General features: G+C 39.6%; 3 protein-coding genes and 2 long non-coding RNA genes across 6 annotated transcripts in view; 2 read left to right on the top strand and 3 right to left on the bottom strand.

The window, feature by feature from the left end:
- LOC134145923 (uncharacterized) overlaps window positions 1-14,952 on the bottom strand; it is a 20,263-nt gene extending 5,311 nt beyond the window's left edge. Inside the window, exon 1 of the long non-coding RNA XR_009959716.1 lies at window positions 14,842-14,952. This is a non-coding gene — a long non-coding RNA (uncharacterized LOC134145923). The remainder of the gene's footprint in view (window positions 1-14,841) is intronic.
- Window positions 14,953-23,073: 8,121 nt separating this feature from the next.
- TMEM40 (transmembrane protein 40) lies at window positions 23,074-33,743 on the top strand. The gene is given in 11 exon segments (XM_062585856.1): window positions 23,074-23,122; window positions 24,885-25,024; window positions 25,641-25,794; window positions 27,104-27,211; window positions 28,891-28,980; window positions 30,292-30,324; window positions 31,819-31,884; window positions 32,166-32,237; window positions 32,322-32,396; window positions 33,157-33,219; window positions 33,674-33,743. Coding segments are annotated over 11 exon segments (870 nt in total). The 3' UTR covers window positions 33,694-33,743.
- A 2,377-nt stretch (window positions 33,744-36,120) lies between these two features.
- On the bottom strand, window positions 36,121-61,373 carry TKT (transketolase). Of its 2 annotated transcripts, none has more exons than XM_062585281.1 (14): window positions 61,127-61,373; window positions 55,640-55,757; window positions 53,915-54,028; window positions 53,093-53,190; window positions 51,280-51,471; window positions 50,231-50,349; window positions 47,579-47,772; window positions 47,025-47,189; window positions 45,604-45,760; window positions 42,017-42,147; window positions 40,556-40,639; window positions 40,293-40,386; window positions 38,856-38,978; window positions 36,121-36,416 (listed from the first exon to the last, which is right to left on the bottom strand). In XM_062585281.1, exons 1-14 carry the CDS (start codon window positions 61,231-61,233, stop codon window positions 36,229-36,231), a joined length of 1,884 nt encoding a protein of 627 aa, XP_062441265.1. In that variant the 5' UTR covers window positions 61,234-61,373; the 3' UTR covers window positions 36,121-36,228. The 2 variants fall into 2 exon arrangements, with proteins under 2 accessions (XP_062441265.1, XP_062441266.1); XM_062585282.1 differs by lacking the exon at window positions 61,127-61,373 and adding an exon at window positions 57,632-57,652.
- Window positions 61,374-61,512: 139 nt separating this feature from the next.
- LOC134145869 (uncharacterized) lies at window positions 61,513-100,010 on the top strand. Its single transcript, XR_009959703.1, has 3 exons — window positions 61,513-61,558; window positions 62,177-62,228; window positions 99,937-100,010. It is a non-coding gene; the product is annotated as an uncharacterized LOC134145869 (long non-coding RNA).
- On the bottom strand, window positions 72,525-107,529 carry DCP1A (decapping mRNA 1A). Its single transcript, XM_062585858.1, has 10 exons — window positions 107,389-107,529; window positions 106,176-106,216; window positions 104,244-104,371; window positions 95,165-95,231; window positions 88,270-88,408; window positions 84,446-84,565; window positions 78,502-79,257; window positions 76,960-77,025; window positions 74,529-74,747; window positions 72,525-73,711 (listed from the first exon to the last, which is right to left on the bottom strand). The coding sequence occupies exons 1-10, from the start codon at window positions 107,521-107,523 to the stop codon at window positions 73,634-73,636; spliced, it is 1,749 nt and encodes a 582-aa protein (XP_062441842.1). The 5' UTR covers window positions 107,524-107,529; the 3' UTR covers window positions 72,525-73,633.
- Window positions 107,530-108,061: the final 532 nt, after the last annotated feature.

Here is a 108,061-nt window from a genome sequence, read left to right as displayed (position 1 = left end):
GGGTGCACTTGGTTTTAGTGTATTTTCTGTATGTTTGTCCCTGGATCAGCTGGGCAGGCCAGGCTGAGTAAGCTTGCGCCTGCCAGCACACCTTCCTGCTGGACGGCCACAGATGCGCAGGATTGCAAAAGACACCCTCGTCACTCTTTGGGCAACGCAGGGGGAACTGCTACCTTCTGCATGTGCCGTCAGAGCTTTTGTGCCATGCGTGTGGATGAGGCCAGGCTTTCAAACGCCTCTGCACACCTGGGAAGCGGACCGTCTCTCCACATCACAGAGCAGCTATTTCCAAGCTTCTCTCTGTGTCTTCCTTTTGATGTGCTGGTGTTACACAAGGACAGAAGGGAGAGAAGAGAGAAGACCACAGCTTTTAAACACTAGTTGAGGCCCAACTATTTAGGCAAAAATTAGGAAATCTACAAAACACAGCAGCTGGTGGTGGGATCTCACCTATTTCCCTTAGTATCTGGGTACCTGACACAGGCTCCCCAAATCCTATATTGTAGCTAACTTTCTTGTCATTCATGCCAGAGCTTCTTTGTTTCACTGTTATTCTGGCTAAACCCCGGTTGTCTGCTCTCTTGCATTTGTTATGATATCTATTTAGAGATGTGCACAGAGCAACTGAGGTTTAAATAGCACACATGTGTCGCCTTGCGACCGGTGGGGGAGGAGAGGTCTCTGCTGAAGCTTCAGGACAATCCCAACTACTGCAACGTGGGAAAGCCAGAGTCACAGAGGACAAAACTTGGTGTAATGCATTTAAACAGGGAAGCTACAAGTTGCCTAGGAAGACCTATCATCATGGAAGAAACACAGGTGAAACAACAGACACTCAGCAATGCAACATGCAAGTGGGAAAACCTGTGGTGAGCAACAGCTGCAGCAGGATAGAGGCAACCACACCTACTTTGGTGAATGCAAGCACATCTTACATCACAGTAAATGGGTTTAAGCGTATGTTCAAGTGCCAAATGATTCCCCAAAACATTTAGTAATCAAAAAATATATCCAAGAAAAATGAAAAGTAATTTAGATGCAAAGTAATTTAGAGCAAAGTCACCAAAATTAACCCACACCAGCTACAGTGAGGACAAGCCCTTTTCTAGTATCTTTTAAAATTTAAAAGCATTTTGCTAATGTTTTTGACATACTGCTTAATGTTCCCTTCTCAGACAATTGTATGTCCTGCCTGTAACTAAGAAAATAATAGCTATAATGATTTTAGATAGATGATCATGACAGTTGGACACAGGTATGGGTCCTGATCCCATCATTTTTCCAATCATGTCGGTTAGGTTTTTCTCTTCCATAAAATTTCAAGATTCTAAGGGATTTATCCAGCCTTTGGACAAAGATAAATTTTAAGACTGATTTTGTAAAGGTAAAATGTCAAAAAAATTCTTCTTTTTCCACCTACTATCATTGATATACTAGGCATTCAACTGGCTTCTTGAAAACATTAACAACTGTAATTTCTACAGAGTAATGAAATGTAATCATCCCTTTCATAATAACACATACTCCCTAGCCTCCAGGCTTCAAAGGTAAGCATGATCAGACCTGAGACAAGAGCACAGGAAAAAGAGGGCACAGGGATTACCAACACAGAGACAAAGGTAAAAGCAATTGCTCAAAGCATAGAGCTTTTCTGGGAGGATTATGCAAAATAATTGAAGTGTGGGAATGCAGAACACAGTGGCAGAAGGACCAGCTACCAGGGACCCAAGGTGCTGTGGCATCAAAGCTAAAGCATGAGGAGCAAGCAGGAGTGGCAGGGAGGAGGCAGGCAGCAGTGCCACAGCACTTAAAGTACTTGGTCTTTTTTAAAAGCAAGAAAAAAAGAGGAAAGGATTAAAAAAAATAATTGAGGAGAAGATGGCAGAAATACAAACAAAACAACTGGCTCCAAGTGCACCAGCAGAAAAGGAGGGCAATAGTAATGCATTTGGAGGAAGAGTCTCTTGGGCTTCCACATCTGTGTGATGTTTCCTGCCTTGTTACTGTACAGCCCCCGCACAGGGATCGGATAACACTTCCATCTAGTGGACAATCTCTTGGAGCTATTTTGCTCTGTATTAATGCATGGGCCACAGGCCATCTTTGACTTCCCACTATTAAAAAAAAAGAAAGAAAAAAGGTGTGGGGGGGAAGAAAATAATTTAAAACCACTATCCAAGTCTTACTCTTCTCTGACACCAGCTGAGTATCAGCTCACCTGGAAAAAGAGTATGGGGCTTCTACCTGCATAGATATCCAAATTCAAAATGAATAGATACTGTTCTGGAGGTGTAGGCTCCCTGCTAATATAATACCCCATAACTTTGCATGCAGATATTTCATCCAGGAATGCCAGGGTGAAATTCAGGAAGGGCTAATAGGTTTAAAAAGGTTTTAAATTTATGCTGAATAGTTTCCAAACCTAATTCCAGTTCCAACCAAGCTAATTTAAATTTTAGATCAACAACTAGATTAAAGCAAGTTAGTGATTTACAGGCTAAGTAAAACAGATTTGTCTTTTATATTGCTTTCTATATAGAGCCTAAATCACAGAAAAACATTTTTCAGAGCGAAAAACTCAGCATGATAGGGGAAAAAACAAAAAAGGAACTCTTGGATCACCTTTTTTCTTTTTTCTTCTTCTTTTTTTTTTTTTTTTTTTTTTTTGAAAAGGAGAAAAGCTTCTCCCATCTCATCATACAGCCACCACAGTAAATCCTTAAGATCTGTCAGCTTCAACACATTTAATACAGATTGCAAGAATAAGCTCTTCTGTTTATCACAGCTAGGAGGATTAATTTTTAACGATCTATTGCTGAAATAATATGTATTCCTCAAGTTCCTTTCTATCTCATACCTCAATATTTAGATTTTCAGAACAAAACAAAACCCCCAAAGTAGACGGCAGTCCCTGAAGGGAGCCCACTTCTGTAGCTTCTCTGCTTTCCAAGCAGCCTGTTATCAGAGCCAAGCTAGCAGTTGACTCAAGGTGACCTCTCTCATCTGCCAGGAAAACTCCTGAGCAAAAAGCTGAATCAGCTGATGAATTAGCATAAACGCTCAGATTACTTTAGCTTGGGAAAGAGATCTTCAGATTTCAGCTTTGATGCTGTCATTATTCAAATCTATCTGTGTAGTCCACAACAGTACAAGTCACTGGCATTGCTCATTTTGAGCGCTGCCATTTTACATGCTGATCCTTCCCTTGCAGGCATACAACCATTTGCTTCTCAGCGGTGTAGGAAAGACAAAGCATTACAGGAAAGGAAAAAAAACACTTCTCAGTGTCAAGCTGTAGCCTTAGAATAGGACTAGCTGCCACAAACGCAGGAGCAGGACACAACTGCAGTGGCCACCCCACCACCTGCCCTAGGCAGTGCAGCCCTGTGGCACTGCCCTTAGGGCCATGCCCTTCTCATCAGGAGAAGAAAAAAAAAAATCTAAAATGCCATGTGCCCCCATCAAGAAAACAGACACATAGGAAATGTTGTGCCTTAAGTGCAGCTGTAAGTGGGTAGCAGAGGTGATGCTGAAGCAAGCTATAAAGAGACAAATACCTAAGTGAGCTGTGGGGGACCACACTTGCAGGTCTGATCCAGTGATATGTTGCATGTAGCTGGGCAGTTCCAGCTACCAGATTGCTGCAAGCTAAAATAGAAGCATCACTGGTTTCCCACAGCTGGTTCCATTCTGGGATTAAAGAGGGACTCCGCTGAGATAAATAGCGATGGCAAAGGAGTAAGTGCATTTCATCTGATTCCTGTCCCTTCCTCCTTTGATACAAGGAAAGATTGTGCTGCAAGTCATTGAGGGCTTGAAGGCAGAGTTTAGCAGCTTCTTATTTTACCTTCAAAATATGCCAGGAAAGACCCAGCAGACATGTAGGAATCGTACTGTCCCTAGACCAGCTGGAGTAACAGGCCAAGTGCTTGTGTGTGTGTTTATTACCATTTGTATGCCACATGGAAAAATAGGAAGAATGAATCTTTTCACAGTAGGAGTTGATGATTAAAGTTTGAAGGTTGTTGACATAAGCAATCATCTGGAACAAGTCATTTTAAAGTATGATGACAAAGGCTCCTGTGTCTTCTCCCAGCCCATCAGCTCCCCAGCTGGGTGTGCAGTCAGAGCAGACCATTTGCAGAAAGCCCCTTTGGGCCAGGACGATGAGTGGACCTCTTTAAGTGTCTCATAGAGACACTTAAAGAGGGCCAGAAAACAGTGGAATGGGTAAGACAATAAGCAAAGCATCTCTCAAGGCCTTCTAAATAGGCCTACAAAAGAGGGAGATTTAAAAGCAAATAGGATGTCTGGTATTAATTATGGCTGTTGTTTTTTGGGTGCTCTGGAAGGGGCGTGCAATTTGGCCTGCACGTATGAACTTCTGAAACTCAAGCCAGAATTAACCATGTTCTGAGGATCTGTAGGAATCAAGTGACACAGGGGGAGTTACTCTACCTTCTTGATGCACATTTGCTCCAGACAGCAACTTGCTTGGAGAGACATGATTTATGCTGCTGTTTCATGAACTGCAGGGGCAAACAGCACTTCCCACACCAGTACACAAGCTCAGTTGGTGTGAGGGGGATGCTGACAACTCAGTTGTGCAGACCTGGAATAGAGTAGGTGGTGGTGAAGATATGCTAGAGAAACACCCCGGGGGGGGGGGGGGTGAAAGCTAGAAGGGCTGGAGGAGCTGGGATCAGGTAAAAAGCTTGAAGTCTTCTTGACACATGAGCTGAGGGCAGTGGGAAAAGTCTGGTCAAAGATGGCTTCACCTGGATACCCAAAATTAAGGGGGATTGAAATCTTTCTTTGCTTTAGCTCCTTCTTTGTAAAATCAGGGTCATAATATCCCCTTCTCCACAGGGCTAGTGTGAAAGCAAGAGATTGTGAAACACCAATAACACCACACTGCCTACTGTAGCCAGACAGATTTAGTAAATCTCAAAGTCACCACAGTTGCAGGAGGTAAGACTTGAGTGAAGAAAAACCAAGTTGTTAACTGCTTGGTGACTGTTGCTCCTTGTGCCTATCCATGCTCCAAGAGCGACAGCAACAGCCACATGTTCTCAGGAATCCAGGAAAACTAGAATATGCAAGAGCCCAGGGAGTCCTCCAGAGGAGGATTGCACAAGAGAAGCTGACACCACCTCTTCTGCATCACAGCTGCCAAGGCAGTATTTTGATACAAGACTTTGCAATACATACACAATACAGGGATCAGCAGCATTTTAATGGCTAATGCATTTCCTTCAGCTGCACAAGATGTCATTTGACATATTTATACTCCACAGGGATCTCTTTTCCAGTAACTGGAGTGTAATTGATATGTTACAGTCTGCTGTGCCTATTGGAAAATGCATACCTTGGTGGCAAAGTATCAGGGTTTTCTATACATTTAAATATAAGAAGGGGGACAGAAAGCCTGTAGTTATTGCAGAGATATTGCCACTGTGGGGTTAATTAGGCATTAACAATTGAGGCACAGCACATTTTCTGGGGATTAATGACCATCTGGGAGAAACTGATGGCCTAGAAAACCCTAGTTATTAGTCCTTAGGACTTGTCCTTTCTCAAGGTCATTAGTGCAGTTACAGGATACAGCTCGATCACAATCCAAATAGCAGCTCAAACAGCTCCCTCAGACCCCGGAGAAGGTTTGTGCCCAGCTCTGTGGTTTGTGGTTTCCAGCCACCTGCTGATAAACCGATACTGGTGAGAAGATTTCAGTGGTGTTAGAGATCCTTGTTTGAATGAAGAACAAACTCTTCACAAAGTAGGTAGATTTCAATCTGCTCAGTTTGGAACATTCATCTATTTTACAAATAAGTTTCTTCTCTGAAGCTAAATAACTACTGTGTTGGTGTCAGTCCCCAGACACATCAATATCTCAGTGGTTCAGCACTGTACCTGCCATACCAGACAGTAAGAGATGTTTCACAAAAAGATGGGGGAATTGAAGCATGATCCACTGAAATGGAGAGGTTTTCCAACCCATTACCTCACTATGGAATTAGAGGGTTTATATCTTCAATATTTGTAAATACATGTACATACACAGGTATACAAGTGTTCTTGTTATCTACAGAGATCTGATAATTCCCTGCCTTGTAGAACTGTTAATTATGTTATCATGTAGCTATGGTTTCCCAAGAGAGGCAATATGGTATGGCTACATGTTTTTAAATGAACTTGACAGTTACAAACATCTCCACATTTTTTGACTTGCCTTGAATTCCGAATAAAGGAAAAAAAAATCTTCCTTCCAAAGTTATTAATTCTTACCCTCTCACATGCACATGTTCCTAAACATACCCATAAATCACTTTCCCTGTCCTTCTGTGGAGGTCTTGCATATATTTGGCAGCAGCAAGCAAAAGTTTTTATGGGACTACACAGCCTGAGGCCAGACACAAAAAACCTCCAAATACATGTGGGTCATCATCGTCCTTCCAGTCTGCACCAAACATTCACTGGATAGAGGTCATTTGCCATTGAGTGCCCCATTCACACAGCTTTGTATTTCTCCAGTTCTTCTCTGATCTTGAACTTCTCAGTTTCGTGTCTCCAACTCCTTCCTCAGCTCATGACGACTTCCACCAGGGCACATCTGCTCCAGCACACAGGTGCATAGTACAAAACTATGGTATTTCCTCTCTGGTCCTGAGCTCCTCTGCTTCTTTAGGGTGCCTCAAAGAAGTTCTGGATGTGCTTATGGGGGCAAATGAGTTCTTCCGGCTGCCTTTCCTTTCCTGCTAGAGATTAGACTTCTTTTCCTTCTTTCTATAATAGAATTAGTAGAAGTGAATATGTGTTGGCTTTTCAGCTCAGTTCATTCTGTTCACTGTATTAACAGAAACACCAAGTTAGCTCATCCCAGTAGGATTCCAGAGGTTACCTGAAGTTGCTTTTTACCTCATTACTCTATGTCCCTCAACTGCCTCCAGTAAGGTAATTTTCCAAGGCAAGAGTAAACGATGTTTATTCCTTTGTCCTTTAATCTTCTATTTCACCACTCACGATTTTATTTCTGAAGCAATTCACCCTTTCTTCTTCTCAAGTGGGGCCATTATTGGGCAATCCTCATCAGCACTGCACAGTAGAAGTCCTCAAATAGTAGATCTTCCGTGAAAACCATTAACCAAGTCAGCTAGTGGCCAATTCCAGCTAAGGAAGATCCAGTTTAGAACAATCCATTTCTTTTCTTCCTGTCCTCTGAGGTGGGAAGAACTGAAGACCAGAGTAGTTAACTGAACAGCCTTAGGGAACAGCACAAGATTTTCCCAGAAAATTTTTCTGGGACACCTTCTCTTTCTGCCAGGCCAGATTACTGTAAAATGCCCCTTCCTAGCCCAGTGAGGGCACCTCACCCTGCAGGGAGTTGCAGGGACAGGCACAAAGATGACAGTCTCTGAAGTCTGCAGCTGAGTTGCTGACTTTTATTGGTGTTCTGTTAAGAAACTAGGCAGTTACCTGTAGAGCTGTCAGTAGTTAACTCCATTAACTCCTGTCAAAAGTTACATATGTAGATTGAACAAAGCTGTTTTCCATATCAGTGAAGAAAGAACTGCTGAGCAGCAAGAACAACAATAAGGAACCCTGAGAGTTAAGCTTAGTTTTGTCCAAGTTATGAACAGCTGGCAAGTATGATATTTTTTACACTCCATTTTTGGCTGATTAGAAACAGTAGCAGTTTGATACAGCAAATTGTCTGATGTCAGATTTTTAACTGACTTCAGAAAAAAACTGAATAATTCAGCAAAACTGCTCAAGAAAGCAAGCACACTAAAAGCAAACCCCCTAAAGTTAAACCTTTTCTTTTTCCACTAGAGACAGTCAGTTTAATTTTAAATATCACTGGACTTCAGCAAAATTTGTATTTCTTCATGATTTGACTTTAAACTCTAGTTAGAGGGTAAGCCCCTGTAAAGCATGTATTCAGTTAGCATCCTCCTCTCCCACCAGTCACTCCAGTTTCTCCCTTGCCCATCACCAGCATTTGCCGGATATTGAAGAAGCTGTCTATGCTTACTTGGCAAAAATACATAGCTTCAAGTCATTAGAAACCTGGGAGCTTATATCCTAGCTACTAACAGTACAGCTGAAAACTATTTTCTGCACAATAATTCTCTGCAAAATTTCACTTCATCCTTTCCCAACAACCTCCTTTTCCCTGCTCAGCTTTGCCGCCACTAATGCCTTCCCACTCAGCCCCTGCCCCTCACGAGCACAAGGAGCCCTCCCAGCCACAGCAGAGCTGCCCAAAGCCCTTGCAGCCCCCGGGAGCCACGAGCTTGCACCCTTGGTTCAGCTCTGCGGCGGCAGCCGTGCAGAGGTCAAGCACTGCTGGCAGGCCCCGTTCCCCACGCTAAAATTAGCTGTGAGCGCAGCGAGGCTCAGCCCGATGTCTCCAGCTGACAGCACAGTGACTTCAGGGAAACACTTCATCCGCCAGAGAAGGTGCCCTGACCCCCACCCCAACAAGGGCCCAGATTACCAAGGAGCAGCTGGGGCAAAGGTGCTGCTTGCCCTGGGGCTGCCAGGTAGCCAGCAGCAGTGCTGCTCCTGGGCAGGTGGCAGTAAGTCAGCAAAGACAGTGCTCACCAGCCCTCATGCTTCATTCCCAGCCATGAAACCCAACCCCATGAGCAGCTCCCCAATGGCAGCTATCCCAGCACAAACTGCAGATCCATAATAACTCCCCATCAAATATAGCAAACAGGAAAGGAAGTAAAAGGACAAAAACTACCTCATTCAAAATGCCAAGGTATGAATCTTAAAATATATATATATATATTTTATATATATATAAATATTATTTATATATATATAAATAATTACTTTCCTATTGCCAACTCTTAGGTAGTATTATTTCCATATGTAAAACAGACATTTAAAACAGTGCTGTGTATCTCCCACTCTTAAGTGCTCCAGTTGCCCAGGAAATCCCATGATCCATGCTCTTAAAGAGTTTCTGTTAACAGTTAATCTGGGTGTTTGGCATATGTCCATAGGGCCATTTAAGTATTGTCTGCTTGAATGTATACTGTATGTCCTAAAACCCTTAAAGGCTTAACCAAAACCCTTTGTGCTTACGCTCCATTTCCTCGAGAGGCTGCTGAACACAAATAGCATTGTTGTGTTATTATAAATCTGATAATCCAAATAATTTCCTGTTGATGTCCCAAATGCCACATCTCCATGCCAAGTAAACAGTGAGCCACACAGACAAGTGCAAGCACTGCACAGAACTTCACCAACATCTTACTCTGTTTAACTCAAAAAAAATCCAGGAACACAAGGAGGGGAGGGAGGGAGAGAAAAAAAAAGGTGGAGGAAAAGAGTGAAAGACAACAGGAGACAGAGGAACCGTGGCTGGGATTTCCAAAAGCTCTGGGGTGACCACGGGGCAACTTGCATCTCAGAAGAGTCGATGCTGTTGCTGCAGCAGGAAGGGGGAGATGCTCCCCTGCACCAGCCCAGGCTCTTGCCATTGCTGAGCCACAGTGTTGCCTGCTCAGCTCGCCAAAGGAACGGTCTTGTGGGGTTTCATCACAAACAGGATCAGGCAACCCAACTCACTTGGGTTCAAAAATTTGGAAAAAGAGAAGTGTGGAAGAAAAAGGATGTTTTAAATTGTGTCAGTGACCCAACATGGTTCATGGTGTGAGCCCAAAGAGTTGCATCAGGCCGAGTGAGAGGTTAGCACAGAGAGAAGCCAACAGTGGGTCCTAGGGCAGGCATCGCTGCCAAAGGAAACAAGACAAATTACAGTCCTCCTCTTACGGCCTTCAGAGGCCTCTGTAGCTGTGATGGGGAGTGTATAGTCATATATGGTATCAGACATGTAAACCATTATTTTCAATGTTATATTATGCAAAGCTTCTCATTTTCATTGTGATTGTGTACTAAAGATCTTTAAGTGAAAAATATAAAAAAAGGAGGAAAAAGAGCAAACAGCAATAAAAATAGCCAAAACATCCCCCCTCATCCCTCCTCCACAGGGAGGGATTGTGGCCACAGTGAAACACATGCCAGGAATTCCCGTCGTTTGAAATGGCTGCTTGTTCAGTCACTGTCTCCAGGGGCTGAATCCAACTGTAAGTATTCAACTATGCATAGAAAGTTACAAGTTCTCTCTCTTTAAATGCCTAATATTTTATTTTTTTCTGGTTCTTTACTAGTCAAAAAAATAGATTTGGCTTAATAACGTAAGCTAACAATTTCTAAAACACATTTTACATCGAATCCTGCACAGACAACATTTCATATCTTGGCGGTTATGTCAAGGTCTTGGTCACCCCCACTAGCCTGCATGCTTTTCAGAGGGCCTATTTGCCTGCAACATCCTAACTTGCACTGGCAGTTTAGAGCAGTCAAATTAATTTGTGACAAATTAAATTGCTCCAGGTGTGTGTAGGCCAGGGAATCTTCCTGTGCTGCAGCCCCACCTCCCTTCTTTTTCTACAGTGCACACATTAAAATAATAGTAACTTTTTTGTTATAGTAACATAAATAGTAGCAGACAGCCTCCTTTTCCCCTCCCATTAAGCCCTTGCTCTCTATTTGTGGTCAAAGCATCTAAGTGTAGGCACAGTCACTGATACATGCAGCTATTTGCATTTGCTCTTATGGTCAGTGAGAGTACATGGGAAAGGAATTGAACTAAACCTAAGTAACCTAGCCCTAGTTACAGGGCAGACGTCCTGTTATGTAAGGGCACAGAATTAAGCAGTTTGGTATTGCATTGAGCTTTATTCAGTTATCCTAGAAGTTTAGAACAAACATAATTGAGACTTCACGCATATTTGGCGTGGAGTCCAGTTGGAGGCCTGTTGCTAGTGGCATCCCCCAGGGCTCAGTACTGGCTCCCATCCTGCTCAACTTACTCATCAATGACCTGGATGAGGGGGCAGAGTGCCTCCTCAGCAAGTTTGCTGATGATACCAAGCTGGGAGGAGTGGCTGATACACCAGAGGGCTGTGCTGCCGTTCAGAGAGACCTGGATGGGCTGGAGAGCTGGGCAGAGAGGAACCTCCTGAGGTTCAACAAGGGCAAGTGCAGAGTCCTGCACCTAGGGAGAAATAACCCTAGGCACCAGTAAAAGCTGGGGGCTGACCTGCTGGAGAGCAACTCTGCAGAGAAGGACCTGGGAGTGCTGGTGGAGGACAAGTTGACCATGAGCCAGCAATGTGCCCTTGTGGCCAAGAAGGCCAACGGTATCCTGGGGTGCATTAGGGAGACTGTTGCCAGCAGGTCGAGGGAGGTGATCCTGCCTCTCTCCTCAGCCCTGGGGAGGCCTCATCTCAAGTGCTGCGTCCAGTTCTGGGCTCCCCAGTACAAGAGAGACGTGGAGCTACTGGAGAGAGTCCAGTGTAGGGCTACGAAGACGATCGGAGGGCTGGAGCACCTGCCCCGTGAGGAACGGCTGCGAGAGCTGGGCCTCTTCAGCCTGGGGAAGAGCAGACTGAGGGGGGATCTGATCAGTGTGTACAAGTACCTGAAGGGAGGGTGTCAAGGGGATGGGGACAAGCTCTTTTCAGTTGTCCCGTGTGACAGGACAAGAGGCAATGGGCAGAAACTGAAGCACAGGAAGTTCCGCCTGACCGTGAGGGGGAATTTCTTCACTGTGAGAGTGACAGAGCACTGGCACAGGTTGCCCAGAGAGGTCGTGGAGTCTCCTTCTCTGGAGATCTTCAAGGCCCGCCTGGATGCAACCCTGTCTACCATGCTCTAGGTGACCCTGCTGAGCAGGGGGATTAGACTAGATGATCTCCAGAGGTCCCTGCCAACTTTACTGATTCTATGATTTCTAAGCAGGAATATTCAAGATGATAATTGTAGATGACTCATCATTAAGCTTATGGCCTTTAACAGCTGCTTGAATTAACATGATTAACCACAGTAGATTAACGTAAATCAGACATTGCTTTTCTATGATATACAAGCTGATCTTCAAGAATTGACATGTCTGTTCTTTCTCAAGGTTATTTGCGAGTCATCTAGGGACCACAATTCCCAAAGGGGAACAGCACTTTATAACATCCACAGGCTGTTTGATAAGCTTATTCTGTGCCTGTTGTGTTCTAATTAAATGTGGTTGAAGTTAGTAATCCAGGAACTGTGGTCAAAGGGAGGCATTAGTGATTCAATAACATAGAGCAAAATACGCTGCCTTTAATTGCCGTGTGGTATGTGCCTTTCTGCATCTAGCTAGATGTAGCTTCTGCTCAGAGGCACTCTTGCGTAACACTGACTGCAAAATATTTTTTATCCTTTCTATACAGCATAAAGAAAATCTATGCCCTGAATTTCCAGGGTTTGTATCAAGGATTATTTTGAGAGTGTCTAATCTTTGGCTAGTGCCTATCCAATGGCTGTCTTCTATGGCCCTTTATTCATTTCTCATGCGGTACAATTGGACTGGGAGGCTATTTAAAATATAGAGCCACAGAAGTCCACACTCTCCCAGGTGACCACTCCCTGCCTGCCCAATCACCTCCGCAGTTGGTTTTTGCCAGGTGGGAACATGGTGCATGACAAAAGCAGGTTGCACTCCTGGTTTACCTTGAACAGGAAGAGGCTGCAGCTCCCCGGGCTGTCAGTTAGTTGCTCTAACTATAGTTAAGGCAGCACTTTGGGGATGGTAAAGGCTATTTGAGGAGCAAGATGTACCTGTCCAGGATGGAGTCTGTGCATTTGCATACCGCTTTTCTAAAGATACCTAAAACAATGGATATTTGAAAGCTGCAGTCTTTTTCCTTAGTTTTAGCTTAGGCACACTGCCTCCTGAACCTTAGCAATGTTACAAGAGAGGCAAATGCTAAGTGTTACTTGCTGAAAGTACTTTTACCAAATACACACTAGTCTCTTCCCTTCTACATCTTAGGCCTTTCCCCTGAAGCAGAAGAACATGAAGAATAATCTACTTCACTGCTTCTGCATATCCCCACTGCAGAAATTATGCTCCATTTGCTTTTAGATGTATACTTTTAAATAGCAGAAGAGAGATATTGTTTCATGTGCTGGTTTCAATTTCTGTCTTTGGAGTGAAGCTATCCCAGACCAAGGAGATCAGAACCCAATTTTAGCCCCATGAGTGTCACTTCGCTCTCTTAAAGCCAATGCTTCTCCTGACTCATCAGGTGAAATTTGATCAATTTGACCTTTTCCAGCCCTAAAATGTAGTAGTGCACACACACAAAAACCAACTAGAAGTCACAGACATGTAGAAAATAAGAGCCCAAATAATCTGTCCCTTGTTCTATTTTAGTCACATTGATTTGCATTATAGCAGTTAAGAAAAAAAAAATATATTGAAGCAAAAATAGCTGTCTACAGCCCATATGTCATCCCGTTTTAATAAATTATCTCAGATATTGACATAAGGATTCACAGCTGTGCAAACTGCTCTGAAACACCAGCCATCTCAGGCTCTTTTCTCAGGTCTCCACTGACACCACTCATGAAAGCAGCAGTGGTTTGTCTGAGGTTAGGTTACAGCATTGCTATTGCAATGTGTGCCATCTTTGTAAACAGAAAGGGGGGGGTGGGAAATCAAGTGAATTAGTAACCTCTACATCTAAAAATTGCTATTGAACCCAACTCAAACTCCAAAGGCTCTGTAACTCAAGGATCAATAACCAAGTCACAAGGAGCATAATATGTTACAATATACACAGGCAGGGCCATTTAACACTGTAATAGCAACCTCCAGCAGTACTAAGTTGGAGGTTATCAGAGCATCTAACTAAGCCATAAGGTCCCTGTTAAACAGGTAAAACCCAGCACAAGAAGCCTTTTAAAAAAGCTGAATCCAAGTGTCACTTTCCAGCTCTAATACACTTATCTCACCAGTGTGTTTCCTGACAGATGCTAGGTGACCAACAGACCACTGCACACAAATGAACAGTCTCCAGTGCACAAATATCCCCTATGTATTCCCTACATACAGGTGTGCTGTCATGCAGACTGCCAAAGGAGTCACCCCTGCAAGAGATTCAAATCAAATGTTTGTGCCTCTTGCTGAAGAATTCCTGAAAGAGGGAAATTGCCCAAGAAAGGCTCTCCCTGGCCTCCCTTTTTAGTGCACCTGACATACACAGCGCTCCCAATTAAGCTCTTCATTAGTGCAGCACATCCCACTTCCTGCTTAAGGATGCAAAAGGAGGCTTGTTTTTATTTTTAGTCAGTGACTCATTCTTATCTCGCATCCCTTTCAAAAGACAGGGAAAGGCACTTTCAAATGACTTTGAGGTTTTCAGAACCATAAATAGATTCATATTTGGTCTTATTCTTGCTCAGTTTTGCTGAAATTGATCTTCAGCTACATCTCAAATGCTTGCGAGCATCTATGACCTTTCCTTTTTATCTTTTAATTCGACTTGTTAATTTCCCTGGAAATAACCGAAACCTTGAGCACTATACTGCAGCTCCTTTACAGCGCTGCGTGCGATTCATGATCTTTTCTCACATACTAGTCATTGCAGTGAACTGCAATACATGTGCAATTTCTTTAAAAGCCATCAGGTAAAGTAACATGGGTACAGCCTGAGAATGATAAAAGGGGAGAGATTCAAAACAACATTATAAAGCAATCAAAGTCTGCTCTGTCTATATATGAGACACTACTACCTTGTTGCCTGGGGGCTGTGCTGTTTCCCTCCTGCCCAAGGACTTGGTACATGCAAGTCATGCGGGGTCATGCTGAAGGAGGGGGCTCCAACTCCCACTACAGCTCAGGAAATCCAGGCCAGGGGACAAGGTACAGCCAGCCCCAAGCAGAAATGGATTCCTAAAATTCCCCTACAGATAAAACAAATGGAGCAGGCTTCTTACCACCGCAAAAACATCCCATGCCTGGGTGAAATCAGCTCTGCTTTCCCTGAAGGTTTCCTCAGGAGCCTCTTACAGGGTCAGGGCAAGCACTGGAGGAAGTGGGGAGGGAAACTTTTTTCCCAACACTCTTGGGACAGCTTGTCTCTCAGCAGCGCTGTTCACTCTGTTGGACAACACTAGCAAACCTTTACACGAACATTCCCCATGCTAACTTCGGCAATATGCCCCAGCATGATAGCATAGCCCAGGCAAGAGTTTTATCAGAGAAAGCTCTGTGAAGACAGAAATCCTGCAAAGGGAAGGGAGGGTCCTAGCTTCAGAGTACTCTAGTGAGGTGCTCTGAAACCTTGGGGTACTTCAAAATGAGCCTGTGCACTGGGCAGAAGTCTTCATCTTCCCCATTGTAAGCCAACAGCCCTTACAAGCACCAAAATTACAGTTTTTTTTGGTGCCCATTTAAGTTACACCTTCATTTCGGCCTTTTTGTGCAGGCTTTTACACAAGTTTCAGTGCTTTCCTTCTATTTCTTCTAAGCAGCAGGTATGTAAACAAGCAGCATAGATGATCCTAAAAGGGACCATTTGGCTCAAAGTATCTTTCTGGCTTCACAGCCTTACTGTTCTCTTCCTGCTTTGCAGGTATTCACATACAGCAGAGAGACACTATTGTCTCTGCCTACAAGCAGCTAAAAGGTAATTAGGCAAACTCCTAGAGCAGAAACCAGTCAGGGACTATTAAAACAAAACTTTCTCTGTGTCAAGAAGTCTGCGCTGTAGATCCCAGCATCCTAGGAGAGTACAGAAGGGAATTATCACCTGTTTACTTTGCCTTTATACACTGTCCTGGGCTGTTCATGCGCGTGGGACAGGAGGCCAGATGGACTTCCTGTCTGATGCGACTCAGCTGCCAGGACTAAAGCCTTCTTTTCCTTCCCATTTGTCCTGGGCTCATTGAGGGCTTTCTGGTGACCCAGCTTTAGACACCTGAGCTACAGGGCTAGAGTGCTTGAATGGGCACTAGGGAGAAACAGGCTCTTCCATAAAGCAGTGCTTTTGCCCCAAGACAGGTGGATAAAACAGTCATAGGTGTGTAATGTTAGTTTGCATGAATCCTGTGCATTGCATGATCATCTCTTGACTTCTGTTTCTCCCAGATATGAATAGCTAATCTCCACAACAATGCTCACATTAGTTTAATTAGAGGAAAGTGGATTGCTTAGAGGAAAGAGATGGCTTATCAGAGGCAAGCCCCAAGATCAAGCAAGGCAGCTGGCTAGGGGCTCCTGGCCTGCTGATATACTGTAGCATGCTTCAAATTTCCTTACCTCCAGGCTTTGCTTGGTAAAGCTCAGCTTAAAATAAACAATAATAATGTTTACTATAAATATGATTTAAGATGTCCCACACCAGAATATGCCAGAAATATACATTCAGTACCAGGTCTATATTTAATGATCCCAGGAACTAGACCAGACCAGAATAACTCAGCTCTTCTCCCTGTCCTACATTTGTGCCATGCATTGGTCAGCTAGGAGAAACTCCAGGGTGTGCCCACATGCTCAGAGTAAACATGCCCCTGTGCCCATGTCTCTTTGGGAATGAGAATTATACAGAGTCCCTTTGCACAGGACTTAATTCTACCCACTCTCACGGAGAATGCAGAGGTTAAACACCCCATCAATCTGCTTTGCTGCACTAATTATTTTCCTGTATGACTATAAGCAAATACTACCATGTCTCCTCATCCAAAATTCCAACCAAATCCTAACCCCCCAAACATGGATCTTTTATATCTTAGAAGCAGGGCAGGGAAAGATGGATCTCATTTTGCTAGTGCCAGAACCAGGCCGAGTTGGTCTGTTTCCCCTCCTTTTGAAACCAGCCTGGGTTTGCATTTCAGTTAAATGCTTCACCAATAAGAGAAATGGAAACACAGATCTAATAGCAATGCTCTCAGCCATCCAGGATTTGCAGCATGGAGGGCTGTACTTCCGGAGAGACTGTGACGTGCAGGCTAGAGCTGCCACCTTCCTGTCCCTGGCCTTTAAGGAAGACTAGCATTTCAGCAGACGTATTTCCTTGCTAGGAAACTCAAAACATTTCCACAAGAACTCTGAGCTGTCAAACAGCATTTTGGCTTTACAGGGCTTCAGTCTTAAGTGGCCTTCAGTTCTACTTTATTCCCACCACATACAGAAACCAGGGGGGAGAGGGGGAGAGAGAGAGCATGCAAGCTGCTCATTTCCTAGCAGAGCAGTGAAAGAGCCAATCTCAGAGGAGAAAAAGCTTGCTTCAGCATGCTGCAGCAGCCAGACGCTCTGCGCCTGCAAAGGCCTGCAGAGCCAAGAGAAGGAAGGAGAGAAAAAAAAAGGGGGGGGGAGAGGGAGGGAGAGAGAGAGAGAGAGAGAGAGAAATAAATCAGCCAGGCCTCCCCCAGGGCCAGGGACATGCCACACGATGGCAGCCTTTCTGCACAAATGTTGCTGCACATGTGAACTGACAGCACAGAGTGGCCCCGTGACAAAGGGGGCTCAAAGGTGCTGTAGGGCTGGTGGCTTTTCCCCTAACCACTGACCCCATCAGAGGGTGGATGTGGAAATGCTGATCACTACTAGTGCATGCATGTGGGAGAGGAAATTCCTTTTTAGGGAGCTGCAGCAAACTAGGAGCATTCACAAACTGGCCTTGCCACAACATGGGCTGTATTTGCAAGGGCAGCCACAGCCACCTTTGGAGCCCTCCTTTGAGGTGCACAAAATATCGAGGGTCACATACATACACCTGTGTGACTTAGGCAATGCTCACTGCAACATAACCAACGACAGCAAGCTGCTTGTAGCTCAATAGCTGGGCTATGCACTTCTAGAGCTCTTGCAGCAAAACCCAATGCTCCTTTATTTCAAGATCTGTAAGCACTCAGCTTGCCACTGATGGTACAGGATATCTGCTTAACATCCCCTTAACACACGCCCAAAAGGATGAAAAATTATGAGACAAGAATCTATGCAGTATTCTGTTATTACCAATCTCATCATTGATAATAATGAGAAATTGTGAAGGACAGGAAGAGATCATTTTCTCTGGAGTATGTCAATATAATATGCAACAGCTGGGAGTTTCACTTTGCATGTCTTCAGGCTCTACCACCAGTAGCTGAATAGCTGACTAAACTAGAGATTGTTAATGTAAATAATGAAGTTTTATTATAATAAGAATACATCTAGAGCACACTGACTTACCACCAAGAATGTCTAATGCATTTGAAGAAAATATAATTTTGACTAGATGTAAAAGTTTAAGGAAACAGAGTAAGGAAAACATGGTGTTCTGCTTGGCTTTCAATGCGATTTAGAAGACATGCTAAGGGCATCGTACAGAGCAAAGAACTTGTTTCTAGGTCAAAATTAAAATTAGGCCTAATTCTTATTGTTAAAACTTTGGCAAAGTTTCTTTAGTTTACAATATTATTATGAATAAAATGCATTTGTAATGAAGATAAATAATTCTACAAAAGGGTGCAGAATTAGGAAAAACTGTAAATGGTCTCTGTGAAGGTACAACAACCTACTCTCCTATATGATTTTGCAAAAACCTTCATGGCTAAGCCTCAGGCTTCCTATCAGCTCAGCAAAACTGTTGTTTTCTTGTGCCAACAAAAGCATGTGTTGCTAGTTTGGCCACAGCCAAATGGAGGATTAGAAGGGTGGACTATATTTGTCTTCCCCTCACAGGTGTTCAGACTTTAAAAACTGAAAGACATCTGTGGAATAGCTGTATTCTGCAAGATGCACCTGCCATTAAAGCATAGTTCTCCCTCAGTTACTTGTACCTTGTAGTCCTTTAAAAGATTATTTGAAGAGGAAAAACACCTAAAACAATAATTAAGTAACCGCATAGAAGGGACTTTGAATAATGTAACCAACTCTTGAACAAAAGTCAGGGCAGAACAAAAGGTGTCATGGGAGTTTATTAATCTGCCAGAAATGTGATGACTAAGTAAGTAATTACTACTCTGAATATATTTCATACTGGGCCCCTCCTGCACTCACTCAGGATATTTCTACATTTCCCATGCAACCTGCCCATGTGGCAAGTCTATGCACATACTGTACCCAATTAGTGTGAAGTATAAGAGCTCCTCAGCATGCATCTCATGTCTATAAATCCCTCCTGGAAGCAACTTTTCCAGCATATAAAGAAAAAACAAAAATAAAAAACACTAACAAAATACACCCTTAACTCACTCAGAGAATAGTTCCCAAATACGGGCAAAATAAAACACATGTAGTATGTAATTAGAATTCTTTATTGTATATTATTAGTACTTTAAGTACTGAACATTACAAGCAATTAAATATGTCATGGTAGGTGAGACAAGGCACTTGAAGAGAGTAGATGACTGTGAAAAACTAATGACACTGCCCACCCCTATCTCAACACACACTGAGGAAAAAAGGATTTTCTTCTGATCATAGACCTGGTGCTGAAATTTTTCCAGATGTTTAATCCTGCTCTTATTCATATCAATAGAATGAAACCTCATTGACTTGCTTGAAAGAAGGTCTAGATCGTAAGTACTGGCAGAAAACAGCAGTACTTCCAGTGCACTACTGTATATATCAAAATAACAGATCATCACACCTGGGACTGACTCCTGACAATAACAGATAGGCACACTCCTTGCAAGTGGTCAAAGTCTGGCTTGGATGGGAGGTGTGATCAGAGCACCAGGCCAGCACCAGGGGAGTCTGCAACCACCAAGGGGACACACAGCCCATACCATGTCCCAACACCCAGGCTGTCACCAGTCCCAACAGCGAGCTATCAGTGCCTCTCAAAGTGCAAGCAGGGAAAATATTGCTTTTCCTGTGTGCATATCATTAATCATTTGCACACTGCACTTGCAATCAGAAATTAAACCTGGCTGGTAACCAAAGTCAATGAAAGAAATCATAAATAACAGAATATGATATAGTTGGCTCAAACACAAGAAAATATTGTTCCTGAATCACCTGCAATTCATGTTTCCCACCAAGTTGAAGCTACAACTTTACCAAGGTTTCCTATGTAAGTCACACACATGGCTTGGACCCAGCAGGTCACAATACTTTGGCACACTTGTCTGACAGCCTAAGCACTAATAGGCATTGTTTAAGTACCTGTTGAACCAGTTTCTTTTGCTATCCCAATCTGATTTTCTCTTGTTAACTGCATTTATCTTCTGAGGGTTGTATTTGTACTGAATTTTAAGTATGAAGAACCTATGATAAATTTCAACTTTAGAATTCTTTTTCAGCTAAGTCTAGTCTTCCTCTCATAATTTATTTCTAACAAGCAGTGAAGTCCTTCCTGCTGAAACTGAACTTCTCACTAGAGACCACAACACAGGCTGCAGCTATGGCCTTGTGTGCCACTAGCACCCTGTGCACCTTAATTAACTGCTCTCACCCCCACCACTTTGCTGGGTACAAGCAGCTTAACCTAGCCCTTTTTTGCACTCACAGAACAAAAAATTGTACTAGAAGACCACAAAATGGTCTAAACCTTATTAAATGACACGCTCCATTTCCTGACATATACATGCAGCCACACTTCAGATCCAAGACATTTTGTTAGTTTGGCCCTTAAAAAAGAAAAAGAAAAATCAGAAAACATAGCCCATGGCTGTATAGGGAGCACAGCTGCTATCCCAAAGGCAGCAGAAGTTGTGGACAACTGCCTGCCTCAGACTCCCTAAAGCACTGCTGATTAACAGCAGTGCATGCACATTACTCTCTAAGCTTCTTGCCCTTTTAATAGCTCAGGCTTGGTTTTCCAAAAAGCAAAGCCTCAGAAATCCACGTACACCTAGCACAGGTCATAGAAGTTACTCTCTCTGCCCACCTCTGAGCCTCTCCAGAAGCTGGTGCCAAGGCGGCATCCCCGTGGGAGGGGTAGAGCAGAGGGTACATACCTACTCTGTGCACCCCCTCTACAGGCACTAATAGCACTTAGAAGAAACCACTATTAACTGGATAAGTGACTCAACGTGAGCACACCTCGTGTAACAGACGGCTACCCTGCTCTGTTGGAGTCTGCCAAGTAAGCTCCATGCACCAGCTAGTGCTTGATACATACATGCATTTTTTTTAACTGACCAGAACATAATGCTCAGTCAAGCAACACAAAACTCTCATGCTAGGACTGTAACAAAGGTTCCACCGAAACAAAGCCAACAAGCCCAGAATTGCATTTTAGTCCATCAAGTGCAAGATTAGCTTACCCCGGACAGGCCTGGGAGGGACTCCGGAAACCATAAGAACTAAAACACTTCCTTAGGTGAGCATATAAGGGGCTAAACAAATGCAAAAGGCCTAATGAAGGCTTAAATAATTATTTAATTATTTATGCAGGGACAGCTGTAGTGGGAAGCAAGGAGGTGAAAATACCTGTTTCAGTGTTGCAGGTGTGTGCTGTGTCTTGGGCTGGGTTTCCTCTTTCCTGGTCTCTCTTACTTAATGTCTTCTACTGAAAGCTGGCTGGGTCAGAGACCATCTTCTGCTGGTAAAGAAGCGGGTCTCCTAAACAGAAAACAACCATAGGATGACTTAAGTTTAATGTTGCACTGAAGAAGTTATGTGATCTGAGGTGAATAAGAAGAGCTCAGAGAAGCACCTGTGGCCACAGTGCAGGTGTAGGACAAGCAAAGCCGAATACGGGGACAGATGATTCATGTTATTCTAAGAGAGGTGGTGAGGGTTTAAAAGAAACATTCGTATCTTTAGACATACTGAGGTTGTCTTGCATCATTAGGAATGCAATTAGGTAGCAGTGTTTTGGCCTCAGCTTTTAAAGTGATTAAACCAAGAACCAAACAGCAAATCCATGCCTAAAAGGTGTTTCAAACTAAAGACTTCATTGCTTGAGAACACTTGCAATATTGGAAAGCAGGAACCCCTCTCCCACCCCCAAATCACAGAACATGTGGGACCCTGACCCTGCTTCCAAAGGAGAGAGAGGTTTTTGCAGATACTTTGGAGTCTGTTTGTGTCCTGTTGCCTCTACACAAGAGCTGATATACTAAAACACCCCCTCTGTTCTGTTTTCATAATTAACATATTTTCATTTACTTGTATATCATTAACCCTCTGAAGATATTAACTGGACCTGTTTTGGATTTTGTATTAGAATTGTTTTCTGATTGATGATAGTCTCTACAGAACTGAAATTGCCCATAGGAAAATGTCAAATTTCTATCTGGAAATTTTAAAGGAAATACTTTAAATTCAAACTGCTTGACTGAAAGTGTTTTTTGAATGGACCCAAAAGTCACGTTATTAAAAAAAAAAAAAGTGTGAATGTATTAACTGTTCTCATACTGTGCATTGCATGGTGGAAACTGTATTTTGGATTCCCCCAGAATCGTCTTTTGCATATCTCACGGCTACAGTGTTTTAGCTGAGGTGTTGCATGAGGGGAGATGGACAGGCTCAGGAAGTCTGAGCCACAGTAGTTGGATGCAATTGTGTCCAGAACTATAACCACCACAAGTAAATGCATCCTCAGAATAAAACAATCTGGGAACAAAATCTCCAGGGTGAGTTTAGCAAACAAAAAGGAAACATTGCATTTTGGGTATGTCAGAATGTTTTGTTTTCCCTGAAAATATCGATGAGACCTCTTAAAATCAGTATTTCAAATTTTCAATTCATAAATCTAAAATTAGTGTAAATTTTCTTCTCATGTCAACTTGGGAAGAACAAATATTGAAATGTGTCTTCTGTGAGACAAAAATTCCAGAGCTCACAGAGCTCTAATATGAACTATTTCTGCCACTCTCCTTAATCTAAAGGTAAAAAATAATCATTCTCTTCAGTGAATGAAACAGTTCCTGTTGAGTTACTCACATCTGTGGCAAATGCTGCCTTGGTAGCTGCAAAAAAACCAACAATGTGAATGATCAAGTTCGGCTTCTTTTGGTTTTACTTATGACGATCAGAGTTTTATTCTTTCGTAATAACCAAAGACCAGCCCAGGAAGACTCAATCAGAGTAGTCAAGAATGGGTCATGGGAGGATAAGTGAATCATGATGTGAAACTCCCGTTGCAACAGAGAAGTGATTTCGAAATTAAAGTGCCTAGAGATAGATGCTGTGTCTGCGGAAAACCAAGTGTATGATGGGAAAATAAAGAAGGTCAAACTGTGTTTCTAAACAGTATCTGATTTCCCCCTTTCTTTCAAACAGTTGCAGCAATGGAGAACTTGAATATCTTGCTCCCAGATCTTACTGAAGAGCTGCAAGGTAAGAGTAACACATACAGGCTAAAGCTTCTGCTTATTTCCACTGTGCAATAGATTTTGCTGTTGTCATCCTGAATCAATGAAATTCATTTCCTATGAAAACATGCTTCATCCATCTTCTTTCCTGTAAAATATCCTGTCCTGAAGTATTAGATGTGGTGGATTTCAGGCTAAATGCCACGGATTTATTTCTTCTGATCACTTAATTACAATGTGAGTAACAGAGCTGAGAGCCTGCTTTCTGTGCACTGCCACCATATGATGACCCGTAACAAGCCTTAGTCATCTGTGTGTGTGTGGGGGGGGGGGGGGGCACAAGACGTGGCAGCAGACCTGCAGGGCAGTCCCAGCTCAGTGCCATGCTCTGATGGTACTACAGCAGTTGAATCACCTCCATCACCCTGCTGCTGTTTAGACTCAGACACCTTGGAGTTCAGGTGACTTTAAATCATCTTTTACTGCTTTTACCCCCTGGTCTGTGCTCAGGAGTGCTCAACCCTTAAGAGATTTCTCCTATGCTCCCCCTACCCTCCCTGACCTGCATCTGCCTTCTCTGTGTTTATACTTTGATGAGCTTCAGCTCACCAAAGACAGCTGGTTGTTGCAGGCACATGTGCCCTGCTTGCTCGTGGTGCCTGAGCACTGCAACTTTGATTGTTTAATTTACCTTTGTCTGAATCTTCACGGGCTTGTTCAGCCTGTTCCAGCTTCTCTTGAAGACAAAATTGTCCAGGCCCCACTCAAGTCTGTGCCAGCTAGCCTTCAACAAGAGGTCAGTTCCTCAGCCTCTTTAATTTAGCAGTACAGACATGAGAGAGCGCTCTCTGTTTCCTGTCCTCAAGCTTCCCTAGACAGTCAGACTAGAGCTGTATGGCTCATGAGGGAAGCTCATAGCATTTTGTACAGACTTTTAGGAGATGTGGAGCAAAGGAAGGGGCATTGCTTTGGGAGTGTTTGCTTTGAGTTTGGGGTTGCTCAGACTTCCAGTTCAGTCTGGGCACCATGAGTTATAAGCTCCCTCTCTGTGTTTCCCAATTAAAAAGAAAGGCAAGGAAAGAATGAATGCAGAGTCTCTAAAAGCCATAAAAGGCATATTATCTAGCAACCACCCCTGCAGACAAGCAGAGACTGTTACCCAAGCTCTGTGCCCATGAGCAGTGTCTCCCCACTCCCACCCCACACGTGCCACACACTGTCCAGCTGCCAGGCCCTTGCTTCAGCAGTACTTCTCTGGCTCCCTTCTGAGCTCAGCCCCGAAGGGCCTCTGGCTGATGTGCTCCTTCTCTGCCTCCTGACCAAATTCACACGGCCCCTGCTAGCTGCTCAGTTTCTGCTGTAGCTCATAGTCTAGCAAAGGACCATCGCACCATCAGGGTGTTGTTGTACTGCAACCAAGACCAGCAGTCAGTTCCCTGCCCTTCCACAGGCTTCCTGCCTGGACCCCGGCATGCACTTGTGGGAATTTAGATGCATGAAGGGGTTTTGCTGTGCATTAAATGCTTAATGTTCTTTAGAAAATCCTACAATTTTAGGTATCTCAGTACCTTACCATTGCAAAGACTCCAGTAATTTATACTGACTATTGACATTTCTCTGCTGGTTTCTGGCAGGGTTGGTTGCTTTGTACAATGCAGCACTACTCTCTTGCCTATATAAGCAAGCATGCCTCAGAGTCTGAAGCATGTCACTGCACCTCCATTGAGCATGCCACCACGCAGCCCACCACTGCTGCTGCACAATGATTTGCCCCTTTTTCCTCCTAGACATTTTTCAGAGGGCTTTTACTGCTGATGCCAGTTACTTGGAGAACCATGAGAAAGTGAACCAGTCATTCTGGGAATCACTCGTAAAATGTTTAGCCACCACTGACCCAGCTATCCTGAATGCTGAAGAAACAAACAATGTAAGTTATTGAAGAAACATGCATTCTTTGTAAAACACTTATACAGATAAGTTTATACTTCCCTGCTATTTGGGGGGAGGATAAAACATCCAGTCCAATTATCTGATATGCTAAAATGGCCCAAGTGGTATAAAAGGGCCATTACATAAATGAGACTCAGGCTACCACTTTTTACTTTGTCATTCTGCATGTGAAAAAAAAATAATTTTCCAGAGGAGATGGCCTCATATGTATTCCTCAGGACATGTTCAGCTCCCTTTTATTCCAGGCAGGACTATTGTTGGTGATATTTTGCCATAAGATATGGCAGAGACTGCATGTTCATTTTCAGATCCTGTACTATATTTCTCCAGATCTTTAAAAAGTTATATTTTGTGCACCACAGTTCTCTCCTGGTTGATGGCTCCCCTCTGGGTTGTGGAATGGAGTTTAGGTTCTCTTTCCTTCTTTGGTTTTACTACTTGTCCCCAGTTTCCCCCTTGTACAGTGGGAGGTGAAGGGGGGGGGTTACATTTCCCACAGATGCGATCAGACATTCATTTGTGTAGCAGCATCTATTCGCACACACTAGGTTTTATTGGATGGGCTATTTGCTGCTCACTCACCCTTCTTTCAGTTGCTCAACAGATGCAACGTCCTGCCTGGAGGCTGCGCAGCTTGCTTGAAAGTCATAGGGAAGAAAGGAGCCAGGGCATTGGCTATTCTCTACCTGTTGCTGAAGACAACCAACCCGTCCGGATATAGACAGCTTCCCAGCTCCAAGGGAAAGGGTGAGTCTTACCTGGCTGCCTCTCAGCCATTTTGTTAAAATAATCGTAGTGTCACTGAGACTTGACACCTGTCAGAGAGCTCTGCTGCGTGCTTAGAAGTGATTATTAGTGAATAACTGTAAAATGTCCAGGAATACTGCTTTTAAAAATCACTTAGGTATGGTGATGATGGGAGCCAAAGAGAGACACTATTTTATTCTAGATTGAATGGGCTTCTTCAGGGAAAAAGCCTGGTTCATTTAGGGTGAGAGGAAACCTTGCCTAGGGTGGGTGATGACAAAGGAAATTCTCTGTCCCATTTTTTCCTCTCTAACTGGATTCATGACACCAAAGACACTTGTTCTCATGGGTTGTTTTCCAGCCAGCCTGGAGCTCTCAGCTCCAGAAGTCGGAAGAATTCTGAGCTGAACTGCTGAAAATGTTTTTGCAAACCTCCCCAGCATGTGCAATAATAGCTAATAGGAGTGGAGAGACGGTGCTGCTCAGGGTGGCGGGCCAGGTAATGAGAGTCGGATAGGCTCCACTGCACTTCTCATTTATGCTGTTGCCCAATAAAAAATGGAGTAAATGCCGTTCCACAAGGTCGTCATCATCATTAATCGTTATTAATGTGTCACAGAGCTGCATTCATTTGTATCCAGTCATGAATGTCCAAGTATTGCAACTAATAGTGAAGAGACACACAGACCTTTCCACTCTTGTCAGGGAGCTGAATCTGAAGCCATTAAATCACCTAAAACTCCAACCACATGAGCCCGGAGCCCCTCGCTGCCTGACGCAGGAGTCCTCCTGCAGTGTTTTCTGGCAGGTTTTCCATTCCTGGTGCTCTGGCCTAGCTGGCTTTGAAGACTCTGCCGCACGCCACAAGAGGGTGCTGGCTTTGTGGTATAAATACAGGGAACTCGGCAGAAATTATAGCAATCAGGGGTGAAGTAGCTCGTGATGTGGTGAACAGTTTTCTCCAGCTAAAGCACCTTTCAGGTGAAACTGCTGTTGCTTCAGGGAGTGGGAATTTTCACAAGAGTAGCATTGTGGGTAAATTAAAGGCCAGAGAAAGAGGCCTAAGCACCTACCACAGTTGTTCAAAAGAGTCTGAACAGTGGTGTCTGTGATGCTTCCATTTGTAGTGCTCTGTACTACTCCTTGTGTGGAAAAAGCATGTCTGAAATAAGGCTATGGGACTGATTTCTTGCCAGACTGCCCTTAATACAGCTTTGTGAAACACTGGTAATCCATCACTGAAAAACAGAGAAAACTCAAATAGTTGTTTCAAGTATCTTTTTTTTTTTTCCTCTATATGTCACAATAGATGAAAAACTGAAATTCCTGAAGAGATTGGAAAGGAACTTCATGCTTTCACAAGGGAAAAAAAAGGCTGAAAGTTCAACCGAAGAGTCAATGGATGAAGATCCACAAGGTAAAGAGAATGTATTTTACTTTTTCCTGACACAGAAATTAGTCCTATTGAGTGTTCAGAAGAGATTCACATAATTTGCAACAATTCAGTAGCAATTGTGCAGAACTCTGAAAAAAAAGTAAGAAACTGTTCAAAAGAGACAGCACAGAAAATAATCAGTATCTCTAGATTCAGCAGCAGCAAAATAGTGGCTGCCTCATGCCCCCAGGGTTTTGAGAAGTATAGAAAGATGCTGCAAGATTCCTTCCTAACTAAATTCGTATGAGTTCATAACTTCTACAGTCCTCAATGAATTGTGCTCTAGCTGAAGTCTGTGCTATAACAGGAGGCAGATAATAGTTGATATATAGCAGTAGCTAGTGGCACTGCAGACCTTCTTTAGCATTTATTTCCTTAATAGCAAACAGCAGTGTATCAAGTCACTTTGGCTGCCACTAAACCATTTCATTCAAGGAAAATAAGAGACCAAGAAAGTGACAGGCAACATGGAAGTTGGCTTACTCTGTCACAGTGCTGTTGATGTTTTTGTGTTTAAAAGCAGAGCTTTCTTGCTATACCCCTTTAATCACTTATTCAGTCCTCAGAAAGATTTTGCTCTTTCTCACTTACTCAACCAGCTTTAGAGAGAGCTGTGAGGCAAAACCAGCTAATAATAACCCTTGCATTTCAAAGCCTTGATTTCTGCCTATGTATCCCACAGCAGTTACTATATAATCAGCAAACAGCCAGAGTGCTGTTGTTTGATACTGCTGGCACATTTTCTGTATGTCTGAAGAAAATAATACTTTCTCTATCCATACAGTCTTGAGGAATATTTAGGAAGATAGAAAACTGAAGGCCAATTGTGCAGAGGTGGGACAAAGTAACAACAGGATAGTTTTTACTGGAGTCAACAAATACAGAATGACAAAAGGATCACCTCCGGCATTCTTTGGTGTGACTTTCAAACAAAAGTACATTAACACGCGACAGGCAGCACTAGACAGAGGCAAAGGACTAGTCAGAATTTGGCTGTAGAAATGGCATTTCCCTAAAAGATAAAGCATGGCTGAGCTTTAGAGTTGAGTCAGGAGAGCAGCAAAATCTAGAGTCATGGGAGAATTCCTGCTCTCTAGGTCCGCATAGACAGTTGCCATTGACACACAGCAAAAACATTTTGAAAACCTCTACCACAGCCACCACTTACAGAATCTGCTATCAACCCTCATGACTAACTGGAGATGATCAGTGAGGACTGTGTGTGAGAAGCATGAGATCATCTTGATCGAAAGCTTTTCCCTTCTTTCTAAAGAAAAAGATGGAAAACAAGCATGATACAGATAAAGATCCTGTGTTAATGCACAGCAATAGTATTAGAATCAGGGATGTAAAAAAGTTAAGGGTATAATCATTCAATTAACATCTTAAATTGATGTCAGCCCAGATGCAAGAGCAGCTTATTTAAAATGACATCAGGAGATCTAATTTGTCTTACAAGAGTCTGACTATTCCTGACTCCAGCCGCTGTGAGAGAAGGAATATGGTGGGCTAATACTCTGTTTGTATTTCCTTTGGATGCTAAACTGCCTGACTCACAAATGAGCTGCCCTTTTCAAAGAATAAGAGTTGGAATCTACCTTATCACACTTATGCAATCATACTAATTTCAATAGAATTGCATGAGTAGGACTGGCAGCGAGATACATATAGTCATTATATATATTAATTTATATCAACTTTGTGTAATATTTTAGGTATACCAGGGGAGGTTGTCCCCTTTGGAGATTCAGGTAAGTGTTCACAGATAACAACCTTGCTACCTTCTTCTGACAGTATTGTATTAAAATGACTCTGTGGCTGTAAATCTACTGGGTTCCTGTTAACCTGGCTTTAGACCAGGGCATGGTGCAGAGTTGTGGTGGATAGTCATCCACTACAGAGATGATCTGTTGATCTGTATGAGCCGTTCTAGCCAATTAAGACACTAAGTGCCCAGCTTCTTGTAGGTCTGCCAAAGGCATGTAGGATCAGCCCACTGCAGTTTGGTTATCTCTTAGGGGAGAATCCAGTTGCCTGTGGGGCAACTGCTCAGACTTTCCCCAAAAACGCCAGACAGTTTCCAGCATTCCCTGCTGTTCTCTATCCCACTGCTGAGTAGGGATGAAAGTTTGGAAGAGAACTGGAGGCTGATTTCAGCAAGATTATACTACTCAACTCTTCCTCCCTCAGCTCAGAGCACAGAGCATTCCCCACCAAGGGAGGACAGTAGGTGAAAGCCAAGTGACAAGCAAACAGTGCTAGTTGAGAGGTTTGGAGAGACTGCCACAGTGTAAATGCAAATTTCCATTTATCAGGGACTGCTGAGCAGCAGCAAAAGAGGTGCAAAAGGCCCATAGCAGGAAACTTTCAGCAGCCTGAGTGCATTGTGGACTTGATCCCTCCTGCTCCCAGGCAAATGCCATATCTAGTAGTTATCAGAGGCAGAGAGCAAAGGGACTTGTCCCAGCAGACTCACCTTTCAGAGGAAACATCTGCCCAGCTACTCTCTCCTGTGAAGTAAAGAAGTTGCTGTAGTTTGGACTCCTTCAGCTGAAGACAGAGTTGGCAAGAGGACTCAAGTGTCAGCGTAATCACTAGGGGAGCTTTTGTGTGATTATCACTGGAGAGCGACACAACACACTAGGGTAGAAGAGTATATCGTAATATAACATTCTCCTCACTCAGTCTCCTGCTCGGTGCAGAAAGAGGTCTACAGTGCTTTTCCAGTTGTTAGACTGTCTTTAGGTGCCACCTCTCACCAAGGCCTTGTTGCTTCATTTCTAGATTATTTCAATGCACAATACTGAGCTACTGAAAACACTTAACTAGTGCAGGATACACTGCCCACTGCCCTGACGTTTTCAGGGATACGTATGTGTTCTAGGCTCTGTTTGGTTCCAGGTTCGGTTTTAGCACATACTTGTCCTGTTTGCTAGTGCTGCTAATGGTGGGAAACATGTTCTGCAGTCAGCTGTTGGCAAAGGTATATTGTTTCTAGCTGTTGCAAATATACAGGTGTTTTAACCATCAGCAATAGATCATAAAACTGTGTTGCTTTTCAGAGATTACCAGAAGAGAAGATGCAGTTGCAGATGGTAAATATAAAGCAGCAAACTGAGCAGTTTGTTTTGGGGCAGGGGATTGATTTTTTTTTTTTTTTTAACAGTATGTGTGCTTTTTCTTCTAGATGCTGTCTTTCAGTAATCAGTTTGTTTAGTGATGATAACTATACTAGCTCCTTGGTGCCTAAATATTTCTTAAAGAAATATTTGACATTTTAGAATATTTATTGAGATGCAATTTAATGCTTTAATAGCAAGTCATTCAATTATACAAGAGTTACAATATGACTATTGCATTTAGGAAGCAGAGCAATACAAAACAGACACTTGGCAGCTATATATTGCTATTCTGATGAATTCTGCGAGTATGGGTCATTCACACACTCATGCAAACACATATAGCAACACTTGTGAGTCAGAGTAGTGCAATAGTATATTAATGTTAATAATTGAATTATTGAGTTTGTCACAAAACCAGAACTGGATCAATCCAAAATTCTCAAAGAATCCAAAAATTCACAAATATGAGTCATGTCAGAACCGACTTTTTCTGTAAGCATTAGTTGTTCCACGGTTCAAAAGCATAATAGCAGAAGTCTGTAGTTCACTTGAATTTCAGGGTTTTTTCCTATACTGTCCTATTACATCTTTAGATAAAATGAAATTTACTGCTAGGTAGTGGATGCCAGGATGCACAGCCTAGTGTAAGTGAAATTAGCACCTAAAATTTGCAGTGAATCAACACCTAAGGGCTTATATACAGCAGATGGCCTAGAGGACTACTCAAGCAGTCAGCAAAAAAGGGCAGGGGGAACCCTGCTTTGGGCAGGCCATTAGAAATCCGGTAAAATATCCAGCTCTTTCTGACCTCTGCCAATGCAGTCACAGAAAGAGCAGAATCTGGCAATTCTCTTTGCAGTTATAGTAGAGCAAAAACCCATCTACTTAAACCTCTACAGAGATCTAGCTTGTTTTTAATGATGTTCTTTCTATGTATTGGTATGATATACATTATAATACATTGGCTAATTGTCAGTTATAGTTCTTAATTTGGGGGATGCAGAAATACTTTAAAATCAGACTTAAGTAGATTGGTGACAAACACATTAGGATAATGATAAAGATTGTTTTATTATAGCAGCTGTAACTGTGCAAAGAACCTAAGTGCTAGATAGAAGCTCCCTTGTCCTACTGCTTTACTCCTCCACTGTAATTTTGAGACTATTGATTCCCTCAGATGAGATATAAAAGACCCAGCATGCTTTAAAAGCAATTTGGTATTGTTAATTCAACTATCTGATGGTGCTATTTTTTAAAACTGCTACAAGATATTTGCAAAACACTTTTGGGGTGATTTTAAAAATTGGTATTTTGTTTTTCCTGAAAGGATTACAGATCTTTACTTTGAACAAAATTTTTATGTAGATTGTGCTTTGAAAGAATCAATTTCAGATACATAAAGCAAAGGGAATTTAAAATCCAAAATTTCAGAGTTCTGTGGCAATAACAGACATTACTTTTTTCTAGCATACGAGAATAACAGCCCTCACCTCCCTCAGATGACAGTATGGTGGATGGGCATACGGAAGGATGGTAAAAATCTTTTTATTTTTTATATAGCTCGTCTCAACCCTAATGAACCTTATGCCAAGAATAACATCTCTGGCTCAAAAAGTTTTTTTTTCAGCTTTTGTGTAGTTTGATGAAGTTCATAAGACAACTTTTGTGCATGTGTGTGTGTTTTAAAGTTGAGTCTAATGCATGAGATATCGCACGTGGAAATACAGCTCATTCATTGAGGAACAGAATGTACCTGAATGTGTATTCATCAGGACCACATCCAAAGTTATGACCTGATTTCCCCTCTCTTTCAGATGAATTCTTTCATTTTGTCATTCTTTGCTTTGCCGTTGGAGCTTTACTAATCTGTTATTACTACTACAAAGGTAAGCAAGATTTTAATGAAATGATAAATTGTTGCACACCTGAAAATGGACAATGCCAAACAACCATTTATTTTGTTTCCCTAGATTGGACTATTTCTCTTGGAATTGGTTTAATCACCTTTGCTTCCCTGGAAACCACTGGGATATACTTTGGTCTAGGTATGTATGTTTACAGCAGCCAGCTCTGTATCAACATCAAGGATACAAGTTCACAGAATCATTTAACTACAGAAGTCTGGAAAATTACTGTTGCTGAGACTCTGTAAATCATCACATAACTATCTTGTAACTTCTCATTCACAATTACACAGTGTGGCTGGAGACAAACATGTCTCAATGACACTGTGGAGAGATATCGACTCATTTCTCGTTCTCAATGATCTCAAGACCCTGAGTCACCTCTTGCAGTAGCAATGGCTGAAAGCTAAGTTGTTGGGACAACATATAATTTTAGCAGTATAGCATTCTCCCCAAACACACTCTGCAAGGAGCTGCACGCTCAGGCTGCCCTTCACGCCCTGTGAGCAAAGCTGCTGAGCTCCCTGAGAAGCAGCTCTCAGCAGAACCTGGGTGGCAACAGCTACCAGGAATTATAAAAACCCAGGGATTCCTAGCAATCCCCATGGATCTTGTAAAAGAGATGCAGCTAGCAACAAGTTATGGCTTCCCAATCCAGATCAGAAGCCTCCTCTGCAATCTTGTGCTATTATGTTCAGCAGGTTGTGGATGGTTGTCAGAACGCAGCTTTGTCACAGCTGTTACTAATGGTATCACAGAAGCACCTGTTTAAGTAGTCAGCTTACATCCATTAATACTGCAAGTGTCAGCATCTGTTTTTTGCCCTTTTGCTATTTTTTATGCTTTGTATTGCTATCTGACTCACCTTGAAAAAATGTTTGTGGTTTGTTTTCACAATTAGTGTATCGAATTCGGAGCGTACTTGACAGTTTTGTTCCTCTGATTGCAAAATTCAGGCCAACAGGTAATAGTGCTTTTCCTACTGACTACGGGTATATTCCTAAGACCTCACTGATATTTCATTTTGGATGACTCTTAAGACCAATTTCTCTGAATTAGAATTTCTGATTTTAATTTAAAAAAATTTGTCCGTTACAGCTGCTTGGATTTAGAAATGAATTATTCTGAACTCTTTCAAGTGGCAGAGTATTTTCACATTTTTAATATATATGCCCTGTATGGGACATTCATTATTTGCTAGCAATATCTGAACAAGAATTATACAGCTCAATTAAAAATTGAGTGCACGAGGACAGTTTCTTATGTCTGGTCTTCAGACAGCCTCCAGGTTCATGTCCATCTGTGTTTATCTTATAAAAGATACAAAGAATGCAAAAAAGTTGCACCAGGGGCTAACAGGAGACACATGACATTTATTTGAACATACCCGTCCTGACAGTCTTCTCTTTATCATGTAGGTATGAGGAAAGCTGCCTAGGAGGGGTATTTCAGGGGAGTTCCACAAATCTCTGCTGTCTGGATTTCTGGTATTAAAAGAACTATGCCTCTATGAGAGGCAGACATGGAAACCTAATGGCTAATATAAAATATTGAAATACTAAACCATATAAACATGTCATTCTCTCCACTCAAAAATAAAGCTGAAACTATGGTACTGAATCCCTTTCTTTCTTCTGAAGTTGTCTGCGGCTCAGCAGAGCTCATTAGACAATCTAGGTCTAGGCTTATAAATCAATGCCATGTGTTTTAATATATCACATTCTCCTTCCTTCCCCCATGCACTCATGTTTGTCTGGTCATAGTTTAGGAAAATCAACAAAAAAATGAAAATTAACCTCAGCTGGTTCTGGATTAAGCTCTGGATGTTTCAATAGGAATCTTGGCACCCGCAAAGCCACCTCCTCTTCACCCCTTGTGATGCTGCAAACCAGGCAAACACCAGCTGCTTGCTTACACAGCTGAGCCCCAACAGTGCAATAGCACTGAAGCAGATTAATTTATTGTGGCAGAACTCAACAGAGTGGGTGTATAATGATTTCACCCAGTGAAAGCTGAGTGAGATTTTACATGTAGTGACATAATGGTGCAGTAATGAAATTATTAGCAGCAGCAACTTTCATCTCTTCTGAGGGGAAAAAGGAAATACTTGATTATATCCTTCCTTCCCCACCTTTTTTTTTTTTCTTCTGGTAAAATAAAATGCAACATTGTCATTCCTATCATTTTATAGGGACCTCTTACATGTATTTGCATAGGCCTGTGTAATCATAGACAAACACAGCCCCATTTTAGTTCAGTGAAACAATTTCAAGTGTAGCTTAAAAAATTAAAAAGCTTATTTTCTATGAGTTAAACTTATTTTAAGCATCAGCATTTACCATTCTTGTGTGGTACGGTTCCATTTGTGCATCCAGAAATACCTTGTTGCATGCAGATCTGTACCAAATCAACAAAGCAGTTACCTAAACATATCAGGGGACATGTAATGAAATTAAGCAATAATGATGAATAAAAGTTATTTTGTAATATTCATGTTCTCATTTACATATATCACATCTGTTTTTGTATAAATCTTCTATCATACCAAAATACTGCATATTTGGTGTTTTTACTCTGAGAAGAAAGTCTGGCTCAGTGTAGCAGTGTCAAATGCCTTTTGTCTGAACTGAACACTGCATATAGTCACCCTGCGCTGATAATGACAATAGCTTCTTCAGTTTCTTCTACTCTTTCAGAAAGATAGTTTGTGGAAATAGTCAGGACGATGAAAACGTATTTTAGTACTAAATAGGCTTTCAGATTTTCAAAGTTGGTACATTACAGTCCAGAGAATAACCTTTTTTAAAACAACTAGAAGCTGCTTAAGGATAACAGAAGTAGCAAAACGTATCAAACAATGGAACCAAATAGGTGAGGCGAACAGCTCATCCAACTTAGAGTAACTCCCATGAGAACAGTGAGCTCTGTGGAAAAAACACCTTATGTCTTCAGTCACATCCTCTCAGGTAGCAGAGGAGTTCCTGCTGTTCCTTCAGATCCTTCTTCTCGAGTTCATTTCAGCATCTGAAATGCTCCTGCCTCTTGCCCAGCAGCAATGCTGTTTCTGGTCTCCCTTCTTACCCTTTGCAATACTGCCCAAGGCTCAAAAATATAATCACAGTTCTTAAGAGAAGTATCTGTCCCCTTAAATAAGCACAAGGCTCACATGAGCTACCATTCTCCATGGCCAGCAAGTCCTCCCAGAGCTGACAGTTCACCATTTCTACGCTCCTTTTGGTCCTCTGCCTTCCTCTGTTTGCTCCCCAAGAGCTGCTGCATCTCCTTCCACTACACTCACATTATCCAGCACATAGAATCCTCCTTCATTTTAAATGCCTGGGGGCAGTACAGAAAGGAAGAACAGAAGCAAAGGCATTAGCCACCCTCTTCCTGCAAGACATATTCCTACTTTTCATTATCCAATCCAAGGCCTCACATTTCTATCCAGAAAAGGGGCTAGTGAGCTCTTGAGCAATTCTAGCAATAAGAGAAGAATTCCTTTTTTCACCCAACTTCCCTCCAGACAGGGTTCTAATCTTGAGCAGTAACTTAGACTAAACATTAAATAAAGTTACTCAATTCACTTTATGCTACTATATCCACTACACAATTTCCCTGCTGATGCATAGCCCACTTAAACCTTTACAGTGAACACTCCACCACTTCCAAGCTAGAGCTCATAGTAGGAGAGGTTAAGTTGCAAAGCACAAAACCTTCCTGCTACACAGCAGGAAGGCAAAGGACTGCTGCCCACCAATTTCCAAATAACCTAAAGGTCTCTTTCAATGACTGAAAACATGCAGACATTCCCCCCCCCCCGCATTAAAGCCTATGCAAAAATGATTTAAAAAAACAACAGTTTTTTTTAAGCTGGTATTTTTATTAGAACTCTCTACATAAAGCACCTTTGCCTTGAACTTACAATACTTCTCTGAACACTGCTTTTCTGTAACATAGCACAAGATGCTTCAAACTACTCCGCATTTCTTGATTTGGACACTGCCATCTTAACAGCTTGCATAATGGCATCTTTATCAATGCCAAACATCTTCAGGAGCTCAGCTGGCTTCCCGCTGCGTGGTACGTGAGATACAGCCAAGCGATTAACCGTGATACCCAGCTCACCCACTACAGCAGCGCACACTGCTTCTCCAATGCCACCTGTGAAAAGAAGGACAAGCACCACATACAGATTGCTTCCATAGGCAACAGAGTGCTTCTATATCAAACCAAAGAATGTCAAAGACTCCAGAAGAAGATCACAGGTTTTTCCCTGTTTACAAGCTCAGTGCTGTAATAGCTCTCTGAAAGGGAGAACTGCTATTGAGAGGGCATCTAGGAAGGACAAATGGGGCCAGAGTACCAGTCGCAGAGGCTGTAGGGTTAGAGAAGCTAGTTTAACACTTTGCTCTAACACAGGTTTCTGCTGTGCTTGTGGCCAAGTCGGTAAAATTTTAAAGGCATTATAAAATTTATATCTGATCAGAAGTAAATACAAGTTAAACTCCCAATTCACAGGCTTATAAGAAACATCAGCCATAATGTAATATATGTCTGAGTCACCCATTTGTGAAATGAAAATAATTCCCTATTTCACAGGCCTCTGAGGACAACCAGCCTGACATTTCTTAAGTACTTAAAGATTGGCAGTAAGAAACATACCTTTTAAAACCTTTTAAAATGCATAAAACTGTCATGCATCCCTCAACACTTCAACATCAGTCATTAAGGGCCAAGTTTAAAAATATATTTAAACTAAGGAATATTTACAAACGTATTTAAGAAACAGAGTGTCTCAATTCCCACCAGCCTCACAGCATTTAAGTGTGCAACCTTTTTACAACTTCTGTGCTTCCTATTGGGTACCTCTCTGTGTTACTTAATGCACTTAACCCACAACCTTTGCATGGGGCTCAGCTCAGACTTAGTCACTACCAGTAATAGGGGCAAGGGGTGCAATAGGGAACTGTGTGGCAGCAAGAGAGATTCTGGAGGCAGGAATACTAGGGAAGAAGAAAACACGGGCTGGTGTCAGCAGCACGTGCTCTGAGACTCCTGGCAGGAGAGAAACCTCAGTGCTGCACTGCCCTTGGGGTATGCCCAAGAACACAGTGCTTTTCCCAGCTCAGCCATGGTGTGAATTAACCAGTCAAATCTAGCTCCCAAGCCAGAGGCACTTGTATGAATGTGGCTGGTAAGATCAGTGATGTGGGCTTGTGAGGAATGCACACTTGACCTTCCTTGATTGCATCTTATAGACAGCAGTACCAGTGTAAATCACACGTTCATCAGCTCTGACTGTGCTGATTCTGCCATTTTGCAAACTTACAGTAAAACATTTGTCTAGAGTTGAAAAATAAGCTGGAGTGTGATGAGGTTCAGTGATGCTACCACCATCCATGGTCAGGGACAAAAGTATCATACAACTAGCACTTACGGTAATGCCTGCTCACTTCAGACATCTGGCAAGACTAGTGCTCGCCTTGAAGTAGGATAACATTCCCCTTTCTAGGACTAACTCCCCACAACAATTCCATAGCTCACAGCTGCCCCTCTGCTAATTTCTCCATCCCTCAGGAAGAGTGAGCCTGACATGCAGTTCACAGCTCCTGTTTGCATAAGGGCTCACCCTCAGAGGACGTGTTTGCATGGGCCAGCCACTGAAAACCTGTGCAAACAAAATATGCCAGAGAGCAAGAGGAAGCAGAGTAGTTGAGCAGATGGTCAGCCGCTGAACACTGAGATCCTGCAGAATCCTGCCAGAGATCATCAGAACCAGGAGAGAGTTATTTTATGAAAATAAAATCCTGAGGGAATTTTATAGGAACTACTTTGCTTCTCCTGCATAACATTTTTAGCTGATATTTGGAAATCTTAGAAATTCCTGCTGCATATGTACACGTGCTTTTTACTCTTAGCTTAAAAACGCTACCAAACACCAGTAAGATTCTGTAACAGCCTGTAAGCACATGAGATCAAGGGATGAAAAGAGGCCAGTGAGGATGCACAAAGCTTTGTTTCTTCACAGGCTCTGATCTGCTCTATTACAGTTATGGTGAACTAACTTAGGAGAAGCAAGAGATAATTTATCCCAGAACGACTGCTGGAATTGCCAAAAACATCCAACTTCAAGTAACCTGGAATCAAGCTTTTGGACATAGGAAAAGCTACGAAAAACACAGAGCAATGGTCTCTCTTATAATTTAACAGGCTGCAGAACAGCTGCTGTAAAGCCAATCTGAGTCCATTCTGTGCAGAATCACTGTGCCACAGCTGGAATTTATAAATACTATGGAGAACAAAATGGAGACTGGAGAACAAAAACAAGATTTCACTTGCTCACACATAAAGAAGGGCACACCAAGCCAGATTAATCATAAAGGCAGCCCTGATTAACCCATTACCTTAGCAAACTTTCAACACTCAGTGCCAGCTTGTAATCATGGTGTCAATGGAAAAGGCTAAAACCTCTCTTTTGCTTTAACTGAACACAATGTGAGGCCTGGTACTTCTCTCTCAGGTCAGGAGGAAGCTGTGAGCCTCCAACCAGCCCCTCGTGGGGTTTTCTGTGTGGGTTATGATTTCCTGGATTCAACTCACCCTCATGGTAATGGTCCTCAACGGTGATGATTCTGCCTTTGGTCACTCTTGCATTTTCAAGTATTGTTTTCTTATCCAGGGGTTTTATAGTGAAGGGATCAATCACACGTACGAAAATTTTTTCTGCAAAAGTAGAATGAAGTTATTTCCAATATACCCTTGGAGAATGTAAAAGAATGAAAATGGTACAAGGAAGCCCCTAGAATCTTCAATTAGGTGTGCTTGTTTGAATTGCCCCATCCTTGAATGCAGTGCCCTTCAGGTTGGTGAAGGAAAAACAGAGTTTGTCCTGCCATCACCAGGCAGGCCCAGATTGCTTGTTAAAGCTACATAAAAATTGTGATTGTTTATAAAGAATAGCAATTATGTGAGCTTTTGTCTGATCTTGGCTGGCTGAATACAGATTCAACTCTTATCTAACATAAAAAAGCCTAAAGCCTAGTCTACCTCATGCTATTAATCCACCACTCCAAGAAGCTACTTCAGAATCCAGGAATTGATATAACACAGAAAAACCCTCTGGTAGACTATATTGACATTTCTATTTAGTAGCCACTGTATAAGCTTTTACGTAAAAGACACTGACTCTGCTCTAAGGAAGTATCTTTCCATAACATGTTATTTACACCCCAAGATCAGCAGTGTGTTGCAAAACACTACAAATACACACAAAAAAGGTAGTTTTAAAAATACAACTTTCCAAATGTTCTAGGCCTGATGGTTCAAGGTCTTGACAGTATATCTAGATAGAGCATGCACAGCTACCCCTAAGCCACCTACACCATTAATTGTATTACCTCTTAATATCTGTAATCTCTTCCTGGGTGTAGGCTACTGACTCACAGATGGATTTTGGTGGTTCCTTTCTCTTCTTATTTCACTGAAGGATTTTTGTTTTCTCTGTGAGAAAAGGTCTGTGCATTTGAGCACAATCACAGGATTATTGCCTCCCACACTAGTTAAATGCTGATACATTCATTCAAAATGAAGTTAGCAGCGAACCATACCTACATACAGGCACTATTTCTCAACAGTACTGGGTAAAAGTGCAGTTTTGTGGCTCAACTGACAAGCTATTTTTTTGTTAACTGGTTGTAACCTGATCACATTCTATCATGTCAGTACCCTAGGCAGCGTGGACAATGTGCCGGGCAAAGATCACTCCTGTTTCTTACAAACTTCCTCTATTTTCACACTTACTGATGGCACTAACCTAATCAAAACTTATTCAATTAGGTAGGCAGATATATACCATGTTGCACTGTATCAGCTAACAGGTGACCAGCTGCCTGTAACATTTTAATTAGTCAATGTTAACCAGTACAAAGAGTGAGCAGTCAGACTGACTGGTGTTGACTTCTTTGCTGTGTTAAATGATGGGGGGGAGGAGGGGGTGAGGAAGAAAAAAAAAAGCGGGGAGCTCCCTAATATGATCACCTTTTCTCAGCTGCTCTGCTGCAGCCAGAGCCTCATGCAGAGTCACTCCTGCTCCTATCACAGTCACTTGGTCATCCTTACTCTTCAGAACCACCTGCAAGAAAATGTTTCCATTTATTTTTAATAATAAACATTATTGATGGCAATATTTCTATTATTTTTGGAGATTTAATCTTTGGTATTGGAATGCTTTCGAAGGAAAAGGGCTTTTAGAGGAAAAACTTGGCATGTTTTTCCTGATTCTATGATTCTCAAATATTTACCTTCGCCTGTCCAATATGGAAGTCCTCATTGTTGTTATAAATGACAGCATTTTCAGGACGACTGGTTCTTATGAAGCAAATGCCCTGTTTACAACGTAGACATGCCATAAGTTACAAAAGAGGAAGGTGTTGACATTCTGGTTTATAAACACAATGAGAAAAATAAAGCAAAATTACTTTTTCCAGTTGTCTGTTTTTAGTTCTTCCATGTTATATCAGGTTCTACTGTTTTCCTGCTTCCCAAATTCTCATTGGAGCAGTAGCACTAGTGCTTTTTCAATAGGTGGTTGTTTCAGATATTGTAAGGCAATTACCCTCTTTTTAAAGTGCACTGGTAATTTATAATCTTTCTGATTCCAAGATCATCATTTCTCTTTTGTTCTCTTGTGGAAACGGAGAATCCTACTTGAGTTAATTAGGATCTTAAAGCTTTGCCATATCTGCAAAATTTCCTCGTTAGCTTTAAAGCAAAAGAAGAAATGCTTAGCGGAAAGCAAGGAAATAGGCTTTCCATCAGTTAATATCCACATGCCCTTCCAAGAGAAGCAACAAACCACTGCTTAAGCCTAACCTCTTCCTCACAGTTCTTTACACTCCCTTTCTCTGTGTTTTTCCTCATCTTTTTCCACAGACCACTAATCACATTTCTTACATACTAAATTTCCATCTCCTTCATATAAAAGTCGTACTAGCAAGACAAAATTTTCAGATTATTTGCTCCCTGCTCAAGGTAAATTCCTAGGGAAGCCAAGAGAAGTACGAGTCAAGGAGAAGATTAAAGGATCCAACCCACACTACTATTGGTGTTTGTCTGATTTCTCTTATCCACCTTCAGCTAAATTTCATGTAGCAATGATAAATCACAGCTACATGTGAAGTCCTAGTCCTGTTAGGACATAGTCCAGTTTAACCACAATCCATCATTAGCAACAGGAAAGCAAAAAATGACCAGTGAGGCTGTTAACTGTGTAAGTACTGATTCTCAATAGCTCCAAAAAACAGGGACTGTCTTAGGCCAGTAGAGAATCTGATTCATGAGCTTTCATGTATATGGCATTTCATTATCAAAATCCTCAAGTTGAATTTCTGTTTCCATATCCACCTTCAAATATGGCCTGGGAGAATATCGTATAAAGGTGTACTTTCTGTAAGTTTGTCAAGCGTCAACAAGACAGTTACACTTGCATTTATTTCTGAGCCAATTTAGACCCAATCTGCAGTTGTTGTGTAATCATTTACATTTCTCCAACTTTGGCCCACAGTTTCCCAAACTGTTCACTTGACACTAGCCTGGACTGAATGTTTGCAACCTTTCCATGCAAAAGAAAACATCCCACTGCCACGTTGGAGCCTTTAAAACAATTTATGTGAGTACAGACATGCAAGAAACATGCCAGTAGGGAAAAAAAAAGACAGAAAAATAGGTATTATTCTCTGGCTGAGAAATATTGTGATACAAACCTTGGTGTTGGCAGCTATTTCCACCGCCTTTTCGGTGGCTACAGCATCACTAGGGTAAAAGACAGTGGCATTAGGAATAGCCCGGAACATGCACAGATCCTCCAGTCCCATCTGAGATGGCCCATCCTCACCTAAAAGAATTAAAAGAATTGTTGGTGATTACTTAATATAATAGTGAAGTTCAATGTAAAACAGAAATATATATAAAATCAGGCACACACAGGACATGCAAGTCTACCTGCTTGAGAAAAGAATCATCTTCTCCTTAAACTTGGAACCTTCTAAATAGTAATTAAAGACAGAAAGAGACTAAAAAGAAAGAGAACTAGGGTTAAAAAGAAAAAATGAAAATAAAGTGCAACAGTAAAACAACACAAAGGGAAAACAACCAAAATAGGAAGGGTACAGATCTAGGAGAAGAAAGGTCACAAGGTACCTGAGCATCTTCAGATTTACATGTATTAAGATTGCACAAGCAAAATTTACCCTCAAGTCAGTAGTGTTACTCTAGATTTACACTGCTGGAAATGTGAAAGGAGAATTGCATGTGCTCTATCAGAAACAGAGAGCCTATTTGGTACAACTACTCTCAGATTTTTAGGCTCATTCCAAGATTAAATGAAGGGTACGTGTATTTTAATAGTACAAAAAGTCTTTTTAAAAAAGCAATAGGATATCCACATTGTTCATTTAACTGCTCAAGCACCAGATAGCATAAATTGCAGATCTCTAAAAAGAATCGTTAGTCAGAACATGTGTTGGATGCCATGATTTTCCATAGTTAAAGAGAAAAGGATCACAATATACCCCCCCACCACAATGGTCTTATATAATGGTGCTTGGGGAATGGCACCATTCCAAACTAACCATGCAAGATTTTTGAATTCAGTCATGTCACAGCCTGCAGAGCAGAAGCAGGGCAAGAAGCCTTCCCACATGCACCCACTACCTGTTACTCAATAACGACAAGTTCACGAGGAAGGAGGAAAGTATTTTCATACGAGGAGCACAAAACCCTGAAGAACTTTAAACATATCAAAGAAATCAATCAATAAACTGCCACTTTTCATTATTAATAAAGTTGGCATGAACCAGGAAAGAGTCTCATATTTCAGTCATTACATGCGAAAAAATTCTCATCACTGTTTTTAAATCTGTATGCACTCTGACTGAATGAGATTTCAGAGGGAATTTTTCCTTTCTAAAAAAAGCACCTAGACAAGTTTTATGTAGAATAAAAGTGAAAACAGGAAGAACAAAATTTAACAGGCATCTGAATCAAAACCTAATACCCTGATACAGGGTACTGTACTACTCATGCTTGTCTGTTCCAGTTCTGCTAATGTGGTGCCAATAATAATAATACTAGTATTCACAGTCTACCTTGTACACAGCATCTGTAACATGCTAGTAGTAATCAACAGACAAGAACCAGATCGAGTTTTGCCCCAAGTATATCCATATGAAAGTCCTAACATACACTTTTTTTTGTCAGCATAATGCAGGTCAAAAGATTATTTTTTATTAAACTCACAAAATTCACATTATAGTTTAAACAAAAAATGTAATTGCTTAATGTAAACTGACTATTAAATGACTATATATTTAAATGATTATAATATTAAAATGACTATAATGCTAAAATTAGTTGTCTAAATAACAGATATTTGTTTTTGATGGGCATACATTGTGATTTTTTTTCCTTGCATGTTCTGTTCAGCAAATACATATTTTCCTTTCTCTCCTTATGGCCTTGAAAACATACTTAACATTTCATTAGAAATTTTGATCCCTTAGCTACCATTAGTGTATCAGTAAAAGTAGTTCAAAAGGACATTGTAACAGTTCTTTCTCATACATTTTACAGGCTCAGTTCTCAAAACAGTAAATGCCTTGGTCTACCAAAACTGCTACATAAATCTTTGATTTTCACCACAGACCTAGTTAGAATTCTGAATTCTTTACAAGTCTGAAATTCTAATAGGAAGTATACCTATTTCATACCCTCCTATTTAAAATTGAATTTTCAAACTGCTAAAGCATTTCTCTAAAGTATTCTCTTTTACGATCTTGTTGCAAAACTTAAGGTTCAAAGGCTTTTTTTTCGAAAAACAGAGCTGAAGCCCATATCAGATTTGTAACTCAAACAACTTTAGATACCTAACTATGCACTTCCCAATCACAGCCCCAGCAGAACATTTCAAATGCTGAAAACCAACACTTGAAATTGTAGTTTTTGGAGACAACTCAGGTAACCAAAAGGAACTGCATCTTCTCAAATGAGCAAAGACCAAAGCTATAATTGGCTTTTATACCAATACCCTTTGCTGCTTCCTAAAAGATTTAAACTGGATTGAACTATGGATTGGATAAGAGGTGGGAGGACTGACTTTAAAAAGAAAAGAGGCTTGTAACAGAATCCCTACCTTAATGACATACACAAGCCATAATCTGATATACTCTACTTACAGCCTCCTCTACTAAAGCATATGCTATACCATTGTAGGTTGAGGATCAGACTGTACACATTTATGAAACATCTATAAATCAGTACAACTTTACTGATATCATAGGTCAAACTACTTTGCTTTAAAAACAAAAAACAACCCCTCCTGCAAACCATCCTGCTAGCCAAAACTGTTAAATCAGCTGAATAACCTAAGTATAAAAGAGCCTTAACTCACCACCTCTGTTAGCTCTCCCCCCCTTCTTTTTTTTCCCTACGAATACCTAGTAACTTTTCAAGCATGAAAATCTACTGGCATTTCCCTTCTTGGTATGTAAGTCTGCTCTTATTTTCATGGATGATCTCTGTGCATTTCATAAAAACAATCTCTCCCTCCCTCAAACCAAAAGCAAAACCTCAATATGATCTGACATGTACCAAGCAGTTATGATGGGAAGCAAAGACTAGAGAAGATATTGCCAAGTTCCTGAATTATGTAACAGCTTCACAGTTCCCGTTTCATTAGCATTATGAGTTTTTTTTTTTATAAACATATTAACTGCTCCAGTAGTAAGAAACACTTGGATAAGTTGAAGTAATTGTTTCAAATGGATGACTTTAAAAGGCATAATAAAACATAATAATATTTATCCTTTTTAAAATGTTTTTCAGATCTGTGGACAAGAGCATCTGTGTGAGAATAAGTACCATTATCTTCTCACTTCAGGGACTGAGAGACAGAGCTAGGAGAAGTATGTGTCAACAGCAAAGAGGCAAAGGAATCTAAGCTCCTCATATCCAACCCAAGGCCTTTATACCACTCTGAATCCTTGTAGAGTAGAAAAGCTTGTAGGGAAAAGTCCTTTTTTTCTTTTTTTTTAAATCAAGCCAAACTGATACCAACAAAAAAGCAGACAAGCTGAAGAACACTGAAATCTCTCTCACTCTTTCCAAATGCAGCAATACGTCTGATGAAAATAAATTACAACCATGACTTTTCCCTATAAACCTTGCCACTTCTATACCATCTTATCTATATTACTGATAGTCCCCACAACACAGTATCAGTTAGCTCTGACTGCTAGAAAGTTAGCACTAAATATATGGGAAGTGGTGGTAAGTAGCCATAGGCTGCCCTTACCAATAGAAACACCACAGTGCGACCCACAGAGATTGATGTTACTCTCGGAGATGGCAGCCATACGGATCTGATCAAATGCCCGGGTGAAGAAGGTGGCAAAGGTGCTGGCAAAAGCAACAGTTCTGTCACGAGTCGCACAGCCAACTGCGATGCTCACCTGGAAAGATGGAGATTGTACAGGAAAGGTAAATTCCTTATTCATTAACTGCTTCCAGGAGATTATTTGTGGGGCTTCTGACTGAGAAAATTTATTCCAGAGAGACTCTCTCAATATAGGTAAAATATCCAGTTTTGCTCCTAATCAATGGCCTTTCCAAAAAGTAAAGAAAAGCAATTCTCCCTCCCAGTATAAGCAACTCTCTCTCCCAGTGTCTACCCTCCAGCAACTCTTCTGCTCCTTGCCTTATCTTCTAATTGTTATTGTTGATCCTTACTGGCAGCTTCTTTTCTTCATCTACTCCAAGCAGCCATTCTGAGAGTTTTAAGACTTATCCCCTTCTTATCTTATTTCTTGGCCTGGATCAAAGGCTTACACTTTCAGTCCAAAGGATGTGGTTTTACTACCTCCAGCAGATAGAAACTGTTATCATTAATAAGTGAGAATGGATTTGTCCATGTCATTTGCACCAGTATTTACTAAAAGGGCTCTTCTTCAGAAAAATACAGAGAACAATGCCAAAAAAATATTTATTGCTAGAACTGCCCCATACATTTGTTTCACAGAGAAATCTGTCTCCTTCTCATGGCCAAATTTCTTTCCAGCTGACGTAAACACAAAATGCCTGACTCAAGCTCACAAAACTGCCCTAGCATAAAATTTGCAAGAAACAGCCTGTGGGTTCTTAGGTTATAAATCATTAAAGACAGCAGCCAATTTTTGCCTGAATTTATGTCTCTGTAATTTCATTTGCTTCAGTGAACCCATACAGGTGCAACTGAAGATTCAGTCCAGACTGAGTTATAAAATCATTTTAGTCCTTTCTGCCCAAATGCCATCAGGTTAATTTTTATTAATTATTTCCCTGTCCTCTTTTTACCCAAGTCTAGCATACAGCTCATTTTCATGTTGCGGCATTTCATTTCTTGTGAAAATAGAAAACTAACAAGTCTCTTCATAGTTAACTCTCCGCAAACCATGCTGTAGAATGTACTACTGTTGTTTGTTTACATGTTGCCATCTCCATGACTGTCTGCTAAAATGTAGACAGTGTGACCAAAAAAAAGGTGAGGGGGGGGATTTAGGGAAGAATGATTAGTAGCATTTCTGCTGTATCATATTTGGAAACACCTGCAACAGTCCCTTTTCTTAATCACCAAACAAAAATCAAATATTAAAACCTCTCTCTGTAAAGACTTCAACTGAATAGTCTCAGATTCTGTTGTGTAATATCAGTATTTCATAAAAACAAGCAACCAGTTACCATGTTCTGTTCAGCAATGTAGCATTCAATGTAACGATTGGGATGTTCTTTCTTAAAAAGTTCTGAGAAGGTGGAGTTCTTTGTGTCTCCATCCAAAGCAATCACTCGATCATTGGCATGACCTAATTTTGCAAGTGCCAGACCATAGGCTTTGCGGGTAGCCAACTAGGAAAGAAAGAAAGAGTAGTAAGTACTGTTACGAGTTTGTTTCTAGAACTTTTTCTGCTCCCACTTATCCTACCATGGAAGTTTGCTGGACAGTGTGGAACTACTTTAATTTTAAACACATGTAAAACACTTTAGATAATTGACACTGATCATGAAATTAAGCAGTGATATGAATCTCTCTATTTTAACATGTCCTCACAACATCTGGCAAGTTGAGCATCTATCTGCAGGTCACACTGCAGAGATATGCATTTACCAGCATACAGAAAACAGGAGTGAATGGGTAAGTAGGAGAAATTGTGGCAAGAGATAACATTGTTAGTAACTTTCTCCCAGTATTATACTACAAAGATATCTGGCAAACAGTGAGAAAAAAAAGGGAGTACCTTTTCTCCTATTTTGTAACTTGGTGGAGATGGCATCTTAATGTTTCTAATATTTATTATAGGTGCATCTTCTTCTGGCAGGGCTGGAGAAAGCTTTTTCTTATTTTGTATTTTGTCATCTATTTCCTGAATGACTTGTTCAGCCATGTTTTTAGGAAGGGGCTTTCCATGCCAGCTTTCCTTATCTTCCACACCTGCATATTTGAAATTACATTGCAAAAAAAGAAATATAAAAGCTATTAAAGTTTTTACCTGCAGATTTTACTCAGATAAAAGCACAGTGAACAATGAGAGCATCCAGTACCATGTTCCAACAAAGAACTTCCTAATTATTTCCATTGTAAACAATTACTATAACATTCACTTTCATTAAGCAAGACACATTTAAACACACAATAGAAACAGGCATACTCTACATATTCTGAATAAGTGACATTCAGGACAATAAACTTCCAGTGACTTCTATAGAAATTGTGTTCAGATTGGCACCTTAAAACAAAAAAGCCCATAAACGCATCAACAACTAAACAGTAAATCAGTGTGAACCATTAACATGAAATTTCAACATTTCATAGAATCAGCAAGGTTGGAAGGAACCTCTGGAGACCATCTAGTCCAACCCCCCTGCTCAAGCAGGGTCACCTAGAGCATATCAGACAGGGTTGCATCCAGGCGGGCTTTGAAGATTTCCAGAGAAGGAGAGTCCACAACCTCTCCGGGCAGCCTGTGCCAGGGCTCTGTCTCTCTCACAGTGAAGAAATTCCCCCTCACGGTCAGGCAAAACTTCCTGTGCTTCAGTTTCTGCCCATTGCCTCTTGTCCTGTCACATGGGACAACTGAAAAGAGCTTGTCCCCGTCCCCTTGACACCCTCCCTTCAGGTACTTGTACACATTGATCAGATCCCCCTCAGTCTGCTCTTCCCCAGGCTAAACAGGCCCAGCTCTCACTGCCGTGCCTCATAGGGCAGGTGCTTGTAGCCCTACACTGGACTCTCTCCAGTAGCTCCACGTCTCTCTTGTTCTGGGGAGCCCAGAACTGGACGCAGTACTTGAGATGAGGCCTCCCCAGGGCTGAGGAGAGGGGCAGGATCACCTCCCTCGACCTGCTGGCAACAGTTTTGCTAATGCACCCCAGGATACCGTTGGCCTTCTTGGCCACAAGGGCACATTGCTGGCTCATGGTCAACTTGTCCTCCACCAGCACTCCCAGGTCCTTCTCTGCAGAGTTGCTCTCCAGCAGGTCAGCCCCCAGCTTTTACTGGTGCCTAGGGTTATTTCTCCCTAGGTGCAGGACTCTGCACTTGCCCTTGGAAGGCAAGTTTTTAGGCCTAAATAAACAAACTCATCTCTAAGTTTCAAACCACAGTTCACCAAACTGTTTTAATTCAAACAAGTCTTAAAATTTTACAGCTTTTTGGATTTGAATACCTTCTGATGATATTTATGTTTGTACACTTGGCACTAACGGCAAAACTGCATCTCTGGATGATTTTGTTTCTTTGACTTTGAATCTTGCTTGCATACTCCAAGAAAAGGAGCAAAGATAATATATTTCAAGTTTAATATACTATTCATTCCTATTTTTAATAATTTTTAGTGGGTCAGAAAGAGGAATTCATGCTGTGCTGCTAAAACCTGTAGTTGAACAGAATCACAGCAACCCCCATGCTCTGAACACTGAGTCCATTTTATGGTTACAGTGCTATGTAGCCAGCACACATTTCCTCACCTGCAAAAACCACAATCATTTTCTTAGCACTACTACTGTTGAGAAGTATAAACAATTTGGAAGATTTTTTTCATGACACAAACATGGTTCAAATGCACAGGTAAACATCTGTCTGCTAGCAATGGCATTTAGTTATTTCACACCACACAAAAACTACAAGAGGTTCTTAGAGGCACCACAAATTCCAAAATTCAAACAACTGCTAACATACTAAATCATTCTTGCAAACTAATATACCTCAGTGAAAGTTACAGATCAGATCACATGAAATAACATGTAGTTTGAGACTAGGTATCTTAAGTACTACATGTCTTATGCAACTTTGCCAAATTTATAAAAGCAGCATCGCTCGATCTCTATGCATCTATATTCTCTAGCTGGCAACATGCAGACTCAGCTATCTGTGACAGCAGGAGCAGCAAGGAGCTCCTGTAACAAGGTTACTTCCTTCCCTGGCTCAGAGTGGGCCTATGGATCAAGAGCAAGCCAAGAAAGTTGTCCTCTTTTGCTAAGGCAATTTTCATGACCAGTTTCAAGTCCAATGCTTCTCTCCCTGGCCTTCTTCCAGAGTAGAAAACACTCTTTAAAAGCAACACTCAAATGCAGCTGCCCACAGAAGAAATTCAGTTCTGCAAGTGGGATCTATAAAAGTCTGGTCAGCATGGAAACGCATCTAGCTGGGTGATACAAAGAGCCACATCTTTGCCTGCTTCCAGTGAACGACCAGTCTAATATGCTCCATAAGCAGAGGGCAACAAAGGACAAAAACAACAAGGTGATCATCTCAAGTTTTCAGATCAGATGGAGAGCATGGGAGCATGATATATCTTTTAATGATTGCTCCCTTACTGCAACATTGTGTATATATATATATACATATATAAAATACATGTTTGTTTGCAAAGCAATGGACATTTTATTACCTGATATGCCTTTGCCTTTAAAAGTCTTTGCAATGATAGCAGTTGGCTGATGTTTGGCCTGGCCAAAGGCTTTGCAGAGTTCCTCCACACTGTGTCCATCAAGGATGATAGCATGCCAGCTAAGAATACAAACAGATTAACTGTTTCTAAAGGGTTTTAGCATGTCACACCCTCTAGTAGTTAGTAACGACAATAATGAATAATAATTTAGTTCCAATACAATATCTTTTTCAGAAAACCAAAAGATGTGAAAAACATTAACTAGTATTCTTTTGACATCATAAAATATTGTAGTCCCCTTTTTATAAGGTGAACAGAGCCACAGACAGCTTAAAAAATAGCTACTAGCAAAAATCAGTAACTCACACATAACCCAGTTATACTAGATATCTTTAGCTATGCTAGCTATTTTTAATCATAAAGGCAAATCAATCTAAGAAAAACTTTTTTAAAAAAATGATTAGAATTGTTGACAGTCCATCATAGTTTGTATATGGCTGCTAAATTACTTGCTAATGGCGAATTTATTATTATCTGTTAAAATTTAAAACAAAGAGTATATTAACCTTGAAATATATAATTTTAAAACAAAATAATCAAAAAATCTGACATGTTTTGTCAAGGATTTCCATATTTATATGAAAAGACATGTTTCTAAACTAACTGAAAGCCTGTACAAAAAAATACAAAGAATTTCCTTAAGAGGAATGTTTTTATGCTCTTTTTTCTGATTTGCTTGCTATGACAGTAGATACAGGAAGACAAATAACTATAAATCCTGCATTTGATGTGATAAAAACTGCTTCAAGATCTTCTAATAAATTTATCTGAATAAATAGTCTTTTTATTTTTCTTCTAAGCAAAAATTCTGTCACCTTTAATATTCCTGCTGCACAGACAAAGAGACTAGCTATCAAGAAACATTAAAGACCATCTTTCTTAGTAATAGTATCCCTTGGAGTTGAAAGCTCATTTGAAAAATTCTGAAAAGCAAATAAAACATACAATCTCAAATGAAAGCACATACTGAACTTCTTCCAGTCACATACCCAAATGCTTCACAACGTTTCTGGTAGATTTCAACATGATGCTGCAAAGGAGCAGGGTCACTTTGTCCAAGACGGTTAATATCAAATATAGCAACTAGATTATCAAGCTTGTAAAAGCCAGCAAAGGCCATCGCCTCCCAAACAGAGCCTTCAGATAACTCTCCATCCCCAAGCAGACAATACACTCGATAGCTAGAGGAAGAAGGTAAAAAATTGAGTAACATGTATGAGTATGCAGAATTAAATCAAAAGCAAAATGTAACGATTTACAGTGAGAATTTGCTACATTTTTTATTCCAAACATTGCTCAATGCATTCATCTTAGAGGATCCTACGTGATACTAGAAAAAATAAGTTAAAATAATTTTTAGCTGTTAAACATGATAAAAAAGGAACATACTGTATTCTTTTTCAAACTTTTGTCTCAAAGAAAATGAAGTCTTATACCTCCTATTACAAGCCTTGAATGAATAGGCCCATTAAACACTGTCACTGTGACTCAGCAAGATCACTGACAATGTATGAAAGGTTATTGTTTTCTTCCTCATTCCTACCATATACTCCCTAGAAGGACGAACGATAATTTCATTTCAGGAAATCATAAACTGGAGATGGGCTCCACTACACATTAAAGCATGTTGCATAACCAAATTCAGGAGATAGACAGACTACTTGCCCACCTACTGAAGCTTTTTACTTGGGCAAAACTCAGCTGGAATACTGCCTGCTCTTGTCTACAGGATTCAGCCCCTGCACTTTGCCTTTTGTTACCACTCTCTTTTTTGGATGACAAATCTTTGTAAAATTATTATTACCTATGAAAATTTAAAAGAAATAGTACATTAAACTTGAATAATATAATTTAAAACAAACAATCAAAAAGCTGTAAGTGATTAATCATTAAGCTATTACAGATTTTTGCTCCAAATCCTATCTATTAAAATATATCTCACAGGACGCATGCCTTCAGCTAAATCTAAACTCTACGCACACAAACTGCTCCCCAGTATTGCATGCAAGACCACCTTTTTTTCTGTCAAGTAACCACTAGTTAGATTTTTTCCACATGTACCATCTGCTAAACTCTATTAAAATCAGCAAATCATCTTTCGCAGCAATGATTTCAAGTTAGTGAAGTGTAGGACACACTAACTGGGCAGCCTTGATTTGAATGTACTAGAACTGTCACATAAAATACATCAACTACATCAGGCTATTTTCCTCCTCATACAGATTTGCCTTTAGACATTTGCTTTTCTTGTCTGCAGAACAAATGGCAGAAGGGGTCATTCTTGGCTCTACGGACTTGAATGGCTTTCAGGTTAATATTTTGGAGCCCAAATTTATGGTTCAATAGTGCTATTATTGACCATAATAGCTCCTTATCTAGATCCATGTTCTCCATTATTTGCTGTCTGACTTTAACAAGCACATCTCTAGTTTGCTTTTTCCCAGTAAGAGGACACCTATTGTTCTCAAAATTGTTATCAGTTGCTCTCTGAAAGTTAGAGGCTGTTCCAATAACTTTTTGTCTTCTCTATTAATGATCATCATCTTGAAATACTGCCAGGTTACAAAAGGATCAGATGCACCAACTCTTCTTAATCCTTAAATCCTTGGTAGTTTCCCTGGCAATGGCCTTGTAATTATCATGCTAATAAACCGTTACCTAAAATTTGAGTTTAAATTTAGGTTTGGGAATGGAGATTAATAGAAAAAAGAACTTATTTCTGATCAAGATAAGAACGTACTTTTTTTCACAAAATAGCCCTTCCTGAATTCCTAAAATCATAAGATATAAAGAAGGAATTACCTGGCTCTGTCAAAGAATTTGCCAGTGTATGCCATTCCACAGGCAGCCCCAAGACCTTGGCCAAGGGATCCAGTAGCTACATCAGTGAATGCCTGTCTCTGAGAATAAAAAGATAATCATTATTTTACATCTTTGAAACAGAGCATCTAAACTCTCATTCATTCCAGCAGGCTTCCCGAGAAAGAGTCCTACCTGGTATTAAGACCAGCTGTAGAAGATGGTTTAACACATACCTAAATTCAGTTTCTCAGCTATTACAATATAGTGCAAGTCTCTTCAAATCTTGTCCTGCTCCACCCCGAGACACTTTTTTTTCCCAGCCATGCATCTACCTTGATGATCAGTGTCACAGGCTAACCTGCCTCACTGAAGGGGAGTGGCACCCATGGCTCAGTAATTTCTAAACTATGCCTTGCATGGCAACAGTTAAGATCTGATGATTCTGTGTAAAATGTTTCAACTGAAATAACTTATTGGGCATGGAAAGACCAATGAGGCAACCGAACTGGATGCAAACTCTTGAAATACTTCAGAGCTTCTTAAAGGACAGAAAAGTCATGCTGGAATTCAAAAAAAAAAAATCCTTTAATATGGAAAATACTGAGACACAGGACAGTAGGGAATCAACACCAGAAGTCATTTTTGCACTGTCATTCAATCCAGGACACTGAGCCTCCTTGTAGGTCTTGACATTAACATCATCCTTCTTCTAAGTTGTTATCTCTCCTGTACCACAGCTGATAACCAAGAGTTGCTGCAAAATACACGTACTTTTTGTTTCACAGAAAACACCATCTTGTATCAAAGGTTATTAGCACTCACTGGTACTGGGTGTCCTTCTAAGACAGAATCAATTTTCCTCAAGTTCAGTAATTCTGCTTCTTGTAGAAATCCAGCCTCTGCCCAAACAGAATACAAAATTGGTGCTGCATGACCCTAGAGAGAAAAATAAATTTTAAGCAAAGCACAAGTTTCACAATATTCTAGTATGAAGCCAAAAGTCTATAAAGCTGACAAACTGAACCCTGCAATCAGAATCTTATGGCTGCTAAAAATGGATCAAGTTATAAAATACTTTTACAGAGCAATGCTCACACTGATGCTTGCTTCCAAGTCCCCTGAGCCCTCATGTGGAACATCACAAACAGCTGACTACAGTAACTAGATTTCTAGTTAAGAAAGAATACACCACTCTTGAGGGCCATTTAGGATGTCCTCAAGAAAATAAACATTGAAGAGTGAGAAGCTCTCTGTTAATCAGCCAGATCCAATTCCAAAGAGCAACTGCAGTATTAAAACAAAAAAAAACTTTGACTCATTTTGCTTGGGTATCAGTTCCAAGAGCAGAGCATTTCATCCACTAGTAAGTGGATGGATGACCAAGCTTTCTTCCATCTGAACTTCTTCAATAAATACGGATTCAAGTCAAGATGCAATCAGTGACAATAATCAAACTTCAGGCTTCGTGCACTCAGATCACTGAGGCCAGATCCATCTAGACCTGTAGTAGTAGTAGTCATTTTATAACCAGGGAGTCATTAGGAGTTTTGTTTTTTGTTTTTTTTAAAAAAGCATGTGGAGCTCTGAAGCCATTTAGCAGCTCTGGGCAGAAATATTGAATACTCAGAGAGGTAAAGCAAATATTATGAAGTGATCCTCTCTTATTCCTTTACCACTTCAGTATTAATTACTTGCTCCTCATCCACTTACTTGATTCTGAAAGACAATCAGAAACATCAAGAGTTACATCCAATGCAACAGACATACATCATCAGCTATGCGGCCTTACTGTGAGCCACTATATAAAAAACTGAATCAAAGATGAAATCTGCTTCGCTAAAGTACTTCACCTGCCATTTTGTCTATAGTTACCTTTTCTGAAGGCCCCGGAGCTGCCCCAATGTCATACAATCAAAACGTCTCTGTGATAACACAACAGCACAATGCAACAGTGGACAGAAACACTAATGGCCAGTTATGAACACTGTTTTTTGTTTTGTTTTGATGTTTTCTGAACCACAGCGGCTTGAGAAGTAGCACATTAGGGGTGAAAACTACCCACTAATCCACGATAACTATTTCCTACAACACTCCTTAGTGAGCTGTCAGAAACTAGTGTACGCTGTGATACAATCACAGGCATGGCAGTATATGGCTACATTCAACAAGAACAGCGCAAACCCTAACTGTGACTTACTGGTTAGAAAATTAGTTACACCAAAATAAAACAGACTTTAACATTTCTTGATAGATTTTAGAGACAATATAATGAATTTTATTATTTAAAATTAAAATAACATTGTAAATTTAAAGCACATCAAGACACATTACACAGATACTTATTATACTTATTAATTATTTTGAAGTTATGCTACAAGTTAAAATACTCAAAGTTATTTTTTTCCATTCTATGGTAGACAAATTACAAGGTCTCAAATTGTAGAAGCAAGTACAAGCAAATGTAAGTCAAGGAAGACAAGTCTGTAACTTACAGAGAGCTCTTTACTACCAGACTGCAATAGTATAGCATAACAGTTATTATTTTACCTTTGAGAGAACAAACCGGTCATTGCTGGCATTTCTGGGATCTTGCACTTTGTACCTCATGGTATGGAAAAACAGCACAGACATAATCTCTGCTGCACTGCAACATGATGTAGGATGGCTACAAGTCAAGACAGACCCAAGATTACCACTTCTGATTAATGTTTGCTCACAACCTTATCTTTAAAATACCACTTCACCAGTCCCCTATTCCTCAACATTAAAATAGGCACCCTTAAGTGTTTCTGATAACCCATCCCATCTACTATTACCCCATTGCCAATTAGCTGTACTTTGTGACAAAAGGAGCCTTGTTATCTTGTCCAAAGTGGATGTTAAAAGACAGGCCCTGGTGACAGATCAAGGGTATATCTGGGCTCTCTGTTCTTCATGCCAAAGAACATCACCCTAATCAGTGACTGTAAAGCACAGGAAACAATATCCACCATTTGCCAAATTATACTATATTTATTTATCTGAAGGCATGAAATTCATGCTAACGAAGAGGAAACAAAGACTGCTTTCCACAGTACTTAAGCCATTCACTGGGTAAAGGATTTTAAAATGTGGCATTGTGACTCGTTCAGGCCCCACTGCACAGTGGGAATTGGTCATACAATACTAATTTTTGAAAGTTCTGCAACATTTAGAACTGTATTATGTTAAATCCCATCCATTTTTATATTGATTATTTTACCATTAGAGCTGTTAAAATAGAACTAGAATAGAATTCTGATCACTAAAATTGGCATTAAATAATACTTTCCTTGTGTTTCATTTTCTATGTAAATTGGATACAGAAATTCAGTGTTCAGTTTATTATTAAAAATATGTTCTGCTACACACTGAAAAATACTAATTTGTTTAATCTTTGGCTAATGGATGGACTAGTATTTTCTACATTTGCAATTGAGATCAGTTTGAAATATTGAACTAGTTGGTATACCAAACATTAAAAAAAATATATTTGGGATAGTCTTTCTCTCCTGTTGATGTTACTGGGATGACTTTTACCAAATTTTTCAACAGCAGCACAAGTTACTTTTGCTGTAACTTGAAAATCTGCAGGCCTATTGCAGAAGTAACTATGCCATTTAAAAGTATCAAGCAAGAATAAAGATGAAAAGGGTTGTTTCCAGCTCCAGGTGGCAAACATTGAGTTATTCCAACAAAAGGTGTATATTTCACTTAACTTATTACATAGAAGGGCACATATTTTTATTTATCTACACCACTGCAACAATGACCACTGTAGTTCTTATATACCTTGAAGGGATGGCACTATTTGACTACTTAAAGTATCAGCCTTGGGTTTTCACTTACGCATTTAGCAAAAGCTTAAAAGGTATGAGAAGGCTTTAGGGATTTTTTTAATTTTATTGATTGTACAAAGTAGCATTTTTCAGATGTTTATTGGTATAAACAGGATCACAACAACAGTAGGTGCTACTGAGGTACAGGAAAGTGAATGATGAATAGTATGAAGGTGACAATTGCAGAAAACCACAGCAGCTTTGAAAAGAAAGTGCAATTTCACCACATTTTCTTTCCTACAACTACCTGATTTTCATCTTTAATGTGATATACTTGGTCAAAATCTTAGAGCCTCTTTGTGAAACAGGACCACTTTATTATTGAAGTGTCTCATTTTCTTTTCCAAATGTATGTTTACCATGCATGTTAGGATTAGACAACACTTTTACCAGAACATAAATCAGAATATTCTCTTCTGGTAGTAATAATTCTTCCCTCCCATCATCCCCAACAGTACTGTAATATAGGAATAAAAACATGCAAAACACTAGCAAAATACAAATTATGGTTAGTGTCCATCCCTTAGTAAGTACTCACACACAGAGAACCAGAAGAATTAGGTTTAAACCATGGTTCAAACATATTAGTAAATATTTATACATATGAGTTAATCGATAAGCCTTACATGCTTGTTTAAAGCTTTCATTCCTTTAATTTTATTAACTTTATACTTAGCCATACTTCTATGAACTCCTGGTCTTGGTAAAAAAAGTTTTAAACAACCTAAAATGGTAGCATATGAAAATATAAAGAAAAAAAAAAGTATAAAAATTTAATAAATGATCTGAAAATTGGAAAAAATCTTGTTAAACTATTGTTTGACTATTGTTAAACTATGTTAAACTATTAATTAAATGGCTTTCTGCTAATAGAAATTAACCAAAATTTACATATCAGACACCAAAAATAATTCTAAAATTAACTTACAGAGTTTGTTTAAATATATCCATCTTCACTAGATCTACTGGTGTATTTAATCATAGACTTCTGAAAAGTTCTGTAACAAGAACTCCTTATTAGGCCTAGGGAAATATTCATGGAGTACTCATGGGAGGGTAACGCGGAACGCAGCAAATAATCATCTTCATTCTACCTTCACACAATCTTTCACGTTTTGTTCATAACTGATGAATAATCTAGAAATCTGAAGTCATGATTCGATTAATAAGCTTGTCAAATAGCTTCTACTGAAGAACTGTCTTATTTCTGGATATATATCCCTTTAATAAGAAACTAAACAAAACTATATTAGAATTGGACTTCAAAACAAAAATCCTAGATTCTCAAAAACTGACAACAAAATAACCACTCCAGCATGCAAAAGATTTTTTTAACTCTATTTCTATTTAAATTAAATCTATCTACATACTTCACCTAAAGAGAATCATGTTGGAATGTTAAAACGGAATACCGAGTGAAGAACAAAACTAAAAAACTGAAGTAGAGCATCATCTATGACAAGTGACAATACTCCATGTTATGAAATGTAACTGCCTCTTAAGAGATTCTTGCAACTTCCACTTTTAAGAATGTAACCATCTAATTCTAAGAAGCCAGATACTGTTTCTAAAAAAAGTAAAAACTGATAAATTTCTAACTACTAACGGGATTCTACCAGTTTGGGTCAAAACATATGTACTACTTATCTTTAAAAAAAAAAAAAAAAAAAAGAACTTCCACACCTAAAAGCAAGTATCGATCTTTGTAACTAATCTGAAATGCCCTAGGTGAGGAGAAAAATGATCAGTATATAAAAATCTTTATAGTTTACTGATTTTTTCCACTGCAGTGGTTAAGTACTCCTCATACCAAAATTACATATTTGAGCATCTTCAGGATCAGATTATCTGATCTTTTAGCCCTTGTCCAGGCAAAACCTGCATTTGCTTTAATAAAAGTTAATACAGGTAAAGCCTGCAAGATCCAGCTTGTCAAATCTACCATTGTACCATATTTCTTGCAAAATATGTCACAGTTTACAGAAGTTACTTCCTTGAAATAAGTAGGCAGGTTCTGTTTTGTTTGAAGTTCTTTTATTGCAAGTAAATTCACTTCTACAAACAACACCCTTAACAAATGTGAATTTCCTTAAAAAATTCAAAGTAAGCGTTACTCCATCTTTTATTAAGCCTCTATTTACATGTAACCTGCATTCAAACAACTGTCCATGTTCTTACCGTATACCAGTACTTTAAGTTAAGCCCACTGCCTCTTTTGGTATCTAAAAAACACAATCTTAATGCATATCTGTTTTAGAAATGCATACAACTCGGCTAACACTGCAACCAACTGTGAACTCCCTAAACTTCTTTCTCTTTTTTTGTTAGGTATATTACTATATCACCATCTTGATAGTCAAGTCTTCTAAAATAGGAAAATATAGCCTATCAGCATAGTCCTTCCTCTAGAGCCCATCTTTCATAACCTGCTCACTGTCAAGTTGTGTAATAATTTCACACTCTACACAACTCATAAGTAATGAGCTTAGCAAATAAGCCCAAAATAACCTATAGCGTATGTTAATGAAGTAACTTTGTGTAAGAAGTACTCACCACAACTGTAGCATATATGAACCAGAGGAGGAAAAAAAGTTTGAGTTAAATAATTTTTACTATTTGCTCATCAGTATGAGAGGAATGGATTACTATTGAATTTCATGGACAGCACAAGAGAAAGCAAGGGCTGTACCAAGACTCTTATTCTTTAATGGCACATCAGACAAAACAGGGAGATAATCATATCTTTAGATAAGACAACTGAAATCACACACCTCCACGTGCATGATAAAGCATGCACTGTAAAGCATGCACTAGAAGCTCCAGACTGAAGCCCCAGCTTTACCAAGTAGATTTAGCCCCATTTTCCCTACCCATAGTTTTACATAGTCTGGTGTAAGATTACCTATACGTTGTAGCCTTGAAAGAACTCAAGAACTGAAGAGCAACTGTTGGGCATCTTGTACTTCTCTCTCCAGACCGGACCAAACAAGCTACCACCCAGCGAGAACCCGCTCCCAAGGCTGGGCTGGCCGAGACCCCTCGCTGCAGCGCTGCGGGTTGCGCAGAGAACCGGCGCGGCGTTTTCCCTTGCCATGTGCCAAAGGAGCGAGCAAAGTTCACCTTCTGTGTGCGTTGAGAAACACTGTGCAAGGTAGCCCATGCCAGAGACACGCGGCACAGCGCAAGCCGCCTCAGAGAGGAAGCTTTCAAAAAATTTTACAGACCAGCTTTCTCCACACGAGCCTTAGTATCCTTTTTATTTATTTTTTATTTTTTTTTAAGAAATGCTGCAGCTAGCTCCAAAAATGTCAAAAAGGAGGAAATTGCAGGAATATCAAAGGCCAGTATTCTATATTGAAGTACTCGAGTGTATTATTCAAGCAGAAAAATGGCTTCAATTTTACATGAGCAGAAACGGATTGTGTGTCGATTTCCCCCCCCCCCCCCTAGGTACGGCAGGATCAAAGGAAGGATAACCCTGGAATCTGCACACATCAGAGCCTAAACTAAATCCTGTCCAGAGGCCTGAATAAACTGCCCATTCGAGACCGCCGGCATTTCACAGATAATCCCACTTGGGCTCACTTGAAATTCTGTGGAGAATTAGTTCCAACTGACGGGCACGGAATGAAAAAGAAACCGTTTGCGCCTCAGGCAAAAAATTCTTTTGGTTTTTCAGCCCTGCATCAACTTGGGCCGCGGCGGTTCGCCGCCAGCGCCAGCGGGCGCGGACCCGGCAGGGCCCGCCGAGGGGCGGCCGTTGGGCGCGGGGCGGCCGTTGGGCGCCCCCCACCCCAGCCCCACCCCCACCCCGGCCGCCATGATCGCAGGTCGAGCAGCGCCCCCCCGGTTCGGGCAGCGCCCGCCGCGCGCCGATGCGCCTCGGGGAGGATGGACGTGACTCGCGTGGTACCAGTCCCCCCCCCCCCCCCCCCGCCCGCAGCATCCCCATCCCTTCGCGGCGCGGATTCCCCCTCCCTCCCCCGCATCCACACGCCGCTGTTCTCCCGTGGGAACCCCAGGAGCCCCCTCCCACACGCGGGGTTGGGTAAAGCGGGCGGAAAACGGGGGGAAGAGAGACGTGCGCGCGGCGGCCGGCGCTCGGCGCGCTCCCGGCGCCCGCGGGCGCCCCCGCGCAGCCCCCGAAGGCGCGGGAGTCCCGCCGCGCCGCACTCACCCGGAGCCGGCGGCGGTGGTGGCCTTGATGGAGCTGATGCGGAGGCGGTTGGCCGTGTCCTTGAGCGCCTGCAGCGTCTGCTGGTCGGGCTTGTGGTAGTCCTCCATGGGGCCGGAGCAGGAACGCCGCGGCGGCAGCGGGGGCACCTCGCGCTGGGTGAGGGCTGGGGGCAGCGCGCCGCAGCCGGGCCGTGCGTTGGAGGCGCGAGGAAGCGGCAGGGCGAGCGAGCGCGCGGCCGCCCCGCCCCGCCTCCCCCGGCCGCGCGCCCCGCCGCCGAGGGGGGAGGCAGGGAGGGAGGGAGGCGGGGGGGAGGGGGCGCCGCGGCTCTCCCTGGCGGGCCAGGCCGCCGCCCCGCGCAGGCGCCGCGGCAGCGCCCCGCCCCGCCCCGCCCCGCGCGGAGGGGAGGGGAGGAGGAGGCGCCGCGGCAGGCAGGTAACGGCCGCCCCGCGGCCGCGGGTCCTCGCTGCCCCAGCGGGGCGGAGGGAACGGCCCCTCTCCGCCTACAGGCCTCGCATTCACGGGTTTCCACCGCGCGTGGGGGGGGCTCGGGGCCGGGTGGGGGTGGGGGGCGCTGCGGAGCCCGCGCTTCCAGCGCCAGCCGGATCTCCACACGAGAGAAGTGTCGCAGCACCAAGCGTACAGCAGCTGTGCTGCCGCCTTTCCCGAGGGCACAGAGGAACAAAGCTGCCACATGTGACTTCCCCTCAAGAAAGGATTCAGGCTTCTGTTACATATATTAAAAACAAAACCCAGAACTCCGCCCTTGAGAAATACAGAGATGCTTTGTTTGAAAGCACGACCAATCATCATAAAACTACCAGTCATCATAAAACAGAAAATATTTCCTCCAGCAGTTTTGAAAGCTCTGACATGAAAGTCATTCCACCTACACACTTAACATGTGAAGTTAAATAGCTCAATTCTAGAAAGCTCTAGTTTATAGTGGAAATCAGTATCTAGAGGGAAAAATGCTTAACAGAAAAACAAATAACACACCCCCCCACACACATACTTCCAGTTTTGCTCATTAAGTCTGGTCCTCTTTCACAGCACGTTCCATGTACTTCCATGTCCTATCTGCTAGAAGTATGTCCTCGATTCTGTAAGTATTAATACATTTAAAGCATATTTTAATGTGAACTATTACATATAGTGAACTAGTGCTATCATCGTGTCACTTCAGAAGATAATGTAAATGGCATGCATCAGTATTAAAAAAAAATAAGAAAAAAAGAAAAAGAAAAAAGGGGGGATAAAGAGCCTGGGCTGCAAAAACAAGAGTACTAGTATTTGTAAAGTAGCCAGGCTCATGTGGCAAAGTGCAGCTAAAAAGTAACAAAGTGCAATTCTTAATAAGGGAAGATAAACTTCCTTCTATAAAGCAATCATTCTGCTGGAAGAAATACAAGCTGATAGCACTCTGCTAGCTTAACTATTTTCTTATCCTGTTCTATCAGTTGTCTTTTTCAAAATCCTTTTCTTCTTGTATAAGAATCCCAGGACTGTGCTAGAAATAGCCTATATCCCAGAAAAAGAGGGGAAAAAAATGGAGCTGAACAAACAAACCTGGAAGAAGCAAAGCATGGAGCTCATTTTAGAGAGCATTAAGCAAAAGTTGCTACAAATGCTATATTCTACATTAAAACAATTAGGCCAATTACTTTATTTTATTCTTGCAGAACCAGTTACCCACATCCTTTGATTTTAATGATACTATTTGAAATGATACAGACAATGACATTGGGATGTTCAGAGAGCCTGATGAGAATGCCATAAACCTTCGTTTGAATTTAGGAACTCTAAAGCAGACTGTAATGTCAGTGACATGAACAAAGCCCCATAAAAGCAGACAGCCACTCTGTAACCCCGTAAGGGTTACTGTGCAGATCTGTTAGTGTTTGAAGGAACATAACAGCACATGACTTATAACATGTTACGTTGATACAGCAGTTTATAATGAAGTAATACTTGATAGTTAATGTCTATTGCATAGGAGATCATACCAAAGAAATCCTAGCTGAGGAAACAGAAAAAGGACTGCCAGATGTACTGAAGGCTTTGAACTTTTGGTTGAGCAGTAATTGACTTATTTGTAGTCTACTTCCTCTTGAAGCTATGATACCCAAGGGGATAGAGTCACAAAGAAGACTAGGAAAATTCTAAGCACTTATAGTAAGATCTGCAAGAGAACTATGAAACCCCTCCCCCTCTTTTCAGATTGTAAAACCTACCTTAACTATTGGAGAAATAGCAGTAAATTTGACCTTTAGGTTCTCAGTATCCTCCATTAAAGACCCCTAACTGAATGTTGTACTTGCTATAGTCAAAACAGTCTAATGTCATTAGAGAGTGAAGGTTATACAGCTTTCCCTCTTCTCCTCTTTACTTTCTTACATTCTTGTCACTATTTCTTAGCCTCTCTCTAGTTATCACCACAACTGACTATATTTTGGCTGCACAGTCAGAAGATAAGTCTAAATTAACTTGTGCCAGGAGTGCACTTCTGGAGCAAACCTGATCATCCTTGCTTACTGCACTTTGGTTTGCACTATAGAGCAGTCTCTGAGCTCAAACTGGATTCCTTTCAAACAAAGATAAAGCTGAAGATTCACTCTTTGAGAATGCGGTTATCATACCCCAGCCAATAATGAGTATTCAGGCTAACAGGATAGACTGGCTTACTCAAGTAGAACTCCAGAACAGGTACAGAGCTAGTATTGGGTCCTCAGCACTATCTTGTGTGCTCTACAGATATGCTTTGCTGGCATCTCCTACTTGATGTAGGCAAGGTAAAAGACACAAAACTAAGTTATTAGCACAGTAGTATTTATTAGTCTGAGCTCTGCTCCAGGCTTACTGATTGAGAGCAGCTATTAGAAAGTTGCTGTCTTAGGGAAGTGAATGGTCCCCCCAAAAAACAAAACAACAGAAAAAACTCCAACACACTAACACTGTTGTTTAGATGGATGTTTATATCTGGCTCAATCATCATGTCATAGGCGTGTGTTAACATTAGACCACTTGAGCAAGGTGGGGCAGGATAGACTGTTCTACATGAAACTATGGTTTAGAAGGAGATGCCTCAAATAGGGCCAAGTAAATCAACTGCCTTCAGAAAGGGGAAGGGTGAGGAGAAGAAAAAAAAAGATGTAAATGAAAAAATGGCTGTGGTGCAAACCTCCATAATATTAAGTGGCAACTGAAGACACATTATGAGAAATTGGCTGTCCAACCTTCCAGTTTCAGCTGCAGATGTTAAGTTCCCCAGGAACTGGACATTTGCATGAGGAGACAAAAAGCTTATTCCTAAGATCCAAGTACCTTGTCCTTCAGCTAGCTCAGAGCATCTGTAAACATCATAGAAAAATATCATGATAAAACCAGGTATCATGAAAATAATAAGCCATTTCTACATTCAATTTTTGCTTCTAACAGATTAATTTACTCTATGGTTTATGTACACGCAGTGTAATTAAAATGTAAAATGTTGCCAGACTGTTATTGTTTCTTACAGCATTAGCTGTGACAGTGACACATGCTTAACTGAAATAGGATTCAGTCACTCCTGCTCCATAGTCAACACCCTTTCTCTTTGCTCCCAGCTCTTAGCATTTGACTAGATCATGGCTGCAAATTTGGCCTCATTGATCCAGGCTGTTTTCACCCTTTGCCTGAAGGGTAAGGCCTGTGATCAGGTTTGTGGCTACTGTGAATTCATGCTCTTGAATTTTCATTGTAAGAATGGTTCCCTGAGAAATTGGCTCTTATGTGTACTGCAGCAATAACAATCTTATCAACTGCCTCCTCAGGCTGGACATATGGTGTGCTCTTTTTTTCCCCTCCTGTAAGAAAATAAGGGGGATGATCTGGATAAGACCAGTATTACTATGGCTCACAACTAACTTTGTTTTCTCCATTGTTATCTGGATGGAACAAAGGCTTTCTTTAAGATAGACTTAACTCAGATAATGTCATAGAGAGATTACTGCCCACAACTCACCCTCCTTTCCCTGAATCCTTGTGCTGCATCACTGAGTACTTATTCATGGTATTGTGTTGTTAAAACAGCAGCTCAAGCACACACTGGATGAAATTCCACCTTGTGTCAGTTCTTTCACTTTGATCTACTGAAGTAGCATGTTATTTCTGCAACTTTGACTAAGTGTGATGGACTGTAAAGTAATGGCTAAAGTCATGATATACATTGTGTACAACAGTCAACAGTTCTTCCGCATTCTTGAATTTGCCTCTGAAACCATGCACAGTATGATTAAAACAAGGATACAAACATATGGACAAAAAGTCTTTCATTGGTATATACCATCACATCTCATTAGCTTCAGTATAAGCTACTAGATAGCTTCTTAAATACATATGCAGGTCAAATGAATTTTTCCATCCCCCTCCTTCATCACATTTCACAGTCAGGCCATTATGTGCAGCAGAACCATGGAAACTGAGCTATGGCTGTCATTTGCTGAGATACTGCAAAAATGCATTGCTGACATAAGTATATGCAACTCTGTTTACCAGAGTAGGAGCTCCATATACTCAGCACTGCTAAAATTCAGCCATTTAGGTCCTACAGAGCTACATGCCCAATTTTGCTTTAAATATTGTTCCCAAAAGAAATTCCCAAAATCAAAGTCTCAGGATAAGAATTGACTAAAGTAGATTAGCTCATCATCTACAAATCCAAACAATAATAAGCAAAGAAAGTGAGTGAAGGCATGAGGGGAGACTACTGGGCTGTGCAATTGCAGCTTAAGCACTGTACAGATTCTAAACTGTACTGCAGTCTGTCAGTCAGCTCTAGGATGGACTGTAGCCTAGCCAATCCTGAACACCTCTGGATAATATGAGGGGTTTCACTTCATTTGCAGGGTAAAAACAAAGAAAGGAAGGAAGAAGAGAAGAAAAATCCTAAGGTGGAATTCCAATCATTGTAGTCTAGCGTTTGGTGATACAGTATTTTCCCAAACCAACCTTGGTGCTGCAGCTTGTCCAGAGAGTCAGTCCATCCTCTCACACCTCACAAATTCTTTCACCAGCAATGGCAAGGAGGTTTAGTTTAATGCAAGCGCACACTCATGTATGGTGCGCATTCTGAGAAAAGAATATTGAGCAGGCTGTAAAATGATGATTGGCATTGCAGATCCCATTGAAGCAGGAAAAGACTTATAAACGCATCCTTTAGTTTCTATGGGACAGCCATTATCTCTGCTACCCAAGCTATAACCAGCAACCTGGAAAACGCAAAATTCTCATGCAGCACCTGACCAAAATTATCCAAAGACAAAGAAATCAATTCACCTTTGAAATCCAGAAGAGCAAGATACAAGCAAAAGATGTATACATGCAGAATACATTAATAGTTTTACTCAACTGTAAACTTTTCCTCAGAAACAGTTGAAAAATTATTCTGAAGAAAAATTATGGAAAATATCAGAGTTGAGCAAACCATTTTTAGTTTACAGGCAGCCAAAGAAATGATGGATAAAAATTGTTTTAAGAGTCATTGTAATTTTTATATTGCCTTTACTAAAAAAAAAAAATGCTTTATGGAAAAAACAATCCAGAATGCATTATGGCAATTTTATGACAGGTGAAAACATTTTTAGATTAAACCAAATAGACTTATTAAAAGTTTATATAAAAGACTTCATCTAGCATATAGGCTATCATTAAAAAGAAAGTTTCTCTTACATTCACTATGATTAGGTTTGGTAATTGCTCACACTGCACCTGTTTGAGGCAATTCAGGGAAGCATTTCTGCTAGAGATCCAACAAAATTACAAGATTAAATGGAAGTTTATATTGCTAAAATGGCAGGATTTGAGAGTGTTTGGATTTAGTTTGCCCAATTGTTATCACTAATATTATTTAATGAAAATTTTGTTTGTGGTAGTTCATAATCAGACTGAATTTTCACTTGTCCCATATTTCTTCACATTATCTGTATATATGCCTGTGTGCATGTATATATACGTACGCACATACATACACACGTGTACACACACACACACCTGTCAGGAGCAGAGGAGATGGATTTATGACAAAGCATTCTCTAGTTACACAAACCATTACGCACCACCAGCATACCCCTCCACATGTGCAGAACGGTGACTGCAGGTTTACAAAAAACAGACTGTTCAGCTGGTCTTCATCATAACATTACTTAGCTGCTAACAATTTTGAAGGGTTCACAGAGTAAAACACCATCTCTGATTTCTGTGCCATAAAGAATAGCAACAAATACAATGAGAAGTTCTTTACTGGAACAGGTGTAGAAGTAAAAATCAAGCCATCTTTCCTATCTAAAAAGCTGGATTGAGTTACATCACGTGCCCAGGCTTAGTCAGTATGTGCAATATGCACCTATATTACTTTCACATGCATCTGTTTCCCCTATCAATTTTGTTTATAGAATTGGCCTCTGACTTGCAGAGCACTATTTACATTTATTCCTAGTTCCTCGTTAAGTGTACTACATGTGTCTAAGCTACCCTCAGGGTTTCAGTAAGGGTATCTGTTGTGGCAGAAACATTTCTTAATCATCCAAAAGCCAAGGTCTTTCTTTATAATGGAAGCCTTGTATCCTCCATCTTAGAGATTACACCAGGAGTGGGGCTTGCTGTAAACCCCAACAGATTCCATAAATACCTGAATCCTGTAAACTTATTTAACTTCTGTATCTCAATTCTTTTGTTAAATACCATAAGCCTCCTTTACAGTGACTTTGTTAGATGGAAAAACTGTGTCCACAGAGAGCAGAATTTGATGTTTAAGAAGTGAACTAGACAACACACTTGGCATTACTTATAAAACTCAATCTACATTAGAAAAAGAGTCAGACTAGATAACCTGCTACACCTTTCCTATCCTTCTTATAAAAAGCAGGTAAAAAGCAGTAAAGCAGGATGTACAAGCCATAGGCTATCTAAATTAAGTATGGAGTAGAGCTCTGCATACATGAGACAGTCCGGGAGATCTTTGTTCTGGTAGATACTCTTAAAGCTTCTTGACTTATAAATAAGGAAAAGAGAAACACAAGTTGTGCATTTGCACCACATACTTGCATGCTTCTAAGCAAAGCTGAAGGGCAATTGCTTTCACTTCAGTCAGCCTATAAGGGAAGCTTATTCCTTTGTGGTTATATTTCCTAAAGTTGATTTTGTAAAATGCTGCTTCTTGAATTTTAAAGAATTGGTTATGACAGAAATTTTTAAAGTTTTATTTAAAAAAGAAAGAAAAAGGGCAGTTAAGTATGAGGAGTCTTGTTCTAGGCAAGAATTTTTAAACTGTAATGTGAGGCCATAAAGCAAAGATACAATTAGATACTGCTATGAGTCAGGCCACTCCATTATGCTGCTTCAGGATACCTGGAGGCTAAAAGCACCACAGCAGACCTGGCAAATTATATAGTACTACCTAAAGGACTGGACTAAGGAAACATTGAATGAATGTTATGAATACAGTCTGAAATAATTTTGGATTCTTTGAGGCAAGCCTCATTTGAACTTTAGAAATACCTAAAGAAGATACAGCAGTACAGAAACAAAGCTGTCACTTGCATTTAAACTGTTCTGTGCTTCAAGAAACATCTTCACAAGTGATACTTGCCTCTTTACAACATTATTTCACATTTACTTTCACTTATGCTCTTCCTTTCCTCACTCACTTCTCAGTAATTTTCTAAGCATCAGTCCTTTGCCTTTTACTTTTATTAAAAGCATTCTTTGAAGAAAAGCAGCGAATGATAAGAAGGATCTCCTCACTGCCGTCTTTTCCAATGCTTTTGAACTTGTTCAGGAGCCTCATATGAAAAAAGATTCTAAACAGAAGTAAAAACCTGTTTGCTGTATAACTGATGAGGACAAGCTTTGCAATTAATGGTCATATTTCAACTACAGTTCTATTAACTGAAGTTTACCCTCCTAAAGTAGTAGGTCAGTTATCTAAAACCAGAACTTCTGCTTTGGTTTTCCCTCTCTCAGTCTCCCTATTGAAACTTCATGAAGTTTCAACAGAAGAGTGGCATGATAGCAATCAGACATGATAAGAAAACAGTAAACTCAAGTTTCCAGACTATGATCAAAGACCAACACTAGAATCATTGAGTATCATATCTAATGTACTAGGTGGGTGAGAGTGGATATCACAACAAATAAAAGTGTTAATGAAAGGCACTAAAAATAGTTACAGTTGTACTTATAAAATGGTGAACTTGAAGCTATATTTCTTAAAAGTAAAAGGAAATTAGTCAGTTTATCAAATTCAAAATGCAAATCTTCCTACGGGAATTACAGAGGATAGCCAGAAGCTGTTACAAGTGACAGACATTCTTCTCAACCATCCTTAAAGTGAGCATGCAGTGTTTTCTTTAGAGAATAAGCATAATATATATATTTTGCCCCTAATATTAACTGAGGAGATTGAGTTTCTCATCCGCAAGATATTAGCCCTGAATGAAATTTGAACTTCTAGCAGGCTACTACCTCTAGAAATAAAAGTAAACATTGGGAGATTTTAGGAGGTGCTGAAACATTTGTTTTGAAGTTTTATTACAAAAATATATTTGCAAACATACAAAATTTTGGATGAAAAATGCTCATTCTTAAACATTTATGCAATAACTTAATATTTGCAAACATACATAGGTGCTATAAAATCCATACCATACTAAAAATGTTAATGATGCAGTATCTATATTTATCGACTTAAAATTATTCTCATTCTAGATTTCCAGAATTTTCTCCTGAAGCCCCCCTTCCTATAGCCTTCATATAGAAAGAACATGCAAACGGGTAATAACTCGTGCATCCACAAAACTGGTAAAACTCAGACCTCACTAAAAATGCATAATGCACTTAGAAAGCAACAAAAAAACCACACACAAAAACCTAACTGTGTGTCCATATCCGGAATAGATAAAAATAAATAGACTACCAGATTAAAGATACTGCAACTTGTCTAACGTGAAGTGAAAGCCAGATATTGCATCTTAACATTTTTTAATGGTATCAGACAAAACTGAGGTGAAATATATTGCACACATTCCTCCTGTTAAGATATGCTTAAGAAGCAACCCAAATAGCTGGCAAAAGGTGGCTAATTTGTTTAGAATACTGTTAAAAAGGAGTCCAAAATTAAAGTCTGTTTTTGAAAACTTTTCAGGAATTACATCAGTGACTACGCATAGCATAACAGGTTTCAGAAATATACCAAAATGAAGCAATTAGAAATGCAAGCAAAATTAAGATATTCCCAGCAGCAAGTGTTTTAAGTATTGAGTACGTATACACAGACAGTTAAGCATTTACTTTTTATGAAATTAAGATGAATCACTTTTTAATTTCATTCAATCGTTCTGCTAATCTTGTTTAATTTGGGAAGATATACTGCTTCTTAGTTAATAGTTGTTAGGCACCTTTCATATTAACTTTGCATTATTAAATAACAGCAGATAAACTCTAACTACAAAACTGAATATCTTGATCTTCCTGAACAATTCAGCAGCTTCAGTAGGTTTCAAATTGTCTTTGATCAAGTCTGAACTTTTACTTTTGCTGTTTTTTTTTTTTTTTTTTTTAAAGTGACTTAACGCTGGCCACAAAACACATGCCTAGATAATGTAATTAATTTTGGGAATACAGTCCAAACTAATCTTTCCATTCTCAGAACTAATTGTTAAAATCCCATTAAGCCAGTAGTTTTACCAAAATAAAAATCACTTAAAAATAGTCACAAGTAGTTGCTGTGACAATCCATGGTAACTCGCTATGCATTAGTGACCACTACATGCAGCTAACAAATCAAGCACTGAAACAAGCTGATAATTTTAGATTTATACTAAAAGTTAAAGTGATCAGAAAAATAGTTGTCAGTAACACATTCCACATTTAAGCTCAAGTTTTACACTGCAGTTGAGCTTGGGTTTTACAATGGAATTTTTCATTAAAGGGGTTCATCTGTTAAATCCACTACCCTGGCACTTGTCATATACAGCAGACTAACTCTGCAGCATATTATTACAGGACACCTTTGTTCCTTCCAGTGTCTTTTGGCTACACATATACAGGTCAGACTAAATGTGTAGGCTTTCAAGATGAATGGGTTGGTCTGTAGTAAGAATGCCTGCCTAGTAACTATTATTTCACTTTGCATCTATTTCAATTAATTTTGAAAGCTGAGAAAAGTTCAAACTAGTACACTACAAAAACAAAGCAAAGTAGGGATCTGCCAACTGTTCATGGAGGTCCCTGAACAGTTGGAAACAAATACAAGGTATTCAGACTAGAGTCAAACTCTCATAGTAGCATTGCTACTTTAAACAGTATTCTTTCCACCAACTGCATATGAGTTCGGAACTCAGACTACAACCCCTTCTCGTCATTTCTATAGATCTTTGGATATGACATTAAGGATGAGACTACTTAGCAAACAGCACAAATATTTGTTATCAGCTTCCAATATTTCTACTCTTAGAAAGTTGTATCAAATCTTTCAAATTCCTTTGAAGAAACTGGAAACTGTTCATAAAAAGCAAGAAGTTATGGACTTAGTCTCTGCTAAATTCAGAGGAAAAGAAAGCAACTCTATTTGGTTTGGACTATCAATTTGTTTTCCCCTTCGCAGGAGCTGCTCACTTGTTTGTCCTCTTTTCCTTACCAAATTTTCACACAAAAAAGTTTAGACCTTAGACCTAATTTGAATCTCATTGTTTATGTATATACACAGCATTATATCACTGGAATTTATGTAGGAAGCACCTAACTTCCTTAAGAAGACTCACACTGCATATATTGCTGAAATTAAATGCCACAATTAAAGCCAATATGTTTCTTGGTAAATATGCGTAACATTAGCATCTTCCCTTGAATTTTGCACATTTTTTCTAACAAAATACTATATATTTTAATTGGAAACATTGAACTCAAGGGCTGAGAAAAGCTTTACAGAAGACAGGTAGTGCTAAACAAAATACATTTTCCTCAGAAAAAGCTATAAAAAACTAAGATCAAATACATAAACCAAATATTTGATACATCTAAAACATATTGATTGTGAACAAGTCACAATTAAAGCTTAATTACTAGTTTCCCAAGAAGTGGCTGTGCACCTTGACTATGTCAACATTAACTAATCCTTAGGAAATATATAAATATTTTTTGTCAGGATCCAAACAAGTTTTTTTTCTTCATATTTCAATAGTGCTGGGGGTGGGTAGCAGTGCATCATAACTTACTACAAATTATCTTTTCACTCAACAAACCAAAACTGCATCTGGAAAAAGCTTTCTTTAAAACTATATTGCTGGAAAAAGTTGAGACCTCCAGTAATATATTACTAACTCCCTTTGCATGCCACAGAAGTGCATAGACCAACACAGCAGCACAGGAGAGTATCATTAGACATGTTTTGATTTCAAGCAGTAAAGTAGGTTAAATTCCTACATTAGTGAATAGTGAATTACTAAATCACATATAAGAAACTGTAGCATTTTAAATAGATAAAATTCACACTACGAAGTATGAAGAAACAATTTGAGGAGAAGGCAACAGAAGAGCATACATTTGTTCCCCATCTGCACAGTTTTCACCACTGCAGTTTGAATACAACTGAGGAATAAAACCCCACCATAATACTGGTCCATCCTTAAGCTAAAGGAAAACAAAATATTTCAATTATTATATTGAACATCACTGAACAACAACATGGGCTTTGAGTCGTCTTCCAACTATAAAATAAACCTTCAACATCCAACAGAATTATGCTGCTGCTTAAAGATGATACAGTCACTCTGAGGATTTTGCATATTTCAAATTCTGCCTTTTTAGAGAAAATGGCCTCACTCACTCAGATACCTATTTAATGTCAGAATTGCAGAAACAAGTATGGTTAAAGGAATATTTAAAAGAAATTCATATACATTAGCTAAAGACTGTTTACTGATCACATATTGAGCAAATCATGTTTTCAATCCCTGCATTAAAGATCTAGCTCCAAAGGCCTAATTTCCCAATCTCCCTTCCCCATACCTTCCAACTTAATCACAAGGCATTACCCTCTCCTACTTTCGGTAAGTCCTTAAAACTGGGCCTAGATTCACACAACTGAATTTTGTTCTTCTGGTGCGGTGTAGTGTACTGTATTACATATTTGCCGGTTTAAATAGTATTGATTCTGTAGCTCTTGGAAAGCAAAAGACAGCTTGGAATGAAAGCCAGAGCAAACATTTGCACTTCCACTTAATGCTAATGAGAGCTCATATGCAACTTAACTCCCCTTCCCAATAAAAACAAAGGTTTGCTGGTGATGATCACAGTGAAAACCTAGATCACTTCTGAGAACATTACTTTCATAAGTATTTAAGGAATAGTCTTTCCTAATAGATTCAAATTCAAGACGTTGAAAACTAAATATTCTTTTAAAAAAATATTAGTTTTATATATGAGGCATAATTGTTTCTAAAGTGGACGTATTCCATGTAGATTTATCTTCAATTATAGCTTGTTGTCTGAATTCTTGGTTAGGACTTGCAAATAGACTTCATGAATAGTGCTGAGAAAACGAGAATCATTCTGCAGGAAAAGAATACCAGAAATATTAGTACTTTTTTTATATATATATATGTATATATATATGTTGTATATATATGTATATACACACACAGTCTTTTTTTTTTTTTATATATATATATATATATACACACACGCGCACGGGCAAATAAAAAGATAGAATTTAATTCTATTTAAGCTATGCATAAGGATTTCTAATACAGTTCCTAATATCTCATTAGGGCAAGGAAACTAGCTACCTAGCTGCTCAAAATCCTGTGTTAACACAAAGTTGTTTGCTGTTCATAACAACTTCATCATGACATCAGAGGTCAAAATGATCATACAGATACTTCCAAAGTTGTGAATCTAATTCAGCTGAACTTTTTAGCCATTCGAATACTTGTAGTTTCCATTTCAAACACAAATGCTTCAGTTAAAGACCATTTGAAAACATCAGGTACTTTCAACTTAGGAAGCAGATACAGTTACGAAAGAAAAAAAAAAAACAACACTTCTCCCCACATGCCACCCAATATCACGGCCTTCTACTAATGTAGCTTTTTCCTCAGATGTCCACAAATTTATATGGATGTGAGAGGACATCTGATGTGGAGTTCTGTCCTTCCAAGTCATCCATCTCATAACCAAAAGACTTAAAATAGGAGTAAGCTGTGCTATTCTACGTAGACAGCATGGAATAATCTACCCTTCCAGAAGAAAGGATCAACTTCTGTACTGTTTCAAATCAAAAGGAGTTATAATGATACCGCATTGTGCAGTACTGGCTGCTGTACTTGGAACCCCAACCCTCAGATACTGAGCTCTGTAAAGACAGGACCTTTATTAGATGTATCAGTGCTTCTTGAAGCTGAGATTTACTGAGAACAGTAGGAGGTATAGTCTGAATTTCAGTTGTTCCAAGTGTTAAAGGAGAAGAAGAATTGGCTTTATTCTCCACTTCAGCAGTTTTTGTAGCCGACTGCTGGAAAACACTAGGAGACAAGAGGATTGAAGGAGTTACTGTAGTCGTGGTTGTAACAAACTGGGGAGGTGCAACCTGTAAAAAACAAAAGACTAGTAAGCGCTGTGTCCAGTGCAAATGAACGCAGGTAAAAGGCTGGAAAAATGAGCATTTAAAAGAGAAGAGAAAAAACAAAACAAGAAATAACCAAACAAAACCATGGCAGCCAGTTTTATAGTAAATCATACAGATAAAAAAAAATTGCACATAATGAAGACATAAAGGTTTATTATTACTAACATTTTAAGAACTGAAGGTGAGAATATACAGTATTTTCATATGCAGACTCACTCCTCCCTGTGTCATTGCACCCATCCAGAATGTGATAAATACCACATAGAATAAGAGATCAGCTTTTCACAGAAGGGTAAGCAAATAAGCCTGTGATTGTTTTAAAAAATTCTTCAGGAAAAGAATATTTCCTTAACAGCTTAAAGAAAAAGGAGTTCTGGATTTTTATTTTATTTAAAAAAAAAAAGACAGTTCTCCAATCCTACCTCTCCCCCCAAAAAGTTCCACACATTTTAAATTTGAATGAAAATCTCAGTCCTTCAAAGATATTTAAAATGACTGATGAACTGCAATGTATTGGGGTACTGTGAAACATCTGTATTAGTAAGTTTTTCCTTTTTGTTTGAAGGAATATTCTGAAGACAATCTTTCTGCCTTATTACACAGGTCTGTGCCTATTTCTTTACAGAAAGCCACACACTGCCATTAATAGCTTTCCTTTTAAGCATAAAGCCCAAAAATACAGAACACTATATTGGCATAAAATGGAAGTGAAAAAGGTTTCAGCTTTGAGCAACTCTAGGTAATCTCCAGAAAACTGTAATTATTCAGTATGATAATGCTACATCTTGTTCATTCCACAATGACCACCATGGAGGGGGGCAGAGGAAAAAAGAAAAAAAAAAGAAAAAAGAAGAAAGAAAAACACCCAAAAGCAAGCTCACTCAAAAGAAAGCAAGAGTAAATACTGCGGTACGTGAATATGTTTGATATACCAGCTGTAAAAGTCTCCTTCAGAATATTAAAAATCTTAAGAAAAAACAACCCTCCAAAATCATCTGAAGTAAGCACATACTCAGTAACACCAACAACAGTAGAACTAGGAAATTGAATTAATTCTAGTCAAAACTGAAGACTCACACTGTGGGATTTCAGTTGAAGATAACAACATGTTTAAACCAATAAATGCTGGTTTTTTTACACAACATGCACATATTTCCCAAAATTCCCCCCTCCCCAAAAACCCCCAAAGCCCCCAGATTCTACTGATTTATTTACAAACTGGCTCATGAAGAGGTGGTTTAACTTTAGAGCAGGCTAGCAGACAGAATAGCATTTTACTTTAAACAGGGTCTTTTTTACTCCCTTTAAAATTAGATCTGAACAAGCCACTCAAATTGCTTTGGTACAGTGCAAGATGGGCAAGAATGAGGTAGTATTTAACATTTTTTTAAGAAGTAGGGGGCAGGTAAAGGGAGACTAAAACTAAAGTACAGATGGCATCCAGGAAAAAGTACATAAGAGAAAATTAAAACATTTCAAGACTTCACTATGATCAATTATTTTAAACAGCAATCAAATTTTACAGTCATCCTATTTTGAGCTGTTGTTCATGGGAAGTTGTAAATATGTTAAATCTTATTCAAATTACTAGAATTAGCTGCTATAAATTTTTGAAGTAGCAAATGCTATTCTTTTTTCCTTTCTTGCTCTAGCCTTTGTATTATTCACTTGTTATATTTTCATAAAATAAGGTAGGTCAGAAAAACAGAAAGAGATAGCAAGTCAGACATTGCATTTTATGCCTCTGGGGTGTTTAAGGTACTAGTTGGGCTAAAGACTATTAGACCTTACTACAGTATCATAGCATTATTCCTGCTTATTTAGCAGATAAAAACGTAGTTTAAGTGGTACTAACTCAATGCAAGGTTGAAGATCCACAAATGTATTGTTATTTCTGTGTAATTAACAATAGTAAGTGGTACTGTACAACACAAAAAACATCTACTCACTCATAGTTATCTATAGATACAGTTATCTATAGAACTCCCCCCCCCCCCAATACAGCTTGTTTCTACATCATAATAGCATTTTAAGTGTGATCAGAAGTAACAATATGGCTGAGATATCAAATGATTATTGCAGTTTTGAAACAAAACAAACAAACAAAAAATACTCCTTCCTACCTCCCAACACCCTCCCCACACCAAATTTGCCAAGACATTCATTTACTTACTTGACCTGCTTTAGACAAAGTCTTGGGTTGTGAAAACGCTTCTGAATCCTTGTTTTGTTGTACAGTCTAAGTTAAAAAGAAAACATAATTCACAAGTTAGCATGCATAACTCAATTTTCAGTAGTATCTGTTTTTAAGAAAGCACAAAAATGCAAATTATCAGATTTTTTCCATGTAGTTTGATTTTGTAAAATTGATGTAATCCATTGGAAGGTGGAAAAGGAAGAAAGATTTGAATTGTTTTATGCTTCCAGGAGTACAGCAAACCCACAAAACCATAATAAAACAATTCTGAAGGAGATTATTATAGCTGAAACAGAAATAACGTAAGTGCTACAAAAGGAAGATTTTAGTTTCTTGTAATAAATTTGGTAAGCTGAAAGTAAATTCACTGTTTTCTTTCTGTACTCACTTCTGCTGAAATTAAATATTCTTGTTTTCCTAAAATTTTATATGTATTTTAATATCATTTCAAATTGCATCCATCTGATATATCTTTAGTAGATTTTAAGATGATACTGTAATTTTAGGATTATGTAGTAGTAGGAAACAAACGGCACGTAGAGCAGGTACTTCAATAAATTCCTCTGGCATTCTTGGAAAGGCTTAATATAGCCCTTCAGCATACCTCTTGGCAGCAAGGTCAGACTTTTTAAGTGATAAACTTCACCACGGACAGTATTTAGTTTACCTGAACTGCAGTGAAAAAAAAATTCACAAGGAATTAACTGCTCTCAGTGACAGAAATCAAATAGTTTTTATGAAATCATAACAATGACAAACTAATGATAACAATGCACCAGCGGATTTAGACTGCTGGATATAGATTTTATTTTAATATGTTTTTATATAAAAATAAAATTGATATGCAGCAGCCTAAACCCGTTGGTGCATTTACCACTGAGGGAGCCAACAACTTAGCAGAGCAGCCCCAGCTGACAGAAATTCACAACACAGAACCACACACAGTAACCTTACAGGGCAGCACTGATATTTTCAACTAGTTTCTCATAACAAGTTTATTGCTTTGGCTTATATTAAAGAATAGAGAATAGATTCTCCCCAAAGAAACGGATTTTAAAAGGTGCTTTGAAAATGAGGCCAGAATAAAACAAACCAAGGTGGCTAACTACACAAGAAATCAGTTTATAGTCCATTTTTACTAAAGAACCAACAATATCTCAATGTAGCTCCCACATAAGCCCAACAAAAGGGGTCAATACTGAAGCAGTATGAAATATCCAAAGCAAGGTAACTGAAAACAGGAAAGTGGTAAGTGACACTTTCAAATACCAACCAGATTGGACAATACTAACTCTTTGTAACACTGATCACTTCGCAATCTTCAGTCACTTCTCAGATCAGTCTTTAAGCATTTTTATGATGTTAACACTGGTATTTCCTTTTGATATACTCATCCATTAACAGCAGCACCTTGAAAAACCCTTCCTCTACAGGCAAGTCTGTCACTGTGGGCTTTTATGTATATGTAGCTTGAAAACATTTTAAAGATATATCAACATACAAAAACCCATGGAATACCTGAAGTGGAGAGATTATCTTGCTGTTCAAGGTTGATGGTTTACCATGCGACTCTCTGAAACTTTCTGGTGTTGCAAGTTGGCCAACCAAGGCAGAGGTGTTTGGTGTTAAGGAAGTCTTAGTGACAGACTGCTGTTGCATTTGGTCATGCTGTGGGGTCAACCTGAGTTTCTGGAGAAGATCAACACTTGTATGGGATGTATTTGTGACAGTTCCTGTATTTGTTGATGTCAAGGGTGGCATAAACTGGCTTTGGCCAGCCATTAGGTTTTGTGGAGCGTGGTTGACTTCAGATGGCAGCTGATTTGCTAGTGGGGATATCTGCTTGGCAGCTTGCTGCATAACTTGCATTATGCCGTTGTTTTGTTTTAGGCCAGGAAGCATCTGAGCAGGGGCAGCTTCCATTGTCGAGGCAGAATTAAGAACAGGGCTTAAACGAACTGAATAGCTTGAAACGTTTTTTACATCAGGCTGGGAAACTGAAGCTGGAGGTATTAGCATAGGTGTTAAACATTCCTGCTGATTCAGAGCATTGGTACTGTTTTTAACCCCAGGACTTTCTGATTTCCCTAATGGTTGGTGTATTACTGTTGACTGGTCAAAGGAAAAAGGCAAGAGCAAACTGCCCTGCTCTCTCTCAGACTGCGACTTCTCCATCCGCTCTGGGCTGGGATACGGAACTGCTGCTTGTTCCTTTGGTACAGAAGTTCCAAACAACTCTTCCAAAGTCAGATGCTTTTGCCTCAACTGAAATGGCTAAAAGGAAGGGAAAGAGGAGTTTACAGGGTCAGTACAGCAATATCCTGTATCTCTGTGCCTCCCACACAGCCTTTTACAGCTTTCAAACCAAACTACACCAAAAAAACAAAACAAACAAAAAAAAAATGCATCATTGAACTGTTTAGAATGCAGTTTGCCTATCAAGCATCTCCTGTTTACAGTTTATTTATATTTATTACAGTTTTAAGTTTATTTCATTTACAAGAAACAGCCTGTCTACATGGACTAATTACACAAAAAATCTCATGAAGATTTAGAAAATAAATATTGTTGAACTGTGACACAGCTAATTAACTCAAGGCAGCCCATGAATCACAGCACAGCACATTCCAAATGATGCACTGACATTCAGTTCTGGAGTGCAGGTAGGCAAATTCAGATGTTTCACGAAGGGTAGTTTCAAAAAGCCTTAGATATGGAGGAAAGCTTCTGAACTTCACTTGGCAAGCATAGCTATTTTTTTTCCTGAAAATGTAACAAAATGTTCAGCTGAAGTAAAGTTGTTTTTGTCACTAAACTCTGTACTCACATTAGTGGCATCTATTCAGCCAAAAAAAACCCCATTTTCTCCACAACGCGTTAAAAGTATTTGTATATACAAAACAGTCATGGAGAAAGTCAAACACCAGTACTTAAAAGCAAGTTACTCAACAAGCTATTCAACAGCTTCAATATTGTAATTTGCAGTGCCAGGTTAGTCATTTGACTAATATCGGTGACTCAGTTAAAGTGCAAAGACAAACTGCATCATAAATATAAGACATATCTCCAATAGAGATATTTGAGGTATGTAAGGCATCTGTGTTTCAGAATCACAGCTTCAGACTAACCTTGAGGAAGGTGAGTCATTAGTTGTCACTTGACTCTCCCTTTTTTCAAAATTACACATTTCCATTAATGTGCATTATTTTTATATTCCAAACTCCCCCAACTCTATCTGTAAAAGCTGTAATAAAGATGGTGGTCCAACAAAGTGTCACTGCAATAAATATTTACATCCCATCCATTTGCGTATACCACCTCATTTGGGGGGGGAAGAGAGAAAGGTATTTAATAATTCCTCCCCTCACATCCCCCAAGCATAAGGTAAGACCTAAAGGAACCTAGAGCAATACCAGTGGAGTACGTCAGTATGTTGAGGGCTGGATGCAGCCACGATGGAGAAGGGAGGGAAAGAGCGCTGTGAACTCTGTACATGTTCTGTGGACATGGTGGTGTTTGGTAGTAAAGAAGGTGGAAGGCCATAAATGCTGTAAGATGACATCTGCCACTGACCATCCCTAACCACACGAGGCACTCTGGGGGCAGCAGGGGAAAGAGAGAGAGAACCCTTCTCTCCCACCCCTCAAACTCTCAGTAGCATCAAACAAAATCCACACAGAATTGAAGGGTTAGGAACGATCACGTGGCCTAAAAGAAGCAAGGGAGAGGAGAAAAACCTGACAGTATACACTTACACAGTTGATCTAGCCATACATGCCTAGATGGGAAAAAACCTATCTTTTTCATTCACAATGCATTAGATATTTCAAAAAGTAAAATAATCAGTATAAAACCGAATATATATACTTCAAGGAAGGGTATGCGTGTGTGCATGTGTGTATGCATCCAGTTCTCCCTGCCCTTGAGTCTCTCCCAAAATACACATCAGTCTACAGCATCAAAATTGTTGGAAAAATCTGATAAAGGAGTTCATATTCTTAATTATTTTGTTTTACTGTCTTTACTGCTATCTCAAGGTTAAAAAACAATACAGTGTTAGCAAGAGAGAAGAGTGGTCAAGTAAGATTTTTAGTACACCTTTGGTTTTGTTCTCCAGAATTAGCTGTTTTGTAGAAAACAGTCTACTCCTTTATCAAAATAGAAATTCATTAAACAAAGAATAGAAAAATGCCCCTTTCATCATTTTAGAAGAGTCTGCAGAAATCAAGATTCTTTGCTGTGTAGGAGAAACAGTAGAAATCCTCAATATAGTTTAGGTGAGAAACAATAAAGAAAACAAACAATGACAAACTACTTGTTCTTAGTTAAAAGAAAAATAAAAGCATCATCCAAGAGCAGATCAAAGGAAAAAAAAAAGTAGGATTGCTCAGGTCTCCTAGAATTTCAGCTGTTGAGACAATGCTGCACATTTTTGAAAACAGTAATTTGTATGTTTGAGATCTGTTAAGTAATTATTAATTATTAGATGCATTAAAATTAACACAGCTAATGAATTGCAGGCTCCTGCATACCATTTTGGAGGAAAAAAAATATACTGCCTTTCTTCAGCAGTATATTAAGTATCCTAGTAAATCCCTTAACACACCTAGCCAGTTTTATCCTAAGAAACTCAAACCTTAATCCAAGCCAGTCTCTTAAAGAGCAGATATTTTAGCTGAAAGAAATTAAAATGTATTTTGCTGAAGAGAAAAGAAACAGCCACTAACACCCACAGATTTTTGCTGCTTTTTTAGGTTGCACAGGACCAGAAATTATGTAAAGCAGCTGGACTAAAATACAACATTCTGTTCAGCAAAGTGGCCTGCAGCATAACTGCAGTGTGTTCGGATGGTCTGTCTACACAAAGATGCAAGTTTACAATGACAGCTCTTGTACCATGCCATCGCCACGCTAGCTCTGATTTCAGTAACACGGGTAACAGCAGCAAAAGTATGGCAGTACAGGTAGCATAGGAAGCATATAAATAGCCAAAAAAAACCCCAAACAAACAACAAAAAAGTCAACAAAAACCCCACAAACTAAACTTACTAACTTCTGCCCAGGTTACTAACTTGTACTGCCACTGCTAAAATTCATTAGCAAGATCATCATCAGACAAGTTCATTTTGTAGGTAAGACATTCTGTAGTTTGTAAATTTTATTATAGTTTTCTCTACTGATCTTACTGTTCTGGAGACCTGTCTTTCATCTATAAAGATTATGTTAAGAGAAACATGACTGTTCCATCTCATTTCAAACCAAGTTTTTCATCTCAATATGATAAACTTGTAGCTTTTCTTTAGTAACATACTACAGTTTTCAAGGAGTGAACAAGAATCTCTACTATATTCTGATGCAAGTCAGACTAGTCTCTTACATGCACATATAACCTCAAAACAAATGTTTTAAGTTAATTCCTATCCTTAAACATAAAGACATCTTTCCCTGTCCCATCTCTGGCTGAGATATATTTCAAACATATTAACAACTCCCTGGAGTATGGAGACCCTTCTCAGCAGAGCAACAAGGCAGCATGATCACTCTACTTGACTGGAGCAGATGGCTGCAGATAAGATTTCTCCACAAATCATTTCAGATATATTAAAAGGGATGAATTAGTCAGAGTTGGCATTACAAAGTTTAATTTCAGCATTCTAGAAACCACTCAGCTTTTCTGATCACTAGCTCAAAAGCATTTCATGATACAATCAATTTGCTTTTTGAACTGTCAAAATACAAAACAAACTTCAGATTGTCACAGGACCTACAGATGTTTGTTTTTATTCCCAAATTTCTTATATTTCACCATGAAATATGAAGTTAGTTAACTAATGTGCGTGCTACATTTTGAAGGGGGTTTCAGAAAATCATAGTTCATATTATCTATCATATGTACACTATTGGTTTTAATTCACTGATCAGTGTGTTACTCTAACGTTACTTTTTTCCCCAGTATCTCTGCAAATATTATCATATTTTCTACTCCTAGAAAGGAAGTATTTGCTTAGAAATACCTAGTGCAAGGTGGTATAAATTTCCATGGGGCATTTTAATTTTCAGATATTGTGCTTTATTACTTGCAAAAACACAACAGTTAATCTACGGCAAGGACTTTGAGGAAGGGTGTGTGTGTGCACGTGTGCACGCGTTTTAGAAAAGTGAAACGGTGCTGATTTTTGTCTCCACTGGGTGGCAGTGTTAGCATGCACAGATTACTCATGAGTTGCATGGAATCTAATTACAGCAACAAGCTGAATCTTTATAAAAGAGTCATGTATAAAGCTACAAATTCCTTAGGTATAGGTGCTTACTAGGAAAATAGTGCCAGTTATTGAACCATCCCTGCCTCTATTCCAACCACTCCACTCATACTACTAAATATTTTGTTTCAAAGACAACATGCAAGTGAAGCAGAAGCTGTAATACACATGAATGTTTTCTCTAGCATTTTTACTGTGGTTTAGTTTTTAATTACAGGAATAACGCAAGGCTTTAGAATTTATAGATATTTGGATATATCCTGATTGAGCATATTATATCCAACACTATCTGAAGCAGATCTACAACACACTAGAATTATCATATCATCACTGGGAAATTTTAGAAAGTTATTCCTTACTGAAGAGCAAGAAATACACTGTCAAAATTCTTTAAACAAACAATCAAAAAAACCCCCTCAAAACACTCACCCACCTAAACAAAAAAATCACACACACCCCCAACTACAAGCTAACTAAAGAGCTATGCCAGAAGCTAGGAAAACACACAACCAGTAATGCCAAAAAGAATTCCGTGCTGCCGTGCTTTAAGTGCTTTCCATATCTAGTCTAGCAATTCACTGCTAATGTAAGTTAGCAAGACTGTAGCTATACCTTTGAAGGCAGCACAGACACACTTAAGTCTCTCAGACATGAGAGGGCAGAGCTTGAATTTGTGAGAGACTGGAACACAATATACAGTTAACTGATGCCATATTCAGTCTGCAGAGGCAGCAAAGCTTATTTTCTCTTGCTTCTTCACTGTAAGTCACTCTGCACAAGGCTCTATACCACTGTGGAATGACTTAGAAGAATCTAAGTTAGCCCATATAAACAATCTTGAATATTCACTATAGCATGGACATAGCCTCATACTTTTAAATGATGACTTAGAACACAAAATTTAGGCTCCTAAAAAGGAAAAAAAAAAAAAAAAAAAAACTTCAAATCCACTAGCTTAGATAAAGCCAAAACAAAGACCAAGTGATCTTAGACAAGTACAAATGTGTTTTTACATCCACTCGCATCTCTTACAATTTAAACTGAACTTAAACCATCAAATACATTTATTTCCTTTCAAGCTGAAGCCTGGTAATTTTAGCAGGCAACACTAGGGGCATTCTTCAAGGGGGGAGAGGGGGGAGTTCTGGTACCAAAACAAAGCACTGATGAAGACAAGTACCTTAATTTTGGATGAAACATACCTGATCTTGCATTTGTAATGAAGTTGCTTGTTCTGAAGTCTCTGTGCTTTCCAGCTTTGGGGCATTTGCATTTTGTTGTATTCCAGAACTTGATACAATACTTAAGTCACTGATCTGATTCTATTAAAAAATAAAAATAAAAGAAGTAAGTTTTTTAGCCTATGTTTAGCCACTACTACAATTCTGTTACGTGGTACGTCAACTGAAATACAGAAGATATATTGATTTTTCAAAGACAGTGGGAAATTCAAACTTCAGGAAATAAAATCATACCGAGATGTCTGCTATCTGGTTTGTGTTCATAATGCTTTTTCTCTTTACTACCAAGAAACTACGACAACTTGCTTCATGTATTTTTCACTAAGAAGGAAAAGAGGCAGATCTCTCATCTTTTTCTTCATTAGCTACTAACAAAGAAATTGGCAAAATTTCATTAAATCAGGAATCCAAACCAGAAACAACTCAGAATACTTTCTGACAGGATTTTTCCAAGTAATTGCAAAGGCAGCTTGTCACAAACTTATTTCTACCAGAGTTGTTTAACTATGCACATGTAATTTCACAAGGTGTCAAACTGTTTTGACAAAAGGCAGAAAACAGGCAAAAGAGTTGCAGTGACAGATAGTGTGATGTTTGCAGTTCAAGTTGACCTCCACTTTTCAAAGTTTACATTTATTTGTTTAAAATATAAACTATATTCAAGTTTGAAGCACTGAACAAACTCAGCCTAGCATTCAATCAGTAAACTGTGCCTTATGCATATGAAATACCTGAACAGCAGCACAACACATGACGACTGCTCTGGTCATTTAAATGACAGCAGCAAGATATAGTTTGCGGTTTTTTTTAAACAGTAAGTTAGACGCAGCCTGAACTCTGTTACTGTGTTGTTCTCAATTTCTAGTTTTCTAATTGAAAACAATACCGTTTTCCAATTGAAAACAATAAATACAAAAATCAAGACTACAGATTGTCATTTATGAGACAGAAGAGAGGAGCAACTTCTTCCCTTTACCCCTTTTAGCAAGCCAACTGAAAGGTAAAAAACACTTTGGACCTGAGAAACTGGACTACCTTGTGGTTACAAAAGTCAGATAAAAGCATTTTTTTTAATTTTACTAAAGCTGCAATATGCTTCTATTCTCATATTGAGACACACACAAACAAAACCCACTATAAAAAGAATCTATTCATTTCATTAAAAAACAACACTCAAATTCATTCATTTTTACATATGGATTTGATGTAGCAAGTACTTGAAGGATTAAGCTGATTTAGAGTCCTAGATTAAATCACTCAGACCTCCATAAATCTCTTTTTTACTCTCTCTGCCCCCTTCTCATGCTGACACTCCGCCAATCTCATGTGGGCTGCACACAAGGATTACTCTATGATCCATCTGGAATGTACCAGCCAGATAAGTACTTTCTGCTCCCAAACACAAATTTATGCATAATTACTTGAAAGCCACAAAATATTTTTTTTAAATGAAGATAGGAAAGGTCTCTCAAGTAACCAGTCATCTTCACCAGTAAGTATGTTTAACTAATCCCATTAACATTGATGTAGAAAATGCCTGGCTGCAAGAAGTTGCCAGGTTACTGTCTGAGGTTTGTTGCTGAAGCTGAGGTGCTCAATAGAAAGTTCTCAAAGAAGCTGAAGTGTAACCAGCATTGCTCAAAGCCATTTATCTGGCTACTTCTACATCACTACAATCACAACAGGCTACGGCATTATGTTTACAGACTCAGATTACATCTTAAACACAAAGGAGGAAAGAACTGAAATAGTAGTTCTAGTTTTATTACTGTTCTAGAAGTGTTAAGAAGCAAATCAGTATCAAGGAAGAAACAGCCAATTATACAGCTCTACTGTCGTCCACATCCTGCTTATTTTCTGACTGTACGACAGCTACCACAGACTTCAACCGTCTACCACAAAATCAGCATACCACACTGTTGATCAGTGTTTTACTCGTGAGTGGAGCTTCATTCATGATGCTTTGGAATTTTGTTCCTAGCAGAAGCTCCTCAGTATTCTTTCATGAAAAAGATCTGATAATTAGGAGAGAAGAAGAGCTAGAATATTGGAATATCCTTTGAGTCATTTTTAAGAACTTTGTTGGAAACACCTATCAACTGATATTACAAGAAAAAAAGAGAGAGAGACAGACCTCATATTCCTAACAGGGCACTATCAAAACAGTGAGTTCCTGTGCTTTTTGTAAGCCTTCTGCTTCTTAAAACATCTCGATTGATACAACATTGAAAGATGAGTCATTGATGTTTCAGTGCCTCCTTCTATGCTCTCATGAAAGCTGCTCCTTTCACAATGCCGGCCTTCATGCAGAAATCCACCCTCTAGCAGCAGCAACACTCAAAGAATTAGAAGCACATTATTTTTGTATCTGTATTTAAAACGTTCACAAAAAGAATTAACAGTTTTCAGAAACTATCAAGTTATGTAAACTTGTGAACTTAGTGCTGGCAAAAGGTAACAGAATCGTCATTCTGAAATCAATTAACTTAGTAAAAGGATAGACACAGTAGACAGGGACAGAGTAGTACACTGAGGAACAGAAGAAAATTACTATACCTAGCTTACAGTAATGAAAAATAAGCTTTATAGTCTACAAATATAGAGTTAGAGGTAGATTTAGACATTCACTAAAAGACTTTCAGTCTAAGAAAAGACAGACAATGTTGGGTGTAATTTTTATTTGCAATTCCCAGAAACAAGGTTTTCCTCAAAGCAGGAGAAATCTTAACTTTGTAAAATGGGTCTATTAAGCTCCATTTTCAAGTTGGATCACAGAACGCTTTCACTATGTCTTTCCCAAAAATCGAAGAGACTTCTTCCTAGTACAGTTTACCCGCGAGAAGGAACAGGGCATTACTTTGAAAACACGGCTACTGAAACAACAGCAGAGAATGTCTGCTGTTTAAACCAAGCACAGAGGATGTGATAAGAACCAGTCTCCAGACAGGCTTTAACAACAACAAAAAAACAACTAAAAAGGTTGACAAAGAGTTTCCTAATGAATTAAGAAATACTGAAATATAGTTTATGAAGGTATGCATCATTCAAATCCCCATGCTGCTCTAAAGTAGGATTTTTTTTCTCCCATGTTCCCTGCCCCTCATCCCAAAATAATTGTGTTTATAACACAGACATGGGATTGTTAAAAGTTTCTGGGCTTCTGCTGCATTTTTTAATACCTCAAAACATTTTAACACGCAGTTGCAATTAATATCCTATTATGATTCATGCCATAATCAAAAGATCTCTCCCAGTGACTTCTGGCACAGAGGAAAAAAGCTTTAAAAATAAATCAGTTACTATTAGGAATATTTACCAAATGGAACTTAAGATTACGAAATCAAGCATATTCAGTAGTCACAGTTTTACATATACATGGACACATATATCCTCTGACAGTGGTCTCACAAAACAGGACAGTAAATGAACACTGAAATTCAGCAGCTAATGCAGCAGTTTCAGGAAAATCATTTATTCCGTTGTGTTTGTATTTTCAAGTAGCTGTCTTCAAAGTTTTCTCGCTCCCTCCAAGCGGTAGCAATTTAAATATATGAACATACATGCCTATTAAAGTCTGTATTAGAAGTGCTACTTTGCAATCTCCAGTTAGAGAGCCTGTTGCACAAGACATCTTAATATACAAGAATTATTATCCTTTATCATTTCTCCCTCAGAAATCAAAGGGCATGCCATTAACAGACTGTATGAGGTCCCTTATTCAGAAGAAGCAGTAGCATTTCTATCAGTCCATAATTAAAAAAAAATAAGAAAAAAGAATTCCTTACTCGTTCATATTCATCCTTGGCTTTACTAAGCATTTCCAGGATGTCAATGGGCCTGTTCTCACTGCAGCCATTGGTTCTGCTGGGACTTTTTCTGTCATGGCAAACTTGCTGAGATCTCTGAGCTTCTTGTTCTACCACTCTGTAACAGAAAAGAAGAAACAGGATTTCAAAGTGTTATCTGGAATGAACATCTTGCAAAAAGCAAGAAAGAAGAATATACTCAACATATAAACACATTTTTTTTCTGCCCAAATAAAAACCTAATACATGATTGACCAAAGTTACACAAGTTTTCATTTGCTGCAAGGTTTATACAAGACAAACTGTCAAATGGTCTGCACAATTTAGCTCTAATCCAGAGAGCACTAGCCCATTTCTCATGAAGTTTGCCTACAATAAACACTACCTCTGCAAAACTGTCATGTTTAGACAGTTTTACAATAAAATATGTGGATACCCAAACACGTATTATACAAAGAGCATATGTATTATACCATAGAGTGGATAAAATTATTTTTTTTTCTTTACTTCCTTACATGCAGTTTTTCCCTTATTTAGCCAATTTAAGCCATGCTAGCTATTCAACAAAAATCAATTATAAACCAATGCTAAATTAGAATCACATCTACCATTATAAAACAAAACAAAAACACTGGGGAAGAAAGCTGGTGCACACCAGATGTCTCTGGAGTCAGTCTGTAAGGAGACAGAGAGCAAGCTACCCCTCACCCCCCCCCCTCAAAACTCTGGGAAGAAAAGCAAGCTGATTTCCTCTCTAGCTGCCCTGCAGTCATTCTACTTACTGCAGGTCAACAAAACCTCTTTTCCTCTGGCCTTCAGGGCCTACTCTTCACTCAACACCCCTCCTGCCTTCAGTATCATAAAGCTTCAATTTAAAAGATAATTAACATACGCAAAAAGAGGATGCATACCTTGTACACTGCATTCACAAAAGTAAAGGCAGCATTCATTTCCACCCCTAATCCATATGCAATTCACAAGATATACATGGCTATGCAATGCCCTAGGGCTTATCCTCTTGAAATAAACACAAACCAGCCTGTAATCTCCTCTTTTTTAAGCCTGTATTAATCAAATATGTTAAGAAAAAACAAGCATTGTAAACAGGGCAGAGCTTTGGAGCTGGCACATCACTTGAGACTTTGCAAGCTGTGGAACCAAGAGCTGATGGAGTGCCAAAAGGTGCCGCCGTAACAATCACACACAGTGTTAGCCACTTAGGTGCTCAGTTTATTCAGTCAGGATGCTGGAATAACTATATTTTATAGATTGAGTAAACAGATATATGTTACTCTATATTGTCATTTTTGAGGAAAAATATGGAAGTCCTAGGATTTCCTTGATATTCCTGCAACCAAGACAATTTATTTCACTAGAATTTAGCTGTGTTTATTTGAAGAAATATTAGAGTTGGCTTTTAAAATTCAATTTTGCTCATGAAAATTGCATTCAAAATTTTTAATCATGCTATCATACAAGCCACTTATTTAGCCAGTTTCTTATGCACTACAGCTTTCTCTGTATGCAAGCATTCACCTGCAAATACCCTGTGAGAAAATTTCTAACAGCTACAGCATGTGCTGGCTTGGAAGCAGTTCAATACTGTACAAATGTTTCTATGGTGATACCCTCAGAGAACATTTTGTTCTAGCACCCCACACGGTCATGCAGTCCTGACTTAGGACTTGTCTAAACTCAACTCCAACAGTAGGAATGAGAAAGGGCAAGATAAAAGAATCAGAATACTTTGCTGAGATTTAGAAAAGTGTCAGCACAGCTATAACAGGAAAAATAAGGACTTCAGTTAAAGGGCAAATTCCGGACACTCATGCACACACTGCCTTGTAGGTGAAGCGAAGGCTTGAGTCTTCAGATCCTCCTCCTGCTCTTAACTAGGTGATTTGGAAGTTTTTAAACAGAACACCTCCCCTTAAAAATGTTACTAGCTTGTTTGAAAACAAAACATTTTAAAGAAGTACATCCATTTCACAGAAGCATTTCACAAAGATTCCTGCAAATTATTTCACAGTATTTTTCTTACTGTCCCTTATGAAATCTATCTTTTTAAAGTCTACGTTTATTTTCTAAAAAACCACAACGACGAAGCTTTGGTTTGTGCAGGGTATATTCAAATGGTGGCGGAGGGGGTAAATACAAAGCAGTATTCCCCCCCTCCCCCCAAGACTCTGAGATACTCTCCCACCTCTGGCTTACTGCCTGTACCTCAGAAGCCGGTTCAGGTCTGACTGCATGAAATGGGGTAGAACAAGCCTATCAGTCTCAAAATACAAAACTGTGTGTGTCAAAATACAAAGTTCCACACAGATACGAATTCTGGAAAACCCTAAAACAAACAAAAATCAAGATTTTGTCCTGCTTTTGGAAAGCTCTCCCTTCATAAACAGTTAGCATCTCAGCTCAATGTCACCCAAATGAATTTCTTCCCAAGTTACCAGTTTGACTACTTCCATCAAACTTTTATCGTTCCAAGAAACTCTGGAATTCTTTTTAAAAATAAGTTTGTTTTTAACTTCTGTAAATCAAATACCTTTGCTGAGCTAAGAAAAGGAAGTCTGAAGAAAAAGCTGCTACTAAATGCAAATCTGTATACTGAGTGTGCTCTGTGTAGACTCAAGATTAAATCTTTTTGAAGCAATGTCCACTGTTTCCATTGTATCAGATAGTGGGAAAAGCACGCCTTCCTTCAGGGGACACAGTAGCTGCTGCGACAGTTTGCTCAAGTATATCTGCAACTATAGCATTGAAAATATACCTGGCACAACCTCACTGCAGAGCAAGGGAGAGAATGTGAGAAGTGAAGGTCTGTGATTACACAGCCCACAAAGAGTAATTTAGTTTTCTTTTGAAAGATAAGCCACCAAAACTTAAATGGATGGCTTGCAATCTTGTTAACTCAATCTGGCACAATAAGGTCAAGTCAAACAGCAGGAAAGAGAATGCAAGTCTCCTTGAAACCTTTTATGGTTATGTTTTCAAGGCTGTGAGGTACTATAAAAGCAGTATTCTTTCCTACAAGTGATAGGAAAGTGTCCTCCCTTCCTTCCCCCCCAAAAAAGAAAAAGGTTACCATTAGTGACCAAATTTCCACAGCTAAAAGCAAAATTTGAACAAAATGAATATTCCTGGAAACAGCACAAATACTTTCTCTGAAATATACTGAACTAAGCCTGATAGGGCCTGTTACCATTTGTTGAAATGCCACTTTCCTTGTTGAAGTGTCAGTTTTAAATACACTATTAATTAAATACTATTAATCTTCCTCTCCTTAAATACATCCTTCATCCCAGCATGAAAAAGTTCTGGCAGCTTTGGCCTCTTTCTTGCAGGGAATACATGTGAAGGGAAAGCATCAAGATTTCTAATCTTTCTTCTTTCTATCCCTTTGGGTGGGGGGGGGGAGAGAAGAAGCAGCATGATGTTTGTAGCAAGTGATGTCAGCAAACCAGTGCCAATTCACTTTTTGTAGTTTTAACTACAGCCTCACAAGTCAAGCTTTTCCACCCTGCAACAATGCACAACTAGAATTCCTTCATTCATTTTTCTTAGTATTCACCTTTAGCTACTTGGGAACCTGCGAGACATACCGTATCAAATGAGAGGTGGTTTTGTTACACAGAATTTTTGACAAGTAGCATACATATGCTACATGCACTAAATAAATCTCTCAGGATAAAAACAGTTTCCGTAACCCCCACAACCAATGCCCATTTTTTCAAGAAAAATGGAACAGGAGTATTTAGACATTCTGTAGACTAATAACAAAAAGAACGGCCTTATGGGGAAAAAAAAAAAAAAAAAAACCTTCTTAACAGTACTCTAGCTAGAAAATACTGCTTGCATCCTTTTTACCAACTGAACTGCAACAAAGGCTAAAACCATACTAACATGTGCCTTAGCTAGCTCAGCAAATTCAGCCACCTGTATTCTGTCAATATCCAGTCAGTAAGTCTCTACACGCACAGAATTGTTTTTTCTAGTTTCACTGAAGTAACTATTGAACACACATTCTCCAAAATTTGCTTGATGCACTAACAACTCTCGTTTCAAATATACTCTTAATCCACAAATATTCCAACATCTTCTGCAGAAATTCCCACACTAACTCCTTCCCCCCAAACACACCACACATTACAGCTTTTTCACCATCCAGGATTATTTGCAATCACAGAGATTTTCTAGGGTGCTGAGATGTTACAATCACAAGGGTGTCAGTAAGTGTACCATAAACAGAGGTGAAATGATTTTATCTAAGTAATGCATGAGGACAGTAGAAATGCCAACAAAGTGCTCTAGTACAAACAGAGGGCCCCCTGCTAAAGAAAAAAAGTGGTGAAGGATAGGCTACAGTAATTTCCATGCAGGACAGTAAGAATACAGTAGAGTTTGAAGGATTTACCTCTCTCCCCCATTCCAGATATTTGTCACTACTTTTAATTAAAAGGTACATTACAAAAGCCCTTCCCTTCTAACACTCAGTTTTTAAAGCAGAGTGGCAGACTTGTCATTAGTTTTTCAAATTATCAGTAATCAGATGATTCTTAAATCACTGAAGCTGTACTGGTTAGCTACTCAGTTTTGGATACTTCCTCCTCCCACCGTCTTTCATTTCTATTCTCTAACATCTTTGATGTTAGAGTCAATATTACCTTTAGGTAAGAAAACAAAGTTGCAGTTTGAAGAACAAAAATGAACAGCTAGTCTCACCACAAATAAAATAAATGCAGCATCACATGTATAAATTTACACATAAATACACACAAGTACTCAACAATCTAGTCCCCAACTAATCAATTCCAGAAACTTTTTATTAGTCATCCTTAGTGTACATCTTGCACCTTTGCTACTTGACTTGTTTTCAACCCCTGATGTGTACGATCCTACCACTATAGATTTAAACTTTTGACCTGTGGTTGACAGAAAAAAAAGTGATACAAGCACTTCTGATTAATTGTTTTATTTTAACTTTTAAAATTTTGCTTCAAAATAACTTAAGAGTCATTTTCACTCAGTTGTTTCCTACTGATCCTTCTATTTGGAAAAATCCAGTAGAATGTCAGGGGGGGAAGTGTTTAATCAGGATGATAGGGGGAAAAAAAAAAAAGGAGATCTTTACACTCTAGCCTGCCATTTATGTTATCATACACTGCTTCTGCGGGAGGGGATGGGGAGGAAAGCACCTATAAGCAAGCTTAAGAAAACGTTTACACTATGACTACTTTCCATATTAGTCCACTGAAGTTTTATCAGCCTTCAGGATGTCGTGACTTGCAAGACATGACATGCTGATTAAACCATACAGTAGACAAAATTCGGAAAGTAAAGAATGATGATGAAAAGCAAAGCAGAGAAGAAAGGAAGAGCAGATATCCTGTGCAGTACCTCTGCAATTTTGCATTTTTGTTATGCTTAACTACCCTGTCAGATACTCATTAAAAAAGTTTCTCTGATTTTGTAATCAAATATTTCTTACAAGAGGACATTAAAGCTTGATTTAAATTAATCCCTATCCTTCTCTATTAGTAAGGAGGATGTGGGCTTCATTGGCCAGGCATCTTGCTTTTCCTTGGTGCAAGAATACTCTAGCTTCTAGTAAAAGCATGTTTTGAAGACTTCCCAAAGTCACATTTTGCTGTCCTGCAGCAGCCTGTGAAATTCTGATAGGCTGATAAAACTCTAGGTGCCAAGTCAGTAGAAGAAAGTTTCTTTTTGGCAAGCATAAGCCAACATGCCTCTGACAAAGGGCTGGTTGAAAGACTACTGGTAACACCCATGGGACAGTCCTATATACTAATCCCCCCCCCCCTTAATCAAGTGGGCTCTAACTTAAATACAAATATTCATAATTATCCAAATTAAGTCTTCTGTGTTGTTTAACACATTTCACATCGAGTCTTACTCAAATGCGTTAACTACATCCACCAAATTGAAAGCGAAGAATAAAACTATCAGCTAGACTACTAAATTCTACATAAATCACTACCTCCCCCTCCTCTAAATTCCAGAAACCAATGCACATTCTCTGGCAGCAAAGCCAGGGCTGTCAGTTCCCATCTTCTGGATCTGTTGTTTATGCCAACTTTTGCAACACTACTCCAAATTCCTCCTCAGCTGTGCCACTGCAACTCTCTATGGTACACATTCATCATTAACTACACCATTATATCCTAGCTTAAATTAACAAAACCAGATTATTGCAAAGACACGCAACTTTTTAAGAGGTTTCTTCTTAATTGAGATCATTTCACAGATTTACCTCTTGCATGGTCACTGCATAGAGCCCCACAAACTACAAGATGAGAACAAGTGATATAGCAGCTTTGTAAAACAACTTTATTTCCAGAGAAAGAAAACCCTTAACTTTGAACAGCAATCCACAGGTCCAGCAACAAGCTCCTTTTGCTTCAGTTTTGCCTCTCCAAACTTCTTTTTAATTCTGTAACAACTACTTCTCGCATTTCTCAAATCTCTTCACTTCTAGTCAAGAATAGAGTTCCCCCCAGTCCCCCAGCCTCCTTGAAAAAAGGAAAAAAGATCGTGGTCATCACTTACCAGGGTGTTACTCTGCTTAACCATCTCTACACAAAATGAAATATGCAAACAGATGTGTATACTTGCTCTCTTTAAACAATACCACACTAATGCTTTAACTGAAATTTTTACCACTTAAGCTATAGAGTTAAAGCATTCCTTGAACACACATTATTTTCCTCTCCCTCAAAAAAAAGTAGCAGTAACAACACTTTTTTATGGGGGGGGAGACAAAGGAAGGGAAGATGTACAAGAAAATAAAGACAAAAATAAGAACTACCTATCTCATGAAAGAGTTATAGAATAGTAAGACCGAAGTACTTACTTAGCCATGAGTTTTGCTATTCGATGGCAGTCATTCTTGTCATAAAACCAGATACTGTAAATTGACACTGTAAAATAAGAAGGAAAAAAGCAACTGTTAGACAGAAGTTTAAAAAACAAAGATCAGTAAGAAAGCAAGCAAGAAACAGCAGCTATTTGCTCTGCAAGGTATGAAATACGATCAATTTCCACTCGAATATTCTGTGTATGAGCAGAATTTATAAAGTAATTAGACATAGCATGTATGCAAACACAAATACAACATCAATTATATTAAATGAAAAACCTGCAAAGTATTGATACTTGTTCATAAATACAAGTGGCAAGAAAAATAAGTTTTAAATACCAGATGTCTTCTCAATATAGTGGCAACCTTATGTTTATAATTACCAATTCTACCACTTAAATTAGCCGTAAGGATGCCTACACAGTTTTGAACGTTCATTATTTAAATAAGTCAGTTTCTGAGCTTGAGCTGCAGTATGACAATTCAGTCACAGGCTTTCTGGTACCTACCCTCTCAAAATTCTTTCTGTAAAGAGTAATTGTATAGGAAGGAAGTAGTACCAATCCTCCAATCATACTGTAACATTCAGAGCTACTTAAAACTGGATTTGTTGAACTCTATTCTTTAAATGTATCAAGAACAAGCCAATGAGTTCAAAAAGGTTCCAGTTCAACAAGGCACCAAGCACAGTTGAGGCTTTCAGGATGACTAAGGCTCCACTGAAAGCAGGCCAAGTTAGATCCCATTCACTCAGCTGAAAGAAACTCCAGAGTGAGAAGCTTCTCTTCAGCAGCAGCTCCACTTTAAAGAGGCCATTTATCCCTACTCATCTTGTTGCCCCCATCAGCTGTGCCAACACAGCAAGTTTTCAGAACTCTTTCCAGGATTGTATTTAATCCAATATGCAAAGCAAGTTATTTTAAATCTTGGTTCATCTATCAAGTTTATCCATGCAGCGTGCGCAAGCATATTAAAGGCAATTACACACTGTTCATTTTTTCCAATAAAATAAATTCCAAAAAGCTTTTAAATAGCCTTTTAAAGCTTATCTTTGTTCTGCAGCTCATGACAACATTTTTATGAAGTTGAAATCACCACCTCATTGTAAAAAATGATTTAAGCTGAAGGAAAAGAATGAGTTTTTCAAAAATGCGAATACACAGCCTTTTCTACCTATAAAAGTCCCCTGTTCCCTCTATCACCATTACCTAAAGAAGAATCCATCCTTTTCTTCAAAAGACTCAAAAATCTCAACCAAAGCCCACTCAAAATTATTTCAAGACACGGTAAACAGGGAGATTATTTTCTAAAACTTGTAGTTATGCCAGGCTTACTGTTTTGGACCAAAACCCTGGAAGAGTCATGCACACTTCTCACTTCCATACCAATATCCTAAGATAAACTGAATTTCTACTGTTTCATCTTTTAGCTTGTTTCTCTTTTTAACATCTATGTTTGGGTGTTGGATTCTTGAGAAGTTAGCTTGAGCAATAAGAAACAAAGCTTTTCAGGTTAAAGAAAGAAATCAGTATATAACCATTTAAGAAATAATATTTTTCTTGAAAAATAAGCCAATAGAAAAATTCATACATGTAGCCAACATTTATGAAATATTTTTGAAAACATACAGTTTAAGACATCTATGTTGTCTACTGCACTGAAACCTGAAAGTATTTCAGTTGGAGCTATTTCTTTAGACACACAGCATATTTTAACACTTAAGAAAAGCCTTTTCCCTTCCAACTCCATTATCAGACAACATGCCAAGAGGAAAAAAAAGCTTCTTCAAAAGCATACTTGCTGAAGAAATAAAGATAAGAAACCTCTAATGATAGCTTAATGGGAGAAATGATAAAAGTCACACTCAACTCTGCCAGAAACAGACCTACAGAAGACCAGAAGTAAATCCAAAACTCAGTTCTGTCTATAGAGTATCGGTTCCTCCTCCCATACTGTGTACTCCTGGCAAGCAATCATAAGGAGTCACTACAAAACATTGATAGTATTATAAATATGTTAAGAAGATTACTAACAAGTAAGCCTGTGTGTTAATTAAGTTATGGTCCAATGGACTGGAATATTTACCTCCCTCTTTAGAAAAAGGCTCATTTGTATGATCAGTTCAGCTCTCTCCTCCCAGAATTTTCCCCAACAGCATTACTATATTTGATGCATGCCTTTCACGCATGCAATTTTATCTGAGCATTCTTTTCTCAGACACAGAGATGGTATTTACCAATCATTTTCAAATGTGTGAGGGTTTTTTTAATGTCCAGTATAAACATTAGCTCAAAGTTCACGTGCTTGAGTATATTTCTACTACAGTCCTTTAATAATTTCTTTCAATAGAAGTTGCTAAACGTAACTCATTTTTCATCCACTCCAGCTTTTCTGCTATGAATGTTGAGGCTGCATCTTTAGTAATCAAGTAGAAACAGTCTGTAATCCTCATCAGCAACATTTTTCAGATGGATTTGCACTAGGTTGACATACATAAAGTCAAGAATAAACCCATTTCATAACCATATCAAACTTAATAAAAATCAAAAGAAATGTTATCTTCATCTAAATTTCTCAGACTTTAGACACCTAGGCAAATTAATTATGTCAGTTTATTGGAAACACTCTGATCCACAAATACTTATCTAGACATGTAGCATCCAACTCTTCTTCCCTGAACTTGACTGAATGAAATCATTAAAATCTGACTGAAATTCCTACAGGAAAGCAAAGAACATGTCCGTTACAGGAATCTTCCACTCAAGTCTAACAGCTAGCTGACACCAAAAGACATGATCTTGCCATCTCTCCTCCCCATTCTGCTTCTACTGCTTCATGAAGCAGTCAGTTCAGCTTAGTGTTGCAGTACAGTGTAGCTGCTGAATTGCTAAATCTGACAAAAAAGCTGGAATAGACAGTTGCGACAGAGGTCTTACTCTTTAGCAGAAGGCTGCAGTTTAAAGTTACATCCCAAAGCTGTAGTTTCACTTGAAGTTTCATTTTAAATTAGCAGAAAGAAGCATTGTCACCATCCTCACTTTCTCACAACCTTCTTCTTCCTTCTACTCCACTCTATCCTTCTACTCCAGTCTACCCTTTCTCTTGCATCAGTTGGGTACTTACAAATCCAGACCAGTTCCCTAATACTGTTTTTGCATTAGCTTCACAAACATAATATCTGGCACAAGAGAAAGGGCAGGAACAGGAAGTTGGGGGCAGCACAGTAAGGCAAAACTGTTAAAGTGTTCATAAAACCAAAGCCTGAAAATACTATATTTTTTGTACATACATATATGTATGCATATGGAATTCACTGGAAATGCCACTTTGCGAGATTCCAGGCAGCAGCATCTTCCTGTCTTAGGCAATTTAGCCACTCATGCAGCCCTATCCTCATCTGATTCAAAAAAGAGGATCTGGTTTAAAAGTTACCTTATCTAGTTTAAAGGGCACATGAGAAGAGAGACAGAAGCTTTATTTTACAGACCCAATTAAAACATTGCCACAAAATGACTCAAGCAGAACAACCCGGAGTGTGGGACATCACCTTTTAAATTCTCTCTGCAAAGCAACAATGCATATTTTGAAACCCATCCTCTAGCATAATCACAAAAACTAAGCCAACCTTATCTGACTACCACAAGAAAACAAACCTACTGCCCAGTCATTGCAGGAAAATTTGATGTATCCACCTGATAAAGCTTCCTCTATTCTAAAATGACACTCCAAAAATAAAATAGAAGCTGAACAGATAGATCATTTTACTGCCCAGGTAGAGTTTAAGACAAATGCATATAAAGAAATCTCTCCCAAAGCGCATATTTCTTCCAGCAGCAACCGCTGGCCAAAACGTCACCTTTCCCCAGTCACTCAGGCCTACTGTCTTTCCCATTCAGCTGTTTCCTGCTCCTGTGTTTCTCAATGCAAATATCAACCTGCCACATAAAAAAAAAAATAACTATTCATAAATCTTAAAATATTCAAAACAGGAGGGACTTTAAGTCATTTTGTAGATATAGGTCATAGCACAAATCCACAAGCAATTGTACTGGAGTAACTCTGAAGGTGGCAAACAGCATCTGGGATCAGGAACATTTTAAACAAACTCTGCCATCTGACAAAACATAGTGTGGAATGAGAGGAATCACCACTTTGCAACACTGAACCAGAACAGAAAACTCCTTCCAGTTAGAGTGCCATCTTTCAAGTCATACAAAATATTTTTAGCTCTACTTAACAGCTTTCAGTGGTTCCTCCCCTTCCCTAACTTGTATTGCTTCTTGTGCTACAAGGTATCAAAACTAGGCTCCTCTCTTATCTCAGACTAAAAGACTGGGCTAATGTGCCTGCTGGACAGCCATTCAGCCTCAGCTATCAGAGATCCATTATATGCACTGCCAGCCTGTTGGTTAGGGGGGGTAATGAGATTTTCTCCTTAAGGATAAGGATATCCTGTTTTGAAGCCAGACAGGAGTGCTTTCAAACAAATTTTTAAAGCCATTTGTAGTAAAGCAACTTTTTTGTTTGGTTGGTTTTTTTGCTGTTCTGAGTAAACTTATTTTAAAACAACAGGCCAGAAGACAGCATTTTGTACCTGAGTTTTGCACCTAAAAGTCTCCAAAAATCCATCTTTTGTTTTACTAACTCTTACCTTTGGCTAAGGAGTAAGCAGCAAATAACCTCAAACAAACAAACAGAAAAGGCAACACAATCAAGGACCATTTCTTTTAATATCAAAGTTTTATGCTTAGCATCTGTCTTTTCAGCACCATGGAAAACAATCTGCCTGACCTCCCAAGAGAACTAGCTTGGATTAAAAAGCCTTTTAATGAAGATCAACACCACCAATACAGAGGAAAAGTTATAAATGAGAAAGATGCAGAAGAATACTTCTTGCAGACTTTAAGAGGTAAGCTTATCATTGTTTACAACATTGACTAACTTTCCTTTGTTATTTAGCAAACGATCAGCTTGCCAAAAATACTGCTGCACGTTAGCTTCCCTACCCAGACTTTCACAGGACAGATTTAAAGGAGCTACAGAACTTCCAAACTGGGCTTTATTATTGTCACTGATAGAATCATGTATTTCTTTTAACGTACAGAGTTTAACAAACGTTTTACAAAACATGGACAAGAAGAAAAAAGCTTAGGTTGATTAAAAGAAAAAAAAATACATCCATGGGTTGCAGTGCTTCATGAATAGGTATTCTGAAAAATATACATGCATCCAGAGGGAAAGTTAGAAGCTGATCTAGTACACACACCAACATATATTCCAGATTAAACAATATTAATACATAAATATGAATTATAAAAGTTTTAGCTTTTAAAGAATTATAAATTCCAAATACGTTACACTAAAGACAAGTATGATCTCCAAATTAGAATAATCAAGAAGTTAATTTCATTTCTGTAAATTCTCCCAAACAATTAAAAAAGAATATATTCTTCTTTTGCCACTGTAATTAGAATGATGTCTGACACATGATGAATAAATGTTGGAGTTTTATAGTAGCATTTTATATAAAAAGTAGACATAACCTTTCTCAAAATTCCAGGTTTAAGTATTGTTTTGGAGCTTGAATCCTACAACATTACCATGAAAAAATACGAGAGGGGAAAAAAAAAAAAAGAATTGGGAAAGATTTCCTAGTTACACAGTAAAACACTAAAAATGTATTATTTTCTAAGACAAAACAAAAAAACATCCTCTACATCTAATCAATATAACAAGTAACACATTGACCCAATTGACTTCCATTTCACTCAGGGAACTGAGACAACAGGCATGAGCAAGCTGTATCATTTAGTCCTTTCTCATCATTGCACAACCAGGAAAGACTCCTTATTATCTACTCTGCAAAAAAACAAAGAAAAGAAACACTACTGAAGAACAGTAAGGTCTCCTTTCCAGTGACATGGCAAGCCAGCAAACCTCTCAATTAGTCTTGCTCCAAGAGCAAGAGAAGTCCTTTGTGCAATTAAATAAAGATCTCATGTTAGCAGCTTAACAAAAATAATTTCTGATGCACAAACTAAGAATTCTGTTGTATTGGAAAACATATATATTTGTGCAGATCAAACTAAAAAAATAGTAAATAAATAAACAAACAAATAAAACCACTAAAATATTATGATCCAGCATGGCAAGCCAATCATTCTTACAGCCTCCAGCCATGTAAAAATAACGTTTACATACTGCTTCCAAGATTTCTCCCATATAACTTGTTAATAGCTCTGCACAAAATGGAGTACTTCATTCTTGATATACTCAGAACAATTCTCAGGCCAATCACTGTGGGAGAGAAACGCCAGAGGCCTGAGCTGGTTTACATGACAGACTTTGCCCTTATCTTCTTAAGTCAAGTCAAGATACAATCCAAGAGCAAAGTGGAAATGCGAAATTTATAAAACAGTAGCATCACCTTCATTGACAAATATCATTGACATGGAACACTTCCCGAGTCTGTGGTGGCATAATTTTGTTTTAATCGTCTTTGCTATCATTACCACAACCTGGGGAAGCATAGACTGTGATTTGCCATTGACCCTGTTACAATCTAAACATATAGGAACACTTCTGGCAATACTGCAGGCAAACAACAGTATTAAAAAACATACTTTGAAGTTTTTGTTAGAAATCCCAACCGTCTTCAACCTGTAAGCTAAGGAAACAGAACAATCAGTCCAATAAATAACCAGGACTGCTTGTAATCATCACAGTAGATTTCTTCAAGCAGCATCAAAACACAGTCTTCATGAAATGGGATTATTACCAACACTCTGCGTAAAAGAGATCTTTTCCTTGTCCCTCCTCTGCCACTGTTAAAGTACCTCAGAATCTTCCTGTTAAACCCCTAGATGCACATTAACCATTGGCTTCAAATTCTGTTTTGGGTTAGTCACAGGAACACAAGGGTTTTAAGTGCCTGCAGCCAGCTGAATAGAAGTGGGTATCCTTCTGCCTCCAAGAAATCCGTAACCTAATCATGCAGCTAGCATGCTGAAATTTGTCTCCAACAAATCCAAATCGATTCTGAACTTTCTTAAAAATACTTTTCTGGAATACTAGACAGATAGAGGCAAATAGATTTAACACTGAACATCTCAAACTTGCATTTGGCTTTTTGTAACTGCTTCAGTGGGTGGAGGTCAGGCAATTTGGGAAGTTGCATGTGAGGAAGAAAATTCGGAACACAACAACTAAGTACAGAAGGCAAGGAAATCAGGGGTACTGAAATCAGAAAGAATACTCCCTCTGCAAAAACAAGTAAATGAAAACTTAAGATACTGCTTTTTGTGCTTTTATACTCATATTCAAAAGAAGCAAACATTAGCAGAGCACACATAATAAACTAGTCAGCTGCTTATTTGTGGCACACAGGAAAATAATAAGATGACAAATTAACTATATCTAATGTTACCATTTTGTAGTCAAAGGGGAGACTGTTTCTGGACATATTGCCCTTTCCTAGGAGACAGGAAACGGTGACAAAATAAAGGACAGTTTCCAACCAATATCTTTTTTAAAATGGCAGTGGAAAAGATTCAAGGAGGAAAAAGTTATTTCTGATTACCTCAACATGGAACTTTCCCCTCAAGCCTACTGTGTTTTCCTTGCACATCTTTGAATTTCTTCCTTCCATATACTTCTATTTCATCTCTATCCCAACTCCCATTAGCTTCCCACAGGCCTTACAAAATAGTCCTATAGGAAAATTGGAGCTTTTTGATCAATGATGGAGGAGCATATTACTAGCTTCAGGTGTTTCTAATGAACTTGCATACAAACCACCTTCTCTGACTACTTCCATTAAGTGACCCCATGCCACTTCCACTATCATACAACGTGGCCATTCCACAGCAGCTTCTGCTACAATCAATAGTTCCAGCAACAACCACCATCACCTTCCTGTTTTCCTTGTCACTGATCTCACATCTGCAATGCTTTCCTGTCCTGTCACCTGATCTACCACCTTCCCTGACCCCTCCCACCATCCTCAACAGCCCCTCTTCCCTCCAAACCTAGTAACCTGCTTAAACATCCAACTCAATGTTAATCCCCTCCCACCATTTTCATGCTAATCATTCGTTTTCCTACATCTCCTAAATTTCTCAGCTTACCGACTGGTTTTGCCTTTTCCTTCTCTTACATTTGAGGAAGAAAGTCTGCTAAAACCTTATGAAAAGTGAACTCTCCTACCTTAAGCTGTTTTCTCTCACCAAAAATGGAATCGTTCCTGCTCCCAGAGCCTGGAGGCTTTCAAAGGGGGAAACAGGATGGGATTAATGTTTGACTGCTTTTTTAGGTACACTGAAGCATAATGAAAGCAGTTCCAATCTCCATAATTCATGGAGACATCAGCTGATAGGCAGCAGAGATGAGGTACTATCTCCAGAAACCATACAGGCTTTCTTGGCAATTCAGAAAGAAGGCCTGTTACAGCAGCAAAGTAACTTCAGACACTCTGCTTCATGGGATGTCTTTTATATTATCTAATTACACTAATGAGAATTTCACAAACACTAGACTCCCTTTTCCTCTCTTTAAGGGCTAGATAAACTATACTTTGAGCTCTTTGGAGTAATAGGATTTGTGCTGTATAGCATACTAAGACTCAGAAGCTCAACTGATGACACAAACACTACTAGCTTTGAAGAAACCTTCGTAATCTTTGCTTTAGAAGTCCTCAGATACTATCATAAAAAATAACTAATCCTCACTATTTTAAAATAAAATTTTATTAAATGCTATGGCACTAGACATAGGTTTAGATTAAGCCCATGAGATCACAAATTAAAAAGAAGATAAAATATAACAATATTGAACTGAGTTGTTCTATCTCAGTTCCTAGAAAGCAGGTGGTTACACTGTATGGCTACTTAATTAAAATTAGCACTGTGGAGACACACACGCACACACACACACACAAAACAACCCTCCCCCCACACAGACATTTCACTGGAACCTGCCCCATTATAGTATATTTGAAACAGACCATTATATCAAAGCGGTCTGGATTATAAAACAGCTTATTAAGTTTATACGGATTTTAAAAAGCTATACTTACAGCTAGCATTTCTGTAGAGAAGAAAAGGTTCATGGAGCTGGAACTCCAAGTCTTTATTTACTGGTTCAACTAGGTTATGCATGTTCAGTCGATTCACTATCGTAAAACCATGATAAGGAGAAGCTGACCTATTGATTCAATTAAAAAAAAAAATCAAGCATTAATACCGTGATTAACACATGCAATATTTCTTTGAAACGTAATTATGAATTAACCTGAGTCTTTACTGCTTAATTAGATCAAACTTTATCAGTATTGAAGCTCAGAGTAGCTCTCGTTTGTCACTTCTTGGCTAATTTCAATTTAAGATCATACTTATCTTAAACTAGGATTAGGATAAATATTTCATTTCTATACTGTGAAACTGATGAATCAAAGACATGCCTCAAGATCTCAATCAAAAACCTATTCAAAAAGTCTACAGCAAGGCCAGGATTAAAATTCAAGTGTATTCAACCCTTCACTCACATAAATAGTCTTGAAGCATTTTAGAATCTTTAGATGGGAGAGAAGGGGGCAGGGGTCTCCTCTCCAAAACCAAACTACACTACTCAGCAACATGTACCATATTGTAAATACATATGACAATAGAAGAGCTGTTAGCTTTAATAACAGGAAATACATCTGAAGCAGAAGCTCTTGAAACATTTAAAATTGTATTGCTTAGAGAAATAATTTTTAAATATCTAGATTTTCATTAAACGTCAGACAGAAAAAGAAAACATCAAGGAAGCAAGCACTGGAAGTTCAAGTTAGCTTTAGATCTGTTTTCTCTTACTGCATGAACGTTGTGTCAGCACGGTCAGCCATGCCTGCAAGCAGTCATACTATTAACACAGCATGATGAGAGCCTCTGGGGGGAAGCTTATGTTTGAGGTCATTCATGTATGAAAATAGACTAGCCAAGAAAAAGAAAGCCACTAGAGTTAAACCAAGTACAACTAGCTAGTGTTAATATTTGTATAACACGTCCATATTTACTGAATGATCAACAATAAAACCTGTTAAGAGCTTCTAAGGAGGGGGTATATAGTTCTTATCATCAAGAGTTAGTCTTGTTAGTCTGCTAACAGAACTTGCTTGAAATAATCAAGTAGTTGTAAGGAAATTTTTTTTTTCAGTTTCATCAGTTTTTGCACACTAAGCATTTACAAGACTGGAGCCAAAGCAAAGTTAAAAGGAACAGATTACTTGTATCATAGCACCAGGATAAAATACTTGTAATCCTAGTCTGTGCCAGTCTGTTTCAGAATGGGTTGACTAATTTTGCATTATTCATATTTCTTACCATTCACAGTGATATTTCATTCTCAAATTTCTGATTCACCTCTTATTTAAAAACTGGAAATCCATGATTGGGCTTGCATATTGATTCTGGTTAAAATAATCTTCCCTCTTTCTTTTTACATATCATATAATTGGGCATTTCTTCCCTGGTTTTGACAATGACATCAAGTAGTCCCTAAAGCCATACACGGACAGATCTCTGGCTTTTAAGTGACCTCCTCTGTATCAAAACTGGTCAGGAAGTGGCAAAAGTTAAGTCAGGATAGATTATGGAAACAATACAGACAACAAATTAAATAATTTATGGATTTGGGGAGACAAGAAAACTCATAATTTGAGATAATACAATGGCATTTGTTAATATATTGAGTAAGAAAAACTCACTAAGTTAACTTCTTCTATGGATAAATTGATAAATACAACATTTATCAAGTCCTAAGATTTTTCAGCAGCACTTTTACATGCTTTTAGTGGAGTTAATCACCCACGTGCAAAATACATTCTTTTCAAACGGGCACACAAACTATATAGCTAGATAAATAGGTCGTTGTAAACTGGATGCAATAAATCCAGTGAGAAAGTTGCATGTTAAGCCAGCTAACACTTGTTTTCTTCTACAGAGAAACAAAGCCAAAAAAAGCTTACCTCTTGTACACAAATAAGGTACCTTCTATGTCTGTCTTCTCCTACAAGAGACAGGAATTTTATTTAAGGGATATGCTTGCTCACACAAATATGTAGCTTTTGTACAGTATTTTAATTACAAAGATTAATTATAATATTCTTATCTTTCCATGGAAAGCTTGACATAATTGGAGTAAAAACACAATCTTTTGTTTTAAGAAAGTATTTATTTTTCTTGACAAGATTAGGAAATTAAACCTATTTCCTAGAAGATTCTGTTCATGCCATCAAGTTGCTAATGTGCTATGCAGTACTCTACAGCTCTTCTATACAGAGCCTGAGTGGTCATTGCTAAACATCTTTCTCCCAATTACCCATTTTAAATATGGACTAAAATCCATTAGTCTACAAGTAGTTTGTCTTTCGTAATTGTTATTTAAATAGTTACAATGACAGCACAGATAACAACAAGATGATACAACAGTACTACTGTTTCGTTTCATACTTAAACAAAAGCTGCTGTCCCTACGAGCAAGTGGCTTGTGACAGGTATGTACAGGAAGCCACACAGCTCCAGTGCAGTTTAAAAGTCAGGTTTCACGTGTCTTAAGTTTTCATAGTCTTGGGCTGAACTGGCAGCGGTCAGAGGCCCTGGGCAAGGCACAGGACAGCCGTGCTCGGGACCTAGGCGGGGCCTCCAGAGAAAGGCCTGGCCTAGGCTCCTGCTTGGCGGTATATCCTTTTGAACGCGACCCGAACCGCCACATTTAAACCACGGAACAAAAGGTCTCAGACAAAGGACGCGCTTTATTGCGAGAGTACTGGCACTTCTCCAATTTTCCCGAATTAAGGCTCTGAACTAACCATTAAGTGCAACAACAAAAGAATACACTAAAAAAAATAAAGACCCCCCCCCCCATCAGAGGCAGCTCGGCAAGGCGGCAGGAGCCGAGGAAACCCGGCGCCGCGGAGCGCGGGGGCACGGCGCGCCCGAGCGTCCCGCAGCGGGACTCGCGCTCCCGCCTCGGCTCGGGGCCGCGGGGGAGCGCCCGCAGCTCCAACGCCCCCCGGGCAGAGCGGCCGCCGCCGCGCCGGAGGCGGCGCCTCCCGGGCCGGGGCCGGGGCCGGGGCCGGGGCCGGAGGGAGCGACCCTCCCCCCCGCGGGCCCTCCGCGGCGGGCCGGGCCGGGCCGAGCCGAGCCGGGCCGAGCCGCCCGCCGCCGCCCCTCACGTACCCACTCGTTGGCCTTGGGGCTGAAGCTGTAGAGCGCGACCTGGCCGGTCACGTCGGCGATGCTGGTGATGTAGGGGTCGTGCCGCCTCAGCGCCGCCAGGCTGATCTCCTGCCCCGCTCTGCTCGCCGCCTCCATCTTGGATCCCGGCAGCAACCGCGCGGGAGGGCAAGAAGCGGCGGCGCGGCGTCCCCGGCCCCGCCGCCGGCCGGAACGCCGGGCCCGCGTCGGCCGTTCCGCGCCGCGCCGGGCCGTTCCGCGCCGCGCCGGAGCGAGGCCTCCGCCCCGCCGCCTCCCTCCCCCAGCAGCAACCTCAGCGCCTTCAGGGAGCGCTGCCTGGGGCTTCCGCTGGGCGCAGCCGCGAGGGAAGGGGGCACGCTGCCCCCGAAGCGCCTGCCGGCGAGGAGCGCCCGGCGGCGGCGGCACCGGCACCGGCGCCGGCACCGGCACCGGCGGCGGCACCGGCACCGGCGGGGTCCTGAGGCGGGCGCGGGCCCGAGCGGCCGTGCGGTGCCCGCCGCGCTGCCCCGGCAGCGCCGCTCCTGAGCGAGACGTTGGCAGCGGCACAGCATCGGGTGCGCGCCCGGGGCCGAGGCACGGCTGGCATCCCGGGCGGCGCCTGGGAGGCTTCAAGCGAGCAGCGTTTTGTGCAGTCTGACAGCAGTAAAGCAGCGCT

The sequence above is a fragment of the Rhea pennata genome, chromosome 12 (genome assembly GCF_028389875.1).
Source record: "Rhea pennata isolate bPtePen1 chromosome 12, bPtePen1.pri, whole genome shotgun sequence".
NCBI lineage: Eukaryota > Metazoa > Chordata > Aves > Rheiformes > Rheidae > Rhea > Rhea pennata.
The sequence above is the reverse complement of the archived record's forward strand: the minus strand, read 5'-3'. Positions and strand labels throughout refer to the sequence as shown.

What these genes read in the sequence shown, in the direction of transcription:
- TKT (XM_062585281.1), bottom strand. Translation starts at nt 61,233, where the DNA reads ATGGAGGACTACCACAAGCCCGACCAGCAGACGCTGCAGGCGCTCAAG. An exon ending in GCACTGTGGTGTTTCTATTG is followed by an intron (nt 42,148 to 45,603) that starts GTAAGGGCAGCC and finishes TAATTCTTTTAG; the next exon opens with GTGAGGATGGGCCATCTCAG. An exon ending in TGAGGACCATTACCATGAGG is followed by an intron (nt 36,417 to 38,855) that starts GTGAGTTGAATC and finishes TTCTTTTCACAG; the next exon opens with GTGGCATTGGAGAAGCAGTG.
- DCP1A (XM_062585858.1), bottom strand. Translation starts at nt 107,523, where the DNA reads ATGGAGGCGGCGAGCAGAGCGGGGCAGGAGATCAGCCTGGCGGCGCTG. An exon ending in TCTCTACAGAAATGCTAGCT is followed by an intron (nt 95,232 to 104,243) that starts GTAAGTATAGCT and finishes CTTATTTTACAG; the next exon opens with TGTCAATTTACAGTATCTGG. An exon ending in ATAGCAAAACTCATGGCTAA is followed by an intron (nt 88,409 to 95,164) that starts GTAAGTACTTCG and finishes TTTCTGTTACAG; the next exon opens with AGTGGTAGAACAAGAAGCTC.